The sequence below is a fragment of the Ranitomeya variabilis genome, chromosome 1, assembly GCF_051348905.1.
Source record: "Ranitomeya variabilis isolate aRanVar5 chromosome 1, aRanVar5.hap1, whole genome shotgun sequence".
NCBI lineage: Eukaryota > Metazoa > Chordata > Amphibia > Anura > Dendrobatidae > Ranitomeya > Ranitomeya variabilis.
The window spans coordinates 328,415,054-328,536,949 of NC_135232.1; the positions used below are offsets into that span (position 1 = coordinate 328,415,054).

At 40.2% G+C, this 121,896-nt stretch overlaps 1 long non-coding RNA gene and 1 gene segment (V, D, J or C); both read left to right on the forward strand.

The window, feature by feature from the left end:
• The first annotated feature begins 7,374 nt into the window (after positions 1 to 7,374).
• Positions 7,375 to 10,500, forward strand: LOC143817320 (uncharacterized). The gene is made up of 3 exons (XR_013224114.1): positions 7,375 to 7,425; positions 7,587 to 7,701; positions 10,490 to 10,500. It is a non-coding gene; the product is annotated as an uncharacterized LOC143817320 (long non-coding RNA).
• Positions 10,501 to 67,574: 57,074 nt separating this feature from the next.
• On the forward strand, positions 67,575 to 121,646 carry LOC143817314 (T cell receptor alpha chain MC.7.G5-like). The segment is given in 5 exon segments: positions 67,575 to 67,633; positions 117,778 to 118,062; positions 118,534 to 118,587; positions 119,437 to 119,544; positions 121,277 to 121,646. Coding segments are annotated over 4 exon segments (486 nt in total).
• Positions 121,647 to 121,896: the final 250 nt, after the last annotated feature.

Below are 121,896 nucleotides of genomic sequence, written 5' to 3' on the forward strand. Positions count from 1 at the left end.
TCAGTGCAGCTAGAGCAGTTCTCCGGAATTTGCTCAACTGCTGTAACTTTTATGTTAAATTGTTTGTTGTGATTCAAACATAAATGTCGAGACAACTATTTTTCATGAAGCCATTTTTTGCATTGTGTCTGTGGTGGCCATTCATACGTGTTCTCAGGGACTGTGTAGTTCGGACGGATTAAATGAAGTTATTGAGATAATATAAAATACAAAAAAGTGTTTTCCATATTTCTAATTGGCACTGTTTTTTATAATCCATGTGTTTTAAATGTTTTAAATGTATTTTATGTCACATTTAACCATTTAAATTCGCTATATAGTTATTTTGTAATTTTATGATATTAACATCTGTTATACTCCAATTTTATTATATTTATACTTTTTTTTTTTTTTAAGAGAAAAAGGGAACTCTCTCTCTCTCTCTCTCTCTCTCTCTCTCTCTCTATATATATATATATATATATAGATAGATATTTATGTAATGCTTTTACACTCATTAAGTCACCTTGTAGACTTTTAACTTGTATAGCAGCTATTACATGGTGGGTGTATCAGGAGCTAATTTTAGCAGTCCACACCCTATTTAGCATAATACTACTTCCTATAAGGCTATCCACTATTTTGGAACACTTATGACAATATACCTGAGGAAGACATTTATACTGTTGAAACGCGTTGTAAGTACTTTTTTTTTAGAAATAATAAAAACCTTATTTGGATAATAAGCCTTGGATCCTACACCCACGGAATTTCATTCAAATATTGTGAACAAAGTGTAGTAGTACCCCTACACTCATAAAGGCTTTGCAAAAAGTGCAAAGCCAAAAAAAAAAAAAAAAATTAAAAGTAGGGTCATCCATAGACCCTAGAAGGCAACAACTGGCAAGCCTCATTCAAATATAAAACAATTAAAGCACTTTATGTGCTGCTATCATCTGTCGTTGTGTAAAAGTCATGTCTAAGCCAGGCTTTGGTCATTGTTATCAGAGTGTGCCTGTCAGCACTTTATGTTGACAGGCAAAACTTCTGTCTGTTAATACCACCTTGTGGCACTAAAAATCCGCTCAGATAAGATGCTAACGGCAGGGCAGCACAACACCTGCAAGGCATAGAAGGACAGCTCATGCCAGGTGTCCAGCTTTGAAACCCAATAGCTGAAGGTCGTAGAGGAATTAGGGAGTACACTTGTCTGGTCAGCCAGGTGTCTGTTAAAACTTTTCCCTCTTTGTCAAAAATACTCAGTCATGAGAGCGTGGATGCTGGTAGGGTGTCAGGAAATAGGCCCAGACCTTTGACAGTGCATTCCGCCTCTGCTGTACCTGGTTTGTCTCTCCCTCCTTTGTTGGGCAAGGAAGCTTGCCCCTGCCACTAGCATTGTCTGATGAAAACTTTTTGCATATATTTTCCACAATGGCCTTCTGGTATAGCACCATTTTAGGAGCCCTCCCCACCTCCGGAAGAAGATCTCCTTGTAGCATGGGTCTAGCAGGGTGAACAACTAGTACTCTTTTTTTGGCCAAGAAAAATCTAACATGAGGGTCATGGGAAAGGCAGAAGTACATAAAGTCTGCCATATGTGCCAAGGTACATATAGCCAATACTTCCATGTCTCTGCCATGATGACAACTCTCCATCTCCACCTCCTCTCTCTTCCTCCTCATTCCCATCCTCAGCCCATCCACTTGCTCCTTACATTTGAAGATGTTTTAGGGTCTATTTTGACCTTTATCTTTATTTCATATATCTGTGAACCTTCATGTAGTAGTATGTCACTAGTTTAGATGGGATTATATATTATATATTTCCTCTGTCATGTTGCAATACTAGTCAATCACCTGCCTATAATTTTGCTCCTCTTCTATTTATTTTCTGCAGCATGTATCATTTTTCTTTCTTCTATGGAAGACTCCTAACAGATTTGGACTGAAATATGGATGTTATACCCATATTGATCTCTGCATTATATGATTTTCTTTTTTTCTGCTTTTCTTTTTTATACATGACCAATTGTTTATTATTCTTGATGTATTGTTTCTGATTTCCTCTGTTATAGATAACCTTGATAAAGGCTCATAGGGCCGAAACGTCGGTTCTTGTACAATTGCCCCGATCTACAATAAAATAATTTTTTGGCAACATTATCATTTTATGCCTCAGGTTAATTCAGGACAGGTTGTGCAGTTACTAGCCTCTGTTTCGCTAGCGACTATTCCCTTTTCCTCCTCTTACTCCTCCTCAGTGTCCACTTCCTTATTGTTACCCAATCTGCACTGAGCAGATGAGATAAGGCTTGACTGGCTAGAAGCTCTCTGTGTTATGTCTTCCTCCATTCCCACCTGATTAGCATGCAAAGCTTCATGTTATTTGTCACAGCGACTGTTTAAGTAGGCACATACAGTGGGGAAAAAAAGTATTTAGTCAGCCAACAATTGTGCAAGTTCTCCCACTTAAAAAGATGAGAAAGGCCTGTAATTGACATCATAGGTAGACCACAACTATGAGAGTCAAAACGAGAAAACAAATCCAGAAAATCACCTTGTCTGATTTAGCAAGATTTATTTTGCAAATCATGGAGGAAGTTAAGTATTTGGTCATTAACAAAAGTTCATCTCAATATTTTGTTATATATCCTTTGTTGGCAATGACAGAGGTCAAAAGTTTTCTGTAAGTCTTCACAAGGTTGGCACCTACTCTTGGTGGTATGTTGGCCCATTCCTCCATTCAGATCTCCTCTAGAGCAGGGATGTTATGGGCCTGTCGCTGGGCAACACAGACTTTCAGCTCCCTCCAAGGGTTTTCTATGGGGTTGAGATCTGGAGACTGGCTAGGCCACTCCAGGACATTTATATGCTTCTTAAAAAGCCACTCCTTCATTGCCCTGGGGGTGTGCTTGGGATTATTATCATGCTGAAAGACCCATCCACGTTTCATCTTCAATGCCCTTGCTGGGGAGGTTTGCACTCAAAATCTCACGATAAATGTCCCCATTCATTCTTTCATGTACAAGGATCAGTCGTCTTTGTCCCTTTGCAGAGAAACAGCCCCAAAGCATGATGTTGCCACCTCCATGCTTCACAGTAGGTATGGTGTTCTTTGGATGCAACTCAGCATTCTGTCTCCTCCAAACACGACAAGTTTTGTTTCTACCAAACAGTTCTACTTTGGTTTCATCAAACCATATGACATTCTCCCAATACTTTTCTATGTAATTCAAATCCTCTCTAGCAAACTTCATACGTGCCTGGACATGTACTGGCTTAAGCAGGGGGACACATCTGGCACTGCAGGAACTGAGTCCCTGGTAGCATAGTGTGTTATTCATGGTAGCATTTGTTACGGTGGTCCGAGCTCTATGCAGGTCATTCACTAGGTTCCCCCATGTGGTTCTGGCATTTTTGCTCACTGTTCTTGTGATCATTTTGACCCGACGGGGTGAGATCTTGAGTGGAGCCCCAGATCGAGGGAGATTAGCAGTGGTCTTGTATGTCTTCCATTTTCTTTTTATTGCTCCCACAGTTGATTTCATCACACCAAGCTGCTTGCCTATTGCAGATTCAGTCTTCCCGGCCTGGTGCAGGGCTACAATTTTGTTTCTGGTGTCCTTCGACAGCTCTTTGGTCTTCACCATAGTGGAGTTTGGAGTGTGACTGTTTGAGGTTGTGGACAGGTGTCTTTTATACTGATAACAAATTTAAACAGGTGCCATTACTACAGGTAGTGAGTGGAGAACAGAGGAGCCTCTTAAAGAAGAAGTTACAGGTCTGTGAGAGACAGAAATCTTGCATGTTTCCTCCATTGAGGAAATATTAGTAATCAAAGTATTTGACACCTGACAAGTTAAGTCCAAGTGAGCATTATCAGATAATTTTCACTGGGAGCATGCACTTCTTCCCAAATAAAGAAAATTAACTGATTAGGTGCCAATTACTTTGATTGCTAATATCTCCTAAACAGACTAATGAAATTTAAAAAAAAAAGTTTTATTCTGCCCTGCAGCCACAATAACATTGTGAGCCTGGTTTAATATGAAAAAATTGATGAAAGGTCCTCTGTAATCAAGAGGAATGCTCGGATATGATTTCCACTTGGTCCTAATATTATAAACAAAAATCTATTCTGACTCCAAAACATGGTTTTAAAAATGGATTTTATTCCAAAAGCAATTTGTGTATCAAATCTATACCATAATAAGTAAGAATGTGGTCGAGTGAATACGGTTTTGTTGATTACTAATAGTAACAACTGGAAAAAGTGGACGAAAAAAACCTCTGGTGGAAGCAATAATCTTGCATAACATAGAAGCTTAAACAAGCTATCAATTTAAAAAAATATGCTTAGATGTGGTCATAATTAAAAAATAGAGAACTTACTGTTATACTTGTGTTAGGATGGTGGACAGTGCTGTCGTGTTCCTGCCTCTGAAGACACCAATCGCATTGTGTTGTATTGTAATGTGTATTATGTCACGCATCTTTGCACATATTGTGTCATGTGATTTGTTAGGGTAGAGTTAATGTTTGGGACTAGCCCACGGGGGAGGAGCAAGTGTTAGAAAAAGGAGAATACTTCCTGATAGTTGGTGGAGTTTGCATTTGGAGTAAACAGTGAGCAGTACTGCCTAAAAGGGGTGATCCATAGTAAGAGTAGACCGAAGGTTAGTGATAGCGAGATCCTGAAGAAAAGTGACTGACGAGACTTAGTGGCCTTCTGGAGACGCAGAAGTTAATGGTCATAAACAGGACTGAGGTCATGGGACTAGTGGGGGTCCTGAGTGGAAGAAGAGAAAGAAAAAGGATGAGGAACCACTGAGCAAGTAAGTGGACTTGCTGATTAATACTGTAGTGTTGAAGTAGCTTTGTGGTGAAGTAGGATGAAACAGTGTGTCTGCAAAGCTCTGGAGAAGAACTACAGAGGAAGGATACTGTGTGAAAAAAAATGCTTTACACTGTAGAGGAAATATCCATAAGACTTTGTGCCCGCTATCACTTGTATATAACCCTTACCAAGTTATTGTTTGGTAAAGATTCTAGTTTTGAACGTTGGTCTCCTTTTTTGAACTGTGGAACTTATGGTCCTGGCCAGCACACACCACTGGCTAGATGTAGCCTGCACGGGCATGTAGTGTGTTGGGGCATAAAAGGAGACAAGTGCCTCACACGCGGCTGCAGCCCTGCGCCACACTACACTTGTATTATCAAATGTCTCTCAAATTTCAAATATGTTATCACTACTGTGTTTTAATGATGTGCTGTTATTTTGCCACTTTATAATTAAATCCTTAAAAGCGGCATCCTAGTGGCTACACTTTTAAGCATCAGCTACTATAGCCATTAGACACTTGGTTCACTTGACATCGGAACATGAGCACTGGATGGCACATTCCTCTTCAACACTACCAACCCTACACAAAGGTTAAAGTAATAATATGCTGATAAGAGGTATGACTAAAATATTGTCAACTGGTTTTATTTTTCATTTTATATAAACAACCACAGTAGCCTTTTTATTAAACAAACATATATAAAACAATAAGTATAACCTATAACCTAAGAGCCTCAACTAAAATCAGGCCTCAACAATCTTATCATGAAACATACTCCAATAAATGAAATCCCAAGCTAATTGGGGAGGTCCTGGAACTACATAAACCTGGCAGTAATCTGCCAAACCATCCATTAATATATCTTTAGTCAATGGGACAAAACTCCTAGCTAGAATCAACATTGTGCCATTATCCCACCAATCCTACAGACTACCACCAGAATATCATGATTACCACAACCGAGGAGTGGATCTATTTCAATGCACCCATGCCATGATTTTGGAACAATTTCCATGACCACGTATCGCCAAGACTGGGTCTTTTCTGCAAACCGAATCCTCCTCCCCACTAACATATACCAAATTAAAACCTCCGCTTAAAACTTATTCAAATTAAAACACAACACAATTCTTTGGATAAATTGGCCACAGCGGCCTTTTTTATTAACAAACAATGACATAGATAACAACATGTATACATTTCCATATGTAAAAAACTTGAGGGGAGGGTTCTTGTAGCTAAAAAATCTGGCTCACAATAGGCAAAAAGCCACCACAAAAAAATTGAACCAACACTTTTACCCTCAGCCGTGACCACCAGCTCGAGGGCACCATGTAACCCGTTTCGGGCAAACAAACCCCAAAGCCCGTAAACAAAAGCCAGATCAACCCCATAAAACATCATCAACTGCAAGAACCCCACCCCCCACAAACATGCCACTGTGACAATGCAACAAAGTCCATCCACCCAAAAACAGACTTGAAAAACCTCCCACTCCGAATCCCCAATCAAAAAAGGACCCATGCCAAAACACAAAAAAGAGAGGGTGGGTGGGCTTCTCACACCAACTCTCAGTGAGATAATGATCCTTTCCCGCACTTTCTTGCCCTAGCTTCCGCCCCTCCGTCCCACTAATCCAGATAATAATAATAATAAAAAAATAAGTAATGTACTGGGATTGGTTTAAGGATAAAGGGGGGCTTTATCCTTAAACCAATCCCAGTACATTACTTATTTTTCTTTGAATGAAAACCCCTCCCCTTGGCAACGCATTCATGGGGGGCTTCCATCCAGCTGCGCCCATTACAGCCCCCCAATGGACTCTCACTCCACTTCCCAGATCTGCTGCAATAAACAGTTATCAATTTGACCTGTGACCTAACAAATTAATTCAAACCAAACCCCAACCTCTTTGATTCAACCTACTCAACCATTCAGCCAACTTCCTTCTTGTTAGAACAGACCCGTCATTATCAGAGGTCAGTGAAATCTTCTTTCGCTCACTTCCAAAATTAAAATGGCTGTCCCCTCACCATTTTCCCACCCTTTTAAAACTAAAACCTCACCCTATACCCACCAATATCCTCCCCTCTATTTTCACCCCTCTTTTACTTAACAGCAACACCACTTACTCAAAATGTAGAAATCACAGCCTTCTATTAGGCCTCTAGCCCTTATCAAGGCTTGCTTATTTAGAAATTCTTAGCTGATTTTATAGCGCAGATTTCCATTTAACATTTTAACATTGAAGAATTGTTTGATTCATTTTTATATTTTTCAGGAGTTATTTTATCTCTTACTTCCAAATGCTACATATACCAATTCATCTAATTAACTCATAGCTGACTTTTTCATAATGGCTTTGCATGAATTAGAAACTGCATTGTACGCTGTCACCAAAAGGTGTAACAAAGGAGCCCTTTACATTGGTGACTGAGTACCATTTTTTGAGGAGGCGGGAGTAGTAGACAGGAAATGATAGCCCGAGATGACAAGACCTGAAATACAGAACTTTTGTCTTTACATTTCACAATAGATATTAGTCAAGGCACGGAACATGGATGTTATCTTCAGAATAATTCTCTTTTGTATACTTGTAGTAGGTATGTATTTCATTTTATACATACATTTCCTGGTTTAGTAAAGGTACAGTGTAGTAGAAGTGAATACATAACAAAGAAACCAGCAATGATATAGCTATTTTTATTTTATTTTTTTCTTTACCTATTCATGCTTTCTCATGATAAAGTCTTTATGTTTGCAGGAACAATGAATGCACAGTCCGTAAATCAAATGTCGGCTCCTCAGCTTGTCCTCCAAGGAGCTCCTATATTCCTGGAATGTACATATACATATTCTGGCTCTCCATATCTTTTTTGGTATGTACGGCACCCTGGAAACGTTCCTGTACTGCTTGTAAATAGCATAGGAAAGAAAGAGCAGAGCGGATTTTCAGCCGAGCATGACAAGAAGAAATCTTCCTTTCATATAAGAAAAGCTCAAGCTGAACTGACTGATTCTGGTCTATATTTCTGTGCTGTGAGTGACACAGTGAACAAAACATATCCTTCACCTGGCTCATAACAGTGTGTGTCTCATGTTCTGTTTTATAACATCTGCAGCCATTTTACATAGCATAACAATGAAAGTTTCCGTACCATTATTATTATCAAACATTATTTTTAAATTTTTGAGCAATTTGCATCGTCAGCTTTTATGTAAATAGTGCTAGTAATGGGTGCTTGGGGATAGAAATGGCATGCCCCCGATTGGTTCTTAGAGATGGTAGAAAGAATGTAGGAGTACAAAAATAACTACGGTAACTATTCAGTGACTTTACCTATTAGGAGGCAACTGGCTTAATGGTTACACAAACTCACATTATCACAGCACTATGTTATAAACTTCTGTGAAGCACCTATGGGTTCAAGGTGCTCAATACACATCTAGATTAGGTCCCTAAGGGGTCTAGTTTCCAAAATGGTGTCACTTGTTGGGTGTTTCCACTGTTTAGGCACATCAGGGGCTCTCCAAGACTGCTGACTTGACAGATGTCCAGAAGTCAGTCATTGGACAACAAAGCTACAGACCGGCAGAGGTCGAAAGCAACTCTCCACTGACCAGGCTGACCGTCATCTTATTCGAATGTCACTCAGCAACTGCAGGATGACATCAAGTGACCTACAAAAAGAATGGCAAATGGCAGCTGGGGTGAAGTGCACGGCAAGAACAGTTCATAACAGGCTCCTGGAGGCAGGCCTCAAGTCATGTAAAGCCAGAAAAAAGCCTTTAATCAATGAGGCGCAAGAGGAGAGCCAGGCTGAAGTTTGCCCAAGACCATAAGGATTCGACCATCTTCTCTGATGAGTCTAATTTTCAGCTTTGCCCAACACCTCGTCTTCTAATGGTTAGATGGAGACCTGGAGAGGCGTACAAGCCACAGTGCCTTGCACCCACTGTGAAATTTGGTGAAAGATCGGTGATGATCTGGAGATGCTTCAGCAAGGCTGGAATTGGGCAGGTTAATCTTTGCGAAGGATGTATGAATCAAGCCACATACAAGGTTACCCTTGAAGAACCCTTGCTTCCTTCTGCTCAGACAATGTTCCTCAACTCTGAGAACTGTTTTTTCCAGCAGGGGCAGAGCATTTCATGCTTAGTTTTACCCCACTATTTTAATCCATAATAAAAGTTGTTTTAGAACTTGTTAGTGAGGGTTCTTGTTGGGTCATCCCAAATTGTAAATAATAGTTTTTATATATTTGTTTTCATCACTCAGGACATGTAGAGGGCTGTGGTGCCTTATACTTTGATGGTGACTACTGTGCTGGTCATAATGCTGTGTGTGTGTGGGGGGCTTATGGGGACCATCTTATTGTAGTGGAGATTACTGTGGGCACCAACATTATTAGGTAGGGAACCTGTGAAGACCATCGTACTGTGGGGACATTCATAATGTTGTGTGAGGGTCCTGTGGGGACCATCATATAGTGAGGAGCCTGTGAGGCCATAATACTGTGGGGGGTTAAGTGCCATCATACAGTATGGGTCTATGGGAGCCATCATATTATGTGGCAGACTGTTGGGGACATATTATAGTGTGAGTCTGTGGGGACATCATACTTTGAGGGGAATATCACACTGTGAGGAGGGGAGCTGTGAGGCTATCATACTGTGTGTGAGGGATTGCTGTGAGATCACCATACTGTATGGGGAGGTTGTTAGGGCCATCATACAGTGGCTGGGGATGCTATCATACTTTATGGGGCCATCATAATGTGTTGGGGTGCTTTGGGAGCCACCATACTGTGTGGGTGGATGAGATGACATCATACTTTTCTGGATGAACTATGGGGTCATCATTCTGTGTGGGGGGGGGGACACTGTAGGGGAATTCACTGTAGGAGGTATCATAAAGGGTGCTGAATGCATTTTTGGGGGCATCTTAATCTCTCTAGGGCCATAAAAGGGATATCATAATGGGTGAGAACACTAAATGGCTTCATTATGGGCACATTCCCTATGTGCATGCCACCACGATACATTTCAATTTCCCTGCCTTCAAAAGTTGAGAGGTACAGTATGCCTTGTTTGTAACTGAGCCTATATGTTGTTCCACTTACTCTGCAGAATGTTTTTTATGGGTTGGTGCCCAATTTGGACTTTTGCTATGGGGCCCAAAGATTTCTATGTATGCTCCTGCTCAGAGTCTTAAAACTCAGATTGCCCTTATTGTAATCCACCCTGCGTATCAATCAATTACAAATGGGGCAAAAAATGCACAAGTCTTTATTTGCAAAAATAAGTCAAAAGTCAGACATCTCTAAATGGGAGTGTACAATTTTGGTTAGTAGGAGGGGTAGATAGGAAGTGATACTGAATAGATAAAACACAGATAAATCTCTAACCTCACCTGCACGACTTAAATACTCCATAGACATAAAACACAATAGAAGCTCAGATACTGGAGAATGGATGTCACCGCTGTATTTATCCTCTCCATGATACTTCTAGCAGGTACGGTCCTTTCTACACATTATCTGAAGCATAAGAAGCACAATATAATATGTGTACAAAGGTGTAATTATCAGAATATTATAGCCATTTTTTGGTGCAATGACAATGTGTATTGTCCGATAAGAACTAACTAATATTTTATATTAACAGTGGAAATGAACGCACAGTCCATACACCAGACATCGGCTCCCCAGCTTGTCCTACAAGGAGCTCCTGTATTCCTGGAATGTACATATAAAGTTTCTGTCTATCCAAATCTTTTCTGGTACGTGCAGCATCCTGGTAAAGCTCCAGTTCTTCTACTAGGTTTGGGAAGGGAAGAGAACAATGGATTCACAGCAAAACATGAGAAAAGCAGTGAATCGTACCACATGAGGAAAGCTCAAGCTGAACTGACTGACTCTGCTCTATATTTCTGTGCTGTGAGTGACACAGTGAATAAAGTCCATGGCTCACCTGTCACATAACTGGATGGCATCTTATCATGTTTAAAATGACTTTGAAAAAACTCCACCAGAATATGGAGTATTTTTATTTGAAATGTATTGTTTGTGATTACTTTTGACTTTTTGTCACTAATTAATATGCCTGTATTATTAGGATTTACTGTTAGCCCTTGCTTGTTCTAAGGTAATAAAAAATGTAGGCATGTTTTCAGTGGCGTAACTACAAAGTTATGGGCCCCAGTGCGAACTTCCAAATGGGGCCCCCCCCTACCCCCCCACCTTCCCCCGCCCCGCCCCCCCTACCCCCCCACCTTCCCCTAGATACGCCTCGGACTGTTGCAGGAATCTCCTGCACTGCAACATGGTGTTGGGTGCCAGCACAGCCCGCACAGTGGTATATCCAGCACAGCCCGCACAGTGGTATATCCAGCACAGCCCACACAGTGGTATATCCAGCACAGCCCTCACAGTGGTATATCCAGCACAGCCCTCACAGTGGTATAAAGAGCACAGCCCGCACAGTGGTATATACAGCACAGCCCGCACAGGGGTATATACAGCACAGCCCGCACAGGGATATATACAGCACAGCCGGCACAGGGGGTATATAGAGCACAGCCCTCACAGTGGTATATCCAGCACAGCCCGCACAGTGGTATATACAGCACAGCCTGCACAGTGGTATATACAGCACAGCCCGCACAGTGGTATATACAGCACAGCCCGCACAGTGGTATATACAGCACAGCCCGCACAGTGGTATATACAGCACAGCCCGCACAGTGGTATACAGCACAGCCCGCACAGTGGTATATACAGCACAGCCCGCACAGTGGTATATACAGCACAGCCCGCACAGTGGTATATACAGCACAGCCCGCACAGTGGTATATAGAGCACAGCCCGCACAGTGGTATATAGAGCACAGCCCGCACAGTGGTATATACAGCAGAGCCCGCACAGTGGTATATACAGCAGAGCCCGCACAGTGGTATATCCAGCACAGCCCTCACAGTGGTATATCCAGCACAGCCCTCACAGTGGTATATCCAGCAGAGCCCTCACAGTGGTATATCCAGCACAGCCCGCACAGGGGTATATACAGCACAGCCCGCACAGGGGTATATACAGCACAGCCCGCACAGGGATATATACAGCACAGCCGGCACAGGGGGTATATAGAGCACAGCCCTCACAGTGGTATATCCAACACAGCCCGCACAGTGGTATATACAGCACAGCCCGCACAGTAGTATATACAGCACAGCCCGCACAGTAGTATATAGAGCACAGACCGCACAGTGGTATATAGAGCACAGCCCGCACAGTGGTATATACAGCAGAGCCCGCACAGTGGTATATACAGCACAGCCCGCACAGTGGTATATACAGCACAGCCCGCACAGTGGTATATAGACCACAGCCCGCACAGTGGTATATACAGCAGAGCCCGCACAGTGGTATATACAGCAGAGCCCGCACAGTGGTATATACAGCAGAGCCCGCACAGTGGTATATACAGCAGAGCCCGCACAGGGATATATAGAGCACAGCCCGCACAGTGGTATATAGAGCACAGCCCGCACAGTGGTATATACAGCAGAGCCCGCACAGTGGTATATACAGCAGAGCCCGCACAGTGGTATATACAGCAGAGCCCGCACAGTGGTATATACAGCAGAGCCCGCACAGTGGTATACACAGCAGAGCCCGCACAGTGGTATATAGAGCACAGCCCGCACAGTGGTATATAGAGCACAGCCCGCAGTGGTATATACAGCACAGCCCGCACAGTGGTATATACAGCAGAGCCCGCACAGTGGTATATCCAGCACAGCCCGCACAGTGTTATATACAGCAGAGCCCGCACAGTGGTATATACAGCACAGCCCGCACAGTGGTATATACAGCAGAGCCCGCACAGTGGTATATACAGCAGAGCCCGCACAGTGGTATATCCAGCACAGCCCGCACAGTGGTATATACAGCACAGCCCGCACAGTGGTATATACAGCACAGCCCGCACAGGGATATATAGAGCACAGCCCACATCTCATCTCCCCCCCCCCCCCCCCGATAATGGCCCCACAGTCCGGTTAAAAAGAAAAAAAAAACTCTCCTCACCTTTCCTTTTGCCCGCGCTGCTCCCGGCGGCTGCAGTCTGCCCAGGACACTGCAGGTGTGCGATGATATGACGTCATCGCGCACCCGCAGTGTACTGTCAGAGGCAGAGCGGGGAATGATGGGAGAGGGAGCGTCAGGTGACGCTCTCTCTTTCATCATTGCATTGAACTATACCGGTGTCATAGACGCCGGTATAGTTAAATGCGGCGGCGCCGTCGGCACTGGGGGGGGGGTTCCGGGGGAGGAACAGTGCAGCGGCCCACTACTGGCATCGGCTCTTCTGGCATTTGCCAGAAGTGCCCGATGGCCAGCCCGGCCCTGCTCAGACCTGCCGGCCCGGGGCCCCTGACCTGAGGGGCCCAGTTGCAATGGCGACCGCTGCGACCGCGGTAGTTACGCCCCTGCATGTTTTATTTATGATATTTTATTTTTTCTTAGGCTCAAAGAAGAAATCCAGTGTGGTAGCAGGTGCGTAGAATAAAATCCAGATTTTATTGTAGAGATATCAATATAAAAGTAGTAATCAGTGGTTCCAACCAGTGTGAATGAAAACCAGCGCGTTTCAGCTCATGATAGCCTTTAATCATGGTTAAGACTCTCACGAGCTGAAACGCGTTGGTTTTCAATCACACTGGGATTGCTATGATTTTATATTGATATTTCTACATTAAAATGTGGATTTTACTCTATGCAACTGCTACCACACTGGATTTCTTCTTTGACCCCTTCTACAAAGCCAGATCCCAAGTTTCTCCGTGTGTGCCTCCAACATGACCGATACTGCAACTCTGTGGTGAGCTGACTCTCCTTTCCTTTTTCCTGATTTGATCCTTATTTTATTTCTCTTGGCATGTTCCTGTTAAAATGACCTCTGTGCATACTCAGTGCATCTCCTAATAGAAGAGGTAAAGTTGCTGAACAGAATAATTTTCCCTTGATACAACCTATATACAGTTTATACTGCATGTACGTATACACACAGCTCAAAATAATAAAGGGGACACAACACAATGTAACTCCAAGTCAATCACATTTCTGTGAAATCAACCTGTCCAGTTATGAAGCAACACTGATTGTGAATCAATTTGTCCTGCTGTTATGCAAATGGAACAGACAACAGGTAGAAATGATAGGCAATTAGCAAGACAACCTTTATAAAGAAGTCATTTTGCAGGGGGTGATTACAAACGATTTCTCTGTTCTCATCCTTTTTGGATGTTGTTTTGGTCACTTGCATTTAGTCATTGCTCTCACCCCTAGAGATACTGTACAGTAGCATGAGGCGGTGTCTACAACCCACAGAAGTTGCTCAAGTAGTGCAGCTCATCCAGGATGGCACATCAGAGCGAGCTGTGGCAAGAAGAGTAGCTGTGTCGGTCCGCACAGTGTCTAGAGTATGGAGCAGATACTAGGAGAAAGGCCAGTACACCAGGACATGTGGAGGGGGCTGTAGGAGAGCAACAACCCAGCAGCAGGACCGCTTCTTCTTCCTTCTTGCAAGGAGGAACAGGAGGAGAAGTGTCAGAGCCCTGCAAAATGACCTACAGCAGACCACTAACAGGTCCCTGTGTCCCTGCCAGAGGAAGCGAGGCCTGCAGCTTTCCCCTTGCCAATCCAGTCCCACACCCTCTGTGCCTGGCCACTGAAGGCTATACCTGATGCCGGCACTGGAGAGTTCTGACAGTGCACACAAGTCTGAAGTCACATAGACTTTAAAGTCAACCCTTGTAGCAATCAGTATGGTGGTATTATTAATATTGTATATGCTGGTTATGGTTTGTTGGTATTTGTCTATTATATTGTGATATTATTATCGTGGTCAATTTTTTCAATCTTATGCAATGGTACTATTAGTTTTATTAGAAAGATTGGTCTTGTAGTAAATCTTGATTTCCTCAAGGCAGGGTAATATTAGTAATAAATAGCCACATCTGGAGCTCAGGGGCTGGGACTAGTGATGAGCGAGTGTGCTCGTTACTCGAGTTTTCTGAGCATGCTCGGGTGTTCTCCGAGTATCTTGGGCGTGCTTGTAGATTATGTTTGTGTCCCCACAGCTGCATGATTTGCGGCTATTAGACAACCTGTACACATGCAGGGATTGCCTGTTTGTTAGGGAATCCACACATGTATTCAGGCTGTCTAGCAGCTTCATATCATCCAGCTGCGGGGACTCAAACATAATCTACGAGCATGCCCAAGATACTCGGAGAACACCCAAGCATGCTTGGAAAACTCTAGTAATGAGCACACTCGCTCATCACTAGCTGGAACAGCATGGGACTGTGTGATTTCAAATGCCAGGGATGAATTTTAGTCCCAGTTCGTCCTAGACATCATAGGTCGTAAAGGGGTTAAATGGAACCTGAGAGCTGATACAGGATCAGGCTGCATGGGTCTGTGTGCTTTCAAATGCCAGGAAATAATTTTAGTCCCAGATCATCCCAGCTTGGTGCCATCCCCGTGTCTGATATCCCCTCTCATTCATCCACCCACAACTTGATATGGAGGATAACTTCTATGCTATTCACAAATCCAAAAGTAAGTCAGGGAGCTATGGAGTTAATTCCTGGCTCCTTTCTGTGAACCCTGGTTGGGGCTATCTTTTTTAAAGGGAACCTGTCACCCCCCCAGGCGGTTTTAACTAAAAGAGCCACCTTGTGCAGCAGTAATGCTGCATTCTGACAAGGTGGCTCTTTTAGTTCTGGGTGCTATAACTGCCAAAATAATCAGTTTTGTAATATGTCCTAAATACCTTTTCTTCAGTCAAGGAGGCAGGCCTTTCCCCCCTGCTGCAGACGCCACACAGCCATCAGTCAAGTCTTCTTGGCGCCGGGCGCCGCCTCCTCTCTGCTGTTTTGAAATGAGCCGGCGCCTGCGCTCTTTTCTCCTGCCTTGGGCAGGCGCAGTGAGCGCTGCCCATCTGTCCTCATATGCAGTCTAGCTGACTGCGCCTGTGCGGCCGCCCTGCCTGTGAGTCCCAGCCCCGCAGTGTCTTCTGATTTATTCACATTGCGGGGCTGGGATTCACAGGCAGGACGGCCACACAGGCGCAGTCAGCTAGGCTGCATATGAGGACAGAGGATGGGCAGCGCTCACTGCGCCTGCACCAGGCAGGGGAAAAGAGCGCAGGAGCCGGCTCATTTCAAAACAGAGACGAGGAGGCGGCGCCCGGCGCCAAGAAGATTTGAGTGATGGCTGTGTGGCGTCTGCAGCAGGGGGGAAAGGCCTGCCTCCTTGACTGAAGAAAAGGTATTTAGGACAAATTACAAAACTGATTATTTCGCCAGTTACATCACCCAGAACTAAAAGAGCCACCTTGTCAGAATGCAGCATTACTGCTGCACAAGGTGGCTCTTTTAGTTAAAAACGCCTGGGGGGAGTGACAGGTTCCCTTTAAGCCCCTGAACCTCTGACTCTCACTGCCAGCTATAGATCTTCTCTGGATCAGTTCCTGTGCCATGTGTTCCTGCTTTGCTTGCTTGAATACATGTTGTCTGATCGCAGCCTGTTTTGGGATCATTCTGATTTTGTACCTTGAATGATCTCCTGGATCTGACCCAGCAACCTTCACTACTCTCACTTGTTTGTTTTTTTTGCTCCGGCCAGCAGATTTTCAATGGCATCAATCCAGTGGACTCCATGGGAAGACCATGTTAGACTGATGTGGTGATTAAAGGGCGAAGGCCAGGGCTTCTTTGGAATCTGTCAGTATATTACCAAACACTATAGACCTCCATCACCTCATTGCTATGTGTCGGTCTTCTCTTGGTCATCACAATTCATCATCACATTATAGTGGTTTTGTGCATAAAATAACTGACAAGAGGTTAAGTGGAGAAGTTTGGTGCAATCAGAGTCATAAGACTTCACATCTCTAATACAGTACATAAGAGAGTAGAACATTTTGGTTAGTAGGAGGGGTAGATAGGAAGTGATACTGAATAGATAAAACACAGATAAATCTCTAACCTCACCTGCATGACTTAAAAACTTCATAGACATAAAGCACAGTAGAAGCTCAGATACTGGAGAATGGATGTCACCACTGTATTTATCCTCTCCATTATACTTCTAGCAGGTACGGTCCTTACTATACATTATCTGGAGTATAAGCAGCACAATATAAAATGTGTTCAAAGATGTAATTATGAGAATATTTTAGTAATTTTTTCTTACAATGACAATATATATTGTCTGATAAGAACTAACTAATATTTTATATTAACAGTGGAAATGAATGCACAGTCCATACACCAGACATCGGCTCCCCAGCTTGTCCTCCAAGGAGCTCCTGTATTCCTGGAATGTACATATAAAATTTCTGGCTACCCGAGTCTTTTCTGGTATGTGCAGCATCCTGGTAAAGCTCCAGTTCTTCTATTAGGATTGGGAAGAGAAGAGAACAATGGATTCATAGCAAAACATGAGAAAAGCAGTGAATCGTACCACATGAGGAAAGCTCAAGCTGAACTGACTGACTCTGCTCTATATTTCTGTGCTGTGAGTGACACAGTGAGTGAAGTCCATGGCTCACCTGTCACATAACTGGATGACATCTTACCCTCTATTATTGACAGAATAAAATTGTATGACTTTTTGACTTGATTTATTTTACTTACGGTATGTGCTGTGGAGATTTACTGTTACTTATTTTTTATTTAAGAAATTTTGACTGAATTTTTCCTATTAAAAAGGCTCCTGTGTACATAGATCGCATTCATCTCCCAGTGAATGGGAAAAAAGCACAGAAAAAAAAATTATAAAATGCAGAATTAAAACAACAGTTTGCATCTGATAAAGACTACCACATTTTTAATATTTTTAATTTACAAGATAGATAATTTCCACTATTTGGACTGACGAGAATAGTAAGCAAAATTGGTGATTTTGATCAAATTGTGACCATAGACAAAATTAAACTTGGAGCCCCATGTGCTGAAGTATTGTTCTAGTAGCACAGTCAGTCTCAGTTCGTGGGAGCGCACGTATTACACGGACCCATTAAAGTCAATGGGTCCGTGTAAAACACGTACCGCACACGGACGTTCTCCATGTGCCGTGCAAGAGACAGCGCTCCAGTAAGCGCTGACCCCCCCACATGGTGCTGAAGCCGCGATTCATATCTTCTGTGCAGCAGCGTTTGCTGTAAAGAAGATATGAATAATCCATTTTTTTAGTGGTATTTCGTGTTTAAAATAAAGCTGCATGTCCCCACCCCCTGTGCGCCCCCCCCCCCCCCCCCCCCCCCGCTGTTCTGAAAATACTCACCCGGCTCCCTCGTTGGCTGTCGCTGCTTCCTGTCCTGGCCGCACCTTCTGTATGCGGTCACGTGGGGCCGCCGATTACAGTCAAGAATATGCGGCTCCACCTCCGATAGGGGTGGAGCCGCATATTCATTACTGTAAATGAGCGGCCCCACGTGACCGCATACAGTAGAAGGTGCGGCCAGGACAGGAAGCAGCGACAGTCAACGAGGGAGCCGGGTGAGTATTTTCAGAACAGCGGGGGGGGGGCGCACAGGGGGTGGGGACATGGAGCTTTATTTTAAACACGAAATACCACTAAAAAAATGGATTATTCATATCTTCTTTACAGCAAACGCTGCTGCACAGAAGATATGAATCGCGGCTTCAGCACGATGCAGGGGACAGCGCTAAACTTTAGCGCTGTCTCTCCTGCACGGTCCATGTGGTACCCAGGCGGCACACGGCTGCCGCACGTGTGCCACACGGATGGCCTACGTGAGCTCACGGACACACGGACACGGATAACTCCGGTACCGATTTTTTCCGGTACCGGAATTATCTGGACGTGTGAGACTGGCCGAACACTGACATGTCTCCGTGTTTGGCACACGGAGACACGGTCCGCAAAAAATCAATGACATCTGCACAGATGCATTGATTTTAATGTGTCTACGTGTGTCAGTGGCTCCGGTACATGAGGAAACTGTCACCTCACGTACCGGAGCCACTGATGTGTGAAACCGGCCTCAGATGGTGGCATGTACTGAGCAGTAGTGCTGATTTCTGGCATTTACTGGGGCATTAAGAAAATCAGTCTCAAACCCCAAGGTTTATGCCTCCACGAAAAACATGTATATACTTATATAATTATCAAATTACAGCAACACTGTAACTCCTAAATCTATTTCCATAACTCTCATTCCCTTCTATTGAGCGTTGCACTCCTTCCGTGATTCATTTTTAGTTCTGTGGAAATTCTGACTCTTTCTGGCAGCCATATTATTCTGTCAGCTTGAGGCGTTTCACAGAACACATACTTAGAATAGTGTGGGAAGTGAGTTATGTATATACCTAGTTAGAGACTAGTCAGTCAAGCAGAGTTGGGATAGAGCAGGGGTGAACCCACCCCCCTGATAGTTCACTTTGCCACCTTGTTCTAGGCTCCTTGCAGTGGCGTAACTACAAAGTTATGGGCCCCGGTGCGAACTTTCAAATGGGCCCCCCCCCCCACGTCAAAATATTTTCCACCTAAATTCACATTTTCCCTATTCATTTCGCACACTATAACTTTATTGCAATGTTGTATAGTCTGACCTCAGTGGCGTAACTATCCGGTGCCCCATTCTGGTATATATTTGTCCCTCGTACTGTACCATTGTTCTGTAATGTATAAAACAAAATAAACCATTATACTCATCAGGGACTTACATAGAAGTCATGGGGATCCATTTAAGAATTATAATGCACCCCCATAGTCCTCCTTATAATATACTGCACAGTTCATAGTGATCCATGTAGTATAATTAAATGCACCTCCATAGTCATCCATAAAGCATAATGCACAGCCCATAGTCCTCGATAAAGTATAATGCACCCCATAGTACTTCATAGTAGTAAAATGCACCTCATAGTCCTCCTATAAAGTATTATGGGCCCCATAGTCATATATAGTATAATGCAGCAGCCCCATAGGAGTATAAAATGCAGCAGCCCCATAGCAGTATAATGCATCCTCTTTCACCCTACCCCCCATAGTAGTAAAATGTGCCCCATACTGCGGCTTTACAAAATAAAAATAAAAATTTCCTTACCTGGCCGAGCTTCAGAGATGTCCTCACTCACGATTCGGCTGAGGTGTGCAGCGTCGTTCCAGCGTATGACAGTACAGTGACGTCATACGTCAGCAACGTGCACGCTGATGTCAGCTGCCAGCCTGTGATTGGCCGACGGCTGTTAACTATTGCCAGAGGTGTATCTTTTTTTTCTGGCACCCGGGGCAAAATTCAGTTTGGCGCCCCCACCCCCTAAGCACACATGCGATTTGCACACTTAGTCACATGCCGAGGAGCTCCTCTCCCTAATTCAATGTTCAGTTAAAAACTGAGAAAAGCAGGAAGAGAAGCTCGTTGTCACCCAACAGTATGAAAATCGCATATGAGTAAAGCGGCCATGTGATGACTGCTGGAACCAGCAAGCAGAGCTGAATTCTCACAGTGAGTATATTTCAGGCTGTTAGGATTGGCTGCAGGGCTTCCATTTATAATTAAAGGGTGCGTCCAGGTTTGAGATGAAAGTCTGCAGTGACTATAGGTGGCTGCAGGCTTCTGAATTCTCACAGCGCACACACTGCACACATTCAGGATTCTCCTTTGCACAAGTATGCGGATTTGTATACTTCTGACCACATTCCGACTAGACGTGCCTGGCCTCACTCAATTCATTTTCATTGAGTGAGGCCACACATGTCTAGTCAGCACGTGACCACATGTATGCAAATCACCAGCACCAGAGAGTGTGCAGTATGCACTGTGAGAATTCAGAAGTCTGCAGTCACATAGAATGACTGCAGACTCATCACAAACGTGGATAACGCCTTTAATATCCCTAACATAAATAAAAATATGAGAATTAGTGAGTATAATAAAAAATATTTACATCCAGGTACCTTATAGGTGACGTCGTCTCTGGAGTTGTTCTCTTTCTTTTCTTCGTCATCTTGGCCAGACTCCATGAGTTTTCTCATCCACAGCCGTCTCTGCAGACTTCCATCTTCTCCGGTCTTGTGCAGCACATCCCCGCACGACGCCCTTAAAGATAGCAGTGTCATTATAATGCTCCTGAATAAAATATCTGTCTTACCCTGAGCCTCTGAATAACTAATTGCCCCTCACTATATGCCCTGCACAAAGTATGACCCCACACTGTCCCTCTTATGGTACATGATCTCCACACTGCCCCCTCCTTTCCATACTTCACACTGTTCTCTCACACTGAGTCAGTCACCCCTATAGGGCCCAGTCTCTATACTGTGCCCCCTTATCACACTCCCCCTTCTTGGTATACTATTGCCTCCTGGCTATGGCCTTACACTGTTCCCCCATGCTACATCCCCCACACTACTCAGTCTATTCTGTGCCCACACACACATTTTGCCACCATAATATCTCCTTGCACGTTTCCTCCTCCCTCCTCATACATTTACCTTCTCACTTTCCATACTGCCTCCTCACACATTCCTCCGACTTCCCATACTGTGTCCGCACCCATCCCATCACCCTCACTTCCCATACTGTGTCCTCTTACTTTTTTCCCTCGCTACTCATACTGTATCCACACCCATACCACCACTCACCATACTGTGTCTGCACCCATCCCCCCATCTCATACCTTCCTTTCCTCCTCATATTGTCTTCAAATTTCTCCTGCTCCCCATATTGTGTCTGCACCTGTCCCTTCCTTTGCTCTCCAAATTCGTGTCCTCAAATCATACCCATTACACAAAATCTCACCCAGCTATACTAAATACCCCCGTCACAGTAAATCTCCTTCTGCCCGTTACAGTAAATACCCCCCACACAGGCACAGTAAATACCCCACACGCACAGTAAATACCCCACACGCACAGTAAATACCCCACACACGCACAGTAAATACCCCACACGCACAGTAAATACCCCACACAGGCACAGTAAATACCCCACACACGTACAGTAAATACCCCACACACGTACAGTAAATACCCCACACACGCACAGTAAATACCCCACACACGCACAGTAAATACCCCACACACGCACAGTAAATACCCCACACACGCACAGTAAATACCCCCCACACGCACAGTAAATACCCCACACAGGCACAGTAAATACCCCACACAGGCACAGTAAATACCCCACACAGGCACAGTAAATACCCCACACAGGCACAGTAAATACCCCACACAGGCACAGTAAATACCCCACACACGCACAGTAAATACCCCCCACACGCACAGTAAATACCCCACACAGGCACAGTAAATACCCCACACAGGCACAGTAAATACCCCACACAGGCACAGTAAATACCCCACACAGGCACAGTAAATACCCCACACACGCACAGTAAATACCCCCCACACGCACAGTAAATACCCCCCACACGCACAGTAAATACCCCACACAGGCACAGTAAATACCCCACACACGCACAGTAAATACCCCACACACGCACAGTAAATATCCCACACACGCACAGTAAATACCTCCTAACACAGAAAACACCCCCCTCATACACACAGTAAATGCCCCCCCCCAAACTAAATGCATTGTGGAACAGAGGAGCTGGGTTTGACAGTTCAGTAATGTGCACACCATCTACCTCTGTACTCAGGGGTTGTTTTGCGCCTGAGCCTGGCTATGTGGCCTGGGAAAATTACATCACAGAGGTTTATCGGATTGTACGGCCATCCTGTGTGCAGAGGAACAGAGGGACCCTGTGGCAGAAGGAGGAGGACGAAGCACCAGCTTGCAGCTTTTTACTCACACTCAAGCAGCAGGAGCTGCCTTCGGCCCGTCCTTCCCTTTGGTGCAGCTGAAGGACCTGCAGACACACCTCTCTGCTGGTCACAAGGTTGGATCACATGACTGCATGCAATCCATCTTCCCTCTAATGTAAATGGGGACCTGCTGTGACGCGCGCCTCCCTCCGGGTCTCATGATTGGGACCTTGACAATTGCGCTACCTGTTTTTTCTGCGTCTTTGCTGGACGGGCAGACGGATGGACAGATGGGCGGGCCGGGGCCCCTAAGTACTGCGGGGCCCCGTCGCAGCTGCGACCTCTGCGACCGCTGTAGTTACGCCCCTGGCTCCTTGTATGTTTTCTCGGAAACGTTGCAGCATAAAACATGGTTATTTGTAGTGCTGGAGCCGGCCTCTGATACACACTCCTCGTTCAGGCAGCATTAATCATATGACAGGCTCCATTCTGGAACTTGTTAATTAAATCTACTATAGCTAAGTAAGGTAAACTTTCAGCTGGATGTCTGTCATCAGAGAGCGATGCATTACAGGTGCTCTAATTACAGTTAGACAGTAAGAACTATGCTGTAATATTACACGTCTGATGGCTGAATGCAGATAAATGGCTGTCTGGTCCAAAATACATTTTGGACCTAATGGCCATTTATGAAAAAAAGAAAAAACTAAAAAAAAATTAAATCTGGTGACAGATCTACTGTAAAGATAAATGGCAAAAAGTGAGGTTGTAACTCATGGGCTTACAGCTGTATTTGTAAGATTTTCTACCCGCTATGATTATAGTTCTATGATTATGATAAAGAATTGATCTGTAGTTACCAGAATATGTTGTCACAAGCCTTGTATTCTCCTGGCACAAAAACATTTACACCACATAAAATCTATGGAACATTAAAGGGGTTGTGCCACGTTTGGAAGTTGTCCTCTATCCATAGCCTTAGGAGTAACTTCCTGATCGCTGAGGATCTGACTACTAGACCCTCCGTCACTCCTGAGAATGAGGCTCTGAAGATCCCTGTGTGAATAGAGCGGAAGTGGAGCTTGCGCACCTCCGCTCCAGTCATTCTGAATGGTAGCTCTATGAGTCCAGTGGCCATATCAGTATTCCTTAGCCACCAGATGGGAACCTTGCAAAGCGCATCATACCTGCCGACATCCCGAGTATCTTTTCTGATTTGTAAGTCTTGCGCAATGTCATTGTGGCGCCCCAGGGTCCTAGTCGTCACAGTGGTATTGCTTTCCTCCCAGGGAGAGTGATGCTACGTTTGGAGGCAAAGGAGGATAACTGCATCCAGGTACTACAAACATGCAACACTTCACACTCCAGGCCACCAGGGGGAGCTTTTGATCCTATTTACTCGGTGACTCCCCATATATATATAACTGGTAGTCCAGTAGTTAGTTCCAGACATCTGTCTGAGGAAGACAGAGGGTCCACGGAGCTTTGCATGCCCACAGAGCTGCAGCTCCAATAAAGAGACATTTGAAAGCCGGATTGTTTGCAGCGAGTGTGCAGGAGAGGAAGCACAGGAGAGGATATCAGGAGGGGACCAGCCCCGAGCAGGCTGCCTCCTTCTGAGGCGCAGAGACCGGTAGCTGGAACACCGGGGTTGTAAGGACCTCTATGACTTACATCAGAGACCGGCAGGACAGCTGAACTCTACGTTACCTGTCCGACCTAATACCCAGGAGGCACGGTGACAACCTTAGAGGCTGGGGCGTACTAGAGTCCCTATAAACCGCCTCAAGTCACCAGTCATATGGGTTATGTCCTATCCTATCCGGGGGACAGAGAGAGAGATAACATCTGTGAGGACCTTATGTGAAGCTTAGCAGTAAGGGACTACACCACCACGGCGCTAGAGGAAAGGCTTTTATTCTCCACCTGGACAAGGGGACTCTGGACTTGCCTCCAAACTGGCCGGACTCTGCCTGCCCTGTGGTCTGGTGCTCTGGACTGTGAAGTCTTCAGTAAAGGTAAAGAGACTGCAACCTTGTGTCCTCATTCTTCACTGCGCCACTCACTATTCCACGATCTACACCACGGGAGCCCTGGGGATATACTTCACCTGTGGGAAGTTATACCATCTAGCTGCCATAACATCACCCCAGCGTCAGTCCCCACTGACCGAACACCACAGGTGGCATCACAAACACAAACTTTATTCCCTTTAAAGACCTTTCCCTTTTACATGGACGTTTCAGGGCCATGGACCGGGTCGCCACCGTGACATCCCCCTGTGAAACAGTAGGACCCGGTACCGAGTACCCTAGCCCTGCACAGGGACGATCCATCATCATTGTGGCGTGAAGCAAGACTGATGTCGCACCAGACCTACAAATCAGAAGAGATGCCAACAGATAGGAGGTTGTTCACAGGGCTTCTGTGCAGTGGCCATGGAATACTGACATGGCTTCTTGACTAGGGTCATGCGAATTGACAAACTGCTCTATAATGCAAAGAACAGGTGTAGGGGGTGTGATATTGATCCTTTAATAGGTTTAATATGTTTATTTAATGTGATACTGCTACACTATATGGTGTATTATCACTACATTTACTGCATGTTAGGGAAAGCACCCCGGGCCGGTTACTAGTCGAAGGTCTAGTGTTAAGGGGAGTAGTACCTCAAATTGGCCACTAGATGGGGGCATTGCAGGGTTAGCCTTATAGCTTAGAGGTAGTTAGGATAGGAAATAGTTAATGTAGGAGAGGCACAGTGGGATAAGTTAAAGAGGTCTTCCCGGTTTGAGCTAGTTGGGGCCGAGGGCACCCGTGTAGCTCACTAGGGTTGTCTGGCCCAGGGCAACACAGTGCCACGTAATGTTCTAGAGGAGTGGGCCCAGCATCTAGCATCCAGGGGGCCAGGGTACAGAAGAGAGTACAGCAGCAGCAGAGCTAGCCCACGCAGAGTGACTGGAGCTGTAGCACTGAGGAAGAAGGCTAAGCAGAACGAGAGCAAGTAATCCAATATCTGGCAAATTTTTGTGTGGGCCGCTATTCTTAGGACTGGGGCAAAACAGCAGAGAATACCTCCACGAGAAGCAGAAATTCTGGGCATTGAGGACACTGAGGGACACGGATACGGTTCGTCCCTGGGACAGGCTTAGCGGCAGAAAGAAGAGGCAAGGGAAAGCGTTGCCAATTGCTGTGATTGATTGTGCCCTGGATGATGTCGTGCTGAGTAAAAGAGTTGAAGTTAAAGCAAAGCCAGAGTGTGACTCTATATTTGTGGAACCGTCTGCAGAGGAAACAACCCCGTACTGGGGGAACCCAGATGGCGTAGAGTAGCAGCACCGAGGTACTCAGAAGGGAAGGGGCCAGCGGGTGATACAGGGATTACTGTCGGCCTTGACTACAGCCCTGGCCCCATCCTACACAGGGACCCATAGCCCTTCATTCTCAGGATTATGGATATTATAACATATTTAAATCTGATAAAACTAATTAACCACTAAAAATAATCTCCATAGTGAACATCATGCAGGAGTAATTGGCATACTGTATATAGAGACTGCATGCTGTGAGTGACACAGTGACTGAAGCTAACAGCTCCCCTGTCACATATCTCCACCACTTCCTCCGTAAAGCTTCCTCTCCTCTCAATAAATAAAAGATCAGATATAACATAAAGATTATGTCATACATCCTCACGGGGTTCGTTTGGAGAGATGCACCTTTTTCTCAAGACTTTCATTTTGTGCCTTTCATCTTTTTTTGACTAAAAAATCTCCACCATATTTTGTTTTACAGCCTATAATAAACTGAGAATGTCCCCATATGCTGGTTTGTGATTTGTAGCATTTTAGAGCCATTTTTTATCATAAGATTGCTAATGTTACATTTTCTACTTTAATAGAACGTTAAACAAAACCTGGCAAATCTTTCTGTAGGAAATACAGAAGTTTTTAGAAGCATTCTAAAATGCTAAAAAAAATTACCAACGAAAGGATGTGTAAGGCTCATGCCCACTGGCAATAGCCTGTGTGGCACTAATAGTAAGGTGCTGTAACACCTGTTCATGCTGCACATCTCCAGTTGGACCACGTTGCAAATGCAGAACTAATCCACAGAACCCCCCAGAACCAATAAATTCAAAAGATCGTAGTCTGTGGCAGTTTCCTACACAGTCAGCTATAACAATAAACATATATGCAAGCTTATGCCATTGTGGCATATCCAGAGACATTGCTCAATAGAGAGAAGATGCTGCTGTGGTAATTAGGCATGAAACACTGCAGTTCAGATTTTACTCTCACTTGAGGCTCACCGGTTTGGTGATCATGCTTTGGAACTCTTCCACATCCACCAGGACATTTGCAGATTTGGGAAGCTGTCCCACTGTCCTGGATAGTCAGTGTTATGTCCTAAATTCAACTGTTGTATATGCATCTTGATTCTTGAATATACAAATACAGTTGAATACAATAGTGGGGCAGGGAATGATGCCATCCTTCAGCTCAGGTTGTCTGAGTGTTGGCTCAGCAGGCACAATTGCATCGTTATGCCATGCCTCTTGTGCAAGGCCAAAAAAAATGATTTTTTTTGTTTATTTTGCCAGTACACTAATAGGTTGGTGCAGAGTGGTGCCATGCTGGAGCTGAGTAATGTGGGGGCATCATAGTGTCTGTGTAAGGAGGTGAGCCCTGTGGGGGCATCACAATATGTGCATCATTCTTTGTAAGGGAGTGCTAACATGTTTGCTATGTGTACTATCAAATGCAGTAAAAATCCTATTTAACAGAGGGGCATTTGAGCCTCCCAAGTTAGAGATGAGCGAATATCGTCGGCTTCCTCCTTATTCAGCAAGCTATAGCGCTTACCGAAGAAGCTGCCTCGGGAAAACAGCTACCTGGAGCGCTCCAGATAATCATTTGTCCGGCGTCGCAATGTATGTGTTGCAGCTGTGTGACAGTCACAACACACAGACTCTCCATGCATGTGTTGTGACTGTCACACAGCCACGACACATGCAGCTGCAGAGCTGAACAGCTGATTATTGGGAGTGCTCCAGGTATCCGGGTTCCTGCTGCACCTTCTTCGGTATGCGCTATAGCTTGCCGAATAAGGAGGAAGCCGATGATGTTCGCTCATCTCTAAGCTCAAGGCCCATGCTCAAATTCGGCAACTGCACTGCCCATAGGCATTCTAGGTCTACACTTTAAATACAGTGCTCAGCTACAAGACTAATGCTGCATCCACACATCTGCCCAACTTTCTTCCTGTTGACTAGCTAGATCTAGAATCTACAACCCCTGGCAAAAATTATGGAATCACCAGCCTTGGAGGATGTTCATTCAGTTGTTTAATTTTGTTGAAAAAAAAGCAGATCACAGACATGGCACAAATTAAAGTCATTTCAAATGGCAACTTTCTGGCTTTAAGAAACACTAAAACGAAATCAAGAACAAAAAATGTGGTAGTCAGTAATGGTTACTTTTTTTTAACCAAGCATAGGGGAAAAATTATGGAATCACTCAATTCTGAGGGAAAAATTATGGAATCAACCTGTAAATTTCCATACCCAAAAATAACACCTGCATCAAATTAGATCTGCTCATTAGTCTGCATCTAAAAAGGAGTGATCACACCTTGGAGAGCTATTGTACCAAGTGGACTGACATGAATCATGGCTCCAACATGAAAGATGTCAATTGAAACAAAGGAAAGGATTGATTATCAAACTCTTAAAAGAGGGTAAATCATCACACAACGTTGCAAAAGATGTTGGTTGTTCACAGTCAGCTGTGTCTAAAATCTGGACCAAATACAAATGTAAGAGGGTGGTGCTGTTATGGACAGTAACACGCTGCCACTTTAACAGACAGCACCCCCTTGTCTGCTGTGATGGAATGTCCTATTTCCCCCTGCTTTAGGCTGTGAAGATGAACTGCCCTAGAATTAGGGGAGGAGTTGAGCCTGAACTGTGCTTGTGAGCTGAAGCTGCTAGAGAGAACTGTGTGCTGTTTGCTACAAGAAAGGTCCCAGGCTGGGACAGAGTGTACTTGTGAAATTTGCAAGACTTCTCCGGGTACAGCAAAGGTGGCTGTTCTGTGCTAGTTTTTGAAGCCACGAAGATACTGAGAAAGGGACTTACAGTTTCCAGGAGCATCCCTACGATCCAGAAGCAAGGAGAAGACCACGCTTCACAGAGCTGACAGAAAGCCATGCGCACCACCGTATAGACTGCTGGGGGCCCCCCTGGGACTGGACCTGAGTCCCCAACATCACGGTGAGTCTGTTCCTGTTTAGTGCACCTGTTAGGGCCTAGTGTAGGCTTCAGTAGTCAGTACACGGCAGCCGTGTGGCCTGCTTAGTAAGGGCCAGGGAGGTTATACGTAGAGTAGCATCGTTATTTGTGTATTGTTTAAAGTTGCTTGTGAGACATTTTCTGAGTCTGTAATAGTTGGAGCACCGTGCTATTTTACGGACAAGATAAAGTGTATAAGTCTTGTAAAGTGTCTCTTGCCATTGTATACCCGTTTGCATCTTCCTCACCCACTTCATTCCTTGCCTCCCAATAAATCTACCCTTTGTTGTTTGCACCTCATCTTGTGTACAGTAGTCTTCCTGCACCGTGGTGGTCCCCCGGCCATCGCTTCACAAACAACATGGGAAAGTTGTGAAAGGCAAACACACTGGTAGACCAAGGAAGACATCAAAGCATCAAGACCGGAAACTTAAAGTAATATGTCTCCAAAACAGGAAATGCCCAACAAAACAAATGAGGAACAAATGGGTGGAAACTGGAGTCAACGCCTGTGACCGAACTGTAAGAATCCGACTAAAGGAAATGGGATTTACATACAGAAAAGCTAAAGGAAAGCCATCATTAACACCTAAACAGAAAAAAAACAAGGTTACAATGGGCTAAGGAAAAGCAATCGTGGACTGTGGATGACTGGATGAAAGTCATATTCAGTAATGAATCGCAAATCTGTATTCGGCAAGGTGATGATGCTGGAACTTTTGTTTGGTGCCGTTCCAATGAGATTTATAAAGATGACTGCCTGAAGAGAATATGCAAATTTCCACAGTCATTGATGATATGGGGCTGCATGTCAGGTAAAGGCACTAGGGAGATGGCTGTCATTGCATCTTCAATAAATGCACAAGTTTATGTTGATATTTTGGACACTTTTCGTATCCCATCAATTGAAAGGAGGTTTGAGGATGATTAAATCATTTTTCAAGATGATAATGCATCCTGCCATAGAGCAAAAATCATGTCAATGACATTGTCAATATCATGGCCTGCAAATAGTCAGGATCTCAATCCAATTGAAAATTTTGGTGGAAGTTGAAGAAAATGGTCCGTAACAAGGCTCCAACCTGCAAAGCTGATCTGGCAACAGCAATCAAAGAAATATGGAGCCATATTGATGAAGAGTACTGTTTGACACTCATTAAGTCCATACCTGAAGACTGCAAGCTTTTATAAAAGCCAGAGGTGGTGCAACAAAATACTAGTGATGTTTTGGAGTGTTTTTTTGTTTCGTTTTTCATGATTCCATAATTTTTTCCTCAGAACTGAGTGACTCCATAATTTTTCCCTATGCTTGGTTAAAAAAAAGTAACCACTACTGACTACCACATTTTTTGTTCTTGATTTCTTTTAGTGTTTCTTACAGTCAGAAAGTTGCCATTTGAAATGACTTTAGTTTTGTGCCATGTCTGTGATCTGCTTTTTTTCTACAAAATTAAACAACTGAATGAACCACCTCCAAGGCCGGTGATTCCATAATTTTTGCCAGGGGTTGTATGTCAATGCCTGAAATCCTTTCTTTATAATAACTGTAAAATACACACTTTTGACCACAAGATGACAACTTTATGTGTTGCAGCATTTGCAATGGGAAGTGCACCCAGAGATACGCGAATATAATATAGTTTGATTCAGGAGCACCCAACACTCTAAATATATATAAAAAATACATTTTACTTTACCTACACTTTAAAATGCAACCTACAGCAAAACTTTAAAAGTCCCTTAAATTTAAAGGCACAGAAGCCTAAAGCTGAGTTGTATTTAGAGTTCATGCTGCCCTGGCATTTTATTGCTCACACCCCCTATCCCACATTTCTTCGAGTTTGCATGGGTTACTAGTACACATCTTAGCAAAAAAAATAAAAAAAATTGTGTCATCATATTCCCAGAGCAAGGACTATTTTTCATTTTCCTGTGTGTTAGGTGTCAAGTTCCCGCCACTGCACAGGGCCAATCTCAAACCACCTCCACTGCGATCTCCCATGCTTCTTCAGCCACAGTGCAGCCTGCTCAGCGGAGACGTCAGTCCCAGTGTCTGGCTCAGGCAGATACTGTGTTCTTGGTTATTGCTGATCTTCCAGGCTCACCCATTGTAACCAGCACGTTTTCCCACAGAGCGGACAAAGGTGGGATTCATTATATCCCTTCTGTCGGACAGGGCGTTGGAGTGGGCTACGCTGCTGTGGGAACAATCATGGGGTGGAGAGTGCTCCGTTGTTTCTGAGCACTCTGAAACAGGTCTTTTTAGGACCTCGACTCACCCATGATATGGCGCTCCAACTGCTGGCATTGACCCAGAGCTCATCCATGGTCAGCCATTTTGCCATCCACTTCCGGACTTTAGCATCTGAGCTGGAGTGGCCGAATAAAGCCCTCATCCCTATATTTTGGAGGGGGCTGGCTGACCATGTGAAGGACGCTTTGGCCACCAGGGAGATTCCTGCCATACTGGAGGAGCTAATAACTGTATCAACTCGTATTGACCTCCATTTTAACGAGCGGAGGATAGAGCGAGCCCAGTGTAGGCAGAGGATTCGGCTGGCTCCAGCCTTCGCCAAACCTCTGGAATCTCCGGTCCGGGTGTCCGAGTCACATGAGGCCATGGATGTGTCCCGAGTGGGATCTAAGTCCCGGACCGCTCGTGCACTCAAGGTCTGTCATATTTGCCGGCAGTCAGGACATCTTGCCTCCAGATGTTCCCAGCGGTCGGGAGAACGTCAGCATCTAGTGGTTGTATGAGGAAGTACACTAGACACGGCGACATTTTCCTCCAAATTGTCCTTTAAGGGAACAATTACCATAGGCCCATCCACTCTTACAGTCGAGCTTTGCGTGTATTCTGGGGCGGAGGGGAATTTTATGTTCTCAGCCTTCGCCCAATGCCACGCAATACCCCTGGTGATGCTCACCAAGCCAGTGACTGTACAAGTGGTGAATGGGTCGACACTGCCCTCACAAATAACACACCAGACCATCCCATTTTCATTATCTATGTCTCCATCCCATCAGGAGTTTATTTCCCTTCTTGTCATTCCCAAGGGAATAGATGAGATTCTGCTAGGGACACCCTGGTTTCGTTACCACTCCCCTCATATAGAGTGGTCCTCAGGGAGAATTTTGGGATGCAGTGAATCTTGTGAGGGCAGATGTCTGAAGGAGTGCGTTCAGGTTGCTACTACTGAAGTACCTGCAGATCTTTCCTTTCTCCCCAAGCAATATTGGCCCTATGCAGATGTACTCTCCAAGAGGGCTGCGGAGACCCTTCCGCCCCACCGCCTCTATGACTGTCCTATTGACCTCTTGCCTGGTGCAGAGCCTCCCCGGGGTCGGGTTTATCCCCTGTCTCTCCCGGAGATGAAGGCAATACATCACCACTAAGAATAAATACCCTCTGCCTCTGATATCAGAGCTATTCGATAGGTTGCGGGGAGCGAGGGTATTTACTAAACTTGATCTGCGGGGTGCTTACAACCTGATTCGCATCCGTGAGGGGGACGAATGGAAGATGGCATTTAACACCAGGGACGGGCACTATGAATTCCTGGTGATGCCCTTCGGGCTCTGTAATGCCCCTGCCATTTTCCAAGACTTTGTGATTGATATCTTCCGGAATATGCTCTCCACTTCGGTTGTAGTCTATCTGGATGATATTCTCATCTATTCTCCAGATATAGACTCCCATCGGAGAGATGTTTGCAGAGTCTTCGACCTCCTACGGGCAAACTCCCTCTACGACAAGTTGGAGAAGTGTGTGTTTGAGCAGGAGTCCCTGCCTTTCCTTGGCTATATCATCTCTGCCCAGGAATTGGCTATGGATCCTGCCAAGTTACCGGCTGTGATGGACTGGCAGGAACCCCATTCACTCAAAGCGGTGCAGCGCTTTATGGGGTTCATTAATTACTATCGCCAGTTCATTCCCCACTTCTCAACTTTGGTAGCTCCCTTGGTTGCCCTCATCAAAAAGGGAGCAAATCCCAAATTGTGGTCGGAGGAGGTCTCCAAGGCCTTCCTCTCTATTAAGTCCCTCTTTGCTAGTGCTCCCATTCTACATCGCCCCGATGTAGATAAACCTTTCATAATGGAGGTGGATGCCTCATCTGTCGGTGCTGGAGCAGTCCTATTCCAAAAGGATGCTCAAGGTCGGAAGCATCCTTGCTTCTTTTTCTCTAAGACCTTCACACCGGCAGAGAGGAATTATTCCATCGGGGACAGGAAGTTGCTAGCTATGAAGTTGGCCTTCTCAGAGTGGAGACACCTCCTGGAGGGGGCTCGTTTTCCCTTCCAAGTCTATACTGACCACAAAAATTTGGTTTACTTGCAGACTGCCTAGCGGCTAAATTCTCGCCAGGCTCGATAGTTCTTGTTCTTCTCCCGTATCCACTTCATTCTCCATTATCTGTCCGGGGAGAAGAACATCCGTGCCGACGCTCTCTCCCGCTCCTTAGTATCATCAGTGGAGGAGGAGGAGCCTCGGTTAATTGTCCCTTCAGAGAGCCTGAGGACCGTGGCCCCAGTTTCGCTAGAGTCAGTGCCCCCGGGCAAGACATTTGTGCCATCAAATTTACGACTGGAGGTTCTCTCTTGGGCTCACTCGTCCAGGGTGGGTGGACACTTTGGGACCAAAAGGACATCTGAGCTTCTGGCGAGGACGTACTGGTGGCCGCATATGGGGTAGGTCTGGGGTTATTTTATTTATTATTTTTTTCGGTTTTGTGTTGTTTTCTTATGTTTGCTGATGTTCCTGATTGATATTAACCTGTTTTTGTTATTTCGATCTAGATATCACCTTTATCTTTTTTTCATTCTGCTTATTACTGGGAGGAACCCATGGAGGATGTTCTTACGCTGAATCCTTTTTGGACTTTTGTTCTGTTCTTATTCATGGGGATCTACAAATAGAGACCATTAAATAGAGTACCTATATTCATCTCCGCGGCAACAAATTTGGATCCTGTCGTGATTGATCACAAATGACTTAGCAACGGAAGCATTTTCCAGCAACAATACACAAATATGTCTGTTGTTTTTGTATGTATGAAGTTTATCATTTTATGTCTTGTTGTTTCCTATTTATAGATAGATAGCCGCAGGATCTTTTTATAGTGGTTGCAGTCTGATTGACATGCTTATTGTAACTATACTTACTTTCATCCTTCTTGAATCCTCGCTATAGTTGGCGTTGTTCTCTATTCATAGATAGATAGCCGCAGGATCTTTTTATAGCGGTAGCAGTCTGATTGACATGCTTATTGTAATCATACTTACCTTTACCCCTTTTGAATCCTCGCTATAGCTGGCGTGTGTTTTCTACTTACAGATAGATAGCCGCAGGACCTTCTTATAGCGGTAGCAGCCTGAATGCGCTAACTAATTTCTTTGCAGCGCCGTAGTTAATTGGTCATGCTATCCCATAGGTGGGCGGGACTACTGACTTGTCCCCGCCTTCGCAGCTTTACATGCGGCCAATTTTTATCTGCTGTGCGGGGTTACATTAGGCAGACCTATCGGCGGATCAGACCACCGCTATTATCTTACCCCCCCTTACCATGCATTTACCTTGCGCCTCCTCCTACCTCTTAGTTTTCACTGGTCCGTGCGCACCTCAGGCATGCGCTGTGGTACCCCGGATAGCGTTGTGGGTTGGCCGCGTTGCCATGGGGATGGGCGGAGATGACGTTCGTCCTCCCGCCCATCTCCTGTGACGCGCGGCTCGCCCGGCTGTCTGCGGGTAACCACATCATCCTGGGTTGTGCGCCGATTGGATCATTAGCCTTCCTAATTCACTACATATACCCCAGCCCTTCCTCTTAATGGCCACGCCTCCTGACGAAGCCATTCAGGTGAAACGCACGTCGAGACTTCCCCCTCTGCTTGCAGCACCCTGTCATCCACCGCAACCATGTCTCAAGGTAATGGTATACTACTTCTAGTCTATATACTGCATCTGTAACTACGTTGCCTTGTCTTTGACATATTTCCCCTGTCATTCATCATATGTAGGGGATTATCATAGGGGCTTATCCCGTTGATATCTTATGCGTATTATTCCAGCATATTATCCAGCATTCATTGGGCTGCAGTCAGAGCAGGGTGCTCAAATTTCCCTCATGTCATCTTTAGCATTGTTTTTTGCCATCTATTACATGCTATCTTTTAGCTGCTCCTCTTTACCACTTTTTTTGTCTATGTACTATTATATTCAGTATTTTTTGTATATTTGATACTTTAATAAATTTATGCATATAATATTCCTCTTGTACCTCTATTTCTTATGCACAGACCCCTGGTCTATGACCTTTTCTAACTTGATCCTTCAGATCTAGGGACTATCTGAGTGTCTGGTGCGTCTTTTTTAGGTTCATATATTCGGGGGGGTGTCTCCTGCGCCAAGAATAAGTCTCCTCGACAACGGCCAGCTGGGTTACTTTACCCCCTGCCGGTGGCAGACAGGCCCTGGAAGATGGTCGGAATGGACTTTGTGGTGGGCTTACCCAAGTCCCGTGGCTGCAACATTATTTGGGTAATCACCGACCATTTTTCCAAAATGGTGCACTTGGTGACTCTTCCACGGCTACCTTCTGCACGGGTCCTGGCAGCGTTGTTTGTTAAACACATTTTCCGCCTACACGGTATGCTGGATAAAATTGTCAGTGACCGGGGTCCCCAGTTTGCGTCTCGGTTCTGGAGAGAGCTTTGACATCGGCTCTGCATCGAGCTGAATCTCTCTTCAGCATACCATCCTGAGACGAATGGGTTGGTAGAGAAAGCCAACCAGACTCTGGTCACATATCTGCGACATTTTGTTTCAGCCAGGCAAGATGACTGGGCATTCTTGCTACCGTGGGTGGAGTTTGCGCTGAACAACGCTGTAGCCGACTTCACTGGGCAGACCCCATTCCTCCTTAACTACGGCCAGCATCCGTGGGTTCCTGTGCCTATGCCCGTGTCTTCCGCCGATTCCAGGGTGGCAGACTGGGCTGTGGAGGCATGTGACATTTGGAACTGCACTCAGGATGCCATCCGGACTTCCAAGGAGAGAATGAGGTCCTCCGCCGATGCACATCGGCGCCCCGAGCCGACCTTTGCTCCTGGCAACTTAGTGTGGCTCTCCGCCCGTAACATCAGGCTGCGAGTTGAGTCCACTAAGCTTGCACCTCGCTACTTGGGTCCCTTCAAGGTCCTGGAACAGGTTAGTCCTGTAGTCTACCAACTGGCCCTTCCTCCACCCCTAGGTATCACCGACACCTTTCATGTGTCTCTTCTAAAGCCCGTTCACTTTTCCAGGTTCTCTGAGTCATCTGCCTGGACATCAGGTTCATCTACCGATGATTATGAGGCGAACGCTATCTTGGGGTGTAAGGTGGTACATGGCAAAAAATTAGATTTGGTGGATTGGAAGGACTATGACCCGGAGGACAGGTCCTGGGAGCCTGCTGAGCACGTTTGGGTTCCGCAACTCATTGCTGCTTTCGAGCATAGCGAGGCCCGAGGAGGGGGGCCCTAGGAGGAGTGTAATGTTGGGTGTCGAGTTCCCACCACTGCACAGGGGGACTCTCGAGCCACCCTGCTGCGGTCTCCCATTCTTCTTCAGCTGCAGTGGAGCCTGCTCAGCGGAGACGTCGGTCCCAGCGTCTGGCTCAGGCAGATACTGTGCGCTTGGTTATTGCTGATCTTCCAGGCTCAGCTATTGTAGCCAGCAATGTTCTGTGGCAGACTCTCCTGGGACAAAGTCCTGCTTTTCCTCTACTGAACATGCCCAAGGGATGACCTCACATTGGAGGTCTGGGGTCACACACTCAGGTCCTGTAGCAGCTCCTATTGGACCACTAGGAAGGTCCTTGAGTGCTACAGCTATAAAAGGTTCGCATGGCCGCACGGCCATGTGCTAGTATCAACTTAAGTTCATGAGTCTATAAGCTTTGCTACTTTGTGGTCTGTGTCAGCATGTGCTTAGGGTCGGCTGTAAGCCATTAGAATTCCGGCACCTCCGGAGAGGAGTTTGTGTGTGTGAATTTAGGGCTGGCGTATAGCCACTAGAATTCCGGCACCTCCGGAGAGGAGTTTGTTTGTATGAATTCAGGGCAGGCATATAGCCACTAGAATTCCGGCACCTCTGGAGAGGAGTTGTTTGAGTGCTGTTGCTGACCGTATGACCACTGTATCCTACCTGCTCCTTTAGTGAGCTTCTGTCCTCTGTGAGGTGAACAGAGCACAGTGTTACCTTTAATTCCGGCGACTCTGTGAAGCAACAGAGTTCACTCCTATACAGACCGGGTGACGGAACCCTTGTCTACTCAGGCGTAGTACCGCCACATAGTGCCACCATTTACTAGCAGCAGGTTTCACTCCTGCACGGTGGACCCCGGGCTGCAAATGCATCTATACTATCTCTACATTTACTCAGTGCGTTCCGCCAGCCCTAACACGCATAGATCCGCATGCTTCATGCGTACATATATTTAACATGGTGTATTCATGGACATGCGTTTGCATGTATTCGCATGCTTTTGCGTACGCATGCGTCGTTTCGCGGTGTGCGGAGAACGCAACATGTTGCATTTTTTGAGGTGTCAAAATCCGTCAAATATGCGCAGGCATGCGGATGAGTGCGTCAAAAACGCATTACTGTCTATGGGAATGCACTGCTACGCAAGGACATGCGTAAGCTTTCGTTCGATACGCATGTATACTTTAGGCTGCGCATGTCCAGAAAATTATGTCACCGCCTCCACCATGCGCATAAAAAATGCAAACACATGCCAAAACGCATTTAAATGCATGCACATGCAGCAGTTTTTTTGTGTCATGCGCAAGATGATGCTTAGGCATAAGCATGCGTTTGCATGCGTTTTGACATGTGTTTGCGCATGCAGGTGATACGCTGTGCACAGAAACGCTAATGTGAACCTAGCCTTAGTCAGTATCTCTGGAGTTGTTCTCTTTCTTTTCTCCTTCATCTTGTCCAGACTCCATAAGTTTTCTCATCCACAGCCGTCTCTGAAGATTTCCACCTTCTCAGGTCTTGTGCAGCACATCCCCACACAACGCCCTTAAAGATAGCAGTTTCATTATAATGCTCCCAAGTAAAAATATTTGCCCTATGCTGAGTCCCCGAATAAATAATTGCCCCTCACTATATTCCCTGCACAAAATATGACCCCACACTGTCCCTTTTATGGTACATACTCTCCACACTGCTCCCTCCTTTCCATACTGGGCCCCCTCTTCACATTGTTCTCTCACATTGGGTCCCCCCGAAAAGGGTCCAGTCTGTAAACTGTGCCCCCTCATCACACCACCCCCCTTCCTTGGCATACTGTCACTACCTGGCTGTGCCCTTACAGACACTGAGGGCTGATATCCTCAGGCTGGGAAGGGGCCATGGATATTGGCCCTCTTCAGCCTAAAAATAGCATTACGCAGCCTTACAGAAAAGGTGCATCTATTAGCTTTGCCCGGCTCTTCCCACTTGCCCTGGTGCGGTGGAAAGTGGGGTAATAGGTTTGGGATTGAAGTCAGCTGTTTTATGTCGGCTGACATCAATCCCAGGGGTTAGTAATGGAGACATGTCTATAAAAGGCCCCCATTACTAATCTCGTAGTGAAAATTAAATAAAGGCACACACAAAAAATGTCCTTTAATTGAAATAAAAACAGACTCCTTTCTTTGAAACAAACACTCCTCACTCTCTTTTTACCTATTTATTAGTCCGCTCACAATGTTGGGATTTTCCATTTTTATGTTTTTGTTTTTGGCTCCCCTTCTTCCTAGAGCCATAACTTTTTTATTTCTCCATCAATATGGTCTTGTGAGGGCTTATTTTTTGGGAAATGAGTTTTACTTTTGAACAACTTTCAATGAGTTTACCATATAGTGTACTGAAAAATGGGAAAAAAAGGGGGAAAAAATTCCAAGTGCGGTGACTTTGCAAAAAAAGTGCAATTCCACAATTGTTTTTTTTTTTTTACCTTGTTCACTAAATGCTAAAACTGACCTGCCATTATGATTCTCCAGGTCACTATGAATTCGAAGATACAAAACATGTCTAGGTTCTTTTTTAATTAAGCGGTGGAAAAAAATCCAAGTTTGTAAAAAAATAAAAAAATGGCGCCATTTTGCCAAACCTGTAGCGTCTCCATTTTTCGTGATCTGGTGCTGAATGAGGGCTTATTTTTTGCGTGCCGAGCTGACGTTTTTGTTTATAACATTTTGGAGTAGATAAGTTAGTGGCACATGACAGGTGATCGGATCAGCTGTCATATGCCAGAAAACATGCGGGATCAGTGCTGGAGCCCACTTCAAACAGGAGGAGGTGACCTATGATGTACATATACATCATAGGTCATGAAGGGGTTAATATAAAATTGAAAATGATAAAAAATATATTCCTCACCTGTCTGACAACAATCCATATCCCTGCTCCAGCTCTGCTACAACTGGATTGCATGGCTGAGCGGTGGCATGATGCCACCACTTATCCGTGATTCCAGGAGACACTGAGCTGAGCGTGAGAATGCAGCTTTAGTGACCAAAAGGTTGTCTCCTGAATTCATGGCTGAGCGGTCGCTTCATGTGACCCCTCAGCCATGCAATCTAGATGTAGCAGAGTTGGAGAAGGGACATATTGATTATTGTCAGACAGGTGAGAAATATGGAGTTTTATTATTTACAGAAATAAATAGATGAAAGATGGTGGGGTGTGCTTCTTTCAAATAAAGGAGCCTGTATTTTTATTTCAACAAAAGGACTTTACCCGGTGTGACTTTTTATTAAATTTGACTAAGGGGTTAGTAATGGAGGCGTTTTATATTTTATAGATGCCTCTCCTTTAGGCCTCTTTCACACGTCAGTGTCTCCGGTATGTGTACTGACAGTTTTCTCACGTACCAGAGACACTGACACACGTAGACCCATTCAAATGAATGGGTCTATGCACATGTCTCCTTGTTTTCACGGACCGTGTGTCCGTGTTGAAAACACGGAGACATGTCCGTTTTTCTCCGGCAGCACGTACAGCAATACGTCCTGCACACGTGCACACGGAGAACAGTGTGCACTCTCCTCCGTGTGCACGTACCGCCTGCAGGAGAGACAGTGCTACAGTAAGCGCTGTCCCCCCCCGCTGTGGTGCTGAAGGCGGCATTCATCTCTTCTCCCCCGCAGGAGAGAAGAGATGAAAGATCAAGTTTTTTTTTCTTTTTTGTTAAAAATAAAATTGCTGGGACCTCCCGCCTCCCATCCCCAGTGCGCCGCCCGGCCCCTTGCAGAGAAATACTCACCCAGCTCCTGCAATGTCTCCTCTCAGTGCTGGCAGCCTGTCCTGCGTGAGCGGTCACGTGGGTGTTATGATCCCTAGTGGCTGAGGATCACGAATAGACCAGCAAGTGAATAAACTAAGGACAAGCTCTAGGGAGATGGTAACTGGACTGATCGCAAATCTGAACCTATCCAACACAAATAGAGGTAGCCGGTGAACGTGCCTAAAAAATTCCTAGACGTCTCGAGCCAGCCTGAGGAACTAGCTACCCCTAAAGAGAAAGAAAGACCTCGCTTGCCTCCAGAGAAATAATCCCCAAAGATATAGAAGCCCCCAACAAATATTAACGGTGAAGTAAGAAGAAGGCACATACGTAGGGATGAAATCAGATTCAGCAAAAGAGGCCCACTAGTACTAGAAAGCAGAAAATAGAGCAGGGGTCTATGCGATCAATAAAAAAACCCTTACAAAATATCCATCCTGAGATTTCAAGAACCCACACACCAACTAATGGTGTGTGAGGAGAAACTCAGTCCGCTAGAGCATCCAGCAAGCGAGGGAATCACATTTTAGCAAGCTGGACAAGAAAACATGATAAACACTGCTGATCAAAAAAAGAGCAAACAAAACTTAGCTTGTCCTGGATGGACTGGGAACAACGTAGTCAGAAGGAATCTGAGTAGCACTGATTACATCGACAGCCGGCAACAAGTGAAAGCAAAACAGAGCTATATAGGAACCTCCCAGAGGATGACTAACCAGCTGATAGCCAGAGACCAGCAGGATAACAAACAAAGCCACCAGGGGGAGCCCAAAGCAAAAGTCACACCATACCACCAGTGACCACAAGAGGGAGCCTGAAAACAGAGTTCACAACAGTACCCCCCCCTTAAGGAGGGGTCACCGAACCCTCATGAAAACCCCCAGGGCGATCAGGATGAGCCACATGCAAGGCACGAACCAAATCGGCCGCATGAACATCAGAGGCGACAACCCAAGAATTATCCTCCTGACCATAGCCCTTCCACTTGACCAAATACTGGAGCCTCCGTCTAGAAACACAAGAATCCAAGATCTTCTCCACCACGTATTCCAATTCTCCCTCAACCAGCACCGGGGCAGGAGGCTCAACCGGAGGAAGCACAGGTACCACATACCTCCGCAACAACGAGCGATGGAACACATTATGAATAGCAAATGATGCCGGGAGGTCCAGACGGAATGACACAGGGCCAAGGACTTCCAGAATCTTATAAGGACCGATAAACCGAGGCTTGAACTTAGGAGAGGAGACCTTCATAGGAACGAAGCGAGAAGACAACCACACCAAGTCCCCAACGCGAAGTCGGGGATCCACACAGCGATGGCGGTTGGCAAATAGCTGAGCCTTCTCTTGTGACAACTTCAAATTGTCCACCACATGATTCCAAATCTGATGCAACCTATCCACCACAACATCCACTCCAGGACAGTCAGAAGTCTCCACCTGACCCGAGGAAAAACGAGGATGAAACCCTGAATTGCAAAAAAAAGGAGAAACCAAAGTAGCAGAACTAGCCCGATTATTAAGGGCAAACTCGGCCAACGGCAAAAAAGTAACCCAGTCGTCCTGGTCAGCAGAAACAAAACATCTTAAATAAGTCTCCAAGGTCTGATTAGTTCGCTCGGTTTGGCCATTCGTCTGAGGATGGAAGGCCGACGAAAAAGACAATTCAATGCCCAACTTAGCACAAAAGGTCCGCCAAAATCTAGACACAAACTGGGATCCTCTGTCAGAAACAATGTTCTCAGGAATCCCGTGCAAACGAACCACATTTTGAAAAAACAGTGGAACCAACTCGGAGGAGGAAGGCAACTTAGGCAAGGGCACCAAATGGACCATCTTAGAAAAACGATCACACACCACCCAGATGACAGACATTCTCTGAGAGACAGGGAGATCAGAAATAAAATCCATGGAAATGTGCATCCAAGGCCTCTTCGGGACAGGCAAAGGTAACAGCAAACCACTGGCACGAGAACAGCAAGGCTTCGCCCGAGCACAAATTCCACAAGACTGCACAAAGGAACGCACATCCCGCGACAAGGAAGGCCACCAAAAAGACCTGGCCACCAAGTCTCTGGTACCAAATATTCCAGGATGGCCCGCCAACACCGAAGAATGAACCTCGGAGATGACTCTGTTGGTCCATCTATCTGGGACAAACAGTCTCTCCGGTGGACAGCGGTCAGGTCTATCCGCCTGAAACTCTTGCAGCACACGTCGCAAATCTGGGGAGATGGCAGACAAAATCACCCCTTCTCTAAGGATACCAGCCGGCTCTGAATCTCCAGGAGAGTCAGGCACAAAACTCCTAGAAAGAGCATCAGCCTTCACATTCTTCGAACCCGGCAGGTACGAGACCATGAAATCAAAACGAGAGAAAAACAACGACCAACGAGCCTGTCTGGGATTCAGCCGCTTGGCCGACTCGAGATAAATCAAATTCTTGTGATCAGTCAAGACCACCACACGATGTTTCGCTCCCTCGAGCCAATGTCACCACTCCTCAAATGCCCACTTCATAGCCAACAGCTCCCGATTACCGACATCATAATTCCGCTCGGCAGGCGAAAACTTTCTTGAAAAGAAAGCACATGGCTTCATCACAGAGCCATCGGGGCTTCTCTGCGACAAAACAGCCCCCGCTCCAATCTCAGAAGCATCAACCTCCACCTGGAAGGGAAGTGAGACATCTGGCTGACACAAGACCGGAGCCGAAGAAAACCGACGCTTCAGCTCCCGAAAGGCCTCCACAGCCGCAGAAGACCAATTAGTCACATCAGAACCCTTCTTGGTCAAATCCGTCAAAGGCTTAACAACGCCAGAAAAATTAGCTATGAAGCGACGGTAAAAATTAGCAAAACCCAAGAACTTCTGAAGACTCTTAACAGATGTAGGCTGCGTCCAGTCATGAATAGCCTGAACCTTGACTGGGTCCATCTCAATAGTAGAAGGAGAAAAAATGAAACCCAAAAAAGAAATCTTCTGGACTCCAAAAAGACATTTTGAGCCCTTCACAAATAAAGCATTGTCACGCAGGACCTGAAAGACCATCCTGACCTGCTTAACATGAGACTCCCAATCATCCGAAAAAAACAGAATATCATCCAGATACACAATCATAAACTTATCCAGATATTCACGGAAGATGTCATGCATAAAGGACTGAAAGACTGAAGGAGCATTAGAAAGTCCAAAAGGCATCACCAAGTACTCAAAATGGCCTTCAGGTGTATTAAATGCAGTTTTCCATTCATCACCCTGTTTTATACGCACAAGGTTATACGCACCACGAAGATCTATCTTGGTGAACCAACTAGACCCCCTAATGCGAGCAAACAAATCAGTTAACAATGGCAAAGGATACTGAAATTTGACCGTGATTTTATTCAAAAGGCGATAATCAATACAGGGTCTCAGGGAACCATCCTTTTTAGCCACAAAAAAGAATCCTGCACCAAGAGGAGATGAGGACGGGCGAATATGTCCCTTCTCTAAAGACTCCTTTATATAACTCCGCATGGCAACATGCTCTGGCACATATAAATTGAAAAGTCGTCCCTTAGGAAACTTACTACCAGGAATCAAATTTATAGCCCAATCACAGTCCCTATGAGGAGGTAGAGAATTGAGTTTGGGCTCCTCAAATACATCCTGGTAGTCTGACAAAAACGTAGGGACTTCAGAAGGAGTGGACGAAGCAATTGACACCACAGGAGCGTCACCATGAATTCCCCGACAACCCCAACTTGACACCGACATAGCTTTCCAATCCAGGACTGGATTATGAGTCTGCAACCATGGTAGACCCAACACGACGACATCATGCAAATTATGCAGTACAAGAAAACGAATCACCTCCTGATGAACAGGAGTCATGCACATGGTCACTTGTGTCCAGTACTGAGGTCTATTCGTAGCCAATGGTGTAGAATCAATTCCCCTTAGTGGAATAGGGAATTTTAAAGGCTGCAAATCAAAACCACAGCGCCTGGCAAACGACCAATCCATCAGACTCAGGGCGGCACCTGAATCTACAAAAGCATTAACCGGGTAAGATGACAGGGAACAAATCAGGGTAACAGACAAAATGAACTTAGGCTGTAAAGTACCAATGGTGACAGATTTATCAACCTTTTTTTTGCGCTTAGAGCATGCTGAGATAACATGAGCTGAGTCACCACAGTAAAAGCACAACCCATTTTGCCGTCTATAATTTTGCCGTTCACTTCTGGTCAGAATTCTGTCACATTGCATAGATTCAGGTGTCTGTTCAGAAGACACCGCCAAATGGTGCACAGGTTTGCGCTCCCGCAAACGCCGATCAATCTGAATGGCCAGAGTCATTGACCCATTCAGACCTGCAGGCGTAGGGAACCCCACCATGACATTCTTAATGGCTTCAGAAAGACCTTCTCTGAAATTTGCAGCCAGGGCACACTCATTCCACTGAGTAAGCACCGACCATTTCCGAAATTTCTGGCAGTACACCTCTGCATCATCTTGCCCCTGCGAGAGGGCCAATAACGTTTTTTCAGCCTGGTTCTCAAGATTAGGTTCCTCATAGAGCAATCCAAGGGCTAGAAAAAACGCATCTACACTAAGCAATGCAGGATCCCCTGGCGCCAATGCGAAGGCCCAATCTTGAGGGTCACCGCGCAAAAAGGAAATGATAATCTTAACTTGCTGAACGGCATCACCAGAGGAACGAGGTTTCAAAGAAAGAAACAACTTACAATTGTTCCTAAAATTCAGGAACCTAGATCTATCTCCAGAAAACAACTCCAGAATAGGTATTCTAGGCTCTGACATAGGACTGTGAACAACAAAATCCTGAATACTTTGAACCCTAGCAGCAACATGATCCAGACTGGAAGGCAAGCTCTGGACATTCATGTCAGCAGCTGAACTCAGAGCCACACCAAGATTAAGAGGAGGAGAGAAGCTAGCCACAGCAGCTAGACACACGGCAAAAAAAAAAAAAAAAAAAAAAAAAATTTCTCCAAGCTTCTTTTCTCCTGCTTCTGCCATGCAATTAACACTTTAGGGCCGGCTGTACTGTTATGATCCTTAGTGGCTGAGGATCACGAATAGACCAGCAAGTGAATAAACTAAGGACAAGCTCTAGGGAGATGGTAACTGGACTGATCGCAAATCTGAACCTATCCAACACAAATAGAGGTAGCCGGTGAACGTGCCTAAAAAATTCCTAGACGTCTCGAGCCAGTCTGAGGAACTAGCTACCCCTAAAGAGAAAGAAAGACCTCGCTTGCCTCCAGAGAAATAATCCCCAAAGATATAGAAGCCCCCAACAAATATTAACGGTGAAGTAAGAAGAAGGCACATACGTAGGGATGAAATCAGATTCAGCAAAAGAGGCCCACTAGTACTAGAAAGCAGAAAATAGAGCAGGGGTCTACGCGATCAATAAAAAACCCTTACAAAATATCCATCCTGAGATTTCAAGAACCCACACACCAACTAATGGTGTGTGGGGAGAAACTCAGTCCGCTAGAGCATCCAGCAAGCGAGGGAATCACATTTTAGCAAGCTGGACAAGAAAACATGATAAACACTGCTGATCAAAAAAAGAGCAAACAAAACTTAGCTTGTCCTGGATGGACTGGGAACAACGTAGTCAGAAAGAATCTGAGTAGCACTGATTACATCGACAGCCGGCAACAAGTGAAAGCAAAACAGAGCTATATAGGAACCTCCCAGAGGATAACGAACCAGCTAATAGCCAGAGACCAGCAGGATAACAAACAAAGCCACCAGGGGGAGCCCAAAGCAAAAGTCACACCATACCACCAGTGACCACAAGAGGGAGCCTGAAAACAGAGTTCACAACACGTGGGACCGCTGATTACAGTGATGAATATGCACATATTCACCACTGTAATGAGCGGTCCCACGTGACCACTCACACAGGACAGGCTGCCAGCACTGAGAGGAGACATTGCAGGAGCTGGGTGAGTATTTCTCTGCAAGGGGCCGGGCGGCGCACTGGGGATGGGAGGCGGGAGGTCCCAGCAACTTTATTTTTAACAAAAAAGAAAAAAAACCTTGATCTTTCATCTCTTCTCTCCTGCGGGGGAGAAGAGATGAATGCCGCCTTCAGCACCATAGCGGGGGGGACAGCGCTTACTGTAGCGCTGTCTCTCCTGCACGGTCCGTGTGGTCCTCAGGCGGCACACGGGTGGCACACAGCTGCCGCACGTGTGCCACACGGATGTGCCACGTGAGCACACGGACAACTCCAGTACCGATTTCTCCAGTACCGGAATTATCTGGACGTGTGAAACAGGCCTCACTAACCCCTGGGCTTGATGTCAGCTGACATTACAAAGCTGACATCAACCCGACAACTATTACCCCACTTGCCAGCTCTCCAGGGCAAGTGGGTAGAGCACAGGCTGAGCGCCAGATTTAGCATATCTTATGGATTTACTATTTGTGGGGCAGTTGAGGACTGATGTTATTAGTCTGGGAGGGGGCCAATATCCATGGCCCTTTCCTAGGCTATTAATATCAGTCCGCAGCTGTCTGTTTAGACTTGCTGATTAGTGAATATAGGGGGATCCCATGTCATTTGTTGGGGGTGTCTCCCCTAAAATAACCAGTAAAGGCTACGCAGACAGCTGTGAGCTGATAATAGTAGCCTGGTAGCGTGGGAACCTTTTTGGATATTAACCCATTCCCAGAATATTAACATCAGCCCCGAGGCTATGAAAATAATGAGAGACCCCACGCCATTTTTCAACTGTGTCTCGTTTATTAACAGTTCTAAAAAGGACCTGTCAGCAACTCAAAAAGGCTCATTTATTGAACCAATAAATCCACTCTTCTCCCATATCCAGCAGGACAGTCCCACAAGTTCAGGGCTATTGCCGAAATCTGGACAGTCTGTGCAACACAGCAATGTCTCCTGCTCTCCCATGCTGCTAATCATTCAGCTTCTCCTTGGGGGAGGGGCTAGCATCTGTCTGTGCTTTGTACAGCATTACATATGCACGTAAATACTCAGCTTTCATTGAAATATGGTATTTTACATCATCCAAACTCACGCTCTAGCATAGTAGGCAGCAGCGTTGACTGTGAGCCACAGGTTGCTTTTCCAATGATAGGAGAGTATTCTGTGGCTACATCTCCACAGGCTGTTCCACTTTAGAGGCACATTGTACTGGTACTTAGAGGTACAGCTATATACACCAGTACATTTTTATGTACTAACTAAATAAATATATCTATAATATAAAAATACAACATATAATTACATGTATTACATGTATAGATGTAGTGCACAGTAAACATGCGATTATGCTGCAGCATAGGTGCCACGGCTGGCACCTGCCTGCAGAAGCTTTTTTTTACTTCTGTATGTTCTGATATTCATTATGCAAACTAGGGGGCAGGTCAGTGAGGGATCAGTGACCTGTCAGCAGTCTGCATTATGAATATATAAGCAGACCACCACATACACCAACCTCGTCTTAGGGCACGAGAATCTCATTAACACAAAACTGAAAACAAAGATTAAGAAACAACCATAAGATGGATTTCATCAACCAAGTTATAATTTTAATCAGTATAAAGGCGCCAACCTGACACTGTGTGTAGGTTACTATGCACTGTCCTGCTGACAGATTCCCTTTAAGGCGCATTTACACTGGCTGATAATCTGTTAGATTGTAATGGTAACAACCCATCGTTCATGAAAATTGTGTAATGTGAATGGATCGAGGGACTGAACGATGAGTAAAACATGCTTGTTTCTTATTACAGTATGTGCTCTAAGTTATTTGAAGTTCTTTCCCAAATTCTGATCTTTCAATTCATTAAATCCTTCTTTATCAAACCTGCAGTATATCAATCCTTTCAGCATTTTTCACCCTTTCTAGTGAAACTCATGTAAAAACAAACTGTAAATTTTTGTACACAGTGTTTTTCTTGCCAAAAGACATTATTAATGAAGAAATGCATGCAGCAAATGCTTAACATGTGCACATAGCCTAATAGGGGACAGGTCTGTCAGAGAAAGAATCACTTTTAGGGCTTGTTTCCACTTGCGAGAATCACGTCCGTGTCTCGCATGTGGAAACCAAGCTGTGTGTCGGAACACATTGAGCTGCACGCTCCGCTCCAAAGTGGAGCCATAGCTTGGTTTTCACATGCGAGACACAGACGTTTATCTCGCAAGTGGAAAGGGGCCCTAAGGGCTTGCTTACACTGGCGTATAAATCAGATGAGTGCAATGCAAGAAAACATTTCATTGCATTATGACCAATGTTAGTAAATTAGTCAGTGCTCATCTGTGAGTTTTTCTCAGCTCTGAGTGGACTGAGAAAAAAAATCACAGCATGCTGCGATTGCGAGAAACGGGTTGCAGTCAGAGATGCAAGTCAATGGGTGAAAGAAAAAAATCACACTGCACATGGATCAGACATGTGCCATCTGATTTTTACTCACACATCTCAAAGGAAACCTGACATTTCATCAGCCAGGTACAGTAAATACACAGTCCAAGCTGTCAGAATAGAATAGAGATAAATATGTCAATGAGATATATAATAAGTGCTTTGGGTGTGTAGTTTTCTGTACTTTTATTTAGCGAATAATTAGATTAAAAAATTTAATATTGGAGAAGGGTCTCCCTTATTTTTAATAACCAGCCAAGCAAAAGCAGACAGCTGAGAGCTAGTGTTATTTTGCTGGGAAGTAGCCAATACTGCTCACAGCTGTCTGCATAGTATTTACAGGTTATTAAAAATGAGGGGCTTAAAAAAATTGATGTGAGGTCCCGCTATTTTTAATAACCAGCAAAGGCTAAGCAGACAGCTGTGGGCTGATAATTTTTTTTAAGGTAATAAATGGGTAAATGAGGGTAATTGTCAGGGAGTGCTTTTTACAAATAAAGGACTTTTCTGTGTGTGTTTCTTTTGACTACAGGGTTAATAATGGGGGGTGTTACATTTGTCTCTCCATTACTACCCTCTGAGCTTGATGTCAGCATACATTACATGCTGACATAAACCCCCAAACCATTACCCCTAATGCCACTGCACCAGCGCAATTGGGAATAGCCAAGGCTAAGCACCAAAATTGGCCTATCTATTTCTGGGGTGGCTAACAGCTGATGTTATTAGGCTGGAAAGGAGCCAATATCCATAGCTCTTCTTGGCCTAATAATATCAGCCTGCATCTGTCTGCTTAGCCTTTGCTGGTTATTAAAAGTAGGGGTGACCCCACATAATTTTTTTACAGTCCCTCTTTTTTAATAACCAGTAAAGGCTAAGCAGACAGCGGGGGTTTGAGGTAAATAGAATGGGAAGCTCCATGGCTATTGGCCCCTTTCTAGACTAATAAGACCACCTCCCAGCTGTCTGCTTTCCCTTAGCTGATTATTCAAAAATATGGAGGACCCAACTTATTTCTTTATTACCTAAATACAAGTACAGAAAACTACACGCACAAGGCACTGACTATATATATATATATATATATATATATATATATATATTTATTTATATACAGTATATATATATATATATATATATATATATATATATATATATACAGTACACACCTTCTCATTTAAAGATTTTTCTGTATTTTCAGGACTATGAAAATTGTAAATTCACACTGAAGGCATCAAAAATATGAATTAACACATGTGGAATTATATACATCTTATATTCTAGGTTCACACACTCAAACACACACTTCTCCAACTTGGCATAGAGGGAGTTTGCCCGAATGAGGTCGAAGACTTTGCAAACATCTCTCCGGTGGGAGTCTATATCTGCAGAGTAGATGAGAATATCATCCAGATAGACTACGACCGAGGTGGTGAGCATATCCCGGAAGATATCATTCACAAAGTCTTGGAAAACAGCAGGAGCATTACAGAGCCCGAAGGGCATCACCAGGTATTCATAGTACCTGTCCCTGGTGTTAAATGCTGTCTTCCATTCGTCCCCCTCACGGATGCAAATCAGGTTGTAAGCACCCCGCAGATCAAGCTAAGAAAATACCCTCGACCCCCGCAACTTATGGAAGAGCTCAGATATAAGTGGCAGAGGGTACTTATTATTAACGGTCATGGCGTTAAGACCCCTGTAGTCTATGAAGGGACGTAATTCTCCGTTCTTCTTCAGAACGAAGAAGAACCCAGCCCCTGCGGGTAACACTGACTTACTAATGAATCCTCTTGCCAGATTCTCCTGGATGTACTGAGACATTGCCTCTGTCTCCGAGAGAGATAAAGGGTAGACTCGACCCCGGGGAGGCTCAGCACCAGGCAAGAGTTCAATAGGACAGTCATTGGGGAGGTGAGGCGGAAGGGTCTCTGCAGCCCTCTTGGAGAATGGGTCTGCATAGGGCCAATAGTGCTTGGGGAGAGAGGAAAGATCCACGTGTACCTCAGTAGTAGCAACCTGAATGCACTCCCTCTGACATCTACCCTCACAAGATTCACTCCATCCCTAAATTCTCCCTGTGGACCATTCAATATGAGGGGAGTGGTACCATAGCCAAGGTATCCCTAACAGGACCTCATCAATTCCCCCGGGAATGACAAGTAAAGAGATAATCTCCTGATGGGATGGCGACATAGAAAGAGTAAATAGGATGGTCTGGTGTGTTATCTGTGAGGGCAGTGTTGACCCATTCACCTCTCGTACGGTCACTGGTTTGGAAAGCATCACCAGGGGTATTGCGTGCCATTGGGCGAAGGCAGAAGACATGAAGTTGCCCTCCGCCCCAGGAATCCACGCAAAGCTCTAGCGTATGAGTGGATGGGCCTATGGTAATTGTCCCCTTGAAAGACAATTTGGAGGAAAATGTCGCCGTGTCTAGTGTACCTCCTGTTACAACCACTAGACGCTGACGTTTTCCTAACCGCTGGGGACATTTTCTGGCATAATGTCCTGACTGCTGGCAGACAGGACAGACCTTGAGTGCACGAGTGGTCCGGGACTTAGACCCCGCTCGTGACACCTCCATGGTCTTATGTGGTCAGACGCCTGGACCGGAGATTCCAGAGGTTTGGTGAAGGTGGGAGCCAGCCGAAACCTCTGCCTACACTAGGCTCGCTCCAACCTTCGCTCGTTAAAACAAAGGTTGATGCGGGTAGATATTGCTATTAGCTCCTCCAGTGTGGCAGGAATCTCCCTAGTGGCCAAGACGTCCTTCACATGGTCAGCTAGTCCCCTCCAGAATACAGGGATGAGGACTTTATCAGGCCACTCCAGCTCAGAAGCCAAAGGTCGGCAGTGGATGGCAAATTGGCTGACCATGGACAAACCCTGTGTCAATGCCAGCAGTTGGAGTGCCGTATCATGGGTGACACGAGGTCCCAAAAAGACCTGTTTCAGAGTGCCCAAGAACTGCGGAGCACTCTGCACCACATGATCATCACGCTCCCACAGCAGCGTAGCCCACTCCAATGCCCTGTCCGACAGGAGGGATATAATAAATCCCACCTTAGCCCGCTCTGTGGGAAAACGTGCAGCCAGGAGCTCAAGATGTATAGCACACTGACTCATGAATCCCTGACACAGCTTACTGTCACCAGCAAACTTGTCTGGCAACGGGAGATGGGATAACATGGGAGCAGGGGTGGCAGTGGACAAACTAGCTGCAGCCACGCTAGCAGCCTGAAAAGCAACTGCGGTAACATCCACGGCCGAGGTTGTGCGCTCAAGAGCTGCCAACCTGCCCTCCAGCTGCTGGATGTACCACTGTAGTCGCTGTTCATCCGCCATTTCTAGCCAGACCCTGACGCTGGTATACTGTTAGGGCTAGCGGAACGCACCAAATAATATAAAGTCAGATATGAGGTGTGTTCGCAGCCCGGGGTCCAACGTGCAGAGATGGAACCTGCTGCTGAGTAATGGCAGATGAACGCTTGCTCACACGTGGGTTAGACCTCACCCAGTATGAATAGAAGCGAACTCTGTTGCTTCACAGAGTCGCTTAAATGAACGCTGTGCCCTGCTAATAGTCAAAGGGTGCAGCTGGTGGATGCTGGTGGGATCCCTATGATTCACCCCCTCTATGCTCGTTATTGGACTCACTCTTCTGACCCACGGTGGCTTTTGAGCCCGCGCCTGAGGATGCCCTGAGTCAGGTGCTGAGTTCAAGCGGGAGTTCCCACCCTACACTGACCGGTTGTCAGGACTAACTAAAGATTTACCGCACAGAGTGTGTACAGCGCCGTTCTGGCAGACGCCACTAACCACCCTAACTAGGGCTAGGAAAGCACACTGGTTGCGCATGGCGCCGCACTGGCGATGGCTGCTAATTGACGCAGTAATTCGTGTCTAGTGCTGGAAGGCACAATGTGGCGCTAGATAGCTCAATCACCCAATTACTTTCAACAACACTAGGGATGGGAATGATTAAGGAGCTTTCACCAGTTTCAGTCATATATTCACTGTGCAGCAGTGGGAACTCGACACCTAACAGACTATATGCTATATTATCATTGCGTGTCTTTTAATACTAAGATTGCGTACTTTGTGTTTTACAGATGTAAGTGATGGACAGAGTATTATTCTGTAGTCAATCCACTCACCCCTTTTGTCAAATATCTTTGTAAAAGTCTGGAAATAAGCCACTTGTTCCAACTGACAAATAAGGAATTTTCTGTACTGGACAAAAGAACCAAACAAGGACCAAACGTATTTTAAAGAGGTTGTCCACTACTTTAGCATTGATAACCTATCTTCAGGATAGGTCATCAATATCTGATCGGTCATGATTCGACACCCAGCACCCCCACTGATCAGCTATCGGTGGTGGTGCCGGCCAGAAGTACTCACTTGCGGAGCAGGCAGTCTTCTGATAGTGGCCAAGGCTTGGTGCTACACATTCGCCTATTCAAATCAATAGGAGTCAGATGTGTTGTATCCTGCTGCGGACACTATCAGAAGATGTATATTATGCCAAAGTCATCAAAATGGCGCAAGTTATTCATGTATTTTATGCAAAGTAAAAAAAAAATCTTTCTTTTTGTTGTCACTAACCATTTTGATGACTTTTTGAGCAAAAATTTGCATCATTTTAAAATTGACACAAAAATGTGCCTTTTGAAAGATATGCATAAATCGCCGCTGGCTTGGTGTAGAATTGCAACAAAACAAATTTTGCAACTTTTTAAAAAGTGCTATTGACGAATCAGCTGAAAACATCTGGAATCATTAAACTACCCCTCAAAGCGGAAAAAAAAAACAGGCTAGCACATATGAAAAAGAGTAAAAAAAAGTGCAACTAGAAAAGTGAATTGGATCTAAATAAAACAAGGCGTAAATTTGTTTTCCAATCGCACTATTCTGACTATTCTGAGTTTGATCAGAGTGTCATTTGCCTAATCAGTCCAATTCTCTTGGATGAGAGAATCTATGGTGGTCTGCACCTGCCCTTAGCCCTCTAAATTTTCAAAGCCTTCTGTGTAGTGTCAATGATTTTTAACCTCTTAATGACCAGGCCACATTTTTCAAATCTGACGTGCCACTTTAATGTGGTAATAACTCTGAAATGTTTCAACATTTCCCAGTGATTTTGGGATTGCTTCTTCATGACACATTGTTCTTTATGGTAATTTATTTAGGATACATTTCCGTCAATATTTTTTGCATTTATTTATAATAAATATCAGACATTTGATAAAATTGTTAATAAATTAGCAATTTTCAAACTTTGAATGTTTATACCTTAAATCCAGATCGTCAGACTACACAAATAGTTAACAAATAACATTTCCCATATGTCTCCTTTACATCAGCACCATTAGTAAAATGTTCAAAATGTCCTTTTATGTTGTTAGGATATTAGATGGTTTAAAAATTTAGCAGCAATTTTTCATTTTTTCAAGGAAATTTACAAAACGCATTGTTTTAGGGAGTTATTAAGTTTTGCAGTGACTTTAATGAACGTATACATAACAGAAACCCAAAAAGTGATAACATTTTATAAACAGCACCCTTCAATATGATAAAAGTGTTTTGTTTATTAACCCTTCTTGTGCTTTGCACGAATTAATGCAAATTGGAATGACAGGGATGAAAGAATTATATTTTTTTACCACTAAAATGTTGCTAACATTTGAATAGGTCACTATAGCTGACAGACTCTAAGGCCACTAATTGGCCTTAAAATGCCATGGTAACAATCAAGACCACGCAATCATGATTTCAGGGTGCCGATGGGGATAAAGAGGGAACCCCCACTGTATTAACCATCTAAATGCCATTGTCACTATTGACAGCAGCATCTAAGGGGTTAAATAGCCATGGTCAGTGCCAAAACAGAATACAACAGGGTGTCGGTTAGAGTGTACAGGTGTCAGCTGCTGCATTTTCACCTGTCAAGGGATGCAATTCTCTTATATCTCACGTCAGTAAAAAGATTGGTGGTCACTAAGGGGTTAAAATGTATAGGTATTTCTATTCATTTTCAGTTGTTATCACTTATCTCATCTCCAACTAGCGTTGAACTCACCTCTATGTTGTAAACTAAAAAACAAATCTTTATTAAAGGGACTGTGTCATCCTTTTGAGCTTTTTGAATTAATAATATGGGCAAATAGGTTGTATACATACGTCAGGTGCGTGGTCTGAAATCCCACGCCTACGCGTTCTGCCTGCCGTCATCCCTCTGCACAGTGGGGAATTCGTCTTCTGTACGCCGCAGGGCCAAAATTGAAGATAGTGATTTTTACAGAATAAGGCATCATCCAGGAGGCATACAGGTATGGCTAATGTCAGCTGTATACAACCTGTATGCCCATATTATTAGCTCAAAAAGCTCAAAGGTGTGACAGAGAAACAAGCAGTTAAAACATTTTACATGCCTTTTTGTACCAGATTCGTCATAATAAGAACCATTCTAATAAGTCATCCAATTTTACTGTACATTTGAATGCAGAGGCATAATAGGGGTTTAGCCCAAGGGGGAGAAACTCCTACCGACCAGAACGCAAACACGCACATATGTTCAGTGCATTATTCCTCTCAACATTTTTCATTTAGCACTTCCTGTTTTAATCTATTTTATATCTGCCTGCCCCCTTGTGGTGAAAGTAGGGTATTACTGTCCCAGATTTATTGAATGGGAATTAGGTCAGACATATCCTTTTATGTGCCTGTGGGCAATCTCCTGTGCACCTAACTTCAGTCAGCACTTTGTATTTGGATGAGTGCTGTCACAGTGAGCGGCATTTGGGCATTCTTCATGTATCAAGTAAGTTCTAATAGAAACTACCTATCACTGTACTATAATTATTATCATAGCGTAATAACATGGATGTGTTCTTTCTGGAATATTTAGTGGAAGGTATATGCATGTCTGAGGCTTCACATCACCTCCTGCTTCTCTTGAGAAAAGATTTTTAATGCAAGATATTAAAGAGACTTCACTATATTTTAACAGTTTTAAGCATAAATCTAATAATATGAACTACAGATAAGATAAATTCCCGGCCTAGCGTCCTCTTTAAAGGCAGATAATAGTAATTTTAAAGTAATGGGCTGATGGAGATCGCTCCTGGTCTAGATCTATTACATTGGACATTTTTCATGGGTTATACGCAGAAGCAATTCAAGTGTATTCATTCTAGGAAAATAAAGTTTCTTGGTGTTTTAATAAGATAGTCATACAGTGATAATACTCAGGGCATAACCAACAGGATGGAGATCTGTAAAGTCTATGCAGAGTTATTGTTAAGGAATCCTTGACTGTGCGATGAGGATCTCATTCACTTTTGGCCATGAGTTACTTCAGGTTACCAGGATCTGTTGGAGATGTCGACCGGTATGTGAAGGAGATTGAGGTGGGATTACTGGTACCATACACACACATTTACTTCATTTGTATTTTTGGGGAGGGGTGTAGAACACTAATCCATTATGTGTAGTACATTGGAAAGATCGAGAGGACAGGAATAATGTCTGAACATCATGTAACATGAATATCATATGAAACAAGTCCATTTATAATTTATTGTTACGGCAGAATGTAACTATAATGTTCATGTATCCACCAACATGGCACATACTGATTGATGAGTATAGCATATCACATTGCTCATACATCATTGACATACTGTATATATCCGAGCAACCATTTGTACCTGCGAAACTGTCTTATTTGTCTTACCATGACATAGAAAGAATTATACCATGTGACTATAGAAACATCATATAATACAGATAGTCAAAAAAAGGCATATGAGATGGGTGTGTGGGAAAAAGTCATAAAGAAAAGATGGCCATATTTCATAAATAAGACGCAAGTGTCAAAATAGTGATATATCTGGAATCTGACTTTTACCACTTTTTTTATAAATATTTCCCATTGCACTTCATTTTATACAATTAACAGACAGACGTGACACATACGCCATTCCAATTAAAGTATTTTGATATTTATTTAAACAATTAAACAGTCAAATTGTTCTTTTCTTTAGCTTTGTTATTTTTTTCCGTCTAACTTTATCCTTCTGATAGCCATCATCAAACTATATACATACATTGTAGCAGCTAAAATAGATATGTAATAATAATTATGGAAATTATGAGCTTCAATGGGGCATTTGGGTTATGGTAATAAGTGCCTCCATATCGCTTGAATATTTGGGAAATGCAATAGATGTCATTGTCTAGAATAATGCTATTAGGTAATGAGCAGAGAAGTCAAACATATAGTGTTGTAGTAACCTGTACATTACCATGACACAACATTGTCATCCTAAAGGCAAAAATTACAGGTAAAGCAGAAAATACTAAAAATATCATATGGATGTTATATGTAAGATCAACTTTGGAAACTGTGTTTAGGTGAGGAGCAAAGGTCATCGCAATGAGTAGGCTCCTTTAATATCAAAACTCTATGATATACAAGGAGTCAAAATATGGCCCTAAATCTGATATGTCGGATAGTGCTACTATGGGGACAACATACATCTTACTGTATATATAATGCTGGACGTGTCCTTCTGTATGAAGCCAGGATGGGTGGCGCCAGCACAGTGTGGTGCAGGAGTCAGAACATGTGCATACCGCACCTCGGCACCATTTCATTGAACACGCTGTGTATGTAAATTCGTAGACACAATGTCTTCAACAAAATGGCGCCTGATATTGCGGTATGCACATGCGCTGATTACGCAGCCATTTTATTGAAGTAATGTACAACACCATCAACTTAACAGTTGTTATATCTATACTTACCACCGTCGGCGCCGCAGTCACACCTTCTTCCTCCTCTTCGGCCGGCGCACCCGCGTCTCTTCCGGCTCCTTCCTGGTCCGGGTCCCGGCGTGTGTCTCTGCATGCGCGTCAGCACGCCTCCTCTCTGCTGCCTGTCACGCGCCCGGTCTCCTCCCATCTTCTCCTTAGGGACCGGGCACACGCACATTCCTCCAGTTCATTCCTGGCTGCAACCTGACCCGGCAGCACTGCTGGGCCAATAGGAAGCAGTCACTTAGTATTTCAGGCCGCCCTTCCTTTATGAAGGCGACTGATTGTTAAGTTGAACTTAACAGAGTTCCTCTGTGTTTGGCTCTGCACCCAGGCCCATCTCTTCTCTTTCTCTGCCTAGTTCAGGTTTCCTGCCTTCCTGCCCTGTGTTCCTTATCTCCTCATTCTAGGAGCTCACTATCCTGCTGCTACCGTTTCCGGGGTTCTTCCCTACTTTCCCCTGTGTTCCCTCTCCCATAGATTCCCTATCTTCTCCTCTGGAGCCGATCCCTGGTCCTGGCATCCGTAGTACTAGTTACCTTTGAGCTTGCTCCCTAACTATCCCTGTATAGGGGTTGGTCTATCTGGTTCGCTCGCTCGAGGGAGGTTCGGTATTACGGTCCAGTGGGTCCACTCTTGTCTCTTGCCCCCCAGTGTAACAACAGTGTCATTATCGCTATTATGCCTATGGCTGACGCGTGAGCAGTACTATGTTGACGATGTAGTATATTACTTTCATAAAATGGCACTGAAGTCAGCATGTGCGCTTATTATGATCTTTGGCACCATTTTATTGAAGACACTGTATGCATGAATTCACACACACACTGACTCCGGCGCCATTTTATTGAAATATTGGACTATAAAATTAGCATAGCACTGAGCATGCCAACACTTCAGCGCCACTATAATTGTAATGCACTGTGAGCAGAGCACTACACAAATGCCAACCATATGGCTACTGGAAAAAGGGAGAATATAATTGTACTGCATTTTATTTCTAATGCACCAAAAATGTGGTTTACAGAGAAGTTTTTCACTCAATAAAAAAATGTGTTTTCAGCTAATACTTTAATAAAAATAAAATTAAAAAAGTACCAACAAAAATGCTCGTTAGCCAGGTGTAGAATGGGTTCGATAGCTAGTCATTAGTATATCATTATATCATATATCATTAGCCGTAGGCTGTGGCGTATAGTCATATATAAGTAAGCAAATCATATCCATAAAGTCATAGCGCCTACCATGCGTATGTTATATAGGTTTACTGCTCTGTTCTCCAAGTGTACAATCCATATCAATTGTAACAGCCAAACCCAAGAGGAGTTTTTGTGATGGCATGTATCATTGTGAATAGCATGAACGATAGAAAGCTGATATTTGGTCAAGGGACAAAACTAACAGTTATATATAGTAAGTATCACCTGGTAAACATATCAAAATATATTATATATATATATATATATATATATATATATAATGCATTTGTATATACATATTTATATGAAAAATGCAAATAAAGGAAGCAGAACATTCAAAGTAGTGAAAAAGTGAGGATCCTTTATTCACCAACGCCGGCTACGTTTCAGCTCTTATGGAACCTTTCTCCATTGATTTTTAGGGAAAGACTCCATGCAGAGCTGACACATAGCTGGTGTTGGGGAATAAAGGAACCTTACCTTTTCCCTATTTATGGGATTTTTACATCTTTGACAGTAAACTTTGCCAGCGGGGGAGGTTTGCATCCATTTAGGCAGTGCTGCCATTTTTGTGGATTTTTACATACACATTTATATTATTTCCAAATAATAACAGTAAAAATAGATATAAAATTGATTTATTCACATTCATTTTTTTTGTCATACCACATTGTAGCCATAGTAAAAATGAGATGTTAGGATCTGGCATATTTTCACCAGTTAACACAATGGGGACTATGTTCTTGTATGAAGGCCAATCACTGTGTATAGTGGGGCTGACAAACTCATATTCGGAAGTGGAACCAGACTATCTATAATATCAAGTAAGTAGCCTGTAGCAGTGAATGGGGTAATTGGGGTAATAGTTGCATACTAATATTTAATATTATTGAAAAGTGTGCGCATATATATGTATATACATACATATATATATATATATATATATATATATATATATATATATATATATATACACATGTATATATATATATATATATACATATATATATATATATATATATATATATATATATATATATATATATATCTGAGCACGAACCATACTAGTAGTACTCTATGTGTCCCATATCCAGAGTTGCCGATTTGACTTTTTATTTTTTCTGGACAGTTTATCAAAAAATCATGTACAGACCACATTTTTTACAGAAACATTAGAAAACCATAATAAATCAGTACGATTATAAGGGATTCATGTCTACAGCCCACAGATATGAAGACTTCAGCTGCCTTGACTGTAAACTGTAATAATTGCAGTTATAATAATCTATATAAGTTTCTTTAACTTCACAAAAATCACAGATGCCTTAAAAAGTTGTTTACGGACAGGGCAAAAAGGTGCCGTATTTGTACGGACTGCTTGGAATTTTTGGACGGTTGTCAACCTTAGCCATGTCTCTGTGCCATGGTGACCTATTGGCGTTTTGGTAACTGAGAATATCACTGTGGGGGATCCAGCGAGAGGCTGATGTTCGGTATTGGGACCCTTCTGGTTGTATTACCGAGTAAGTGCCATCCTTTATTATTTAATTTGCTTTTACTTGACTTTGCATCAAAATAAGTCAAAAAGTAGTTTTTGTGATGGGATATTTCACTGTGAACGATGGAAGTGGCAGAAGGCTGATTTTTGGAGGAGGCACAACGCTATCAGTTGTACACAGTAAGTAAGGGTTAATGACACAAATGCATAGCTATGAGGTGGAATAACTGAGGTGGGCATTCATTATACCTTAATAATTTTAATAATTATTTAGCAATTAATACTTTATATAATACATGATGAACAGGTCTTTTCAGAATTAGAATTATCTTTCTCAAAATCTTGATTAGTGAAAGTAAAATTGGGAAAAATCTCTACATATAGGAATTATTCACGTGGCAGTATTACAGCACTGAAGGGGCTCTGGGTTGCATTATAAGGGATCCATAGTAGTCTATGGGGCACCAAGTGTTCCTCTGGACGACTCTGAACTGATATGACGGTATATTAAGGGGTTTTACTTGACCATTATCTAGATTCTATAGAGAAAAACCATGGGATGCTCCACCGAATAGAGGGATGTGTGCCTAAAATCAATGCTTTTAGAGAGGAATATCCCCAGGATACCATATGGGGTCATAAAGTCCCCCTATTTGATATCTTGTAACAAACTAAGTTCTCCCTGTGCTGTTTCCCAATATCCCCCTTTCCCTTTCCCCTCTCACCCTCTCTGTTAATAAACAAAACAAACCCCTCAATTCTCAACTTTCTTACCCCTTTTCCCTTACCACTCTCCCCCCTTGTTAATTATAAAAGATTCAATAAAAATTATTGGAAAACAAAAAGCCCTCATATCTCTGTAGTATGGAGACACCCAGGGTCGGACTGGCCATTTGGCAATTCTGGCAAATGCCAGAAGGGCCTGTCTGGTCATGGGCCGCCATGTCTGCTACGTTGTTAACAGAATCTGTGTTCTCAAGACACCCATAATCTTAATGGTTGAGATGGAGCACAAAGTCACTGACTCCATCACTTACCCCAGCAGGCCACGGGCATCATTAGAAATATTGGTCTTGTAGTAAATCTTCCTTTCCTCCACTCAGGGTAATATTAGTAATATATCCCATCTGGTGCTTGGGGACGGGGACAACATGGGCCCGTGTGATTTCAAATGCCAGGGATGAATTTCAGCCCCAGTCCGTACCTGGAGACACCATACCGCCATGTACATGGAGTCTTGAGTAGCTTTATACATCAGTAAATGGACGACTTTCTATGAGATTATAATACGCTAGGTTACTGTAAGCAGGAGAATCACTGTGTATGGCTCCAACGAGAGACGTGTATTTGGAAGTGGAACTAGACTCTCTGTGGCCCCAAGTGAGTATCAACTATGAGTGTAGAGATTGGTTTATAGAATTCATACTCAAATGCGTCCTTAAGAATGAAAAAGGCCAAATAATCTGTCATATGAACATCTGCCTTGGTATCAGGGTGGTTCTTGTGTCAGATTTGTCAATAAGCTCCTATTCAGGCAGGAAACACTGCTGGTTGTGATACATCAGACAGTAAAACGTTATATATCTCTGCTAATTTCAGTAATTCGGACAAAAAATGAAATGATTATGTTAATATCTGAGGCTTGTTGCGATATTTTTGTGATATTAGGCAAAGACAGAACAAAAACACAAGGGACAACTAGCACAATTAAAAGCTGTGAAAATTACAGATCAGAATACAGTTACACAAGTATTTTTACATGTAGGGTATGATACAGTATTACGCCCATGGTGAAGTCAGGATTAGAATGACAAACATATATAAGAACTACATAAACTACTGACATAAGTTAAAGGGGTATTGTCATCTCCAAGATCCTATCCCAATATGTAGTAGTTGTAATAATAATAATAACACAGGTCAACAAAAAAAAAAATTTTTTCTGGTGTCCAAAATATTTTAATGAATTTGGGGTATTTTTGGGGTGCTGATTCTAAATATGCTATCAGTTTTGCCAGATTGGCTCAAGTTTTTGAGATTTTTGGTATCTTATTTATAGCACTTGTTGGTAAATGCGACGCATCATCTCATTAATTTCTTTGGATTAGTACTTGAACTGAGCAGTTCTCAATATAGTTTTGTGTTAATTAGTGTTCTAAAAGTTTGTTCATAGCTTGATTTTTGCACTAACTTTATGTTGTTGTCTGTTTTCCAGTGAAAAGCATGAACTCATCAAGAAGAAGTTGTCTTAACGATCCAGACTCATTCTGTTACATTTGTGGTGAATACACACTGCCAAAACATAGAAGAAACATAACAGACTTCGTAAAAAAAGTGTATTTTGCCTATTTTGGGGTTATGCTTGGGGACCAACACAAGTTTTGGGCACCACACATAGTGTGCAAAGCATGTATCGAATTATTACGAAAATGGAGCAAAGGACAAAGAAAAAGCTTCAAATTTGGTGTTCCAATGGTGTGGAGAGAGCCAAAAAATCATCATGATGACTGTTATTTCTGTGCAGTGCAAGTGCAAGGATTCAATAAGCATAAGAAACGAAAATGGGAGTAACATGGAATCTGCAAGAAGGCCTGTCCCTCATTGTGAAGATGTGCCTGTACCTGTGTTTACCATAAATAACAGTCATCATGATGATTTTTTGGCTCTCTCCACACCATTGGAACACCAAATTTGAAGCTTTTTCTTTGTCCTTTGCTCCATTTTCGTAATAATTCGATACATGCTTTGCACACTATGTGTGGTGCCCAAAACTTGTCTTGGTCCCCAAGCATAACCCCAAAATAGGCAAAATACACTTTTTTTACGAAGTCTGTTATGTTTCTTCTATGTTTTGGCAGTGTGTATTCACCACAAATGTAACAGAATGAGTCTGGATCGTTAAGACAACTTCTTCTTGATGAGTTCATGCTTTTCACTGGAAAACAGACAACAACATAAAGTTAGTGCAAAAATCAAGCTATGAACAAACTTTTAGAACACTAATTAACACAAAACTATATTGAGAACTGCTCAGTTCAAGTACTAATCCAAAGAAATTAATGAGATGATGCGTCGCATTTACCAACAAGTGCTATAAATAAGATACCAAAAATCTCAAAAACTTGAGCCAATCTGGCAAAACTGATAGCATATTCAGAATCAGCACCCCAAAAATACCCTAAATTCGATTAAATATCTTTGGCACCAAAAATGCTGTTGACCAGTGTAATAATAATAATAATAATTGCAAATGCCTCCATTTAAAAATGTAGTATAGTTGGTGTAGTATGGATACTTAAGATCCACAATGCCCTGCATACAAGGGAAGAGACAGGGAATCAAAAAAACTATACCACATTTTTAACTGGAGGCATTAGCTAATATTATTATTATACCTACTACATATTGGGATAGGATCTTGGAGATGGGAATACCCCATTAAATGTAAATAAAAGAATATAAAGATGCAAATTTTTACATTAAAATCTAATAAGAAATGTCAGTGCAGATAGGAGTTTAGTCCGGGCCACGTTATTGTAACCACGTCAATCACAGTGTATGGTGCAGCACAGAAAGTTCTTTTCGGAAGCGGAACAAGAGTCTATGTAACACCAAGTAAGTGTGCAGCTGAGTCGGCAGACTGTACTGCATCTCTGCTCTTTCCCTATGTATACATATGTATATATATATTTAGATATATAATTACTCTTGGGACTCCCAGTGTAATTTTTCTAACTAATACACCTACTTACTGTCTATGAGCAAATTCCATAGACACATCTGCAGATACCGCCAATCTAGATCAGTATCCAGACGTTCCCAATTATAGTCATTGATGTGGGTTCGGAACCCCTGGTTTTTGCCATGTAATCGGCCACTGCCATCAACTTCGTTGTTGTCCTCCTATGACAAAACATTGGAATTAAGAAACACAGATGTGAAGTAAGCCATACATCTGCTTTACCATGTGCCTTTATCTCGCTCTTTTTCGCACAACTGACAGGACACATAACAATACAACCTAAAACATTACCAGTGTACAGAAAGCTAAAGACCAATGTGATAAAGATACAGAGCTACAGCCATTTCTACCACATGTGTAGGTCAGTTTTATGTACAGGGCGAATCACAGTGTTCTAACAACTATGCCAAGCTCATCTTTGGGCAAGGAACCAAAGTTGCTGTAAATCCAAGTGAGTCTATCTATTATCTATCTATCTATCAATCTATCTATCTATCTATCTATCTATCTATCTATCTATCTATCTATCTATCTAGCATCTATTATCTAGCATCTATTTATTATTATTATTATTATTATATTTTATTTATTATCTATCATCTATCACCTACCATCTATTATCTATCTATCTATCTATCTATCTATCTATCTATCTATCTATCTATCTATCTATCATCTATCTATTATTATATTATATCTATCATCTATTATCTATCATCTATCTATCTATCATCTATCGATCTATCAGCTATTATTATTATATTGATTATCTATCTATTATTTATCATCTATTATATCTATTTTCTGATGTTCTGATGATTTCTCTGTTTTCTTGAAGATGCTTCTTTTACACACTTGCCATATGACTTACTAACTTGGCACCTCCATGTTCTGCCAGATCTGTCATGACAGATATCACTGGCTCCACATACCCCCAGGGACTGAGGTCTGATGACATTGTGCCATACTGACAAGAAAATTATCACTGCACACATGCACTAAATGGAGCTTCTGACGCAGATGTGACCAAAGTCTTCAGGCTTATCCACACTGGTGTTTTTTTGTACAGCAGTGCCTAACTGTGACGCTGTCTCCACCAGTGAGGCGCCCACATTGTTAGGCCATATTCAAAGATGTGATTATTAGCGGAGCACTTCTTTCTTTGGCTGCAGCTATGTTGTAGCAACATTATTGATTCCTTTTTAGTGTTTGATATTCAGGAGAGAGATGAAGGGTAAATCGAGGTGCAAGCAATTTGGGCCATTGTTTTTATTAGTTTGCATTTGTTAAAGGTCACACTGCGGGTAAGTTCTTGAGGCCTCCATACAGATGAGATGGCTGTCGGCCGAATGATGCTTTCTTCGGTCATTCTGCCGTAAGATGTCTCTCCCATAGACTTGCTCGGCCGAGTGCTCCCCCGTGTTCTCTATGAGAAATCCCACATCAATCTGAAATCGGACATTTCCTATCAACCTTACTCCCGAACATCAGTCTGCCGGTGCCTCCATACTCATTAGAGCACTGGCTAAACCTGTCGATATAGGTAGACATTAGTCTAATGTGTATGGCCTTAGCCCAAAGCCGTCCATACCCTGTTCAGCATCAGGCTAATGATGTTGGAAAATATTTTCATTTGTTTCAACATGCCCAGATAAAATAGTTGTGTGTGGGTAGCTGAGTGGCATCACTGGCACACTATGCCCGGTACTGGTACCCTTTGATTTTGCACACACTGTGAGGAAGTTATTGCTATGGTGTGTGTCACTGTGTAATAATAACAACAAGTATATATTCGGATCAGGGACCCGAGTATCAGTTATGCCACGTAAGTACCTGTGTTTTATCTAATGACATCGATATATGGCAGGAATAATTATATTCCCAGAATACTGTATATACTATTACTGCGTTTTAGTGCTCTAATACATGTACGGCTTTTTGCTCCAAGCTTCACTAAGTTTGGTCAAATACATTTAGTTATCAGAATTATATATCAGCAGCCCAGGACTAGGAGTGGAGGAATATATCTCATTGCTATTATCATCATGGTGTTATCTAAAATGTAATAATAAATTCACTTCTAATTTTACATTTAAATTTTGCCCCCAATAAATATAATGTATACCCGTATGTATTATGTCTCTTACTGCATGTATATAAAGATGTCAATATCCCATGCTATAAAGAATATTTAGGGGAGATGAGGTGGAGGAATAGGCAGTTTTTGGCACAGGAGATGTCACTGTGTGGACTCGGAGCTGCCAATAAACTTATATTTGGTGGAGGAACAGTCTTGTCTGTCACACCTAGTAAGTACTACTAGAAATAGGAACGCTGTACTTATACCTAATAGTGTTTTACAATTTTCTATAAGACCATTTTGTTCATTTGTCTGCTGCATAGAAGAATAAGAAATAAGAAGTTCTATAGTTTTCTATTATTCTTCATGAATGAATTCCTCGCCGTTGTCAAAATATTAGCAATTCATTATTCACTTTTCTGTTGTATCTAACAATATTTTACTCACTAGAGACTTGGAAATGGTGTCAAAATATAAAATATACTAACAAATTTTCTATTTGTATAGTGCGTACGTGTTATTTAGATACTCTGAAAACCATTTTAATAATAATATTAAAGAAAGGTAGAAAGTATAAAAATATTCCCCCCATCTACATAAGGTTAATTTAATGCAGGTTGTACTGGAATTTTAGTGAAATTTGAAGTTTCACAAAATGCAGATTTTGATGTAGATGTCACTCATTGCATCATAGGAACGAAATCTGCTGTAGATCTGCAGGGAATTTCTCATAATATCACATGAGGATTAACAATGCCTCCTCTTTGCTGTAGATTTTTTTTTTTTAAACGGATTAGTTGACGGAACCTGATACATTTTTACCAGATCATCTGCTATATGTGTTATATATTTTACACACTTATACAGCGCTACAGCACTTTACAGACATTGACGGCACTGTCCCCATTGGGGACAATCTAGTCTAGATTCCCTATTAATTTATCTTTATATACAGAGAGAGAGAGCAGTGGAGTGACATGAAGCTGATGGGCCCCGATGCAAAGTCTCCAATAGGGTCCCCCAGGTCACTAATAGTAATAGTCTTCTCATTTAGGCCAAATGGATGTTTTGGGCCCCCTAGGCTCCAGGGCCCGAGTGTGATTGCAACCCCTGCACCTACTATAGTTACACCCCTGATAGAGAGAGAAAGGGAGAAACAGAGAGCATGGATGGTGACTTGCATGTAGATTCTTGCTGCAGTGTGTACATGTACTCTGAGCTATTAGTTTTTCATTAGTAAAAATGGAATATTGTATTCCCTTAATTAAAAGGGTGCTATTGCTCATTTCCCCCCTTCCACAGCGCGCTCTATGTTTTTGTATATTCTCTTCTTTCTTGTTAATATACCAAAATCCACAACTGGTAACCTGTCTCTTTACTCCTAATACCCTATCAGGATAGCTGGAAATTACTTTTCTACACTAGACAACCCCTTTACCATTCTTCAACTTAAATGGTTAATCCTATCCTTTAACAGTGACATGTGCATGTATGATACATTTATCCATTCTATACATGATACCCATAATGTTTCTGCTGGGATAAGTTCTTGTAATGACGTCAGTCACTGTGATAATGATGCTCGGAAGATGATCTTTGGTCAAGGGACAAAACTCAAAGTTTCCCCAAGTAAGTCTATGAAACTGGCATGAAACCATGTATATATATAAAATTATATGTACTGTATATTCTGCACCCTGAATGTGTCCAGCAGTAGTGGTGTAAAAATATAGACTGGTGTGTTTTCTTACTAGTAGTCTCTCGTATTGTATAATGAATGCAGTGTTCCCTTACCCGTGGATTTGCTGAGAGTTGTAGTTGTGCAATAGCCGTGGAGCCAGAGAGTAAGAACCATTAGTATATAAGACCATGTATATCTCTTTACCTTCGGTCATTATTACGGTGTGCTGGTAATAGAGACTTTTTAGTATGTTTTTAGCAATGAGAGGAAAGTCGTATTTCATTGCCATTACCATGATTATATGACACTTTGCAGTCTATTATTATTATTATCATGCTTTGCTTATATAGCGCTATCATATTCCACAGCACTTTACAGTCATTATCATCACTGTCTCCAATGGGGCTCACAATCTAAATTCCCTATCACTATATCAGTATTATATACTAACCCCTGTGTCCAACTCAGTAGGTTATACCATATTATACCACATAATAGTGAGATAAGAGGTTTCCGCTACAAGAAATATCACTGTGTGCTACCGGACTCTCCAATAGGCTCACATTTGGCAGAGGAACGGCTGTATCTGTTTTGCCCAGTAAGTAGCACTTTAGAGCTTACAGATCTAAAGTTATTCTAAAATAAGTATTCATACATCAGTAGAGTAAAACAGCATTTATGCCCCAGTATATCCATAGCATGTTCCCAGGGAGGTCACCTAATACATGGGGGGAACGGTAATTAATGGGCAACTTCTCTTACTGCTATTCAAAAATGAACGCACATGTTGTAATTGGGCAGCATTGCACAGGGCGTTCTGTTTTCCATCCTCCGGACTTAGGCTACGTTCACATTCGCGGCGGGCGCCGCAGCGGCGGGCGCCGCAGCGGCGCCGCATGCGTCATGCGCCCCTATATTTAACATGGGGGCGCATGGACATGCGTCGCACTTGCGTTTTGCGCCGCATGCGTCGCTGCGGCGCCCGCGTCCGGCCGCAGAGGGCGCAGCAAGTTGCATTTTTGCTGCGTCCAACTTTCGGCCAAAAAGGACGCATGCGGGGCAAAACGCAGCGTTTTAGCGTGCGTTTTGCCGCGTTTTTGTTTGTCTTGTGCGCTGCGGCGCCGACGCTGCGGCGCACAACGCAAATGTGAACGTAGCCTAAGACGCTTCGTCCATGATGGAAATGTAACTTTTTCCAATGTAACTGCATTGTGTGGCTGGTTTTCATGGGTTGTAGTTATATATTGTAGAACTATACGGAACTATATAGTGATATTTATGAAGGCCAGAGACTGTGATGTGGAGAAGACATGAGCTTTTCTTCTGAGCCAGAGAGATTATGTAATGCTCCTGAACACTGTGCTACATCTGGATATGACAAGCTCTTGTTTGGAAAGGGCACCAAAGTGGAAGTGATCCCAAGTAAGTGATTATACTATATACTGCCAAAATGATAGATAGATAGATAGATAGATAGATAGATAGATAGATAGATAGATAGATAGATAGATGGATAGATAAAAAAAGAAACAGCAGCACTCTGTAAGGGCCAAGATACATGAAAACACTAGAAATAATAAATCTAAACTGTGTTATAACTCAGTAAGATGTACTTACAAAAAATGAAGGTTCTTGGCACATAAATTCATCAATTCATGAATGGAATCAACCATGCCAAGTTGAGAGGTATGTACAGTAGGATAGGACCCATCAGAAAGAGGTCACCTTGTCGTGGTTAATGAGCACACGTGAATTGGCCAATTTATGCACTAAGAACCTTAATTTATTGTAAGTGCATGTTATTGAATAACAACATAGTTTAGATTTAATATTTCTAGTGTTTTCATGTATCTTAGCCCAGTCTTACAGAGTGCTGCTGTATTTTCTTTTCATATTATGTAGTCATTGCAGGTTGCACTTATTCACACTGAGGAGATGCTGGTCAGGCTTTCCACTATAGACAGATTTATTTTTTTATTTTACTTATATAGTGCCATTAATTCCACAGCCCTTTACAGACATTATCATCACTGTTCCCATTGGGGCTCACAATCTAAATTCCATATCAGTATGTCTTCAGAGGGTGGGAGAAAACACGCAAACATGAGGAAAACATACAAACTCCTTGCAGATGTTGTCCTTGGTGGTATTTGAACCCAGGACCCCAGCGCTGAAAGGCTTCAGTGCTAGCCACTGAATCTCTGTGCTGCCCCTGACAGACAGACAGATAAATATGTGCTCGAGAGAGATACATTAGATAGACAGACATACAGACCGATAGATATTAATAACGTTATTGAGATTAATTTAGAGTCAATTACTAGGATAATAGTGTTTGGTACAAGGATGTTGGTGCCTGGAGTCCGTATCAGGTTTCACTGCTGTAGTATATACACACATTTTCACATAGAGTTTTCCACATAATAGGTTCATGTTCAGAAGCAGGAACTCAGCTCTCAGCTCTTTAGACACAAATTTTACACTTTGTGTAGTTTTTAAAGACATAAATAAGACACAAACTTTATCGGTGAACTAGAGGGTTTCTGAAAAGCTTCTGAACACTGTGTTACATCAGGAAATGACAAGCTTACATTTGGAAAGGGCACCAAAGTAGAAGTGATCCCAAGTAAGTAATTATACAATATACTGTCAAAAGCCAATTTTCACTACAGTTTTACTGTATTTATGTATATAAAGTCTTGAAGTTATTGACTATGATTACTCCGTTTCTCTAGATTATGCACTATAACCCCTGCCCATCATAGATACAGAATTGCAGACATTTTGTCATCTTTAAACCGTTAGCATAAAATCATGTAACATTCACCATAAAATACTATTACCCCAACATATAATTATAATTCACCATATTGTGCCAAAAAAAGGATTGTAAAAAAGTTCATTTAAAATGTGGATTCTCTGTTTCAATTTAAAGCAGATTAATATTGAAAACTGATAAGACGAAGTAAATTATGTATTTATAAATATATCTAATATCTGTAGATTACATATTTTTACACACTGGGTACTGTCAACAGGCTTTTTGATGAAAACATATTTGGACCGAGCGTATGGTCACTATTCACCTTTTCTAGTTGTAGGCACGTTTTATATTCATCTACAGTGACATTGATTTGATAATGACGATTCTAAAAAGTAGTTTATTAACAAATATTTATATGGTCGAGAATCCTATAAAGAGCAATTCTATCATGTTTATTCATGGATTAAATTATAAGAAATGTTTTTACTTGTGGTAATGCTATTCTGTGATAGAAAAATCTGAAAATCCCAATAATGGATCTATCTATTAAATATTCAACATCAGTCTTGTAAGGGGATTATTGCAATGTGTAAGGTAAAGGTCCTCTCCTTGCAGAAAATATTCTGTACTTTAGTAGCTTAGTTTTCTCTGTAATCCCCTCGGTGGGTTTTCTTACATGCCCCCATACTGTACGTCTCACATACATAGCTATTTGACAAGCCTTGAAGCACTGTGCTTACTGGTAGTTGGGGCTCCGGGCTGACATTTGGCAGCGGGACGAAGTTACTAGTGACTCCGAGTAAGTATAACTGCTAGAATTGTACTGCGTATGTGTTAACAGAATTAATGTCTGATAATAAAAATTACATTATACTAAATATGTACTAATAATGTAAAAAAGGCAAAATATATGACAAATTATTACTTCGGCACCATATGACTGCTATGTCCTATGGATGAATTTGACAAAAGTAGAAAAGAAAAGCAGGTTCGCCCCAGTGTTGTACCACTATTCATAGAAAAAAGTGGATTTCAAAAATCAAGTGTCCCAAGCAAAACTATGAAGAACTGCTCTCCTCCTAAATTTCAAAAACCAAAAAAAACTTTGTACCTTAACAGATCATAGATAAAACCATATCTTTATTGCTCACTTTAAAACATTGAGCAAACAATTAACATGCAAGCAACCGTGCTGAGCTAAAGCTGCCCCTGACAGGAGTCATAGGGACAGCCGCCGTTGAGCGGGGCGCCTATCTCGTATATATCTGTTGGGTGCCAACCTCCGCTGCAAGGCAGGGAAAATTAGTATTAACAGTGTGAGGGGCAGCTTTAGCTCAGCACGGTTGCTTGCATGTTGATTGTTTGTTCAATGTTTTAAAGTGAGCAATAAAGATTTGGTTTTATCTATGATCTGTTAAGGTACAAAGTTTTTTTTTGGCTTTAGCTTAGTTTTTTGGACCTTGGTTGAATCTCCTCCTAAATTTCCCAAAAAGTTGGAAAGAATCATCAGAGATTTTCTATTATTATTGAGTAAATAAATTAACCTGCCCCAGCATATCCTATACTCAACGTAACCACATACAGCTATGTATGAGGAAAGCTCTATTGAGATGATATATACAGATAAATTCCAGGACCATCCGTAGAACTTTTTTGCCCTGCCCTTAAAAAAAAAAAATTAAGTCTCTGTGATTTTTTTTAAAGCTAAAGAAACTGATACAGATTGTTTTGACTGTAATTATCGTCATTTTGCAGATTACAATGAACGCAGCTGATATTTTCATATCAGAACTATGGGCTGTAGACATGGATCACTGATAATCAAAATGATTTATTATGTGTCCATAAAAAATATTGTGAGTCTGTGATTGTTTAGTAAACTGTCCTGAAAAAATAAAAAGTCAAGTTGGCAAGTCTGGTACTTGGGTGAGTGAAATCTTCCAGTTGTGAGAGATATTGTAAAGCTGCGAGTTATTGTGCAGCCTCCGGTAACAGGGGAAAGCTGACATTTGGAGGAGGAACAAGGCTTTATGTTTCACCCAGTAAGTTTATTTCTGTAAGAATATTCTAAATGTAGCACATTGAACCTAATAGTGACTAATGAATGCTGAGATTAGTGGCATCCCTGCTAATAGGGAACAGTAATAGCTCCGTATAATAGTGGTAAGATGGATAATTGCCATAGCGGACACTGTGTGCTGTGGAGGAGTGCAGCTCAGGGACAAGTGTGACACTTTTTGTAATGACGCTGAGCACTGTGACTACATCTACTGCCAATAGGTTGATATTCGGAACAGGGACGAAGGTTATTGTGTCCCCAAGTAAGTGGCTCTGACTGATTCTTATAAGATTAATATTGGCAGACTGTGATGGTAAATACAGAGGGTGACATTTTTAGGCCATTTTATCGGTTTTCTACTGTTGAAAAAATATAAAATTTTGTAAGCATTTGGTAGTTATCTATACAATTAGGTGTAACCAGATTTAGGGCCTAAAAAGTGGAAAAACATCAATAGACAGATGAGTTATGTGTAAAGATGCAGAACGTTTATCAAACTTCGTGCAACATTTTGATAATTTGCAGCAACAAGGAAAACTGACTCCTACAGTTCATCTCAAGCTAAATTCTCCCAATTTGTCTTAAGGCTTATTAAACGCTTTTTATTAACTAGGCTTCTGTTAGAGTAGAACAACTTATTAATTTAATTCTCGGTGTGAATAGTTGTAGAAAAGTTTGATAGATAAACAGATAGATAGATAGATAGATAGATAGATAGATAGATAGATAGATAGATAGATAGATAGATAGATACGAGATAGATAGATAGATAGATAGATAGATAGATACGAGATAGATAGATATTAGATAGATAATAGATAGATATTAGATAGATAGATAGATACGATAGGAGATGGATAGATAATAGATAGCCAATAGATAAGTAGATAGATGATAGATTATTATTAGAAAGTTGCAGAGCTCTTCATTATACAATAAGAAAACTTTATTTACGGTATGTATAAAGTAAACAACCCTCTTTATAGATTTGTGAACCCCCGCAGTATGTTTGCAGTATTTGCATGCGAGATATGGAGACTATTCACCTATTTTAGTTGTAGGCACGTTTTATGTTTGTCTATATTGCTGTCTATCAGGAATTAATTGAATAGTGACGCTCTGGAGTGTAAAAATGATTTTTTAGCAAATGTCATATTTATATCATATAGAATCTTACAAAGAACAATTCTATCAATAGACATAGACATTCCTGGAATACGGTATGAGAAATATTATCATTTACTCCTGCTAATACTATTCTGTGGTAGAGAATATAACTATCCCAATATTGGAGGGACCAGATATCTGACATCGGTCCTAAAATGGGGTTATAATTCAGAACGTAAAGATCCTCTCCTTGTAGAAAATATTTAATACTTAAGTAGCTTTATTTCCACTGGAATCCCCCCAGTGTTTCCTTACATGCCCCCATTCTGTACGTCTCACATACTGTATATAGCTATTTGACAAGCCTTGAAGCACTGTGCTTACTACTGGCACCTACAAACTGACTTTTGGCAGCGGGACTAAACTTCTAGTGACTCCGAGTAAGTATAATTGTACTGTATTATCAGAAATTAAAAAATATCACTTCTTTTTACTAGGAATTATCCACAACTGTAAAATACCGCCCAAAAGTATAAAAGGTAGTAATAATATGCAGAACACAATATTTGAGAGTTATCAATCCTTCTGGATTATATGAGCAGTGTGCCAGCGTCTTGTCACTGTGAAGCATGGACCAGACTTATGTGGTCTCTTGATGAATTTGGCAAAAGTATAAAAAAATAATCAAGTTTTGGTTTCTACCATCTGCAGTAAAAAAAAATTGCAGAATTTTCTCAAATTAAGTGCAAGGACTTTACTATAAGGCTGCTTTCACACATCAGTTTTTTGCCATCAGTCGCAATCCGTCGATGGATCCGTTTTTTTGCCGGATCCGACTAGCTAATCCGACTAGTGAATCCTAAAAAAATCGGAGCATGCTCAGTTTAAAAAAACAGAATCTGTCGCCGGAATCCATCATTTGACGGATCTGGCGCCGTCCATCTTCTGCTAGAATGGAAGCCTATGGCGCCGGATCCGTTGCTGTCCGTTTTTTTCAACGGACACAAAAAACTTTACTTTGTCCGTCATCTCCAGCCGCCGGACCAACAGTTTTCGAAGGATCCAACGAACGACGGATGAAACGTGAGGCCATCCGTCACAATCCATCGCTAGTACAAGTCTATGAGAAAAATAATGGATCCGACGGCGTCTGTTGCTGGATCAGTTTTTCAAAATTCGACAGATTGTGACTGATGGCAAAAAACTGATGTGTGAAAGGGGCCTTACTACTAATGATTACTATCAGACACATTACTATTATTACTATTTATTACTATCAGGGACTTTACTGCTATTACTAATTATTACTAGCAGACAGGGACTTGACTGTTAGGGCACCTGCCCCAGTGTGTCCCATACACAGGGTATGGGATGCACGGGGCACATACATGTCTCATTGTACACAGCTTTATACTATGGGATAGATGTGACAGTGTCTGTGGAAAGTTCATGTTCTTGGGTGAATGAAATCTCACTGTTATGACAGGTCTGAGATAAATGTATTATAAAGCTGTGAGTTACTGTATACCCTCTGGTGATGGAGTAAAGCTGACATTTCTAGGAGGATGTTGTTCACAATAAGGATTTTTTCTATAAACATATCGAAATGTAGCATTAAAAACTTCAATTGAATGTAGAAGTAGCTAATGAATATATGTACTGAGATTAGTGACAACTCTAGAAATAAAAAACAGCAATTTTTGGCTCTTTATAATAGTGGTAAGATGGATAATTGCTATAGCGGACACTGCGTCTGGAGGAGAGAAGGTTTTTCCACCAACATAGAAGAGGATTCTTTACTGTTAGGGCAGTGAGAATCTGGAATTCCTTGCCTGAGGAGGTGGTGATGGCGAACTCACTCTAGGGGTTCAAGAGAGGCCTGGATGTCTTCCTGGAGCGTAACAATATTGTATCTTACAGTTATTAGGTTCTTTAGAAGGACGTAGATCTGGGGATTTATTCTGATGGAATATAGGAATATAGGCTGAACTGGATGGACAAATGTCTTTTTCGGCCTTGCTAACTATGTTACTATGTGTGCTATGGAGGAGTGCAGCTGAGGGATGTGTGACACTTTTTGTAATGACGCTGAGCACTGTGACTACATCTGGTGTCAGTAAGCTGATATTCGGAACAGGGACGAAGGTTACTGTGTCACCAAGTAAGTGGCTCTGAATGTTTCTTGTAAGATTACTATTGGTAGACTGTGATGATAAATACAAAGGGTTAATTTTTTGATTCAATTTGCCTTTTTATTTTTGCTGTAAATGTGCAGATTTTATGAGCTGTCATCAGGTTTTGATTTTTGGATGAAAGTAGAATTGTTTTTATTTAATGACAGCAAATTTAGATCTTGTAAATCATGAGAAACTGAGATAAAATGTCAGTAGAACATTAAAAGAAATGTTACTGTATAGTAAGCTTTAGATAAAAACTGAAAACCCCTTTGAAGAGCTTTGTATGTGCTCAATATTTGGGCCCAGGTATGGTCACTAATTACCTGTTCTAGTTGCAGGAATGTTTTGCATCCTTCTGCAGTGCTGTCTTTATGGCATTGGTAAAATGCTAAGGTCCTGGAGTCTGAAAATATCATATTTATATCATCTAGAATCCAAGAAAAGAACAATTCTATCAATAGTTGTTTATTCCTTGACTAAATTATGAGATATATTCTTTCATTTACTTCTTCTGGTGCTAGTTTGTGGTAGGAGATATAAAAATCCCAATAAAGGATCCATTAGATATCTCATAATGGGACTATCATAGTTTGGAAGGTAAAGGCCTACTCCTTCTAGATAATATCCTATACTTCCATAGCTGTGATCCCCTCGGTGGGTTTCCTTACATGCCCCCATACTGTATGCCTCACATACATAGCTATTTGACAAGCCTTGAAGCACTGTGCTTACTGGTAGTGGGGGCAACAGACTGACATTTGGCAGCGGGACGAAGTTACTAGTGACTCCGAGTAAGTATAACTGCAAGAATTGTACTGCTCATTTATTACCAGAAATCAGACATTAAAATGTCATTTATTTTTGTTAGGAAATAGCCACAACTGTAAAATACTAGTGTTGTGTCACATCTCCTCCTGGACCTGCTTCTGCAACCTCTGCTTGTGTCACCAGGCGCCACCATATTCATTCTGTGGATGGTGATGGTGATGGAGGAGATGTCAGACCCAGAAACTGTAGTTTGTGCTGGCTCTGCCCAACCACTGAGACTAGAGTTGCTGGGACTTGTAGTCTGGTCTAGTCTGTTAGCTCTTCACATCGGGCATTTGAACAGCATGACACTTTACCAAAACTCCCATCTTACTACTAGGAGATGCCATATATAGTTAGTTATTCCCCTGGTTTGCTGCTCCTTCTCAGCTCTTGTGAAGTCAGTCAGTTTATTGCTCTGACCTCAGCTCATTTACTGATTATTCTTCTGTATTCTGATTTTGCACTTTGTCTGCACTCCTTGTTCTGATCTGTTGACCTGACCACTCCTGCCAGTCTGCATCACCAGCCAGCAACCTATTCCATGGCACCAACCCACGGCTCCATGTTTATGTCCAGATCACTGTACAGGGTTTAAAGGATGAAGGTCAGGGCAACCCCTGGGATCTGATAAATGAAGTAGCTAGGGCTAAGCCTGTATTAGGTAGCCATTTTAATGCTGTCTGGTAGAGTTACCTTATATGTTGTTTTCCACCATTTACCATACCATAAAAAAGTAGCAGAATTTCCTCAAATTCTGTGTATACAGCTAATTCTACTTTTTCTAACAAAAGATAGGAATTATAATCTGGGACTTTATTGTTATTGCATAAATACATTAATAACCCACTCCAGTGTGTCCCATAGACAGAGTAAAAAGATATAGCTATTGGATACACAGTGGGTGAAATAAGTATTGAACACGTTGCCAATATTCTAAATAAATATATTTTTAAAAGTGCTATTGATATGATACTCTCATCAGATGTTGGCAACAACCCATCCAATCCACTCAGGCAAAAAAAATCAAACCATAGATGTCCATAAATTAAGTTATGAAAAAAATGAGAAATTACACAGGGAAAAAGTATTGAACACGCTTACTGAGATTTATGTAATACTTTGTACCCTTTATTGGTGACGACAGCTTTAAAACACCTCCTGTATGGAGAAACTAGTTGCATGCATTGCTCAGGTGTGATTCTGGTCCATTCTTCAACACACACACACTCTTCAAACCCTGAAGGTTCTGTATGCTCCTTCAATGAAATCTGAGCTTTAGGTCCTTCCATAAATTTTCTATTGGGTTCAGGTCAGGTGATTTTTGCACCTCTCCTGCTTCATGTGTTTAATACTTTTTCCTTGTGTCATTTCTCGTTATTACACATTACTTAATTTATGGACACCTATGGTTTGATTTATTTGCCTGTGTGGATTGGATGCGTTGTTACTGACATCTGGTGAGAATTTCATATCAATAGCACCTTTAGCAATATATTTACCAAAAAAATTGGTGACGTGTTCAATATTTATTTCACCCGCTGTATATTGTAATGTTTGTGGATATCTCATGTACTTCAATGAATGAAATATTCTGTTTATGACAGAGTGTTGAGTTAAAGATAATGTAAAGCTGTTAGCTACTGTGCAACTTCAGGTAGCTGGGGAAAGCTGGTATTCGGAGGAGGAACCCGGCTTTATGTTACTCCCAGTAAGTTTTTTGCTGCTAATATATCTAAATGTAGCGTGAAAATGTTCCATTAAATATAAAAGTAATGAGTATCTGTACTGAGATTAGGTGACAACCCAAGTAATTAGAAATACAAATAATTGGCTTCCTACAATAGCAGTAAGATGTGTATAGGCTATAGCGGACACTGTGTGCTATGGAGGAGTGACTGAGGGACAAGTTTGACACTTTTTGTAATGAGGCTGAGCACTGTGACTATGTCTGGTACCAATAAATTGATATTTGGGACAGGAACTAAGGTTAATGTGTCACCAAGTAAGTGGATCTATTTCTTGTAGGATTATTAATGGTAGACTGCAATGATCAATGCAAATAAAGCATTTATTAATGAATTTGTGCCAGTTTTCTGGCACTAAAAAGTCACAAATTTTGTCAGCCATTGTTATTGAGTAATAATATGTGACTTTTTGTTAGTTTATGAAACTTTTGCCACTTTCAGAAATTAGTTGTTAAAGTTGGTAGGGTTAAGTATGCAAATTAGTTTATGCCAGATTTATGCAATGTCAATTTTTGCATAAGTCACAATTCCAACTCCATTAGGGATGGGAATAAAAAGTAGAAACATCTCTAGACAAAAGTGTTATAAGTGTTAAATTTATGAAACATCGGGCAACATTTGAATTAATTTGGTGAAAATAACGAAAACCGCCGCAAGCAAATTAATCTCAACAATTTCTCCCAAGATAAATAAAAAATTGTCTTAATGATCATTATCATGTCTTATAGGTTTATATCAGTATAGAAAAAGTTAGCCATTTCATAAGATAATGGATAGATAATTACTGTATGTGTAGAGTCTGAGTATGTAAAGATCTACTCAGACACTGTTGTTCTCTAGTATTATGGGCGACCCACATACTTTTGGCAGTTGTTGGTTTTTGCTAAGGTTTCTTTTACTGTGATAATAACTACAACAAATACATCTTTGGATCAGGGACCCAAGTGACGGTGATTCCTAGTAAGTACTTAACTCTGTTAACTTTCTTATGAAATAAGAAAGACATTTGTTTAAGAAATAACACTAGATAAAGACAGAGATTTAAAATACTTTTAAATAGATATGATTCAAGGTTTCTATTTTAACTTATTAACATTTTTCTCAGAAGGTAGATAGATCGATAGATAGATAGATGGAAGGATAGATGATAGATAGATGACAGATAGATAGATGATAGATAGATATGGGATAGATAGATAGATAGATAGATAGATAATAGATAGATCAATAGATAGACAGACAGATAGATAAATGGATGGATAGATAGATGATAGATAGATAGATAGATAGATAGATAGATAGATAGATAGATAGATGGATGGAAAGATAGATGGATGGATAGATAGATAGATAGATAGATAGATAGATAGATAGATAATAGATAGATAATGGATAGATCAATAGACAGAGAGATAGATAGATAGATAGATAGATAGATAGATAGATAGATAGATAGATAGATAGATAAAGAGGCAGTATATACAGTTTTTGCTCATCAGGATATCACTGTGGGTACTGGCAGTGGGTATAAGCTCACATTCGGCTCTGGAACGCTCGTTTCTGTCGTACCTAGTAAGTGCTAATATCTCTTTAACAGTTCAGCAATTCTGAATATTACACTTCTTATTGCTGTAGAAAATGATGATGGAGGGATTTACATTGTGCACAATTTGTGTATGACATGAATGATTGCACGGTGACAGTAGACAGGAGGCCATGAGCCTTTTAGTGTGCATTGAAATATTATAATAGCAAGAGCCTAAGTCTAGTTTTTAGGAGTATGAAAAAAACGGCCGGTTTGACAAAGTAAGTGTATCTATTGTATACAGTGGATAACATGGTAGTTACACAGCAGTATATTTGTCTCTTAGTTCTAAGTCTTATATCCACACATACACGTCAGGTAAACAGCAATATGCAGCTTAAAATGTCTTTGTTTCCTGATTAAGATATTGTTAGTTCACTGACTTTTCATGTGCCCCCGATATGACACAAGTGTATAAAAAACTGCAATATTTAGAAGAGAGAGTTTTTGCTTCTCCAATATCTCCAATATCTGGGTAGGACATAATCAGATATTATTTTATATTCTAGAATGGACAGACAGACAGAATAGTTTTAAGTGTGCCATGAAAATCGTCCATTGAATCTAATAGTGAATAATGAATGCTGAGATTAGTGACATCCCTGGTAATAGGGAATAGCAATATCTCCATATAATAGAGGTAGGATGGACAATTGCTATAGCGGACACTGTGTGCTATGGAGAAGTGCAGCTCAGGGACAAGTGTGACACTTTTTGTAATGATGCTGAGCATTGTGACTATGTCTGGTTCCAAAAAACTGACATTTGGGACAGGGACGAAGGTTATTGTGTCACCAAGTAAGTGGCTCTGACTGATTCTTATAAGATTATTATTGTCAGACTGTGATGTTAAATAGAGAAGGTGAGATTATTAATGCATTTTATCATTTTTCTGCTGTCAAAAAAATCTCACATTTTGCAAGCATGCGGTAGTTATCTGTACAATTAGGTGTAACCAGATTTATAAAGTGTAAGGTCACAGTTCTCACTCCAGTCAGTAGGGGTATTAATAGACTGAATTGTTACATGTAAAGATGCATCACATTTATCAAACATTGTGCAACATTTAGGTAAATTTGGCAAAAATAACAGCAAAGCAGCAACAAGCAAAGCTGACTTCTACAGTTCATCTCAAGACAAATTCTCCCAATTTGCCCAATGGCTCATTATTCCCTTTTTAGCAAATAGGCTTCTATTAGGGTAGAACAACTTATTAATATCAATCTTGGTGTGAATATTTCCAGAAAAGATGGATAGATACAGTGGGGGAAATAAAAATTTGATCCCTTGCTGATTTTGTAAGTTTGCCCACTGAAAAAGACGAACAGACTTTAATTTTACGGGTAGGTTAATTTTAACATTGACAGATAGAATATCAAAAATAAAATCCAGAAAATCACAGTGTACAAATTATGTAAATTTATTTGTATTTTGCAGTGAGAAATAAGTATTTGATCCCTCTGGCAAACAAGACTTAATATTTGGTAGCAAAACCCTTGTTGGCAAGCACAGCAGTCAGACTTTTTTGTAGTTGATCATGAGGTTTGCACACGTCAGGAGGAATTTTGGTCCACCCCTCTTTGCAGATCATCTCTAAATCATTAAGCTTTTGAGGCTGTCGCTTAGCAACTCAGATTCAACTCCATAAGTTTTCTATGGGATTAAGGTCTGGAGACTGGCTAGGCCACTCCATGACCTTAACGTGCTTTTTTTTGAGCCTCTCCTTTGTTGCCTTAGCTGTATGTTTTGGGTCATTGTCTTGCTGGAAGACCCAGCCATGACCCATTTTTAATGTCCTGGTGAGAGGAAGGAGGTTGTCACTCAGGATTTTACGGTACATGGCTCCATCCATTCTCCCATTGATGCAGTGAAGTAGTCCTGTGCCCATTGCAGAGAAACACCGCCACAACATAATGTTTCCACTTCCATGCTTGACAGTGGGGACGATGTTCTTTGGGTCATAGGCAGCATTTCTCTTCCTCCAAACACGGCAAGTTGAGTCAATGCCAAAGACCTCAATTTTTGTCTCATATGACCACAGCACCTTCTCCCAATCACTCACAAAATCATCCAGGTGTTCATTGGCAAACTTCAGATGGACCTACACATGTACCTTCTTGAGCAGGGGGGCTTGCGGGCATTACATGATTTTAAACCTTTACGGGGTTATGTGTTACCAATGGTTTTCTTGGTGACTGTGGTCCCAGCTGCCTTGAGATCATTAACAAGTTCCCCCATGTAGTTTTAGGCTGATCTCTCACCTTCCTCATGATCAAGGATACCCCACGGTAATGGTTGGTAGAGGATCAAATACTTATTTCTCATTGCAAAATGCAAATTAATTTTTATAATTTATACTATGTGATTTTCTGAATTTTAATTTTGACATTCTATCTCACAATATTAAAATTAACCTACCCTTAAAATTATAGACTGTTCATGTCTATGTCAGTGGACAAACTCACAAAATCAGCAAGGGATCAAATACTTATTTCCCCTGCTATATATACAGAATATACAGTATATATGCATACAGATAGAGTTCTCAACATGGTGAGTTTGTGTTCATATTTAGGACACACATTATGTCCTTCTAGCAGCTTTTTACAGTTCTGGTCATGCACATATCATGCCGACCCCCAAAAAATGACAGGTACTTCATCACTAACACCAACAATAACTATCTGCAGATATCGTATTCCTGTATGCTAGTAGGTGGTGAAAGGATATTAATTTATACAAATAATATACAAGAAATATCATTGGGGTCCACTTGCATGCACACAGATCATCTGTACGATGAGTGTAGGCTCCACCAATCTCTTTATTGTAAGGCTTTGTGCCACTGTGTCCAGGAAACACAAATAAGCTGATCTTTGGTGCAGGAACACGACTCACTGTAACTCCACGTATGTATCATTAAACATCCAAAGATAATTTATTCGTACATTCTCCTATACAGATCAGAGTAGAGTCATTTATCTTCTCAGTCTTTAGATTTGATGTTTGTGACGCAGACTTATGAGCGTTGTGAATGTACCAGTGAGCTAGTTGTGATATGAAGGACCCTGACTGTGAATCTTTGCTTTCTATGATAACTGCACTGGCTTTCTATCGCTTGTGGAAAGCTTTTGATCACTGTGCAGGATACAATAAACTTACATTTGGAAGAGGCACCAAACTTGATGTCCTGCCAAGTAAGTTTTACAAAATTTTCCATAGATCTTTTCTCCGCAGCTTTGTGTCATCTTAGTAATGACGATTGATGTGTGTATTACCAGTCCAATTTTTTAACCACATTTTATGCTGATTGCTTTGTAAATATACATGAATAGATCCATTAATTTCCACCAGGAATGATTAGGAATTTTATTTAAATGGTTTATACCAAGTTGGAATCTTATTGCAGGACTGATGATAACTTGCTGATCACTGGAGGTCCAACTACTAGGATCCTCACAGATCCTGAGAGCATTTGCGCAACTTCTCTATTTCTTGACCAAGGGACAGCCAGATACTTGAGAGGTGTACTTGGTTATCTCTGGCAGTCTTCTAGAAAGTGAATGGAGCATTGGTGCAAATGCTTGACTGATGCTCCATTAAGATTGGACTTAGGAAAGCCCAATTCTTTGGAGAATTGTGAGCCACAGCAATCATTACATTATCCACAGCGTAAGTGATAACTTACCAACTTGGCACAAACCTTTTAAATATAAGGGCAATGCCTCAGAGCCCCTGGCCAGAAGGAGGCAAAAAAGGTACAACCCTTCCATAATTTCCCATTGAACATGATAAGCAATCCTCAAATACAATCTTTTAACCCAATCAAGTGTGTCAAGATTTGAGTGGTTCTAGTCCTAGTCAGAGACATACAGTGCCCAGAACACATTCAGTCCATCCGTGAATTGTGATTTGTAAAACCTTGGACACTGGATTTATTCACATTCAAAGACTCTACTTTTGGTCTTAGTAGATAGGGTAATAGTGTTTTTGAATGATGAGATAACACTGTGCTTCTACGGGGTATAACAAGCTAACATTTGGTGGTGGAACTAAACTGAATGTTTTTCCAAGTAAGTGAAAACATTCAAGGTTTCAGTAATATTGCAGATGTTTTATATGGAAATGAAAAAATTATGTCAAATCTCTTCAAGATAATGTTAGTGAAAGATCTTCATTATACAAATATGGAAAACATGGACTGAATGTGGTTCACATGTTACTGTAATATATACATTATTAACAATATCTCCTTGTGCCGATTTGGAATTAATCAGTCCATATTTTCTAATATATGAACTAATTATGTTGTATTTGATGGAGTTATAAAGATGCGAGCTGCTAACTGTGGAGGGTCATATCAGATACTGGTAGTGGACCACAATCTGAAAGGAGAGATGATGGTATGGTATATTTAACTTAAAGAAATATCCCATCCTTTACAAATTATCACATATCCACTTGATAAATGTGCCATCATTTTTTAGGATGAGGAACACAGTTGTTGGCCCCTCTCAAATCTCGTGAATAGGTGATAAATGCAGACCACTGGAATATTCATGTCTTTCTTTTATATAACGTAAAATCGATGTCCATTAGGGATATGTTGGAGACCTTTTGCTGAAGCATAGAAATAATCCAGTGATCTCTTTATGGTGTAGTCACCGCAGGAGTAAATGGTGCCTCAGTGCACACTGCTCATGAACGTGATCTGGGGCACAGATGGGTTTATGTTAAGAGGTGAAGTGATGTGTACTACTAACAACTACAAGGTCATATTCGGGCAAGGAACCAGATTATATGTTTTACCACGTAAGATATTTAAGATATTTCTTTAGTAATATTTTGTGTATAAACCATATGACAGTAAAATGTTGGTGGTGGGCAGATGGCACACAAACCATATATACAGTGCAACTTCTTACCACCCAAATTGCAGCATAAATGGTCCTTTAGAGACAAAGTTATTAAGCGGTGCTAATTCTACTTTAAAATAGCCTTTGTCAGACTTACAGTTATCAGTTCAGCTGAAACGCTGTTCACATTAACCAACAAATACACATTTTGCCTCTGGAACTTAGCATTGAGTGCTGCCTGCTTCTCAATATTTTAGATTTCCATTACTTACAGCTTGTCGCATTGCAAACTATGGATTTCTCCTTTCTTTCCTTCTTTCCTTCCTTCTTTCTTTCTTTCTTTCTTTCTTTTTTTCTTTCCTGTTTTATAGACATGAAAATATAATAAGATGTATTTAAATATTAGAATAAAATATTAATAATGTTGTCTAGTACATATTGTAGTGTGTGATACTGTTGTGCTATACATGAGGCACATGGTCAAGAATCCAAACAATTTTCTATTAGGCTAAGATATAGGTTAAATACACAGTAAATCTTCCATCCAGGTTTTCTTAAATTTGACGATAGGACATCTTCAGACTTAGAAGTAAATCATGAGCAATAATTAAGCTATGGATTCCCCATCCCCAGTATGTCACTATATGATGCAGTTTCTAGTGGATATCTATCTACCTATCTATATCTATCTATCTATCTATCTATCTATCTATCTATCTATCTATCTATCTACGGTATCTATCTATCTATCTATCTATCTATCTATCTATCTATCTATCTATCTATCTATCTATCTATCTACATATCTATCGACGGTATCTATCTATCTATCTATCTATCTATCTATCTATCTATCTATCTATCTATCTACGGTATCTATCTATCTATCTATCTATCTATCTATCTATCTATCTATCTATCTATCTATCTATCTATCTATCTACGGTATCTATCTATCTATTTACGGTATCTATCTATCTATCTATCTATCTATCTATCTATCTATCTATCTATCTATCTATCTATCTATCTAGCTACGGTATCTATCTATCTATCTATCTAGAAAAAAAGAGAATTAGAGTAGCACAAAGCAAAAGTCCGGGTACAGAGCCCCCCAGGCAAATACCAAACCTCAATTATAAAAAAGAAAAACTGGAGGCAGCACACCGTTTGTAGTGAAAAAGAGCTTATTTAAACAGCCCAGAAAGCGACGTTTCGGTCCCAACAGGAACCTTTCTTTTTCTTTTTAATCTATCTATCTATCTATCTATCTATCTATCTATCTATCTATCTATCTATCTATCTATCTACATTCTATCTATATTCTATCTAGTTTACCAAAATGAATGTGTAAAATCACAAATAACAGATGGATTAATAGCCATATAATCATTATGTCTGGGTAATTTGATATTTATGAGGCTTTATCAAAATATTATTATGTCTATATGGTTATATGTGACATAATAAATACTGGGGTCATATTACAGATAGTACCCGGAACTAGTTATGCCTTTCTAGATATCCTGTGTACGATCACATCTTTTTGCTATGACCTGAAACACTGTGTAACAATAATGTCAAAGTCACTTTTGGAAGTGGGACAAGGCTAACAGTTACACCAAGTAAGTACATAGCTGTTCATGTGTTTTCAAATATGTCCCATAATGGACTGATTAAGATGTAAAGCTTTACAGGAAAGACAAGTGATGACATAATAGTATTGTCCTAGCATGGCCTAATAATATTCTTTCGCTCCCCACAATATCACTGTTAGCAGATACTCCGAGGTTCAGCATTCATTGAACGCTAATAATATGCCCATATGTTCTACATATAATAGATGATTGTCAGCATACAGAGATTCATGTTTCTCAGACTCTTAGTGATAGAGATTATTTCACATGCAGTTTATTGTATTTGGCCATGAAGGAAAGGTAGAAAACTAAATGCATTAGGAAGCCAGGACATGTTATGAGTTATTTAGAAGATGTCTCTGCAAAACCAATTTCTAACTCATCAAATAAGATAAACGGAAGCAAAACTAAAAAGATAAAAGTATAGTAATGAATGATTGCATTAAAATAAGAATGAATTTCATTCTGGAAAATATCATTTTTCTAACATTACAATCCTAAGTGGCTAACATTCTCATTGTGCTGTACTTGACATTACTGTCATGTGGAGCTCATTGCAGTGAGTTCCTGTGTAATGGCTGCCTTCACTTACATTTTATGTAATGGCATTGAGCACAGTGTTATAATACTGGCTTCAATAAACTGATATTTGGAAAAGGCACCAAACTCGAAGTGCGACCAAGTAAGTTTTCTAATTAATTCTACTGACTGATTCATTTAGTTTCCTGCATTAGGGAGGTGACAGTACATGTCAATTCTAAATTAAATATTTTACATAATACAGTTATAATCCATATGTATGTGTGTGTATATATATATATATATATATATATATATATATATATATATATACATATATATATACAGTATATATATATACCGTATATATGATGCTTGTGATTTATTCTTCAACAGTTCACATTAACTAACTTTGAGCAATATAACAAGGTAGCAATGGTGTCCGTGCAATCCATCCCACTTTTTTATTAACCCTATTGACCTAGTTTCATTATTATATTATTTTACATGTAGGACAAGACCTGAATAATCATAGTATTTATTATTATAATAAAAAATATACTATATTTCAATAAAAAATAGTAGTGGATTGTATAGAAACTACTTTTATCTGTTATATTGCTCAAAGTTAAACAATGTGAATTGACAAAGAATAAATTCCAAAAGTTATATGTATAGAGCCATCACCAGCTGGTCATAAATTGACTTGGCTAAGACCTAGAACATCAGCAGACATATTCTTGTAGTTCCATGTAGCACTGTGCTTATGGAGGAAGCGACAAGCTGATATTTGGAGCGGGGACCAGATTATATGTTCAGCCAAGTAAGTTCTTGACTGTTTAATAAATTCACTAATGTATTATTAGGTGCTGGGGCCCTGGTTAATAAAACTTCCATTCTTAAATGTTTTGATTGTGTATGTATACCTGTATAGGAATGTATAGATAGAAACAGTGGACATTTTCCAAATTTGGTTCATAATTGGGTGTTTATTTTATTTGTGATTTTAACTAGTGATGAGCGAGTATACCCATTGCTCGGGTTTTTCCGAGTATGCTCGGGAGGTCTCTGAGTATTTCTTTGTGCTCAGAGATTTAGTTTTTGTTGACACAGCTGCATGATTTGTGGCTGCTGGACAGCCTGAGTACATGTGGGGATTCTCTAGCAAACAGGCAACCCCCACATGTATTCAGGCTGTCCAGCAGCCACAAATCATGCAGCTGTGTCGACAAAAATGAAATCTCCGAGCACGCCAAAATACTCAGAGGCCACCCGAGCGTGCTTTGGAAAACCCGAGCAACGAGTATACTCGCTCATCACTAATTTTAACCCTAATTGCTGATATCAGTAGTCAGGTGTTTTGGCCATGTATATATTTGGTTTGGTTGTAGAACATATATTAAAAGACTATGAGATGAGCAATCCCCATAATATAGTGTATTAAGTAAGTGTAAAGCCTTCTGTCAGTGTGCTACTGGAGGCAACTATGGGAAACTTATCTTTGGACAAGGGACAAAACTACTTGTTAGCCCAAGTAAGTATGACATATGGTATGACTAATGTATCTAAAATGTTCACCTCCACATATCATGGACCTAGAATTGTCATCAAGTACTTAGGGAACAACACTACACATAATTAAGACTTAGAATAGTAATGCCTTTCTGATGTAACAGTGACCTTGGAATGAAAACTAGGTTATAAGATTAATATATGACTCCACAATATGATTGCATTTCTTTTTCTTATTTATCAAAGCTACAGAAAATATCCATGATTAGAAGTAGCTGGATATTACTTAATTGAACCAACATCTAATACCTGAAAATAGATATAGACAGAACATTAAGGTTTGATTCATCTTTTGTTTTTTTGTGTTGTGATATTTATTGCAAATGTTAATGCCAATTTTTCAAAATGGAACACGCAATAAATCTGCGCAAAATGAAAAATACTATTTATTTTTATCTTATACATTTTTTTTAAAGTCAAAAGTTGCATATTGGGTAAAATGTTGCATGCAACTGTGACATTTCCATTTTGATGTAGAAAAAAATCACTCCAGGGTCAGCCTGAAGTATATTTGAGCAAAAATGTAAACTAGTCGCATATAATTAATTAGCCGTAAACATTTGGATTACAAAAACGATACGGGCATGGCCAGAACTCCTGTAGTACTAACTGAATGCACTGGTGCAGGTCTGCCATGGCTAATATATTTCCAATGTGCTAAAGCAAAAACTATGCCCCACAATGGTCTACAGAGAAAAATCACAGAAAAATAAGTTTAGCATAGACAATAAATTAGGCTCAGTTTAAATGAAAAATCACCCTGAAAAAAGAATAAAACTAGACAAAAATAGGCACAAATGCATAGGCAATCAGCATCATGGATGAATTCTTTGTCTAATTCTGATTCTAATTCTGTGTCTTGTCCATATAGTTCTATTATTTATTCAGATATTTAAGAAGAAAACTAAAGCCATGAGATATTATCCACGCTTTACTGATTGTGTAGTTGGTGGATGAAGTTCCAAAGGCGCCAGATATTTACCATGCAAAATGCTTAGTCTAGTGAGGTGAGACCTCCGAACCTACCTCCACCAGATACAGTAATTGCCACTGATGCTTGTCTGAGATTATCCAACATGGGCGAGCAGGAAACATTTACTCAACAAATCAAAAATCATTCGGAAACTTATATGATAACTTATGATGATTCCGTTCAATGGCCAAAAACAGCTTTAGCCATGTTTTTGAGACATAATTAGAAATGTACTAATTATTATAGTGAACCAAGCCAAGGGCCAAGTGTGTGTGTGTGTGTGTGTGTGTGTATGTCTATGTATATACAGATACATTTAGTTGGTTACAACAGCAGACATATTCTTGTAGTTACATGTAGCACTGTGCTTATCAAGGAAACTACAAGCTGACATTTGGGGCAGGGACCAGATTAACTGTTCATCCAAGTAAGTTCTTTGAGTAAAATTATATACGGTATATATATATATATATATATATATATATATATTATATATATGTATATATATTATACTATACTATTATATATATATGCATATACACACATACGTATACATATGCACACATGAATAGTTTTGATCTGAAAGAAAGTACTTATTCTATTTACTGTGATTTTAGCGCCTTTTTTAGCAGCAATGTAAGGATATATCAGACCATATAGATCCTAGGTCCATACGTTGAGTCGTACATCCATTCTTTCTTATATACAGACACTATGGCTCCTGTAGTACCAGGCCCTGAACCCTGAAGGCCCTTGGAATTTGCTGCTTTGGGAATATTACAAAGTGTCGTCACTTTTGGTACAATTTGCTTACTGCTAGAGGCCAACCACTGGAAATGGAAATATTATACATTTTTATGTGTAAAATAATTTACTTTAATTGTACTTAGCTTTTTAAATAAAATGAGAATATTGCAGCCAGACTGCTCCCTTGTGTTACGAGGGGTGGTCCTCAGCAGTTTCTGTAGTGGCGTTTCTGACTGTGCTACTACAGGCAGCTGGAAATATATCTTTGGTGAAGGCACCAGACTGACTGTTCAGCCCAGTAAGTGTTGGAAAATATGTTTGTGCTTTGAGATATACCGGTAATTGTTTTTAGTTTGTAAGATCAAAACATTAATTTTTCATTTCATCACACTTAGTCCACATTCACCATTCAGTATCTGGTCAGATTTTACCTCAGTATTTGTAAGCAAAAACCAGGAGAGGAACAATCAGTGGGAAAAGTATAATAGAAACATGTCACCATTTCTGCATTTATCACCCACTCCTGGTTTTGGCTTACAAATACTGATGTAAAATACTGACCAAATACTGAACATGTGGACGGGGCATAAATGTAAGAACATCGACATTTTCTATTATCACTTTTTAGACAGAATGATGTTTTTACCCCATTCTCTCTCCATTTTCAATGCCAGGTACAAACTTTTTTTCTTAGGGACACAGCTATAATAAATCAATGCCAGGTACAAACTTTTTTTCTTAGGGACACAGCTATAATAAATTTATTTTTGGGCGGGCTTTTTCAGGCAAATTCCAGGTGGAATTTACCTGACAAAGATGCCTTTAGAATACTATATGGTTCAGTATTAAACAATTTCTTGTGAGTAGCATGATGGGGCCTGAGTTCTGCAGTTGCTATATGGGCGCAACGAAGCGGCCGTCTGAAAGTGGCTAAACACTTACTAATTCTTGAGTTGCATTCTGGATGTTGAGGTGAGGATTTTGAGGTTCACCTCAGCATGTCAGGCGTTACCTCTTGGATCCCACTCACATCACCTCGGCATGTCAGGCTTGATATGTCACTCTCCGCAAGGAGAAACGTTACCCCTTGGATCCCAGTCAGATAACCTTACCCCTTGGATTCTGGATATTGAACTACATGACATCTAAAACTACATACATTAATTTTACCTAAAGGCATTAATGCTGCAATGTTCTTGTTAGTAATATTTAAACATATCAGAGCTGAGTTTGTCATTTGGTGATATCACAATGCAGCAATTTTACATTTTATCTTTACTAAGTGATACATCTAACTCTGATATATACCAACGACAGATGTTTATTGGATGTAGGTTCATGTTTTACCACTGTATGCATTTACCCATCAGATTAGCATTATTATTAAATACTGTACCTATTCAGATTGTACACTTGTGAGTTCCTTAGTGATTGATGAGGGATGAGTGGTTTTTTTTATTCTAGTAGTGTATTATTAATAATTAGTTCTGTCCTATAAAGGATGAGAGGGTATGAATTACGTGTGTGCACTATGTATAGTCTCATTGTGTTTTTTATTATTATTATTATTAGTAGTAGTAGTAGTAGTATTATTATTAATAATACTGGTACAGAAAGGAGAGGGCCCAGCCCTCGCAGGTTTACATTCTACAGGTCTTTTATTTTTAATATAGCAATAAAGGTTAGGCTTTATGGGTATTTATTCCCTCAATAGATGTTACAATTGACTATCAGCGATTTGATGTTTCAAATGTAGCTATATCTTAAATATTGGAATTTAATATTACAATTTCGGTTCAAAAACTGTAATATTATAAAGTCTGCAAATGATTTTGGTCTGCTCGTGGTACATGATACAGCTATGACACCTGGAGCGATGTAGATCTACAATAGAGATTTATGTAAAGGGGGCAGAGAATGTGTGAATAGTGGATCTGGCTGGGGAAAGCTTACATTTGGTTCTGGAACACAGTTGCATGTGAATCCACGTAAGTTATTTTATTAAAGGGTCTATAGAAAATGTTATCTACTTCTAAACAATTGAAGGGCTGTAGGGACATAATACTGTATAAGGCTTGGCTGTGGGACTATAATACTGTGTGAGGGACTGTGGGGACATAATACTGTGTGAGGACTGTGGGGACATAATACTGTGTGAGGACTGTGGGGACATAATACTGTGTGAGGACTGTGGGGACATAATACTGCCTGAGGGGCTATGTGGCCTTAATATATTGCGAGGGGCCATAATACTGTGTAAGGGGCTGTAGGACCAAAATACTGTGTGAGGACTGTGGGGACATAATATTGTGTGAGGGGCTCTGTGGCCATAATACTGTGTAAGGGGGCTGTAAAACCATAATACTGTGTGAGGGGCTGTAGGAGCATAATATTGTGTGATGAGTTGCATGGACGTAATACTGCATGAGGGGCTGTGTGGCCTTAATACAGTGCGAGGGGCCATAATACTGTGTAAGGGGCTGTAGGTCCATAATACTGTGTGAGGGGCTGTGGGACCATAATACTTGTAACAAATATCAACTGTAATCAACAGCAGTTATAGTTTTCATAATCTTGGCCAGAATTTAAGAAATGCACTCTCTCTCACTCTCTCTCTCTCTCTCTCTATACAGTATATATACTTACAAATTGGTAGATACAGTAGTTATAACAGTACAAATCATATTTGTTTTACAACATTCAGTGTAATGTAACATGTTAGGATGGAGACCTAAACAATAGAGAACAGTGAGCAGATAGAGAGGAAATGTTTTTGTACCTAGCTATAATACTGTGTAATTCTGGCTACAAGTTTGTTTTCGGAAGTGGAACCAGATTAGTAGTAAAACCAAGTGAGTTCTCATACACCTCATTTGTAACATTTTTCTTTTTTGCAAAAATACAATTTACAGAACCAATATTAGATTGTTATTATAAACTTTTATATTTTTTATAGTCATTATTAATAACATATTCCGCACGATTTCCTGACACTTCACATTACATTATATAACACAGTACAAGGAAAGTAACCAATATATGGCTCCAGCAGAGAAAAATAGAAAGCATGATGTGAATAATGGGGGAACTAACAGCAGAATTACAAGTCATGTATCTAGAGGAAACTATTTCCTCCGCTAATACGTGTACGGTCATATTAAGTCTTATTAAGGGTGGTTTCTCTAAGAGGTGCGGAGGTAGCTATTGCACCTGGGCACTGATGCCTGAGGGGGTCCTTGGTATGTAAGTGCCTTCTTACAGATTTTGCATTAGGATCCAGGATTATACATTTGTTCAAATAAACCCCAATGAAGTAATTAGTCAGGTAACGGCATCACTGGCCAATGTCCACCATGGCACGTGTTTGGCATATGAGTAGAAGGAGACGACACAGCCACCCTTCGTTTCTCCATAAAGTTAATAGCTATATATATATATATATATATATATATATATATATATATATATATCAGCAATATGAGATAAATTAATTTTCATGTGTCTTCAGTGTAGTTTTCTCCATGTTCATTAACACTTCGCACATCAGAACATCATAAGTGCCAGAAGAGTCACTGCAGGGCTTGATACGTATAGCATTAAGACCAAATCCCATTATTATCCATGGCTAAAGAACCCGCCACAGTTGCATGTGTATGAATAAGTATTATATGTATAAGAATAAGTATTATTACTAAGGCGCCCCTAATGATAACTATTGGGGGTTAATGTGACTTGTGTTGGAAGAGCAGTATTTGTTAAAGGGCTGCACACTGTGTAATTATGGCGGTGCAGGAAACAGACTGGTGTTTGGAAAAGGCACGCTTCTCACTGTTACTACCAGTAGGTATTCTATATTTTATAACACAGTGCTGAAGTAACAATGTAATAGATAGAAAAATGCCATAATACATAATAAATCTAGTAAATTGCTTGAAAACATATACAGTATATGGATTATGGTAACTTTGTAGTTACAACAAATTCAGCTCTGCCACACCTGTACTTGTCATCTGTTTTATATGCAACCAGTAATTAATAACCTGGTCTGACCTATAAATGCAAATAATGTACAATGTAGTAATTGTGTGTATGTTCTGTACATCGGAGGCAAGAGTAAGGGAAACTATTCTCCAACCCTATAGTAGTTAAAGGGATTGTACCAAGATTGGAAGTTATCCCCTATCCATGGGATAAAGAATAACTTCCTGATCACTGGAGATTTGACCGCTCAGTTCCCCACAAATCCCAAGAGTGGGGTTATTAAGAGCTCAATCTGAATGAAGCAGGAATTGAGCATGTGCACCTCTGCCCCATTTATTCTCACTGGAGATAGTCGAGCCCAGCGGTCAGATACCCAGCGATCAGGAAGTTGGCCCTTATCATCGGGATCATTTCCAGGCTTGGTACAAACCCTTTAAGTCTGAATTCCATTCATAATAGAGAAGAGTCATGAATCAGACAAGGATCGCAATGCTCGGCCTGGCCGTCGGCTATCCCGACCTGAGCATGACAGCGCGTATTTCTGTGCAGCTGTCAAGCTTGGGTCAGGGAAGCCGACGGCCAGTCCAAGAATTGTGTTACGATCCTTGTCCGAGTTATATGGCTGTCTGACTCCTCCATTAGTAGAATTACACCAGAAAACTCATAACTGCATTAATAAATGGGGTCTGTTGCCTTCAGTATTTATCTACTTTAGTGAATAATAGTGAAGCATTGCCGTATTACGTACTAACACATCCATAGTCTGTGATGAATACACATGCATAGTAAATGTGACTACTGATGCAAGAGCGGTATTTGTTAAAGGGCTACACACTGTGTAATTATGGCGTTGGGAATAAGTTAGTGTTTGGACAAGGAACTGTTCTCACTGTCAGGCCCAGTAAGTATGCTACATTTTATCTCACAGCGTACAATTATTATACACTATTTGTAGTGAATCCCCTTAAACGTAAAAAGGTATATATGGGCAGTAATTAGCCCTATGTGCATAGCGTCTCAGAAGACATGCAGACCTGACTTATTTATACTTGTTTTTTATATGTGTCAATATGACCATCCTCTGTACAATGATTTATTGATACACGGCACTTTTTCATTAAATGTTATCTGAAAATGCCCTTCTTAGATAAAAGGCAATGAACAATAAGAAGTGAGATGTTGTTCAGTATTATGACATTCTGTATATTCCCTAATATTCTGTATGAAGGCAAAGCTCGAGGCTACAGTGCTCCCTGCCCTACTTAGCAGACAAGAGCACCTCGCAGGGGGTACTGCAGCCTTTCCTAAAGATCCCAGATGCCTTTACCATGGCATGTGTAGGAAGAGGTGTTCCTACCAACACTGCTTTATGTTCAATGTTACATTCACAAATAAATGCAAATGAATGTAGATTAATATGGATCTGGCACCAGATTTCACAACCCAGATTGTATATACAGTTAATTAGAACTCTTAGACCTGATAAAAGTGGTGTACTTACTTTATAAATACTTGTCATAATGGCTCTAATAGCATTCCTAGAATTAGAACACTACTAGCCCTGGACTCAAAATATGCTCATTTTAGTATAATTTGGGAGAACATTCAAAAAGGATTATACTTCCATTTACCAAGTAAATCTACTAGCCTCATCTGACCCAAGAAATCTATGTACTAAAGTGTTAATGTGTGAACAGTTTGTATTGTGAAATCTGGTGACGGACTAAGCTCAAAATTTAGTCTATTTATTATATATCTATTATATCTATCTATTTATTATCTATTTGTATCTATCTATCTATAGATCTATCTTTTATCTATCTATCTATCTATAGATCTATCTATCTATCTGTCTATCATCTATCTATCTATCTATCTATCTATCTATCTATCTATCTATCTATCTATCCCATATCTATCTATCTATGGATCTATCTTCTATCTATAGATCTATCTATCCTATATCTATGACATATCTATTATCTATCATCTATCGATTATCTATCTTCTATCTATCTATCTATCATCTATCATCATTCATCAATCTATCTATCTAAGGAAAAAAGCAGGTAGCACTCCAATAAATAATGAAAATATGATCGCTCTACCGTACATATAGGAATTGAAAGCCAGTAGAAGTGCAGTATTTGTTAAAGGTCTGTTCACTGTGTGCTTATGGCAGTGGAGCTTACAAACTGGTGTTTGGACAAGGCACTGCTCTGTCTGTCAATCCCAGTAAGTATTCTGCATTTTCTAACAGAGACAGGAGTAAGTATATAACAGAAAAGTTCCAGATTTATGTGTAGACTGTACAAGTAAAGGCATTAATTCTATTTATCATGGGCACACTCAGGACTTCTGGATTGTTATGGAGGAAGGCAGGTTGCACATGGGGGTATATGTAGTAGCATATATTACTGTGATGATACTGGGGCTAGGAGGTTGATTTTTGGAGAAGGCACACGTTTGTCAGTTCATCCAAGTAAGTCTTAAAGAGTCATCGTTAACGTTATGCTAATTAGTAAAAGTGTTTAGCTGGAGGACTCATAATAAACTAGGCTATCAGGAGCCCCGGCCAGTAATTGCCTACAAATAATATTTATGGGTTTATTTTTCATTCTAATTATATTTATTAAAACATAAATCATTATCTTTTTCTTTTCACTTTTTTTGCAACTATGTAACTCATCAGTTTTCCATAGACTTCAATGTTGAAAAAAACCCAGATCCAGTTGAAATCACTTTTTTAGCAAGACAAAAAAAGTAGTGACTGACGGATTGCTGTTAGATCCATTCTAACTGATTACATGATAACAGAGCAAATAAAATGTATCAGTTTGGATCCCAGCAGGTACGGACTGGGGCTCAAATTCAGCCCTGGCATTTAAGATCACACAGGCCCATGCGGTCCCCATCCCCAAGCACCGGATGGAATATATTACTAATATTACCCTGGATAGAGGAAAGCAAGATTTTCTACAAGACCAATGCTTCTAATGATTCCCGTGGCCTGCTGGGGTAAGTGACGGAGTCAGTGACTTTGTGCTCCATCACAACTATTAACACTATGGGTATCTTGAGAACACAGATTCTGCTAATAACTCAGCAGACAAGGCAGCCCATGATCAAACAGGCCTTTCTGGAATTTGCCAGAATTGCCAGATGGCCAGTCTGGCCCTGGATCCCAGGCAGTTATAGTTCATTGCCTGCTACAATTGTATTCTATTCTCAGCTGAGAGTAGTGTCTGTTCACACCAGCAGATGTGCCCTCCAATTAACTGTCTTTGTTAATCAGTGGACATTTAATTGCCGACTGTACTTCCAATGCACACTGAATGATCGGTAACATATCGCTCAGGGATCATAAGCTGCTATTGCTCTAGGCAGCACTAGTTCTGTTTACACAGGATGATGTGCTGCCGAGAATGATGATCTTTTGTGTAGCACTGCATGACTATCATGAAATGAGGGTTCTCTGGCATGCTCGTTCATGATAATCCACAGTGTAGATGGACATTAATGTAGGGTTGTACAGATTTTTAGCCCATGTGCCTAATAAGCAAAAGCACAGGTCGTAGGGTAAAGTATATTAGTATAGTAGTATAAACTTGGAAAAAAAAACTACGATGCTCACATGCGCTCAGTATCACCCAGTGTCTAGGCTTCACATTGGAGATAGGAATATACAGGGGAGAGAGTGAGTGTGTCAGCTCCACGAGGCGTTCTACATTTATTGCTATCTGACCCCCTACATTATTCTACATTTACATTGGCCTTCTTGTTCTTGAGGTTTTTTCTGAGTTTCTCTCACCTATTTATATGTGTTAAATATATTGAAAGTTTAGTAATAAAGCTTTTCTGTATTTTCTAAAAAAAAATTACTTTTTTTTCCTAGTTTGTAGGTTTACAATGATTAATGGAAATCATATGTAGGGGGAATGGTTTTGCCAACTCTTGTGTAGGCTTAGTATATGGCAGTGGCAGCTGGGGGCACTGAATCACTATGGTTTGTGTAATGGTTTCCATTACTGTGCTTATACTGGGGGCAGCAGGAAGCTCATATTCGGAAGAGGAACACAATTAATTGTTAAGCCCAGTAAGTTCATAGTTTCATTGTTTTCCCTCTATACATGGAACCCACTGGCATATTCATCCTAATATACAATTAAAGGGGCTATCCTTCTTCAAATCTAAAGAGGGCAACTTTTCCTGTACCAAGCTTATTATTGGTTATTTTTAGAGTTTAATTTGCAACAAAATAATGAAATATTGCACATCCATGATCTCATTTAGATTTGAGGCTGGCCTGTATACGGATCACAATGCATGGATGGACCATGAATCTCCCAACCCAATCTTACAGCCTTATGGGCATACAGTGCCTTGCGAAAGTATTCAAACAGAACCCTGAGACTATCACAGAGCAGGTGCATTTATACGGAGACTTGATTACACACAGGTGGATTATATTTACCATCATTAGGCATTTAGGACAACATTGGATCATTCAGAGATCCACAATGAACTTCTGGAGTGAGTTTGCTGCACTGAAAGTAAAGGGGCCGAATAATATTGCACGCCGCACTTATCAGATTTTGAATTTCCACAAAAATTTAAGATAACCGATAAATTTCGTTCAACTTCACAATTGTGTTCCACTTGTTGTTGATTCTTCACCAAAAATTTGCATTTGGTATATTTATGTTTGAAGCATGATAGGTGGGAAAAGGTTGAAAAGTTCCAGGGAGCCGAATACTTTTGCAAGGCATTGTATACAAGCCTGTAAGTTTGGATTGGGATTCCCGCAGTCAGTCTGTCCATTGTGGTCTGTATATATGCTTTTGGTTTAGTTTTTAGGCATATATTTTATGCCAGGCTACTGTTGGCAGGAAAATGAAACTTTTTGTGCTCTTTTAAAAATAACTTTTATTAACGCACCTTTGCCCCTAACAATGCCCATTTAGCTAACTTTAATCACAAAATGTTGCATTTCACAGAAACTATCATTCTTTTTGGTTCAAATTTGTAATAGAAATTCACACACGGATTCACACATCCACGCTTCACAGTCTGAGTACAGACCACGATGTACAGACCGGCCGGCGGTCCTGAGCCACTAGGAAGACAGATGTCTGAAATCAGCATTAGCTGTTTACTACCCCTAGAAAGGTATCAATTTAAGTAATGATATTATCATATAACTTTGTGGTAGTTTTGATCTTGATCTCACTTAGATTGTCTTATTTATAATATCATATTTAGGACATGTAGTTTATTGTCATTTTGAAGATTAATCCCAAACTAAATGAAATTACTCTTAAATTTCAATTTTGCATCTTCCTCTATGTTGATTGACCATTGAATTTCTAGTAAATGTAGTAATTTCTAGTAACCTTGACTAGGCATAAAGTAATATGATAAAAATGCAATAACATTGTATACTTCATTTTCCTTATTCTATTCCCTGTATCCATAAAATAATTCCATTGTTCTTCACTGAACATATCAATCGTGACTGTTGGTGACATAGATACTATAGGGTGCCCAGGAGGTAGTCAGGTTTGTGTACTGGCATGTATGGCTGTGCTTATACTGGAGGCATAAATAAACTGGTATTTGGAAGAGGGACACAGCTAATCGTTCAGCCCAGTAAGTGATGCTTTTATATAGTATTACCGGGAATACATGTAGTCTATATAATTAATATTAATAACCTAGACACAGTATTTTACACATACAAATGCACATAACAATATATTGTTTGTATAGAGAAGTCTAAAGTCATTGCACATGAAACCACAAAAAATGTATATATATATATATTTTCTTTCTTTTTTATATACAGTGTATATATATGTGTGTGTGTGTGTGTGTGTATATATATACTGTATATGTACATAAAAATAAATAAAAATATAATAATATAATACATATACCGTATATATAAAAAAGACTCGATGTGTAAGATCATTGCCCTTTATGGGCTACTAAATAGTCCCTTTTTGGTTAGTTATGGGGTCTTTGGTAATCCTTGGTAATGTAAAAGCATGCACATGGCAATATAATAATAGTGCTGCTTCATATATGTATATATAAATATATATATATATATATATATATATATATATATATATATATATATATATAAATATACACAGTATGTATACAAGCAGATATGTACAGTGATATAATGTGTCAGGTCAGGCAATCCTAGTAACAGTATGGGGTTTAGGTAGGGGTACGTCTGACTGTGCTAATGCTGGCAGCAGCTGGAAATTATCATTTGGAAAGGGAACCAAACTAACTGTCCTTCCTAGTAAGTAAAGACTTTCCTACAAATTTGGAGGTCCTCTAATAATATAGAACCCATAATTAATGTTTGAAAACATATTTTTACACTAACACTATTTTAAAAGGAATTTTCTTTGCTTCATATGTTGCAGTCACTCTACATTTTAGATATGTAAAAAAGCATGTAAAATGAAACATACAAGTCACACATATTGGTAAAATGGTAAAGAGGTACTTATATGCAGTTCCAAAATTAATTTGTATGTATAACCTCTGCTAAAATACATTTCTTCATAGAGATTCTGGTAATTCCTCATGACTGCCGAGGCCAATGTTACATGTACTCAGCTTCTAAGAAACTTATAATTAATAATATTTAATATTTCTAACACTCTTCTAAAAATTCTGCCACCTGTAGTCTACCACGTATGGGACCTTTACACATAAGCCAAAGATTCAATTTGCAGTCCTAGCCGGGTATATATTCAACCTGGCCAAGGTATGTTGTCTTGTTTCTGCCCTTCGGCACCAAACACCCAGGGAACGTGCCCCTGACTAAGCTCATATACCAGATTTCTATTAGTCAGAAATGAAAGATACTAGACATACACAGAATATCAGTGTGAATACCTGATGTTGGTTATGGAGTCTAAATCACATATTGATAGCAACCAAGGTACTCAGGTCCACAGGACACTTACTGTATGACAGTGTACCACTGGGATGATTCAGGATATGGAAAACTTCTGTTTGGTTCTGGCACAAAACTGTTGGTTAATCCTGGTAAGTGTTTAACATTTACCCAAAACTAATAATGGTAATGGACAGAATTTATACGGAAACCTTAAGAATATGATAACCCCATTTTTAAAACAAGACAATTAGACAACACATTTTAAATGTATAAAAGGCTTGAGTGTAGTTAGATGAGAATAGTAAGAAAAGAAATCTGAATCGCTCTTCTTGCTGCAAACAGTGAAAACAGTGATAATCCATCCATTATGAAAATGTTGCGCTCTTTCTTCTACACAACTCTCCAGCTTTAGGTTAGTACTATATACTATGAATAAGCTGAACTCGTACAATACATCGACATTGACCATTTTCATGAAAAAGAGGTCGGATGTGAACATAAAAAAGAGTAGAACACTGAGACTAATAAACATTTTAAGTGGTTGTTGCGGAAAGTTAGGAAAAAGAAAGATAAGTACTTACGGTAGTCGTATTATGTATTTATACTAAAGTAGTCCTTAGTTTTAATGTCTGGACTTAGTAATTCTTCTGGCTGAAATATGGCTGACTTTATTACATGTTACATATATTTCTACTGCCATGGATTAATGGATTGCTCTAAAAACCCATTAATACGGGCAAATAAACACTTCTAGTCACTATTCCTGGAGTGCTGCCATGTTTTACTATGTATATAGATAAACAGATATGGACAGATAATGATTAGATCTTGTGCTTTCACTATGGTCGCAGCTCTCATATCTTATGCACCACTGAAGGGCACAGACAGAAGAGGGGCCCTGTACAACAACAGTATATGGGCCCTTAGAAGCCCAATAGCTCATCATTAAGCACATTTCCACCTGCTTTAGAGATGGAAATGGGCCCCTTGACTCTTGGGCCCCTGTGCGGCTGCACAGGTTGCCCAATGATATGTCTGGCCCTGATGTGTCTGCATCCTAATCCAGAGTTTATGTAGAGAGGTTTCTGGTTGTGTGAATGACGCTGGCTGGAAGATGATGTTTGGAGCTGGTACTAAGCTCATTGTACGGCCCAGTAAGTAGCAAATCACTACTGTATCTATCATTACACAGAAAAGGTCCTATTTGTGCTTATAATACTTGCTCCACTCTAATAGTAATAAGGGTGTGATAATTGTCATTATGTTCCATTCAGTAATCATTTCCCTTTAACTTTTACATTTAGTCTCCTAATTTATTATTCAGGAAATTCCAAAACTAAGATCAAGCTATTTATCCTGAATCCCACTGTTATTTAATGCATGGGTAACTACTAGTGTCCTTTTAATCATTAGTATTAGCATTAAAGTGCCCTCCATCCGAAAGCTACTTTACCTACTAAAATTTGAAATGCACAAAAACTGATTGTTTTCCCTAATTTGTATTCAAAGTCTAAATAGGAACCCAGTGAGATAATTGTGCAGGTCCAAAGGCAGGAATTTATTCCCCTGGTACTATCGACAGAATTCTGAGCTGTTTTGGCAGTTGTCCCAGACTAAACTATGGATGGATACTGGATGGGACATCAATGTGAGATTTGTGGTGATCTGACTATGGACATCCCCGCTGATCAGCAGATGTCTGCTCTGGAATTACTGGACGTAAGCCATGTATGGGGGGGATATCGCAGCTCCAGATTTTGTGTGTGACCACTGCCAAGTACCACAATTTATCTCCTGCTGCAGTGCTCGGCAGCAGCTGCTACACAATGTACGGAGCTGCGATGTTCTTCCGATGTTTGCACAATGTTTATATCTGGCCTCTGCTGAAGCAGATATTGGTTGATCGGTGGGGGAACCAGATGTCAGACCTTCTCTGATGACATATTCCATGAATAGGGATAGGTTATCAATAATTTAGCACCAGACAAGCCTTTTAAGTTGACTTAAAGGCAATATCCCTGTGACAGATATTTATTAGAAAAAAAATGAAAATTCAGAGTCCTCAGTGGTTGATACCTTTTAATGGCTAACTGAAAAGATGGTAACAAACAACAAGCTTTCGGGACTACTCAGGTCCCTTTATCAGGCTTAGTATAGCATAAAACCTGAAGAGTCACATATTTATATTTAATTCTTTATATTTTGATAAGTAAATGAAGGACATAAATCCAGACATGTATATACTGTATCATCCACGGGGCATCATTTTACACAAAGGTTTTTGTCAGGATATGTTTCAATGTGTGAATTTAGCTGGTAACAAACTGATATTTGGCAAAGGAACCATTGTGACTGTGATGCCCAGTGAGTATACTTGTTTCTGATCTAAAATATTATCAGGAAGAAAGTATAATATAATATATATGACAAGATATGAATATACTGTATATATAATGCATCCGTACAATGTTATTCTACTACGACCATATAGAAATCAAGGACTGAGATTCATTTTAAAACTGATACTTTTCTCATCAGTTGAAAACAATAGTTTTCACATCATGGCCACCTGTGTAAGGCTAAAGCTCTACATTGACATCGAGTCATCCAAATATCAAGCATCCTCAATGGTTCTCTATGAGGGAATAAGTCAAAGACAATTTTTATTGGGGAAATTATAAAAGCTGTATATTAGTTTTTCCACCTTCATTACAGTAGAAAAATATAATATAAAAAAAAATTAGAAGAAGGGTCATCAGACAGGTCCATGGTATAACAGTCATTTCTATGTGGCTACTAAACTGAGCATGACTTGTAATATGGCTATTGTTAACCTGTGGATACAGGATGTGGGTGTAAGTTGTTGTAATGAAATGTGTCATGGTGCAAATAACTTTGGACAGAAGATGATTTTTGGATCAGGCACCAAGTTAACTGTCAAACCTAGTAAGTTTTAGCTATACAGTATATATAGCTAAAAAACATAACTGTTGTATCTCACATTATCCTATCTACATTAGTGAGTATGGTAGTATAATCGCCATGTGTAGTACATGAGAAAATGACTTAATACATTAGTAGATTAATTAATTTTGAATCAAATTATCAATATTTTAAGAGACCCGGTCTAATGCCCTAAAAAGCTTGCCGAACAAGTTGGTTGTGATGCTGTTCTTGTAATGTTGCGTATCACTGTGGTAATTATAATACTGGGAAATTTATATTCGGTCGTGGAACCAAATTGGAAGTGAGACCAGGTGAGTATATGATAAGTATTATACTCCAAGCAAAATGCAAGGAAAAGAGCAGTGCAAAAAATCTACGGTATATAGCGCAATGGTCTTCAAATAGGGTCACATGTCACTATGATATATTAATGTCCTGTGTGTGCAGCTCATTATGTTGCATTAGTTATCATTATCATTAGTTAATTTCTTTTTTTATTAAATCATTTGAAAAATTAACCTTACAAGTATAAATAGCATATAGTAACAGGTTTTCAAATTGTGAACAAGCACATGACTTCTAGCCCTGCTCAAGTGGCTTGACAAAGCCTTATTAATTATGATCCCTCACAAATTGGTATTTTACGGAAAGTCAGTTATATTTATTAAGCCATTAAGCCATTCTTTATATATTTGTGTATATATATATTTTTTTAATGCACTGTACACATAGTAAATATAATATAATAAGTGATCAAATATTTATCACAGAAAACACAAATTATATGAATATAGTAAATTTAATTAAAACATGGATAAAGTATCTACTCTATAAGCGAAGTATCCATAGAGCATATAGTATGGGCAGAAGTAAAGCTGCCTCCTGATCATACCTGCCATCAGGAATGTGCTGTAATTATTTCACCAATGGGTCACTATGGAGTCTAAACAGAATTTTATTAAAATTCTGGTCAACTTCTCGCTAATAAGAAAACCTTGGCTGCTGTGGGGTTTATTGAAAGGGAACATATCATTGTGTGACTATAGCACCAGTAAACTAATATTTGGATCAGGAACTACCCTGATTGTGCCACCTAGTAAGTATTACAGTTATTACATATTGTGACATACAAGAAATCTCGTAATAGTAAAATATTTTTAACTTTTAAGATGTTTTTGCTAACAGTTATCAGATTTAGAACAATACAAAAACTGGGTGATAATCAGGCCTGACGTGGGGTAATAGTGAGTTCTTGTATTGAATGAGCATTAGAAACAATGACTGTTTCATGAAAAATTGCTAATTCATGCCGATCTCAACCGATCTCTGGGAGGACAGAGCTCATTGCACTCTTTTTGGTAACATTTGGGTGGCATATATGGGTCTGAGGATGGACAGATGATTTACTGGCCATCATTATAACAGAGATATCGCAATGTTATTGCAAATTTTGGGCAAAATTGTTCTACGTGAAAATTTCCCTATACGTATAGACACAGCATAATTTACACATTGTAGTTCTGTCTTGTAAGGTTAATGTAATGAACCTTCACAGTGTGGGAATACTGCTGGCTGGAAAATAACCTTTGGAGCAGGAACCAAATTGAATGTTCTTCCCAGTAAGTCCGTCATGTTGGATTGCTGACGAGTTCTTTCAATTAGAAATTAGATTTAAGTAACAGATTTAGTTTTAACGATTCTTTCAGAATTAGGCTGCTGTCACACTAGCAGTATGTGGTCAGTATTTTACATCAGTATTTGTAAGCCAAAACCAGGAGTGGGTGATAAATACAGAAGTGGTGCATATGTTTCTACTATACTTTTCCTCTAATTGTTCCACTCCTGGTTTTGGCTTACAAATACTGATGTAAAATACTGACCACATACTGCTAGTGTGACGGCAGCCTTAATCAGTAAAAAGTACAAAGTTATGATGTAGACAAATAGTACTATTTCAACAATTAAAAAAAATTTTCTGTTTATTTCATCTTTTCAATTTGATCAATTGTATGAATGCTCCTCCATTTGATATTATAATACTGAAGCTCAGGGATTATCTCACTATTCCTATCTGGTATTGTAAGTCTCTATTGAAATAGGTAACAAGAAGTAATGGAAAAATCTAAATACAAATGTATCTATTTTATACCAGTTTCATATATTTATAGTGATTAGTTTTGTTTTTACTTTGATTGCAGCCATTTTTACCCCTCTAAGTAATATGTGTGTATGAGTGTGTATGTGCGCATTTGGTATGTGTGTCTGTGTTATTGCCCTGCAGGATATCCCTGTGTAATAATCTTAACAAGCTTACTTTTGGAAAAGGAACTAAGATAATTGTAAATATTGGTAAGTGTCTGATAGTATTCTATGATATTCCTATAAGATAAGTATAAAAAAGATAATTTACCATATTTTTTTATTTTTATTTTTAGAAATAATTTGTTATTGTTTGATTACAATTGACCGTGTAAGACAGTCATAAAATGCCCATGAAACAACAGCATCCTACATTAAGCATCCAACATTAAGTCACAATAATTAGTAAATTTTTGAGGAGTTGGAAAGCTTGTAGAATGATTGAAGAGGTTAATAAAGATAAAGCGTAAAGAACAGAGGGAAGAATTGTGCTGAGAGCATCACTTTGGACTTCTGAGATTAGTGGGTATTAAACTGTTGTTTTTTTATTGGTTTAATTGAGATAATTCTTCAGCACCAATAATGAGTAAACCTATTTTTCTTTCATATGTGCATTAGTACTTTTAATCTAATGTTTTTTCTATGTTTGGAAATGGAACCAAACTAATAGTGAATATTGGTGAGTGCTTGTTATGTGATGTATATGTATGTATGGAGTGTTAGGTATAATAAAATGTACCATTATCATTTAATAACGCACCCTTATAATAAAGACACAAGAAGGCATAAAAAGACGTGAACATCATAACTAGGAATGCATATGCAATAATGTTTTGATAAAGAAAAGTAAACCTTATTATTGGCAAGCGTACTTAAAGATCATTTTTGGCACCTACAAATCTGGTTAAAGGTAAAGACTAGTGATGAGCGAGTATACTCGTTGCTCGGGTGATCTTCGAGAATTTATTATTGCTTAGGGATATAGTTTTCATCGCCTCAGTTGCATGATTTACGGCTTCCAAATACGTTGAAAACATGTGGGAATTCCCTAACAAACAGGCATTCCTCACATGTATTCAGCGTATCTGGAAGCCGTAAATCATGCAACTGAGGCGATGAAAACTATATCTCCGAGCAATAACAAATACTCGGAGATCACCCGAGCAACGAGTATACTCGCTCATCACTAGTAAAGACCAATACACATATTAGATTAAAGATGGCCAAATCTGTTGATTTTGTACTAACCAGTCGAACATCTAATGTGTATAGGGTCCAACTGATTCTCCTTCAGCAGATGATGTCGGGGAGAGAAGGATCAGGCAGTTTGAATGTAAACGCCTGATTCTTTTGTTCTCCTGTGAGATAAACCACCACCATAGGGGTCTGGCAAAGCCTTGCTCCCTCATCCCCCCAACCGAACGTTAATGTATATGAGGGAGTCGGGAGAGAAGGCTGTAAATGAGTGTCAGCCTACAGCTATCTTAGCTGTATGGGTACCTTTAGTGATGTATATTTGCAAAGGTATAAACTATTGTGCGAATTGGGGAGTAGCGTACAAGCTCATATTTGGTACTGGAACAGAAATATTTGTGACACCGAGTAAGTGTGATATGGATTCTACTCTAGTACTGGCCTAGCTTTACATAGTGAATGCCTTAACGTTAATGAAGGAGAACAAATCACTGTGTGACTATAATGCTAGAAGACTCATATTTGGATCTGGGACATCTCTATTTGTGTCGCCCAGTGAGTATTATACTACACGTCCTGTGGATATTTGTATAAAAGCTCTCAAAAAAGATGTTTTCGTTTTTAATTTTGGGAATTAGTCTATCATTGCTTGGTAGCTTAAAACCACACATACCAGCAATTTGGGTGATAATCGAGTCATGAATTGCAGATAGAATCCCATTACACTACAGTTATTTGGGGTCAAACATATTCCTAGTCATCTTTGGTATAAGGACAATAGCTATTCTTGTGAAGTCCTTGATCCTGGTTAGTACTAGTTCTCTTGATAATTGGTAATTTAGAAAGTCACTGTGCAAAAAGAAATCTGGAAAGGAGCAGCAGTCTTGAGATAATGTTCTTGTTTCTTCACCTTGAGGACCCCAGAAGTGATGGCATGATGTCACATCAAGCTATAAGCAATCACACAGTATTATGGGAAAACATCTTTAATGATAAATACAGTAAATCCCTTTACCTAAAGCAAAAGGAAGAATGGCATACTGTCCAGCCAATTTCAGTGTGCTATTTAGTCTAATTTCATGAGTATACATGAGATCTCAGCTGTGAATGTTTTGTACCTCTGTTGTATCACTGTGTGATACTGGTAGGAAACTTACATTTGGAAAAGGAACCAAGTTAATAGTGAATATTGGTGAGTGCACATTAATATTACAATGAAATTCTCATGAACACTTTATAAAATGGTATTATCAGATACATAAAAAATAGAATTATCACCCAGTATAGGTTAATAATTGTATAGGTCATATTTATATTAAATAAAAGAAAAATCGTATGGAAATTGTAGGATTTGTTTTTTTTTTTACAATTAAATTCCTTGCACCTAAATGTATTAAATCATATATTCAACAGATACAATAATGAGAACTAATTAAAATGTTCGGAAATAGTAGTTTTAGCAGATCAGTTTTGGCAACTAATAACAATCAGTGATCACAATATTCATATTAAAAATAATAATTTTATTTATATAGCAGCAACATATTCCGCAGCATTTTACAATTCAAAGGGTACAAGTACAAACAATAAAGACATTACAGAGTAACACTGAATTCTTCAATTTACACAAGAGTTAGGGCCCTACTCGCAAGCTAACAATCTATAAGAAGGTAAGGGAGATTAAAAAAAGCTGAAAATTGGTTGTACTGTATGGCCCTTATGGTCCAGGTATCTGGCGGTGCACTTTTTTTTTTTTTTTTTTATTATTATTAAAGTACTTTGAATGTGGAGCTAAAATGATTAATGAAGTAGTTAAAATAAAAAAATCCCCAAAAACATGTAGAAATGGAATTGTTCTTTTTATCATACTATTGGCTTTATATAATAATCAGAATAATAGAAATAATCAGTAATCAATTTACAAGTTGATTTAAATACGGAGGCCTTTGACGTTACCACTACTGTACGTGGCTACATAAAGCATTCTTGCTAAACTGTGCGTCACTGTGCTAATGTTAATGACAAACTTATATTTGGAAAAGGAACTAAACTTTGGGTAAATCCAGGTGAGTTGGCCTCTAGTATTTTCCAAAGAATTTATAAATGTTTTCTTATTTTCAGGACAGCACCGAATATTACAATATGATTAGAATACACCCTGCAACCCAAGCAGTTTTCTTATTTTTATATATTTTTCTTTTTTGTATTTCCAGTTATAGATATATCTTATACAGCCAAATCCGTCACTACGATGCCTAGGTTTAATTGTGCCATTTGGCGTTTTGTATGCCAGTCTTAATGAAGAGAGTGCTGGAGTAAGAAGTGCCTCTTTAATGAATTTGGTGCATGATTCAACTTCAGTGCACTTATTTTGTTTATCAGAATAACTCGGAGTATGGAGCTGAAAGACTAATAAATAATTGCAAAATTGAAACAATATACAAAGAACACATAGAAGTAAAATATATTTTTTTCTTTATACTCTGATATTGTATAATAATCAGAATAATAGAAATACTTGATAATCACTCAGAAGTAGTTAATATGGAGGTTTTTGAAGTTACAAGTGTGTTACTACATTCTTGCTATGCTGTGCGTCACTGTGATGATGCTAATTACAAACTTATATTTGGAAAAGGGACTAAACTTTGGGTAAATCCAGGTGAGTTGGACTCTACTATTTTCCAACTTAATTTTTAAATATTGGCTTATTTTTAGAACAGTACAGAATATTAAAATAATACAGATGGTTAAGAATATAATCCACAACCCAACCGTCTTCTCTTTTTTTCCCTCTTTTTTTATATTTACAGTTATATATTTATCCCATCACCACAACAACTATGTTTAATTAGACATTCAGGCACAGATTCAGTAATGCCCATGTTAATGAAGGCATTACTGGGGTAACGTGACAAATTCATGTGCTCGTTAATGAATTTGACATATCTTTAAACTGCCATGCACCATCGCCAGGCAAGTAAACCCGACGCGCTGGCGTACATGTTTGTCGAAACGTATCCCACTTTTGTGTAAATTATCATGAATTGGTTGGGATTTCTTAGCCACATACTTTCCCTGCTGAGCTCCATTCATGATACAAAAAGTTTACTGAGCTGGCCAAGATAAATATAAAAAATTAAAAATGCAAAAATACAATATTTTTGTGCAAAAATTTAGTAATGTTTCAACAGAATTTTGGTGAAAATTTCTTGATGAGTTGGAGCCTTAGTCTCCATTTTGAACCTGCACCAAAGTGCAATTCTATAATAAGTAGGATTATATGTGTAAAGTTGCATGAACCAGTCATCAGCCAGTACCTGTATGTGTACAGAAGTGCTAATGAGTGCATGGAGTGCTGAGGAAACTGATGAAAGAAGGAATGAATTGCTGAGGAGCTATATAGGAAACTGAGAAAAGTTAGGTGGTAGGACAGGCCTGGCTAAAAAGATGTGACTTTAGGGGATGTTTACAACTGTGGATACTGAGACCTAACAGGATTGTTTGGGGTAATGCATTCCAGAAAACAGGTGCAGCATGACAAAAGTCTTGGAGACAGAAGTTAGAGTTTCAGATTATGTAGGATGTTAGAAAGAGGGAGGAAGCATCCAGGGTCCTGGAAGACTGCATAACGCAATCCAGCACATGTGAGTAAAATTTCTTATTAGTTGAAATAGGACAAAAACAAATCATGGACTACAGTGACAATAATGGCATATATCCTGCCATAATTAAGAACTATATTGTTTGAAACGCGTAGGTTTAAACTCTTGCTGAATATGTCACTGTAGTCTGTGATTTGTTTTCGCCCTATTTCACTGATAAATAAGGAATTTTACTCACACATGTGCAGGAATGCGTTTCGGAGTCTCCCAGGATCCTGATGATTACTCCCTCTTTCTAGTTTCACCTGCGAGCCGACAGGTTCCTTGCGCTGTGCATCAGTGGGATGCTTAAGGAATTATACTGGTGAGAACATCCTTCTCTTTTTTTATGGAGGATGTTATTCTTTTATCGTGTATTAGAACATGTATTTTTCCGATGGTGTAAAGTGAGAGGGTGAATGAGAAATATCAAACAAGATAATATTTGGTGCTGAAACACAACTATTCGTGACACCAACTAAGGCTACTTTAGATTATACTTAGGTACTGGCCAAGCCATCTGTACCATGAAGCATTAAATGCTATAATGAAAAGAAACCTATCACTGTGTGTACACAGTAGTAGAAAACTGATATTTGGATCTGGAACCTCCCTAACTGTGTTGCCAAAAACTGCATGTGTGATTACAGCCTAAGTGAATTGTTTTTGCAATGGTGTGAACTGGTGTGGAAATTGGGGAGCAGGTACAAAACTGACATTTACTACTGGAACACAACTAATAGTCACACCAAGTAAGTTGTGATGTTTAGAAAAGTGGCTTAAGAAAACAGAAATTACAATACCGTTCCAATTTTTTAATAATACAATAATGGTTGTAGATATATATGTATATGTAGCTTCATATTATTTTAACATATATTATTCAAATAAATATATATTTTTGAATAACACACTACTAAAATAACTGAAGTAATTTTTAGACGAAGCTATGTCGCCAGGTATGTTCCAAATTACTGCAAAGTTTCTCCCTAGAAGCATTGAGCTCAGTTCTTCTGGAGCAAAACAACGTCTGACATATTGTATCTGACGGAGAATTAAAAAATATAGCTAATTACCAGTCTTATCATGCTAAGTGGATCAGGTCTGCAGCTTTATATAACAGTACCGCATAGTGATGTAATGGCAGCAAGAGTCAACCACTCCACTGGAAGCAAGAGCCAGCTACGACAAACAGCAGACTCATGCTGCAATGGGTAGGATCAGATACAGTATAACACTAATTCGGCCATTTAAACGTTTACATGCTGAACTATAAAATTATCATGTTCGTTCACCCCTACTTTAAATGGCATAAAAAATGCTGATTTAGTGTTTTTGTTAATTATCCTGTCTCACAAAAGAAGCAACCGGAAAAGTCATATACGCCCCAAAATGTACCCAAAAGTCATACCAAATGTTAACCCATTCCACAAACCACAAGCCTTCACAAGCTCATGGAAAATGGTGACACAAAAACAGTGGTGTAGAATATTAGAGTTGGATGTCATTTGTATACTTTTTACTTCTTGTGGTTCAGTTGGTAGTAGTACAGAGCATTAGTTTTTTTTTTTTTTAATTAAACTGGCTTTAAAATGGAGCTGAACAAACTAATATATAATTATAAAATAATAATAGTATACCAAAATAACAAGTAAAAATATTTGTATTTTTACTTTATAATATTTATTTTGTATAATAATAGAAATAATGGTAATCAATCAGAAGTAGTTGTCATTGTCAACTTTTGAAGTTACAATTGCGGTCACAAAAAACATTCTTGCTATACTGTGCGTCACTGTGCTAATGTTAATGCCAAACTTGTATTTGGAAAAGGGACTAAACTTTGGGTAAATCCAGGTGAGTTGGCCTCTGGTATTTTTTTTAAATGTTTGCATATTTTAAGGACAGCACAAAAAAATGAAGACAATAGTTTCTGATGAATTAGAAGATACCCTACAACCTAAGCAAATCAGTTTATTGTTTTTCTATTTTTAGTTAAAGATTGCTCTTTTATAACCAAATCTGTCACAATAACTATGTTTAATTAGACATTTAGGCCCTGATTCATTAGGACTGGCAATTTCTACACATGAATGTAGCACTGGAATAATAAGCACCAAGTTCATTACGAAGTGTGGGCTTCTAAATTAATCTGGTGCATCTTCCAACTTCTCTGCTCCAGACTTTTGTTAAACTGACTTTGAATATGGAGCTTGAAGGACTAAAAAGATATACTGCAATTTAAGAAAATCCCCCAAAACACAGAAAAGTGGAATTGTTCTTTTTTAATACTATTCACATATAATCAGTATAATAGAAATAATCGGTAATCAATCAGAAGTAGATGTAAATACGGAGGCCTTTGATGTTACCACTACTGTATGTGGCTACATAAAACATTCTTGCTATACTGTGCATCACTGTGCTAATGCTAATGACAAACTTATATTTGGAAAAGGGACTAAACTTTGGGTAAATCCAGGTGAGTTGGCCTCTAGTATTTTCCAATTTCTTTTTAAATGTTTGCTTATTTTTAAGGACGGCACAGAGTATTAAAATAACAGATTCTGATTTATAATGGATAACAATACACCCTACAACCAATGTAGATTTCTATTTTTACATTTTCAGCTATAGATTTTTCTTTTACAATCAAATCTGTGGCTCCAATGACTATTTAATCAGACATTCAGGCCCTGATTCATTAAGATCTGGTGTTTTGTATGACCCTAATTCATTAAGAAGTATGTGCCGCTTTAGTTGGCGCATCTTTCAACTGCTGATGGCCATTTTTTTTTCTTTGAACTGACTTTGAATATGAACCTGAAAGGACTAATTAATTAATAATTTTAAAAATGTCCTTGTAGAAATAGGATTTAATTAGACCATTCATTTCTTCGTATATTTAGACTGGCTCTTAATATGCCACTCTTAATAAAGTAAGGAGTAAGCAAGAGTAAGAAGCGCCTAATTCATTGAGAAGCGTACGTCTCTTTTTTTAATTTGGCACATCTTTCACCTTCAGTGCCCTTTTTTTTATATAAATCAAACTGACTAATATGGAACTGAAAAACTAATTAATAGGAAAATACAAAATTAAAAATATCAAATAAAGGTAGAAATATATATTTTTTAATTTTTACTCTTGATATTGTATAACAATCAGAGTAATACAAATAATTGATAATTACTTAGTAGTTGTTATTATAGAGGCCTTTGAAGTTCTAAGTGTGTTTACGACATTCTTGCTATACCGTGCGTCACTGTGCTACTGATAATTACAAAATTTTATTTGGAAAAGGGACTAAACTTTGGGTAAATCCAGGTGAGTTGGCCTCTAGTATGTTACTATGAATTTTCTAATGTTTGCTTATTTTAAAGACTGCACATATTTTCTCTTTTTCATTCTATTTTTTTTATATTTTTAGCTATAGTTTTTTCTTCTACAACCAAATTTTATCATCCCAACAAATATGCTCATTTAGACATTCAGGCACCGATTCATTAAGACTGGCGACTGGCATTTTGTACCCAAGTGTTAATGATAGGAGTGTTGTGAGATGCAATAATTTCATTATTACGAGGCTTGCTCTCTTTAATGAATTTGGTGAATATTTCAGCTGCTGGACACCGTTGCCAGAAATGTATGGCAGCCCCTGGCTCTTGAATTTATTAGGATCTCTTGGCCATGACCCATCCCAAATGAGGTCTACTCACTTTTCAAAAACTTAGTGGATCTGGCCAGGACAAGCATACAAATATCAAATGTAGCAAAATTTTGTGTGAAAATTTGGCAGCATTTCAGGCAGTTTTCCTGCAGAATTCTGGAGAAAACTGCTTGATAAATTAAGGCCTCAGTCGTCATCTACATTTCGAAACTGCAGATTAATTAAAAAAGGGATATTATAAAAATTCAACCTGATGTAAATTATATTTTTCACTTTGAAGCTACCTGACTGTACTATTAGGGGATGTTTTATTGCACATCTGTTTACCACTGTGTATACTGGTGTTGGATATGGAAAACTTGTTTTTGGATCTGGTACAAAACTTCTAGTTAAGTCTGGTAAGTTCTTCAGAATAAAAAGAGCATTATTTGCACATTAAGAAACTTTTTTTGCCTCAATTTTTTGAGTATTGAAAATAAATTGTTTTTTCTAGGTTTTGATTTCTTTTGCTAGTAAAGATGTAGCTATAGATGATAAATTCAATGACAATCTAATGTAATGAGATCATAATGGAAAATCAGAACACCTAGTAAAGCATATTTATTTCTGAAATACATCTTGAACATTTAATAGTTTTGAACAAGCTTCTAATTTATATAAAAAAAAATTGGGAATTTTTTAGTCCAAGTATTCGGTTTCTAAAATGAACTTAAATTCTAATACTCTGTCTTTCTTTTTTGTCCTAATCACTACACCCTGTAAGAGGTTATCAAAGAAACAACATTTATTGCTTGTTTACTAGATAGGTGATAAATGTATGATTTACACCCATTGGTATAGGGGAACAATAGTATGCATGTGTGACCTCCGCTTTGTTTACGCCTATTGGTATAGGGGAGCAATAGCGTGCACGTGATCACTGTTTCATTTATGCCCATTGGTATAGGGGAACAATAGTGTGCATGTGTGACCACCGCTCCGTTTACGCCTATTGGTATAGAGGAGCAATAGTATGCATGTGTGACCACCATTCCATTTACACCCATTGGTATAGGGGAGCAATAGTGTGCCTGTGACAACCACTCCGTTCACTATTGGTATAGGGGAGCTATAGGGGAGCAATAAGGCACATGTGTGACCACCGCTCCATTCACTCCTATTGTATAGGGAAGCAATAATGTTCATGTGCTCAGATAAACTTCAAGTCCCTATTCCCACTTTACTAAAGGGCTTGTCTTTGATTATTTCAAAAACATGCTAAAAGTAAGGTATGTATGGAAGAAAAACATTTCTGTTAGCCCACTTTTGTAAACATCCCAGACAAAACCTTAAACTATTGGGGACCTTATGAATATCTTCACTAATTTCTTGCAAGAAGCATTGCAATATGATTACAGGATCTAATTATACAGAGTTTGTTTATATTCTGTTACCATAGAGAGCCATAATTCTGCATAGGAGCTGAAGCTTCATTTTTCATTTTAGACTCCAAAGCTTTTTCAGCAATACTATTTGTTTGTCACTAGTAAAAGTAGATATAGGTTATTAAACTAATGAAATAATAAAGTGAAAACATTAAAAATTAAAGGTGAAAAATGTAGTCAAGTAGAAATAGCAGCTAGCTTGTCTTCCTAAAGATGGCGATAAGTATTATCACCTGAAGGTATTTGCTCTATCCATATATCTCGGTGTTCTTGCCAAGCTATAAACCACGGTGCAAATACTAATTATGGTAAATTCATATTTGGACAAGGAACAAGACTACTGGTGCTGCCCGGTGAGTTTGTCACAGCAAAATCAACATTTATCATGACAGCTGTAAAATAAAATATACTTTTTACATTCTTAAAATTATTTTGGGAAGTGTTTTGGTTTCCTTGGGTTGTCAGGGATTTTTCAAAATTCAGCCAATAGCTGCATTTTCCTTTTAAATTTCCAGACAAACCCTTTAAACACGCACTGTTCCTTAGAAACAGATTAAAAGGAATGTAAGTGGTGGTAGTATGGTGGGACAAATGCATAAAATGTGCTATAAAGATAGAAAGATGTGGTTAAGCCAGCACTGTCAAGTAGAAGGAAAGATATAACTGTATGTATCGCTATAAGGAAATATAAGGAATATCTAGGTAAATAAAATACATATATTTTTACTATATTTTACTGATTTGCTATGCAAACATCTAGATAGATAGATAGATAGATAGATAGATAGATAGGTAGATAGATAGATAGATAAAGAGATATAAAAAGTAATAATAAAACATACAGTAGTTCAGTAGCGACTTTTGATACATTTTGGGGGGTCCCGTGTAGTGTAGCACTGTTCAGCGATCCATAAATGTTAAACATTGGCCATACCATAGTGTAAGGAAGTTCACCAATGTGATGATGATGGTGTCAGAAAAGTGGCATTTGGAAGAGGAACTTTCCTGTCTGTTAGTCCCAGTAAGTGTCTATCAGTCACTAATAGATGCAGAAATATAATAATAATAATCTTTATTTTTATATAGCACTAACATATTCCGCAGCGCTTTACAGTTTGCACATATTATCATCACTGTCCTCGATGGGGCTCACAATCTAAATTCCCTATCAGTATGTCTTTGGAATATTATCTAATGTGTGTCAATAATCATATTGCGTTCTATACATTATATTATATCTATATCATTAATAATTCTGATTCAGTTTTAAATACAATAAGTGGTTTTCAGTTAATAGGAGGTTATTCCTCCTTTTAGGACCACTCTTTCACCACAGTGCCGAGATACTACCGATTGATTCTCCCACTGATCGAAAATAGCTACAGAGTTTAACACCCCCATAAGACTCCAATGTAAAGGCGAGAGGATTGTTAAAATTCTGTGCTGTACTCGTGTCTCAACACTGAGTAGTGTATACGTTACATGTGGAGAGATATATTACTTACTAACTGACTAACAACAGTGCCAACCAAATATATAAGTTGGAGAAAACTATTTTGAATATTTGTACATATAACCACAAAACACACAATTAACCTCCATCCTGTTTCTGTTTTATAGGAACATCCCGCACCATCCCTTCTGTATATCGGCTGGAGGCTGACAAGCCCAAGGAGGATCTCCCGAACACGGTTTGTCTGGTCACCGATTTCCCAAAACCAGATACAACATTGACTGTAGATGAGAAGGAGATAAGGCTGAACGAAACATCTGTGCTGGACAAGTCCATCAGTGATGTGTGGAGATACAGTGCCGTCATCTGGGACAATGACAATCCCTCCAAGGACCTGGCCTGTAACGTCAAATATGATGGAAAAGATGTCCCTCAGGAGAAGAAGCTAAGAGGTACATTATATATGTTCAATCTGTATAAAGGAATATCTATCTGTCTATCTATGTAGCATTTTTTATCTATTGTCTATCTCTCCATGTATCGAACTATTCATCCATCTGTACCTTCCATTCATTTTTTTTTTATTTGTCAAAGTGATAGAGGTAGATTACACTTTGGTGAGAGAATGATATTGGTCCATCCCATAGGGAAAACCAGTTGTATGCAAAAATGACAGTTACCTTAAAATGTCTTACAAAGTGAAATACACAGTAGCACTTGCTCAACACATCATCATCACCAATAACCTTTAACTACATCGGTCATAAAAGAAATATGTATTTCTTACTTGCATTCCACATGTAGTAATGGTAATGATGTTCATGGGGGACAGATCTATTCTTTTAGAATGTGTTATTGGAAAAAAAACATTATTGTATTCGGTGAATAATTACTAACCACAATTTACTCTTTTACTTTTTCAGAAGAAGCAGCCACTACTTGTTCATCTCTAACTGTCAGTGAACGATTCAGCACAAGTAAGTTTTCGCCAAATATCATTTGACTGTATTTCATAGTAACTTACCGTAAATAGTAACTGCATTTTTTTCTTCCTAAATGAGTGTTAAAAAAAGTCTATAAATTTGTCAGCAGTGAGGGATCAAATTACACCTGCTGCCTATAGAAGTGTATGAAGTGGGGAAACTGTAGGGAAAAAAAACCCTAGAAAGGCACAAAGAAAAACTGTTGAAGCTTGTAGTGCAGAGGGAACACTGCTAAAAATGCAGGACACAAGCCTTCACATGGCTAGATCCTCATGTACACACATTACAGAGTACTCCGGTGAGCCACACGGAAGTGCAATTACACTTTAAGTCTAAAAATTATTTCATAGTCATCCATTGCAATGTATTGAATCTTACAGCACATGGATGGGTTCTCAATTCAGTAGATAATGTTTAATCCTTTCGTGTGTGAGTGACAAGGGGTTGCAGTTGTACCGAGGCCTTGGAGCTTAGGGTCCCTTTAACCCATTGTGAAGACCAATACTATTAAAGACCCTTGATTGTTGTGAGTCCTGTTGCAGATTTTGCATTGGGCCAACACTTTTCAATTTATGCCACTCGATCTGTCCTGTCGATCATGGCTCCTGTTAAACTGACAATGTGAACTGTGATCTAGCCGTCATATTCTTGCTAATATAAAGTAAGACTAGACAAAAGATGCCAAATAAATCACGGCTGGAATGCTTCCACCATTGGGTAATACTATCTGAGTAGTTAGTAATCTTAGATCATGGCTAAGGGATTATTTTTAGGCTGATGGTTAATGATTAAAAGTTGAATGAGAATGCTTAATTAATAACGGTGTGTTTTACTCCTTTACAGACCCAAGCATGAACATGTTGTCTTTGTCAGTTCTTGGTCTGAGGATGCTTACTGCCAAAGCTGTTATATTCAATTTAATAATAACCCTGCGACTTTGGTCCTCATAAGGTAGGCGACATTTCTTTATGCTACATTTCTAGGTTTTTTTTTACTTATCCTCTAAGGCTTTACCATTGAAAAGAAATGAAAGAATCTGTTTTTGAGCACCCATAAATAATAATTGTAAAAAAAATCTATCATTTAAATGTAATTTTAATTAAAAGAAAGAGTAATATGAAGGTAGCGGGTTCCGATGACCCCAATTGCTGCGTCAATAACTGATTATTGGCTGCTAGACTTACCGTTCAAAGGCGCAATGGATTCCAGGTCTCCCCTCCATGGTTCGCTCACCTCTAATCCTGGCGATTGCTACATATGGAGATATCAGAATCCCATCTTATTATCCATTGAATTACCTATCATATAAAATGTTTTCACCTCCTCCTTTTATAGTGATGGTGAATATGTGCGATTCTGTGCCATAAAATCGCTAATGTTGGGAGATTTTCACTGTGTGCATCTTATATGATCTTCTTAATTTTGAACTTAACCCCAACATGACCAGGCCACATTTCACATTGGCAAATATATTTTTATTTTCTCTCCTTTTTCCAGGAGCTATAATGGTTTTACTTTTTGGTATACCTAGAAGTGTGAGGTTTTGATATTTTTGTGGAAAGAGTTGTCATTTTTAATGGCAATATTCACTTTACCCCACATCTATTTTTTTTCCACATGTTCAGTAGATCATATGGCAATCTGGTGAAAAAATGCAATTACGCCATTTGTTATTTGAGGGTTATTTTTAAGGTGTTCAGTATATTGGCCTAGCTACGCGATTTTCCAGGTCTGGATGATTATGAAACTTAAACAGTATTTTCTTCTTCTTTTCCAATGGTATAAAAATGCCACTTTTGGTTTGTGTCACCAATTTCCAAGTCCCAAACTGTTTTATGAGTGCTCGTTTGTTTGCTGTAGTCTTTATTGGTCCTACTATTAGTACATACGACTTCTCATCGAAATTTTTTAGATTGATCCGGTGATCTAAATCCAGCATTTAATTTTTTTGCTTTACTCTATTTACTATATCAGTTAATTCATTTCATATTTTGATAAGACTTTTAAGGACATGGCATTAGAAAATATATATAATTTAATATTTTTAATTCAATTATTTTCATATTGGGAAAAGTGGGTGATTTTCATCTTTTATTTTTTAATATTTAATTTTTTTTTATACCCAATTTTCCATCTTTATGTCAAAGTATATATTAACAGTACTTCATTACATTATCTGCATCCTGAGGATTCCATTAACATACAATTTTCAGCAGTCTTGCGCTGTAGATTGGCAATTCTCACCAAATCTGACATTAAAACATCAGACAGCTCTTTTTCTCTGAGAATACAGTAATTCAAAACTTGTGAAGATTTACAACATATATAAAGGCAAAGAAAGAAGAATGGTCAAGTTTTCCTAATGCTTAAAGGGACTCTGTCACCTGAATTTGGAGGGAACAATTTTCAGCCATAGGGGTGGGGTTTTCGGGTGTTTGATTCACTCTTTCCTTACCCGCTGGCTGCATGCTGGCTGCAATATTGGATTGAAGTTCATTCTCTGTCCTCCATATTACACGCCTGCGTAAGGCGAGATTGCCTTGTGCAGGCATGTACTATGGCTGAAAATTGTTCCCTCCAAATTCAGGTGACAGAGTCCCTTTAAAGCGATATTCACGTTCCATACTGTAGTATACCTGGTGAAATAGCACATGACTAATCATCTGTTATTCTTCATCCACAGGAATTCACCTCCTGGGCCAATTATCACCTACACAGGGATCCTCGATCGTTTTCAGCACTTCTGTCCAATGAATTGAAAGCCTTACTATTATTCTGAAGCTGTATATATGTAATTATAGTGTGTTTTGTACTCTATGTATATTGTACAATTAATTTTAGGTTGGATTGAGATGATTAAAATAGGAAAAAAATAATATAATCCACTATATTCAGTTAAAATCCATGTATGCACCACTTATCCTTATACGCACTGTTACCAGTACTTACTATGTTCTAGTCTTCATATGAATGTTATACTGTACACTTGTATCATAAATGTTGCTTCTATATGATGTAAACTATATCACAAAAGTTTTATTAAAGCATTTATTGAAAAATAAACTGTTTTGAATGCTTCAAGAATATATTCCTATCCCTTACTGTATGACAAAGAAATTGGGTCTCTGGATATTACAAATGATCCAACTTATAGATAATAGCTATTGGAGGGGCCCTCCCCGAAAGTGGGTCTCATATTTCCTATTCTACGGAGTGGTGGTTATGTCCTGCCACTGGATTCAGAGCCTATGACTCTGCCGAAGACATCCAAATTCAATTAATGGGTGTCCCATCGATCTATGT